This window comes from Ixodes scapularis, unplaced genomic scaffold (genome assembly GCF_016920785.2).
Source record: "Ixodes scapularis isolate PalLabHiFi unplaced genomic scaffold, ASM1692078v2 PGA_scaffold11__112_contigs__length_91849675, whole genome shotgun sequence".
Taxonomy (NCBI): Eukaryota; Metazoa; Arthropoda; class Arachnida; order Ixodida; family Ixodidae; genus Ixodes; species Ixodes scapularis.
Genome location: NW_024609837.1, coordinates 7,878,703 through 8,008,014, shown reverse-complemented (window position 1 = coordinate 8,008,014; position 129,312 = coordinate 7,878,703). Strand labels below are relative to the sequence as shown.

Genomic DNA, 129,312 nt, shown 5'->3' with positions numbered 1-129,312 from the left:
GTCAAATAGTAAAATAATTCGTGGCTGCTTTGACGCTTTCTGCGGTTCGATATAAGCACATCTAGAACGTCTTCGTCGTTCATCCACAATGAAATATGAGAACACGGACACGCAAGATAAAAGCAGCGCAGCAAAACGATATGTAGCAGCTCCGGGTGTTTACAAAAGTTAATTGAGGTTCCCGTTTCGTGTATCGCTTGTTCATTACTAAAAACGGCTGCGTTGAAATGGGCCTATTGCAAACAAAAATTTATGAATGGTTCATCATTTCCCGTCACGCGGAAAGCGGTGGAGCTTCAAAACATTGCAGCCGCACGTGCCTTGCCGAATTCCATGCAAGCTACGAGGTCCTTGGGCGGTATTCGACGCTTTCTGTTGTTATTCGTGCACCCTATGACCGAGCAATGGTGTCCCGATGACCGGGGGGACTGTTGCCATCGAAGCCCGTGGCTCTAATTAAGTTCGCGAGTTCAAAACAGAAAAGAAAGCGCGAAAGAAGTTGGGGCACAGCAGACACCCAACACCGGCCAAGCCCCTCATCCGGGACTTTCACTCTTTCTACACAATCAGAAAGGGGGAAAGCGCCGGTAGCCCTTTCCCCTTTTCTCTCTCGCTCTCAAAATGGCGCTACCCACAATAAAACAACTCATCTCTGTGACGTCACGGCGCGGTGGTGGCGCGTCGGTCGCACTTCCGGTCTGGGGCTGTGGGCAGAAGTCCCCATGCCAGACGTGCATTCCTACGTTGTTTTGAAAGAAACCAGACTAAAACCTAACTTCTCGTCAAAACGCCGCGACTGGGGCCGTACCAAAAGTGTCGAGAAAGGTTAAAGGTCAGTTTTCACGTGCTCGGTTCGTCCGAGAATCTGTATATGTGCCGTGAAAAGGGAAAAGCAGACGCCGTCGGACAACGATTGCTTGGGCGGGAAGCACTTTGGGTTGAATTCACGGATACTTGTGGCCATCAGATTTATTTGTTTTCTTCCAACATGAACGCGAGAAAACTGTCAAGTTGTGCGGACCACCTGTGGACTACGTTCAGTGCGTCTTCAAGTTCAAACGGCCGCCTGATTGTTCGAATTGTCGTCTGCTCTTTCAAACGTTTCTGCTTGTCGTCTGCTCTCTTAGACGACGCCGGTCCGTATAGACCAAATGTTGGCGCGGGTACTTGCGGTAAGAAGTGAGTGCAGGCCTCAAAAAACTTAAATTTGAAGGTTGGTAAGTAGGCTGGATGTAAACAGTAACTACGAGAAGATGTTGGTCATTGTTACCAGTGACCAACACCGACTTGTTATGCCTAATTCAGTTGGTCCGATTCTGCTTGCGATTTTCAGTATCGTCGTCGACCATCTCAGCTACGGTTCACGCTTTTGCCGCCCGAGCTGCGTCGCGACTGAAAATTCTGAGCGAAATCTCATCATGCGAATCAGGCTTTAGCTTACAATCTGCGGCGTCCACGCGGAATGAATCGCCGCATGTCACATTATTCACGCGAAGTTTTGCGGTGCAATGAGCCTCGGTAATTTCGCTTACGCCGCTCAAGATAGTCAGACATCGCCAGGAAGACGTAGAACCAACAATTCGAACGCGAAAAAGGGCAGGGGGACTCACATCGACGCCGACAACATCGCATTTCAATGGTTTGTTTATGGGCGACGGCGAGCTTTTTGCCCACACCCCCATCGCGCATGCGCGGCGCCGGTGGCGTCCGCTAGGGGCGCTCCGGGCGCTCCGGTTTGTTTGTAAACATGAAGTGCTCTAGCCGTACCGATGGCAATAACGTGGTAGTAGGGAGGCGCGCGTGACGTACGTATTTGTCTCCCGTGTCGTCTGCAGTCAGCTTGTCGCAACATTTCACATCGCGGATTCTTAGCCAAAGCGTTTTAACAGATAAGATCCTTAATTGTTACAATTTCTTTAATCAAGAATATTTTTGTTCCTCATATCTGTTAACAATTATTGTCATATCAAGCGCGCTAGGCACGTGCCATGTACTGTGTCCCCATTTGCTTCCATGGACCGCTGATTTCAGTGATGCGCATTGTTGGCTTCCAAAGGCTACACTGTAATACTAGGGCTACACTGGCTTTTATCATTGGTGCATTTGACCCTACTTGTACCAAACACACATAGATTTCTTTTTAATTGAAGGGGGGGGGGGGGGGTATATGAAAAAGCAAGAACATCTGCAGTGTCAGCACTGCAACGGTGTGACATGCCCTTAGAATTTATTTCAGCGTTTGTTTCGGCACGTGCTGGCTGCATATACTGCACTGTTACTGTAGCTCCCATTTGACTGCACCAGAGTTTTCCAAACTTTTTTGGCTAAGGGGCCGGATTAGGCATGACATCTGCCGCATTTTCGAGGGCCGGGAAGAAAACGAGTAATTATAAACGAGGAAAATCTAAATAAGTAAACCTGGCTAACATTTAATATTTAAACAAAGAAAAAAAGCTAAATTTACTGAATACAACTATTTCACTTTGAAATTTAGTATTTAGCTAATTATGACGTTACACAACAATTGCGAGTACGACAACTGACCGGGCATGAATCAAAGCACCCGTGGGAAATTTGGCATATTCGCGCAGCGCAAAAGAATCATGAGGATATATGGTAAACTTATGCTGACACAATACACATAAGAACTGTAACATAAGGTGGTGAGTTGGGCAAGTTTCAACATGGTGATAAACAGCGCACAGGAGTTTTCTTTATACTGTGTCCTTATCTCCATGTGCTCTGTTTTTCACCATGATCAGTACATAGGAAGACCGCAAAGGATTTTGAACAAATTACGCAAACCTGAAGACGAAGATTGGTGATACAGTGTTCAGTTACGGCGAGAGAACCGTGGATGCAGTTTCGTTCTTTCTAGTATCTTCTTCCGCGCACTTGGAGCGCGTTTCCGGCACCGTCTTTTCAGGCGCACATCTTTTTGCGCCGGTAGCAGCCGTGTCTGCTGGAAGCTTGTGTAGTGTCTACTGTAGTGGAATCTAGCCATAAATCTGGCTTGGTCTGGCAACTGGAACACTCTCCAAGTTGGCTACGAACCAAGGAGGTTAGAAGTACTAGGAGGGGGCACGTTGCAATATTGGTGAAGCCTAGTCATAAAAAGTTTAAACGATTTTGTGCCCAGCGTGACCACAGATCTCTCTGGCGATTGGTGCGCGTGACATGTCACGTGTGAGATAAATGGTTGATTGTAGCAGGACTCCTTGCAGGCTTGCGCGCGCTCCGTCCGGTAGGTTTTATCAGATCGAAGTCTAGACTGTGGTGTATTCTAGTACCCCGTAGCAAGACGGAGGCTAGCTACGGTCACGTGATGTGGTCACGTTGGCGCGGTAAGTGAGGAGAGTAAGGAGGAAAATGAGAAAGAGGCGAGGCGTCAAGGGAGCATGGCTTGTGGAGGCTACGCGGCCGACGTCATGCCCTCTCCTACCCTTCTATTCTCCATGCTACGAACTAACGAATAAACGCCAGTACGAATTGTTGTTTCAATTCAAGGGAATCCTTCCCTTTTTCTACACCTCCAACATTACAGCTGGAAGCAGGCGGGTTGGAAGAGTGCCCATGGGTTTGGAGAGCCCTTGACACCTTGACTACTGAGTGGAGCACGTGCCTCGAGCACGTGCACCACTCATTGGCGCCATCGACTTCTGCGTTGCTCAGCAGGGTCAACCCTAGAAGAGCATTGTTGACAGTGTAAAGGCTCATTCACACTGCCTCATTTTCTTACGTTAAGTTACGTTACCGTGTCTTGAATGTTTGGAACGGCTTCAGGAGGCGGCCCAGTCGAAGTGGACGGCTGCCACCTCCGATGCAGTAGCGTCCAGGGCTAGAATGTAGCTCCGCAGTCACCCGGTATGGCTTTATGTCGTCATCGTCGTCGTCTAATTCACTGTAGTAGAGTTACAAAGCGACGCCAAGTGTCCAATTACGGCTTCCGGTTCAATAAAGAAATGCCACCAAGGGCCCGCTGGGGACGTCATTATGACGTCACTCTGCGGCGCATCTTTCGAAGACGACGACGTTTTCGTCTTGCTGTTCGTCGCAAGGAGTTGCTCCGCTCCAACGTGGAGGATCGTGGCATGGATAGTAAGACCGACGCCTGGGCCAGGTATTTTCTCGATTTGCTTTCGCACACGGTCCGATCGCGGAGCGTTATCGAGTCGCTATCAGGGAGATCGAAGGGATCGCGTGTTCCTCTGGCAGTGCAAGGGTCGTGATGATCCTCGTGAAGTTCATCGCGATTCTTTCATGCGTCCAGAATCTTACGTACGCGAAGAAAGTAGGACGATTCGGGCCATTTTTATCGTCCTACTAGAGCCACCAAATACGCAATACATTTCTGCAACTATCACTAGACCGTGCACGAAGGTGACCGTCAGGAAGTCCTTTGGAGGATCGGGCGAAAAGACTGACATCGTCCCCCTCCCTCCGGATCTTGCTGCTTGAAATCATTCTTCCGGGTCATCTGAAATTTTGTCTGCAATCACAGGAAAGTGTTTTCCGTCCTCCAGGCTTGTTAAAACAGTCAATGAGCTTCCTGATGCCGTATTTGAAGCTCGAAAAGTCGCATGTTCGAATCGCAACGATCGCCAAATGCGCGCGCGCTCAGCATCAAGCGCCAAGATGGTGGCATCTACAAGAAAATTGGAGAATAGTATAGGAAGTATTCACTGGCGGCCATAGCTGTGTGCGCGACTGCTGAGCGAGTGCTGATGGCGAGCTTCCACGGTTCTTTTGTAACATGCATTCCGCACCCTCAAGATTGCCGGTCTTAGCAGCCTATTAATGTGGGCTCGTTCTGAGCATGCGCTCAGAACGAGCGCATGCTCATGTTCTGAGCCGCTGGTGCCCCATGCGTGCAAGCACGTGCACCTTGCGCGCGTGAACGTATAGCTTTGGCAAGCTTGCAATTGCACGGGCCTGTCCGCGCTAGAGTAAGCATTTACAGTTACTCCAGTCCACACGAGGAGAGACATGGCGCTAGAAATGCGCGTTTCAAAGCCAGGAGCGCGGGCTAGCTCCCACTTGTATACCTTTGGCCGCAGTCTCAATACATAGCTTGCATGTGCTGTCCTTCGCGGCCATACCATATGCGCCGCGAGCGTTCGGTTCGCCTTGCTAGTCTCACACCGCAGAAGTCGTAGTTCGAAGGAACTAAGTAGAAATTACCGTCAGTCCCGTGCGGCCAGTGCGGCCCTCAGAAGCAAATGGCGACAAAGCCCTCTCTTGTGGCACTTGTCGCGCACGTTTGCACAACGATGGTTGTCTGCCCTAGTAAGAAGCGCGAAGCGTAAATTTTATCAACGGGCTTTTTAGGCTGGTTCATTCTTTCCTCGCTCCTGTAGTCTGCTAGCGCGTCAGTCCGCCATGTTCTTCCTAACTCGTCCACCATGGCAGTGTTCGAAATCTTCATTGTTACTTTGCCGAATCATGTCACGTGACAACTCAGAACATCGCTGGACGCGGATACTTCCAACGACAAGGTATCAAACTGTCACCCGAGAGAAGTTGTGAGGTCGAGTCTAATCCGCCATGTTCTTCCTAACCGGAAACGGAACGCGGGCGCGGGCCAATATAGGAGAGCGCGTCGGCACACCAATCGGTTTCGCTACTTAGCAAAGCGTTAATCCAGGGATCTTAGTTCACAGATATCGGTTGCCTTTGGAGCAACCGAAATGACAGTAACGACAATGTTGTCTGGAGATGTCCCTGTGACTTGAGGAAGTATACCTTCGCGAAGCAATCACGAGTCAAGGTTTCTCCGGCCTTCGGGTCGTTTTGTTTGGGTTGCTGTGAACGCAACCGTCGCAAATGTGGGAACCAGCATTTATATTGTCGTGCACGCAAGCGCGAATTTACGGTCGATGTCTGATAATAGGGAGTTTTCGTAGATCGTTTTCGCCGTCCCGCAAGGCCCTCCGCAACCCGCTACGATAGCGGGAACTCCACAGTCAAGGCTATCGACGCGCAGGCGCAGTAGCGACTTCTTCGTTGCGGAACGCTTAGCGGAGGGGGCAGCGCGGTCTACGAAAACTCCCTAATAGGGAGTTTTGGGGAACCGTTTTCGCGCTTCCGATACGGTACGATGGGCTCTCCGGTACGAACTGCGCATGCGCAACCATAGAATACTCGCGTATGCGCAGGTCGTACCGGAGGGCTTATACCGTATCGGATGCGCAAACACTGTTTTTTAAAACTCTCTAATAGCGAGTTTTAGTATTGCATATACGAGCGAACGCAAGCACTCTTGTGTTCGCGGCGCGTGTTCCGCTTTTAGCGGAGCCCAAACTGACACCGCTGACTCAGTCAAAACCGACACCGCCACTCGGTTCCCCAAGTATTAATCTCCTGCAGGCTGCTCAAAGCTAAATGGGTCACTGCAGCAGCTTGAACGTCTTTCTCAGGCTGGGCTGTGATAGGGGAGTCAAAACTTTACCACATAGTTCCAACTATATATAGGCCCAGGAATAGCACATAACCTGCAAAAGCTCTTCGCGTTGTAAAGGAACCAAATAAAACTACTTGAGTTTATATACTTCGGCACTATTTTCGTTATAAATACTTGTCAAGTCACAACCAAACTGCGGTGGCTGTATACATGCCTTGCATGTGAAGTCATATGGCACGGTAGCAGCCGCCATTGCTCCATACCATGCTCCTGAGCTCCTATCTTCTGCAGCATACATCTCGCAAAAACGAATTTGTTCTTCTTGGCAAGTCTTCTGAAGAAGAACAGGTTCAATGATGCCAAATGTATGCCGCAAACAGTACGCACACAGGAACATGGTGCGGAGCAATGGCGGCTGACATGACGTCGATACAAGCCATATATTGAAACTAGGTAATAATTTAATCTGTTTACCCGTAAAGTTCCGAAAGAACGCCCACCCAAAATGAAGGGATAACTGGTGAAAAACATGGGGTGGGCTATCTTTGGGGATGCCACAGCAAAACTTTATCAAAAATTAATGATAAACACTTTGGCACCGGCTACAAACCACGTGACACGGGAACTAATACTGCAGATCGCGGAGATCGCAAATTCGCGTTTCACGATGCGATAAACACGCGGGAATTCGCTACGAACTCCTGTGTCACGGGATAAAATACCGCAGGTTCCGGACGCAGCAGATTCGCGTTTCACGGTGCGAAGGACCCTGCGGAAACCCACCGAGAACTCCGAATACCGCAAATCGCGGACCCAGCAGATTGAAGTTTTATGGTGCAATAAACACGCGAGAGCCCCCTTACAAACTTGCCTGTCACGGGGACCGATATCGCACGAGCAGATCGCAAACAAAAACGCGGGCATCCGCTGCAAACTCGTATGTTACGGGAACAAACACCGCAGATCACGAACGCAGCAGAATCGTATTTTACGATACAATATACACGCGCGGGACCAACTCGCCTGGAATCGAGATCGCGCGCGCAGATCGGGGACAAAAACGCGGGAATCCGCTATGAACTCGCTTGTAAGACAGCAAATTGCACGATTGATGCGATTCCCGTCGAACATCGAATGAAGTCCGGCGAAAATCGGGGCGGGGGGGGGGGGGGGGGGGGTTTCGGAATTTTTATGGTACAGATATTTGTCCAGAAAAACGGGGTGGGCGATCTCTCGGGGGCGGGCGTTCTCTCGGAGCTCTACGGGTAGTAATTTTTTAGGAAAAACACTAGACATGACCTTTACAGCTCTGGTTTTTTACACCTTTGAATATGCTTATGGGAAAATCAATTACACTTTTTTTTTCGCTGCCAATATTTATTTTTGGCACTGTCTTCCCAGATGTATGGAGAGTCTGGAGCCTAAGGCTCCCACCTGGACGGAGAATGACCTGCTGGTGCTGATCACGGAATACTGGAAGCGGAAGGTATGTGTTACGCATATGGTAAAGATTTGGTATACATTGTGGTAGTTGGCGCTGTTTTCTGCATGCTCTACTTATGAAGCAATACTGATCTTGAAACGTTTGGAAATTATGTATTGAAAGTGGAACAATAACAACCAATAATCTTGCTTTTTTTATGGGGGGGGGGGGCTATTGAAAAGAAAAGCAGCAGCTCTGACACAGCAGTTGGTTTTATGTTAACTTTCACGATCGTGGGAAACTCCCTTTCTTATTTATATATAATTTGGCTTTTTTTAGTAAGGGTATCTATACCCGTGACAAAGAATCTATGTATAATTGTGACCATGGAGCCAACGCGGAAGATTCCCCCGCATCAGCCGCTGCTCCTAGCACGCCGGTGCAAAGCGGTGAAGCTCGACGCGTGCAGTGGTGCGATGCAGTGAAACTTGACGCGCGGTCTGTGATGGTAAATTTAACTCCACGTGAAATGAAACTTACGGAGCCAGAGAAACTTACAATGCACATGCATACATCTGGCTTTTGAAGTGTATGTTTCTAAGCGGATTAACAGCGGCTCGATGCTTCGCGTCGGATGAAAGTTTTTGGACGTAAGAACCGGGAAGGCAAACCCAACTAAGGGAACATTGATACGCATAACTCGGTGGAAGCTCAACGGAACCGGCGCTTGTGAATGCAACGGCCGGGAAAGCGTAGAAACCAAGAACACATCAATGGGTTCTGTAATGTGTTTAAGTCCCCACCTCCCCCTGCTAAACTAAAAATACCCTAAAAAATGAAAAAAAAAAAAAAAAAAAAAAATGTTTACAATCCTCTGTAACGGCGAATTAGACTGCAGCTCTTGAGGAGGAGGGGAAAATACAAAGAGGAGGTTATGCTCCTCATCCGTACCCTCCCCTCCTCCTCTCCTGTTTGCCTCCAATTTAGCGGGAAATATTTCGCTAAATTTAGCGGGGAAATTTTTCCGCTAAATTTAGCGGGGAAATTTTTCTGCTAAATTTAGCGGGGAATTTTTTCCGCTCAATTTAGCGGGGAATTTTTCTCTAAATTTAGCAGGGAATTTTTTCGCTGAATTTAGTGGGGAAATTTACCCATAATGCAACGTGCGGTGACGTCACGTGTGACGTCATCATGGGAAACGTTCCATAATGCACCGTGCGGCTACGCCGACGGCGACGCTGCTCAGGCCGGAAACGGGTGCCTAAGAGCTGCGCTCTAAAACATCTTAGCAGTTGTCTTCAGCGATATCTTTAATCGTGTCTAGCGGATGCCACCAAAAGCGAATCACGTCGTGTTCACGGTAGCGGCAATCGATGTTCATAACAAAGCATGCTTTGTTGGAAAAAACGGCACCCTCAATTTCATTTTGCTGCTATACACCGCAATATTAATTCCAAAAAACATGCACTGGCAAGCCAGTCGGAGCCACAAATAATGCCACCACTTGTAAGTTGCAGCGAGTGCACCTTTTCTTTTCTACATTGATCGGGTCCACCTTGCCGACTGGTCATTCGTTCACGACCCGGTGTTGCCTGCTCTGCCCGGATGTGTGGATGGTGACGTGACACTCTTCCCCAGGAGATACTGCGTGCCAAGGCCTCTGAGAGCGTGACAAACCTGCAGAAGCGGGAATGCTGGATCGAGATCACGGAGGTGGTGAATGCACGCTGCTTCAGTCCGCACTCCAAGAAAACCATGGACCAGCTCAAGCGCAAGTGGGAGAAGACCATCATGCTCGCCAAGAAGGCTGCGCTCAGCATACAGAAGCGGTCGGGTGAGTAGGGCCCCTAGCTGCTCGCTGGAGCTCCGCGGACATCCATTCCTGTATTAAGTGATTCAGGGATATCCTTTCTAGAAGCATCCGTTTTTGGCGGTATCCGCGAGTTATTGGGGATATTGGCGAGTATATCGGGGATATTGGTGAGTATATCGGGGATATTGGCGAGTGTATCGGGGATATTCGCGAGTATATCGGAGATATTCGCGAGTATATCGGGGATATTCGCGAGTATATCTGGGACATTCGCGAGTATATCGGGGACACCCATGAACTTTCTGGAGGCATCCATATTCAAGTGTTATCAGGGGACATACATGAGTTATCAGTAGGGCTCCGTGTTTTCGGATAAATCCGAAAAACTCCGAAAAACACCCGCCGGTAAAATTTTGGTCAATTCGGATTTATCCGATAAACTCCAAATATTTATCTGTCAGTGTTCATTTTTTTTTTTTTTTAAAGTTTGATTAGCACAGAGTTAATGGTCCTGGGAAAATTGCACAATAATTATCTTTCAAATCTCGGACCGTTGTCAACAGGGGTCTTGCCACTTGTCTCTTCAAGGTTGATTCAGGGCAACAGGTCGTTCGTTGTACATTCGGGTCACAACAAAAGCCACTCTTTTGGTTTCCAGTTTGTGATTTAGAGAAAGGAAAGGGTATGTATTAGTAACAGTGAAAGCTATGGACCATGTAGATTGTATAAAATTGGGAAGAGGGGCAGTTCAAACTCTCTATTACCTCCTTAACCGCTCCACCTCACTCGGCCGCGGGCTAGATTGATGGAATAGGATGGGATGACTACGAGCTTCCTAGCGACTACCTCCGGGAGTTTAGTGATTTTAAGGTATCGGCGTTTATCGAAGTGGCACTTGTGTGTGACTTTTGTCGTGGATAAACAGCGCTACGTCCGTGCCACTTCTCTGTCTGGTCCTCGTCTTTTCGCGCTGTTTTTAAATCTGATGGATAAATTAAATTAGTATTGCCAATAGCAATGGCACCAACGCCAAATTCAACTGAAAATATTTCAATTCATACAAGCGCGTCTTCTTTTTTTATCTGGCATACGTTTACATTCGGTTATTATTTATTTATTTATTTTTAATAGGAAACACAACGAAATTAAACTCCGAATTTCGGAGAATTGGGAATAAAAAAAATATAAACTCCGAATCTTCGGCAAAAAATAAACTCCGAAAAACACCCTCCGAATTTGACGAAAAATAAACTCCGAAAACACGGAGCCCTAGTTATCAGGGACATCTATGAGCTTTCCTGAGACATTTGTTATTGGGAGATATCTGCAAGTTTCTAGAGATACCTGGAAGGGTTCTGGGAGTATCTGTCAGTCCTATGGAGATATTCTGTAGTTGTGTGAAAATATTTAAAAGTTATTTGGACATTTTAAGAAGTTGTTTAGAGATATCCGGAAGTTATCCACATATATCTGCAAGATATCTGAGGGCACAAACTTTCGGCAGGTATTTGGAAGTTATTAGGAGATATCCGCAAGTTCTCTCGTGACATCTGGAATTTATCTAGAGATATTCGGGAGTTGTCTGAGGATATCTAAAAGTTATCTGGGAAGTGCCACAAGCTTTTCTGGGATCCGGGAATAACTGCAAACTTGTGGAATTGAATTTATAAAATTTCAGATGTGTTTCTAACTCAAAATTTATAATTGATTTAATGCATGCTTTTAATTGCTTATAATGATTCAACAGATGAATAAACAAGAATATACATTACACTCAAAAGCAATTATGGTCAGAATAGTCTGCAAAGGCAACTTTAGGTGTTTCTTAGGAACATTTTCAGATTCTGATAAAATAAACTCATTTAAAAATTTTATCTTATTGAATTTTCTTGATGCTATCAACAATATCCTGACTAGCATAACTTGAACATGGACCTTTTGCATGCTTAGTTTTGAAATGACAGTGCCTTTTGATAACAAACTTTGTTTAGAAACGCGAAAGTGCTTGCATTGACAAAAATACAGACAGTGCACTGACGAGCTGGTAGAAGTCCATCATGATGACTTTAACCAAAGACTGTGGCAGAAAAAGGAAATTTGTTTTACAATATATTTTTTTCCATTATTGTAAAATTGCTTCCTCCTTCTGGCCCAGCCTCAGGTTAAAGTCATTATGATATCTGCATTGCTTTCTCTCAAACGACCACTTTGAGCCAATAGGTATTTTCTCCCAGGCATGAATATCACAAGTTCGTGATTGCCAAATAAGACCTTTGAGTTACATCTTCATATTCTTTTGGGCAGATAACCCCTACAATAGGCAGTTTTAGAATAGCACACGCTAAAGCTTTGTGTACGCAAAGAATAGCTTTGTCGCCACTGCACATGCGTTAAACACCGACTGCATTGCACTTTGCGCGTGCTATTTTAGCATATGCTATTTTTCAGAAATTGCGTGCGTGCGCAAAGAGTCTTCGTGCCCCTCCAAGAGGGATTCGTGATGAGAAGTTGGCTAAAGCCAAGATGAGCACAGCTAAAAAATGGCGGCTCCCAGGAATGCAACTGTGGCCGCTTTGGCGGCGTTGTGATTGCGACTTGAGCAGCACCTTCACAACTGCGATTTTAACAGAGGACGACATTGCACTCGTACGGGAGGTGCACGTCATAAACGTTTTGGAAGGCCCAGCATGGCAATGGTGAGACCTCTCTTGCCAAGGCGACGCAAGCGGACACAACCGGTCAACCGCTCGCGTCGCATTCTCAAATTTAAACAAATCTGAAATGTCACTTTGAACCAAAAATTTTGGTTTTTCTCAAGTTACTGCATTTCGTGTGTGAAATAAAAATTGTTACTGCATCTAGGTAGCGTTGCAAGCACGAGATGCTTGGGCTTTTTCGTCGCGGCAGAGAAACGCTACTCTAATAATACACTCATGCATAGCATGCACTAACACAAGCGCTAAATTTAGCACTAGTGTGTGCTAAAATTGAGTATATTATTCTAAGACTCCCTTATAACTGGGAATCTGCCTGTGTGCGCTATTAACGATTGATATTAAAGGCATTCGCTAGGTGGTGCAAGACGCCACCGGTTTCAAAGAGTGTGACCACACTCGCCCGTCCATCCAGTGTGAATCCAGAGTCAACTGTGGCTTTTCGTGCAGGCAACCTGTCGGACCTGGCCCCGGCCTACCAACTGGCTCTGTCCATCGTCTGCGAGGACTTCCCGGCATCCCTGGAGTGCCAGAACGGCCTCGCGGCAGCAGACGCGTCCTCTCTCACTGATCACCAGCACGCCACCTACATTGACGAGGTGTCCAGGTAGTGACTCTCCTGCTCACTAAAGACCTCTTCACACATACATTTGAGCACTCTTCCTATGTCAGTGCTCGAGACTGTGCTGTTCTAGAGATGAAGCAACACTTGCTACGATCTGTTACAGATTAAGAAAGGCAGAACAACCCCTTCACACGAAGCTCTCTGGTCGTCTCGATTGGTGGTCTCCTTCTTGTCACTGGGCTCTACTCCAGCGTTTGTTAAGGTGGAATGAGAGAAGGCTTTGTGGGAGGAGATTCTTCTGCGCTTCTTAACCTGCAACAGAGTATAATACAGTGCTGATTTAGCAGGAGTGACTGGCTTCAGTGGCGCCATCTGATGTTTTATAGTTGAAACATTTCAAGTATGTGTCACAACCCTTATGGTTCTGGTGACTTATTCCTGTTCGAGATCAACATGTTCGACAATGTGTGCAAAGAACATCGTCGAAGTCCAGAGCTTGAACCAATATTGTATATCCTGCTTTCCTTAGTACGAAGTTATCTCACTGAGACAGCAGACGGAATCAGACGTGCTACAACAAACAAAGAGCTTGCATCCGATGTATCGTTTGCCACCCATCAAGGAGAGAGCCGTCTGCGGGGTCGAAGCTTCATCGCGCACATGATAACTCTTCTCCGCCTTTTCGTGCATCCTTTCTAGCTCGTTTAGGCAAATGCAGTTCGGTTATTGTGCCTAAAACGCGTCTCTGGCTGGTCTGTTTGGCGTCCCATTCTGCCTACGCATCAAAAGTGGTCCCGGAGCGGCAACAAATGACGTCACAAAAGCCCTCCGGCTTTTGTGACGTCGGTTAATGATGGACGTTTGCAGCGGTGGTGGACGTCTGCCACATCCGCTGCCGCGACACCGACAGGGTCAGAGACAACGACATCACGACACTGTCGTCATCAGGTAGAAATAGAGGGACCATTTTTTTTTATGGCGTAAACGCACGAGTTGGAGACGCACTGCAGGCAGCGTAATTAGGTCGACTTGCTTGCCGTATTCCAACGACTTTTTGAAGCCAAAGCAAAAAACTTAATTGCACGGTCTCGCTTTTTGCCCCGTCGTTCGCAGCATGGTCATCACGGAGCTGGAAGAAGAGTCGTCGACGGACGCTCCTCCACCGGCCTCGGAGCACAAGACTCGGCAGCCAATCAGGACGGAGATGCTGAGCGAGGGTGCTGAGTGTCCGCATCCGCTGGGCAGCCGTCCCTTCCAGCCGGTCTTGGCCGTGGGGCCCGAAGACGGCGCGGCCTCAGCGGCAACGCTGGACGCCCACTCCAACCATGGGGTGAGAGAAACGATATCCGTGGCACATTGCTCTGTCCTTTGCTCTTCATCTGCAGGGAAATGTACAGTGTCATATTTTCTAAAGGGGTCATTTTAACACTCTTAACATTGCAAGAATCTGCGGCGTATTGCTCTTATTTCCTTTACGCTATTTAAGGTAGAAGGAAGCATATCGCTTCTCCCCAGATTGTTGCGGCTCCACCGTGCAGTCACCGAGCGAAAAATCGACTGGCTTAAACATTCCATCAAATGCAATGAGGGAGCGATAGCACTAATGCGCAGTTCCTACACCACCACCGTGTGGAGTTGGGGAGTAATCGGTTTGCTGACCTTTTCCTCCCTCCCGCCACTCCGCACGGTGCAACACCGATGGTCGCAGACTGTTACTTCAGACCGACAACTGTACCTGCGCTTTGTAATGCAGTCGAACACACCCAAATGGAAATATGTGAACCAGCCTTTAAAGGAATTGTCCGGTCGAAACCGGAAGTACTTAAAGGAGCTGTGCAACAATTTCAGGGCTTTGCTTAAATAATTGTGGAAGTTGATGCCTGACACTTCTGCAGTGAACTACAGAAAACAGATTTTGCCTGGATACCCTAGTTTTTACATAAAAAAATGAAAAAGATCCAGGTTTTTGCCGCCTCTCAACTCGTGCATCGTCTTCCGGGTCACGTGCACAGTGACGTCACTAGAGTAGGCGCGGAGTTCCGGAAAAGTTCTCTCTTTAGAGCCATCAGCGAGCAGCGAGAACTCATCCGCTGCCGACCGCGTGACCACCCGTCCTTGCCCGTCCGGCGCTGTCCCCCTCCCCCTCCGGCTTCTGGCGGCTGTTCGCGGTTTTGTGGACCTAGGATAGATGGCGCCACTAAAACTCCGTATAATAAAAGTTGTCGATGATACCAGGGTGTTGACGCATTTATATATATGTTGGAACGACAAGATTTGTAAAAAGAGTTACCTTTTATCGAGCAGGTATTCGCACAACTTGCTATCTTTCTTACAACGACCCAAGTGACGTCACGCCGCTTGTTTCTCATGGCCGCCGCTCGTGGCTGCAGGTCGGGAAATATTCCAAGTTTTGCCTCGCTATTATGCAGCGGAATCGCAACATTGCGATGAAAGGAGGTGTGTTTTCTGCCATTTGTGACACAGTGAACAATATCAAAAGCAGAAAATGCCAATTCTTTCAACGTTAAAATCGTTGCACAGCTCCTTTAAGTTTTTGCGCTCGTTACATCGAAGGTGCCTTCATATAGACAAACGCCATTTTCATTTTGATATATGATCTCCCCCTATTAATGAAACCTTTTGATGAGCGTATGTACGAAACTGCACCCCGAATTCGCCAGTGTCAATGGCCGACATCTGTAGCTACTATGACGTCACAAAACCCAAAGGTTTGTTGCGTGGTCGAGATAACAAGCGTTAGTCGATGGATGTCTTGTATTTTGCTTCGAATTATGTTCTCCTAGGTCGTACCCTACTGAAATACGTTTCTTTTAATGCCGTTCCCAAGCGTGTGCAAAAAAAGTCGCGCCTTTTAGCAGGATATTACTCGAAATCAGCCATAATCTTCGAGCAAACGTATGTCGTTTCGCGCAAACACAACTGCGACGGCCACCAGTCGAACTAGGAGCGCTTGCAAAACAAAGGATGCAGATTTTGTCTCTGAATCGGCACCTAGGTACACGAAGCGGCATCTGGGTACACATTTCGGCGGATCCACTGGATCGGTGATGAGGCTGCGAGTCGTTTTCTCGGAGGCGATGACCGCGGGTCGAATGCAAACGGTGAATCTTTCAAGTGCATGTTTTCACTTGACTTGGACGAGCTTGGTGAATCGTAGCCACGCTCCATTTTCGCACACAGGTCTAACAGAATCTGGCTGCATGCGTGCTGAATACAACTTTTGGCATGGTTTCCAGATGGCCTAGCTGTTGGTTTCGGTTTCGCAGCATAATCAAACCGATTGATCCGATATGGACGGGGAGTGGGTGGACGTAGTTGAATATCGTTGGAACGGCATCACACCTCAGCTTACGAGCCTTCTGTCCGCTTAGAGCTCAGCTCGTAGCTCTCTTTCGTGAGATAACCGCTGCAAAAGCAGGACCTCGATCTTGACGGGAACCCAGCCCCTATGCACGGCAACGATCCATTTTGCTTGTCACTCCACGTTTCGTGGAAAAGTGTAGAACGTCACGTTTTGGCTCGCACGTGATGCCTGGCGGTTCTGGCGCCCAGCTGCGCAACAAAAATCTCATTCATCCATGAAACAAGTTGAGCGCAACAACAAAAACGAAGCACAATGCTGCGTTCACTTGCAGGAAAACGACGGGACGAAAGTGATCGCTCTGTATTGTGTCACGTCGTAGCTTCAATGTTGCCAACGAAAGCAGCGTTTGCGCTAGGATGTGATTAGACCAGCATAAATTCGAATTACTCATGCATAGGGGCATGTAAAATTCAGATATTGCACGTACGATGTGTCTCGAGGCAACAAGAATAATATCCAAGTGTTTTCCCGAATACAAAATTTGACCGGACAATCCGTTCTTTGTTCCTCAGGCAGAAGCAGACGAAGACGACAGGTTTGACTTCCCCTCCAAGTCGGGCCAGAAGCGCAAGTGGGACCCTGACCTGATTGAGCTGCAGCGGGAGAAAGTGCGCCGGCAGATCCAGTACCACAGGACGCAGCACGAGCTGCAAATGAGCGTGCTCCGGGCGCAGATGGACTTCTGGGACATGAAGAAGTCCAAGCTGGCTGCCGAGATTCGCCAGATGGCTCCCGTGCGGTCCCCCGCTCCCGCTGTCACGCCGGACGACCCGTCGTAGGGTCCAGCCTCGCTGCTCCGTCTGGACATTCCAGTCGTGCTCAATGGTCAAAGTCGTCGTTCCAGACGGCTTAGGTTGTAAGCCGCAAATCTGCACATCTGTACCGTCGTTGGACCCACGGGCAACGTGATGAAATGCTCGGATAGATCGTCGTTCGAGCTTTTCGTCTGGTTTTGGCCGTGGAAAGACGTATTGTGTTTTGCCGAGAATCGATTCCAAGGAGCCGACACTCTGAGTCGTGAATTTACAGATGCAGAGGATGTGCTGAATGCAGATCTGCAGCAAGTGAGGTGTGGAGTGTTAACGTACAGGTTGTTCAATTTCAATTTGAACAGATTTTTTTAAAAATGGGAGGTTTGAGTGTCATACAAGTTCCGTCTTCATGTATTTATCAGGTTCGGTGGATGTTAGATGAGGGGATAATCGTCACGGTAAGTTGACTAAATAACGAAATTCTCTTAATTAGCTTGTTAATTATTGATTTTAGGGTTCATGTTGGAATTGCAGTATTGACGGCAATTAAAATGAGAAGCAAGACAGATTTAAATAGTTTTGCGAAAAGGTAATTGTTTTTCAGATATTAAACGACCAATTTTCGTTATCGCCCAATCAGAAAATTGTGCTAAAAGAAAGTGTTGCACGCCCACAATGACGGTTTGAAGAGTGACATCGTCGTTTCTATCATGTCATCAATATCTCGGCAGCGTGACCTTAATGGGTGTGCTGAGGACCAGTGACAACGTGGCTATGTTGCTCGTCCAAGCGTCAATTTGGGCAGGGCTTGATGCGCTCTTTTTTCGCACGGTTTTTATATCGGTCAGAACAAATGCAAAAATTTATTAATTAATATCTCGATAACCACTATTTTTTTGCAAATTCTTTAAATTTGTCTTTCCTGTAATAGTATTTGCCATCAATACTTCAGTTTGCAACATGGCCCCTAAAATGAATAAATAAAAAGTAAATTAACATATCTTAGTTAATTAGTCAACTTAGCATGCCGATTATTCCCTAATCGAGCATTATAAATACATGGTGAAGACAGCACTTGCCTAACTCTCACCCCTTTTTTCTATATCTGTTGGAATTAAAATTAAACACCTTGTATGAGCATCTGCAAGTTGCCAGGTGCAGCATGAACGTTATCCTTTTGTTGATTGACAACTTTCCCCACCCGGTCTTGCAACCATGTACAGAGAGGTCTTGCAAACATTGGTAGCACCGCAGCTCGCTCCTCACCTTTCCCTCGAGGATAACTAACGTCTTATCAACATTGGTGGGACGTTGCGGATGTTCATGGATGTCGGTGATGTCTCGCGGACATACGGGTATGGGATGTCAGATTACAGAATGCTCGCGACAGGCCGTAATTTACGAAACGTATATGGGACGTCACTCCAGGGGACTTTTTTTTGGATGTTGTGGGCGTCGGGCAGATGCCTGATGGGCAGCGCTGATGAGTGTTGGTAGCTTCCGCACGGTTACATTCAAATTCAGTAACAGCCAATGGACGTTCATAGGACGTGGCTGATGTTTGAAACATGGTGTGTCGTATAGGTCCTTTTTCCATGCTTTCCGATATTTCCTTCATGCACTGTGTGTTCTCCGCTTTGCGGATGACAACACAGCCATTCCATCAGTCGTGACTCTCGCCGTTCAGTCTCATGGTTCGTACAAATTTCCAGTGTTGCATAGGGTGCTCCGTGTAATTATTAAGAGAATGGGAGTTTTCCCCTTGTCTGTACTTTGATAAATGTATATTTTTTGTATATGGAATAAATTATGTTTCTCCGAGTGGGCAGTTTGGTGGACGTGTTGCTCTTACTATTTTTCAATATGCTGAGAAAAATATTGGGGCATGTCTAAGGAAGTGAGCGCTCTTGCATTCAGACACTTTGTTGTTGTTTGCTTTAGCATCTCTACGGGAGATAGTGCACATACAGAGACGTGTCTTCCTCGCACAGACAAGTCCCTCGTATCTCAGTGATGGAAGTGCTACGCCATCTACGCCATCTACGCCAAGTTGCGCCTTGAACGAAGGTGTGCTACATGTTACGCCAAAGTGCCATTTTTGCTCAAGATTGCGCCACACCCGCGCCAAAATAGACAAATCATAAAAACAATATATTGCTTTATTTTAATCTGTACAGCAGTAGGAGGAAAGAAAAATGGTAAAATATGCATTTCAGAAAGTCTCAGAAAGACGAAACTTGCGCTTCGCGTTGGCTCGTAGCAGCGGCTGCGCTTTAAGTTAAGGTAAAATGAAGAACTGAGATCGCTCGTCAACCGCGCTGGTTATTTGATGCGCTGGCGGATGGATCGCCGACTTCGTCTAAATTTCCAGAAGGTGTCGGCGATGTGATGAGCTGAAAGTTTCGAGAAACCTTTGCCAAATTGTAGGATGGCGGCTACTGTGATGAGACAGAACTGAACTCGTGTCCTCCTGGTGAGGTCACTCGATTATCATGTCTGCCGCATGCCTCCGTGTCGTCTCTCAACAGCGCGGGTGTCGAGCTTCACCGCTTTGCACCGGAGTGCTAGGTGCACCGACTGAGACGGGTGAGTGCCTGGGTTAGCGCGATAGGCTCAGTGCAATTCCAGGTCTACTTTTTTATATCTTTTTTTTTTGTCCTGGTTGTAGATTGTTCTTCACTTTTCAAAATATGCACCGAAAAAAGAATAACCGGGTCTATCTTTGAATAAATGGTAGTCAAGGCTCTTCCCGTGCAGCGGTCGATCGAAATAACAGCGAACTTCGACTTCATATTTGGTTCCAACGCCGCTAGAGAACAGTGTCACTTGCACAAGAGTAGGTGGCTGTTTTGGCAGTGCATACTATTAAATTCCGGAGTTTGGTAGGTTCATAAAACTTGGGGGACGCATAGACGAGCTGGTTTTTGCAGGCATTTTACGGGACTTATATATACAGGCTAAATAAACTACCAGCTGTAAAAGGGCGGGAAGAGGGAAGCTTTATCCAAACTGAAGTGTTGTTCTATGATTCATTTTTCATCTATTTTTAGCACCCATTGTAAATGGAACCTTCTCTGAGCCACCAAGAATATGGTGTGACGAAGGAGAATCATCCCGTCGTCTGCTTGAAATAATTGTTTCCAAACATTCCTCGGCTTATGCAAAATTACATTGGGCAGTATCTAGGTCATGCGCGTTGTGTTATTTTTGTTGAAGAATAAAGACACCAAGGAATTCATAGTGTGCGCGCCTTTGAAACCGAAACGGAAACTAGAGTCGCACATTATGTAGATTTTTTGCAACGCGTGCTGTCTGTTTATTCGACTTTGAACACCGAAGTTAAACTAACATTTAATACAAACGACAGTCGGACTTCTCGTACAGAAAAATGCACGAGAGCAGGAAAAAACTAGATAAGGCAGACCCCACAGATACAAAGGCACCAAAAATGCGCCGACACGGCAGCTCCGCCGACCAATGTTGGCGCCGTCCCGTCTCACTCCCAACCGACCCCCACGACCCCGAGCTAACTCCGACCGACCCGACACAGCAACCAAACGGAGCAGACGAACGCATCGACTTCTACTGACATCCGGTTCCTGTTTGCTATCAGGGGCGCGCAAGAGCGCATGCGTGGCCACCGCACGCACGCACACCGCACGCCCGCACGCCGCGCGTCGAACCGCCGTCGCCGCCGTAGCCGCCGTCACCGCCGCGCCGCTCCTGTCGCCGCAGGCCTCTTCCTCAGACGCCCAACATCCCAGCACGTTGACAACGCCGATCGCGCCGACACTTCTAGCGTGCACCTCGCGGACGCCACGTTTTCCGCACGTGTAAACCCGTGTTGGTATCCAGAGCTAACAGCGCGACCATGTCGGAGCACGACGAACCCGGCCAAGTGAAACTGAAGAAAGAAATCGGACTGTTCAGCGGCGTCATGATCGTCGTGGGTACGATCATCGGCTCGGGCATATTCGTATCGCCGAAGGGAGTCTTCGAGCACGCCGGCTCCGTCGGCGCTTCGCTTGTCATCTGGGTGCTGTGCGGACTCTTTTCGATGATCGGAGCCGTGTGCTACGCCGAACTCGGCACGTCCATCCCCAGGTCCGGCGGGGACTACGCGTACGTGCTCGAGGCGTTCGGACCGCTCACTGCTTTCCTGCGGCTATGGGTCACCGTACTCGTGGTACAGCCGGCCACGCTTGCCGTGCTGAGTCTCACTTTCGCCACGTACATGGTCAAGCCGCTCTATCCAGACTGCGAGCCGCCGGACTTGGCACTCAGACTCATGGCTATCGTCTGTCTCTGTGAGTACTTCGTTCAGCTTTTAATTCATTCGTGTTAAAGGGGGACGACACTTGTTCCATGGTCCTTGAATGCATCCTAGTCGCTCCGTGAGTGCTAATTCTTTTTCGAAGGAAGCGCGCGTCGATGATGGTTGGTGGCGATTGGTCGTGATGGGTCACTGAAAAAGTGTGATTCGCCGTGATTGGTCGCGGAATCACTGAAAAGGTGGTTCGTCATGATTGGTCGTGGTTGATCATTGAAAAGGCGTCTATGCTCGCCGAAGTTTGAACTGCCCCCGAAAATATCTGCAGCTCAAATTCTATTTTCTATATATATATATATATATTTTTTAATGTGTGGAAACTGCCGGTCGAAAATTGGGTGTTCAGACGACACACTCTTTTTCTGTTGGTCACGTGCGGCGACAACAAAGAACCCAAAACATTTTTTTGCTGCCATTTTGGGTGTTCTCAGGCCAACTGAGTCACATAATGATAATTGAAAATGGGAAAATGCATGAAACATTTTATTCTTATTTTTCATGACAACTGAAACACTAAGAAAGCGCGTGCATTGATAGACATTCAACGCGTAGCCGCTTGGAGTTACTCCCCGCGACTCCCATACACTCTAGCGTCACTATCCCCTCGGTGGTTGTCTCGTTTCGGTTCGTCTAAACAGCGTAAACAAAATTAAAAAAAAAAAAAAGAAAAAAAGAAAAAAAAAAAGATACCGATGAGTTTTTGGGGAGAGATTTATAAGGGACGCATTTCGCATCCGGGAATTTTTCTGAGTCATTATATCACTGCTACGAGAAACCGCGAAACTCAATTAGGAACCGCGAAACTGGGTCAAAATCGATTGGGTTTATCCCTTTATGTGTTTATTTCACGTACTATTGGCCCATATCTGTTTGGTGTCGTTATCTATGCTTCTGCAAACACGGGGTTAAGTTTAATAAACAATAATCCTATGTTTCTGCCAGCATGGGGCGAGAATAATGCAGGGTAAGTTGGTACTTGGACTGGTAACTGGTTATCTTATTGTTACGTCAAGGGGCCTTAACTAATATTAGGACAAATATTTAGAAAATGTAATCCTCGAATCACAACCCCCCCTCTCCCCTTCCCTCCCTCCCTGTTTCCAATGCTTTTTATTTGTTTTTATCGGAAAGCATAAAAGTACAGTTTCTCTGGTAACATCTTGCAAAAGGGCGCGAACGGGAGGGGAAACGAGTGGAGAATATTTAGGGTCCTTCGTTTTCGGGTTTTATATTTTTCAAAAACCGGGATAAAAATCGGCCCTTTGATGCAAAATAATACTCGTAAAACGAAATCGTTTCTTTTTTTTATTTGGTTAAAAAATTTGGGTTTTTCGAGGTTACATATAGAATGATACAGGTGTAATTAACAATTTGATCGGTTTGAATACAGGTATTATTTTTAAAATTGTGTACACCATTTAGCATTGAAACATGAAAAGAGCTAGCTCACACGGGTTTTAAAAGTTTTTTTTTTTTATAAATCCTTGTTGCTTACATAACAGGCTGCGTGCGCAGCATCTCTGCCTCCATCCTACACCTGTTCAGTCTTCGAGAGAACGTTCTCTCAGCACAACCTACTTACATTTGAAATGAGAAATTTCTCACTCTTCTTTTTTTCTTTTTGCGCTGGTTGAAACGGACAAAGGATACTTCACGATGGACATAATTAAAGGCAACATTTGAGGGCTTGGTTTATGTCATATGCGATTGCAGTGAATCCAAAGGAATCGAGGTATGCTCCTGAGGTGTGGAGCCAGCGCATATGTGTTCCTATCATCTCTTTGTTCCTTTCATTTTCGGAGCAGAGTAATTTGGAAGAGGCTGGAATTAAATTTTCGAATTCGGGAAAAAAATCGGAAACATGTTCCTGGTTGTAAATATTGGGAAATATTGGTTTTACCCGAAAACGAAGGGGCTAGATAGGTATATTCGCTTAATTACTTTATTTAGACGTGACTGCATATTTCCGCTCTGGTAATTGTATAAATAAATAAGAAACTGAAAATCACAAACTCAGCGTTATTCGTACCGGGAGTTCAGGTTAGAAGAGGAGGTGTGGCGACTGCTCGCGAAATTAGGCGCTAAATAAGACGAAGCAGGCCAAAATATAACAAAGACATAAGGGACCGTGTTCCTATTTACGGCTAAACAAAACCACTACGGAATTTAAAAAAAAAAGAGCTTAATTTGACTATTTTTTGTTAGCATTTTCTTCGTTTTCTGACTGGGGAGAAGGAAGCAGACGAAATGCTGAAGAGAGGAGGTGGTTTCCTCCTCTCCTCTCCAGCATTCCGTCTGCTTCCTCCTCCCCTGCCCTCCTTTCCCTCGAAAACTTTTCGTAGGTGGCGCTGCTACAAGCTTAAATGGTAAAACAAAATGGCTAGGTGGCGTAAGCTACCGCCCGATTCAAAGGGCTAAGCCGTATTCATCCATCCATCCATCTATCCATCCGAGTATGCTCGTATTATGCGCTTGGTAGGCATGAATCGTCGGGTAGAAAATCCCCTTCTGGCCCAGCATAATATTGCTTCAATTTATCGAACCAAATGTATCTGCCACGCTTTGCTTTTTTTTTTTTTTTTTTTTTTATTGAACCTTATGTAAGCGCTTGCATCTGAGTGCACCGGATACAAAGAGCTCATGTGAAGTTGACGCACACAAAACACCTGGTCTGTACTAGACTTTGTCTTTTTCTTTTTTCACCACGTATCCTGTTCGTAAGAACCCTACCCTATCTTTTTCTTTAATATTGTTCGCTTTTTCATATTGTTTCGGCAGTACGCTTGTACTTAGGAAAAGAAAAAGTGTCGACGTATGCACCTTAAAATATTTGTCGAATGGTTGTGTTACACTACCCCCCTGTTTCATAAGTTGGACTTTGGGTAGGAAGTGCTCAAATGAACATTTTCACTTTCATAAAATGGTGAATCAGGTCTCTAAGTTTCCCGAAATGCTCAGTGCCTTTATTAATCGTTGAAATTAGACTTAGGATTGTATTAGATACTGTAGACTTACTCTTGCCTCCATTGTATGCGCGTACCATGTTTTGTGTATTCACACTGGAAGCGGATCCGCGTTCGCAAAGCGGTTGCGAACGCGGTTGTATAAAAATCCAGTGCAATTGCACGCGCACTCGATGACATCAAGTGCGCGTGCAAATGTACTGGATCTTTATACAACCGCGTTCGCAACCGCTTTGCGAACGCGGATCCGCTTCCAGCGTGAATGAGCGGTTAGGCGCCCGTTTCCGGTTTGAGCGGCGTCGCCGTCGGCGTAACCGCGCGGTGCATCATGGGAAATGTCCCATAATGCACCGCGCGGGATCCTCGTGACGTCACGTGTGACGTTACGAGCGTCCCGCGCGGTGCATTTTGGGACATTTCCCATGATGCACCGCGCGGGGGGGGGGGGGGGGGGGAGGGAGAGGAGGAGGAGGGGTATACCCTCCCCTCAGTACTTTTTCGTCCTCCTCCTCAAGAGCTGCGCTCGAATTCGGTGTTACAGGGAGTTGTAAACGGCTTTCATTTTTTTTTTTGTTACGATTTTATAGAATTGTCAAATTATATTCACAACCCTCCCTCGTGTATAATACCAGGAAACCGGTCTTCGAGGTAACGAAACGAAGAAAGCGTGCAACGGGTACCAGTGACTACTTGAAGCTGGGCTAGTTGGTTCATGCTTGTTAAAATGCCAGCTGAACGTTTGAACGACACACACACACACAGACGAACAAAAAGGCAGACACACCACTGGACTAGCAATCATTTTAATAAAATCGTCTTTCTCTTTAGTCTACATAGAGAGAGAAAAAGAGGACGAATCCGTTTAGCATAATATGTAGGCTAAAGAGAAAAAAAAAAAAGATTCAATTAAAATAGTTGCTAGTCCAGCGGTGTGTCTGCCTTTTTGTTCGTCTCTGCGTGTGTCCGTCCTTCAAACGTTCAGCTGGCATTTTAACAAACGGATACCAGCTCTTCTTCACACGCGCCGCCTTATATTGAAAAAAAAATAGAAATACGAATATGTGATTTGTCCAATCAACACGTAAGAACCTACATTAATGAATAAGGCGTTTATATACGCTTTTATCTGGTCTTATATATATATAAAAAGTCCAATTAACATATAACTTACAGAACCGAATAAGACGCACAAAATATTTCACATGATTTCTTACGTTCTCATCTGTTCATTAAAATTTTCACGTTTCTTTTTTTTTTTGTTCTTATTTATTTAGAGTGGTCGATGACAACCTCTTTGGCTCTCCAAATAAGAGGAGAAACAAAGAAAGAAAGAAAATCGAAACAAGATTATCTCGGCGATAAAGAGTCCACTTTGTGAATTTAGCTCGCCGTTAAAGTAGCGGACCCGGGAGAGAAAGTGACACCCGATTTTTCGACGACGTGCACGAGTAAAGTTGGCATGGGTGAAGGCTGAAACTCGGCCAGAACACGACGTTGGTTTCTGCCGCAGTCGACGCTATGAGCTGAGAGGAGCAGGAAAGGCTCAGGGACTCGCGCTTTTTCACGTTGTTCGATTAGTCTCTTCGACACGTGGCGTGGGCTACGTCCGGATTATCAAGCGAAAGGATGCGAAAGCTTCGGAACATCAATTTTCCCGAATAAAACAATAGAAAAATAAAATCAAGACGCATTTTTGTTTTTCTTAATGGGCCGGCGTAACTTACACGGATATTCGTTAAACCTAGAAATAGCATTGTGGGCGTCAAAAAAACTTTATTTCAACTACAAAAAAAAAAAAAAAAAAAGAAGTTGTCAGCAAGAAGTGCGATACTTTTTTTTTTCCTTCTCATTTGCTGACAACTTTACGGTATTAGCTCCGATCAACTCCGATTTTCCGACGAAAAATTAACTCCTTGAAACAACCCTCCGAAGTCAACAAAAAAATAAAAATAAAGTAAAAACAGGGGAAAGTTAAAAAAAATTAAGTAAATAAAATAAAATTAGTTGTGTTGCGCGTGTCAGCGTCAGTGGGCGGCTGGTGTTTCCGCTGTATATGAGAAGTTTTGCCAGCGTAGTACGGAACCCTCTACAGTGGTGTCTCGTTAAACATTTTTTGGAGGCGAACTGGGTAAATGCATTTTAGTGTCGTTATTATGGACAACTCGCATTATTGACGCTCTTTTGGACGAACGGAGGTGTCCACACATTAACGGCAGATCGCTATTGATAGCAAGTAGTAGGTAACTTCGCAAACGTAAAGAAACAAAAATTAAAATAGATTTGTTTTTTAAGTTATTTGTTCAGTATACAAATCGTTCAGACGGCTGCTTGACTCACATCTGTTAAAACAAAAATTCGACTATACTTTAAAAAAATGGTTTGAAAAAAAAAAAATATATATATATATATTGGGGTTTTTAATTGGGCACAGGTCAATTAAAGCCTGGTACAATGTACGCCTACGGAGTGTCACGTGGTTAGCACGATCCAAAACGATCGTTGGGTTTCCTGTTTTTGCTCTCGGAATTGAACAGCTCGCATCAAAATATGTGCTCGTGCGATGAAATGGTGGGCTCATCCGGGCTGCACAGACCCAGACGGTGAAAATTCTGTGAACCCGTCGCCACGCTAAACGCACAAAAAAAAAAAAAAGGCTGATGTTGCGTTTACGTTAACTGTCACGCTCACGCGTTGTGCCTGAATGAGAGGTTGGCGGAATTCCCACGCGGAGAGCGAGTCGTCTATAGTCCTTGAGCAAGGGTTGCGGTGACGTCTGGACGATGCCGAACTCCGATTGCCTTTGATCGAAAGGACAGTGGGTAGACTCTAAGAAGTGCCTGCGCGTCGACTTACCCGCAAAACACTCGAAGAGCCAATCTCTGCGATCTATGAGATCAGCTCAGCGAATGATGAGGTGGGACATCTGTTCAGACCTCAAAATGAAGTCTGCGCTGTGGCATTACGCAATGCAAGCATGACGCTTTGCATTGCGTAATGCCACAGTGCAGACTTCATTTTTAGGTCTAAACGGATGTTCCGCCTCATCATTCGCTGAGCTGATTTCATAGGTCGCAGAGATTGGCTCTCCGAGTGTTATGCGGGAAAGTAGACGCACGGCCTTTTTTTTAGAGTGTGGATCTGAAGAAGTAGCGCCATTGCCTTCCCACCTGCTAGCCAGACAAACAAATGCCAGCATGCAGACTACCACACCTTTCAAGGTGATTGGCTCATCGCTGTTGGTTGCCATGGCAATTGCCATTGTGGACCCTTCCAAAGCTTCGAAGTTTCAAAAGGGTCGTCTAAACCATGCGGTCCTGCCAAGATCGCTATGGAGCATCATCGTATACTGAAAGCGTTCTTCGGCCAATATGAGCGTCTCTGGCACTGTGCATGCAATACACTTATCACTCATGCTTATTTCCCCAGATCTGTTACAATTACGTTGCTCTTCTTGCGTGTTTCAAGAGAGTAAAATTATTTTTCAATGCCCCCAAGCTCTGATGTTGCGTGTGACGGCGGTTCGAAGATGTACGGCATCTTCGAACCGCCATCATTATTTATCTTTATTTGTTTGTCATGGCGTTACAGTATTTATACTTGATGTTAGCACGAATAAACTTTAATGGTAAGTCAGCGCCTTGTTCGTCTACCTTCTTGTACTTGTCCGTGTCCTTGCGCTGTTTGAAATTTTAATCATGAAATACCTACTAGCCCAAACTTGTACGTTAGTCAGTGACTTTAGTTCTACGTAACGGTAATTGAATCCGCTAGATACAGAGCGAAACAAAGGCACTTCATTTTTTTTCTTTTTTCAAGTCTTTTCACCCTCTGTTTGCGCGTGAAATCGGGCCTGAACAATCGATCCCAGGACGGGTTTATACGCTTGCTTGAAACGTTCGGAATTTTCTCGGAGGATTTGGAGCGATTCAGAAGCGCTCCATGCTCGCGCCGGTAAATCTCAGCGCGCTTGAGCGCAAGAAGCAACGAAAAAACGCTCCAAAACCGCTCCAGATACCCACCGAGGGAACTAACTCTAGTTCCTCGTCCCCACGGATGTGTGGCCTCGGAATCCCTCTTGCGGGTATTTTAACTATACCGTGAGAGAGACCCGCGCTCACCAGCAATCCCCGCATCAGAAATCCCGACTCCGTCGGACGTTTACCGAAGGCGACCACAAGGCGACGCGCAAAAGAGGCGTTGGTGCATGCCAAGTCTCGATTGAGACGGCGCGACAGCGGTGCGTGTGCCTTCGGCCGTCCCCGCATCTTTTAGTGTCGACCGTATTTTCATGCAGCGATCGAGGCTCCGACTTATCATCTGAACTTGACCCGTCCTTCCCATTTCCGCTCTAGTCTCTTCTTAGGATGGACCGCGGCGGAGGCTACGAGCCAGCCGAAGCCGATCCAAGGAAGCCTGCGACTGTCACGTGACCATCGGTCGGCAGAGAGAGAGAAAGAGAGGGCGCGTCTTTTGAACGCGCGGCATGCATGAGACGCGGAAGCGTTGTCGAAGCATAATCGAAGGTAGGAGGCTCGCACTGGACAACTGAAGCTCTTTCCTGCCACTCTCACCTTGGCGGTGATTTACGGTATACCCTTTTCTGGCAATAAGCAACGACATAGCGTTTTCTATAGTGACAAAGCCTGGCAGATCGCCACGAGAGCGGCCGCCAAAACTGAAAAGGTAGAGCGGCAGACAACGGAGGACAGGAGAGCCACGTGAAGGGCGCCCCGCTGCGGCGAGACGCCGAAACACACTTTTCCCGAGCTATGGAATGTCCGCTCGTCCTCCTCGCGTTCCTCGCGCGACCGCTTCTTTTCTCGTCGGGTTTGAAAACCATGTTTCGGGTTATCGTCGCCACAAAAGCTGTGCGCTGGCGTCCAGGTTCCCCGAGAAATGCTCTGTGCTACCAGATCCTCGCGCTCTAATAGTGCGACCGGGCACTCTACGGCTCCGTCGTCGAACTGCCAGGCTTTGTGAGTATAGAGGAGGCTATATGGCAATGAGTATCCGTGCGCTGGCGCAACTTGAGTACCGATCAAAGTATACATGCACGCGCGGTCTTCTCTTTTAAAATGACAGACAAAAAAGTCCTCGTGTACGAGAATTAGATTTCAACAATTTAATTACTTTTTCGAATAATTCGTGATTGCGCGTTTTGTTCTCTTTGACCAAACATAGTTCTAGTTTCAACTTCGTTTCTTTTTAGCCTCAGCGATTCGCAACTAATTTTACATTCGTGTATTAGTGCGCTGCGTTTCGACTCACCAAAAGGAAAGTTGGGCGTCTGCCTCCTTTGACGATCCGCCAGCGCGTGAGACACTGGCTTTCACTCTTGCCTCGAATTAGTGTAATAACAGATAACAGGGAGGGCTTTGCTTCCGTGTTAGGAACTCGACCCTTTATCGCTACGCATCATTTGATCTCTACACCCCGCGAAACAAAGGCGTGGAAACGAATTACAGGTATTAGTAGATCCTTGAGAATGCGTTAGCATGACCCTTGGGGAAACGCCACACACGGTCAGCCTCTGGGAAACGCTAACGCTGACCCCTTCACTTTTCTCTTTTGGCTTTCTCATTCGCTTCCTCTATTTTTTTGCTGCCTCTTTTTGGCCTCGTTACGGGGTCAGTGTAAGCGTTTCCCAAAGAGGGACGCGTGTGGTATTTCCCAAGGGTCATGTTAAGGCATTCCCTAGAAATCCATCAATGGATCTTCCTGTAATTTTTTTTCGCCCCCCTTCTCTGCGCTCTGCCTGTCAGAGTACGTTCATGCCCTTGTATAAGGTCATCCATGTCACCTGTGGAAAGAACCACATCCATAGCACTGGGGGGAGGGAACCGCACCCAACGTTGTAACTACGCAACACACATCACAGCCTACGAACCGCTGCTACGGAAACCCAGAGCGAAGAACAACCGGCGACGACAGAGCGGTGACTGAGCATGCCCGCATCCCACCGCGCCGCGGTTCCTCCTCCTCTCTGGCTCCGCGCCAGCTGTGCGACGCCCTTTTGGCGAAAACGAAAATGCTCGTTTTGACGAAAACCCGGCGGTGTCTTTTGTTTGTCAGCGCCGCGAAAAAAGGGAGAGGGAGGGGGAGAGGGTGACGCTTGCGACGCTTCCGTCGGTCCGAAGTGCTAGCGTCAGCACGCGTCAACCTCTTCCTCTCTCCCCGGTGCAGACAAACTGACAGACACCGCCGGGTTTCCGTCAAAACGAGCATTTTCGTTTTCGTCAAAGGGGCGTCGCACAGCTGGTGCGGAGCCAGATAGAACCAGAAAGGAGGAGGCGCCGCGGAATGGTGGAATGCTGGCATGCTCAGTTGCCGCTGTGCCGTCGCCTGTTGTTCTTCGCTCTGGGTTTCCCAGCATTCCGTAGGCTGTGATGTGTGCGTGTAGTTACAACGATGGATGCGGTTCCCTCCACGAGTAATATGGATGTGGTTCTTCCCACGAGTGATAGGGATGACCCTATCAAAGGGCGTCAACGTGCTCTGACCGGCAGAGCACATAAAAGGGGCCTCCCGTTGATGACGAAACAAAGATTCAGCCCCGAGGCCGTGTTATCTAGGAAGTGTCGCTGAATATCAACGGGGAAAGCTTTCCGACGAGAACCACCGGGAAACGCGAGGCTGCAGGACGAATTGGACTTGCGGAACCACCGAGTCCTCGCGTGACCACACCTTATCGCCGCGCTTCGTCTAAATGACGGCTGTTAAATGGGGGCCCGGAATGCGCGTCGAAGCGTTCACCGTGTCGTTGCCGCCATTCGGGCTGGGGTGGAGGCGTCTAGACAACTTCTGGAAGGACGCTATCTCCAGCGATAATGGACGAGACGACCTGTCGCCTCTGAGCCGGCCAGGCGAGTGGTCATTGTCCCTGCTGCCCAGTCTCCTACATGTCCCCGAGCGTGTGTAGACTGCATCGCGTTGCACTCGCACATCTGAAGGCCCGTTCACACACTTGTGTTTGACTAGGACCGAGTTCGACACAACCGGCTTTGACTACGACCGACTTGTGGCGGCTCAACAACCGCGGTTTTGTCTCAGTCGGTCCCTTACAGCCGCGTTCACACTATAGGTGCCTGGAACGTGTCTCCGATTGGTGCGCTTGGTGTCCTATCCCGCCCATACATTCAAAAAGTGGTCCCAAAGTGGCAACAATTAACGTCACGAAAGCCGGAGTGACATGCTGTCGGATGTCGCGACCCTGGCGGTTCGTCGTAGAAGTGCCGGTGAAAAGGTGGCGCGAACGCGAATGTCGCAGTCGTCGCGGCGTTCCAACTCCTGGCTGTCGAAACTTCCGTGACTGTCAAGCTGGAGCAGCAGAAGAGGCGTCTGCTACGTCTACCAGCGCTACTGCGACACCGCCAAGATCGCGACCGGCGACAGCGTGACGCATCTATGACGTCATGACGCGAACATTGAGGGACTGTATACCTTTTTTGGCCGTGCCTTTTTGGTCGCGGTGGCGCCCCAGTTGGAGGTGCGTTCCAGACGCTACAGTCACAATGTTCATACTGTACCAAAGACACGTTCCCTTCTGTGTCTGTTCCTTCGACTAAAAGTTATAAATTTTTCTGCAGCACAAATGTTTCTGCAGCACAGCCTTCACGATTAGCTACCACCAGCTCGCCTGCTCAAAGTATTTTTCACAAGGACAGGGCGTTCGCCGCACAAGCGAACACAGAATAGGGAGTGAACTGTGAGAGTTTCCTATATATTTTCGTGTTTTATCTCGCGGTATTAAACCTTAAATTTATTAAGCTTATAGCTCGGGTTCATTCGAAACATCTCTTTAAAACACCATTTTTAGAAAATGGTGTTTTAAAATGGTGTAAGCTCACAGCGCGGCGCTTCTTTTTCATCACCCGATTCCGCCCTCTGCCCGTAGATATGGGCGGGATTGTGATCACGTGACGACAAATAGACATATGACTGGTCAAACGAGCACGTAGCTTCCACCTCACTATCAGCGTAGAGGTAAAGACGTACCTTCTTGATGAAGCAGAGATGATGTAGTGGGCGTACCGTTTCGATCTGGATGAGCATCGCACCGGCGTGCGGTCGTGTATCACTACCGCGTGATCACGTGAAAGACCCCAGGTTAGCAGTCGTACTGCACTGGCGAAATTGCTCATCTACAGTTTAAACCAGTGTCGCCCCCACTGGCAGACCGACCTTACGCTGTATAAATAACGAAAACGTCCATTTTGACTTTTGGCGTACCAAAGTGGTTTTTGCGATATGTAAAAAAATGTGAATTCGATCTATGTGGGCCACATAGATCGAATTCACATTGTGTCATGGCTCTTCTACAGGCTTTCGGATAAAGTGGAGGGGGAGGAGAACTGATGGTTTCCATAACGACCAGGCTCCGTCGATGGCTCTTCTTCGCGCTATCAGTGGTCTCCCTTTGGTGGGGCAGGGCGTGGGGTGCGAAGCGTATGTTTTTATGTGAGATATATGTTGCTTATGGAGGGGAGATCCTTCCTTATCTCCAGGACAGCCAAGCTGGCGCATCGACCCGTTTTGTCGCTTCGTGAGAAGTAATGGAAAGCCAGCGTTAGTTAGATACAGTGTGCGAGCAAGGAATCAATACCCGGTTTTGCGGCCTGCATAAATTCGCAGAAAGCCGCAAATACGCATTAAAGAGTAAGAGTGGTATTAGAATACGGGGAGTTGGAAAATATGGCGTTACTTGTGCCTTGGTCTATATCTACAGTCCTGTTCATTTCCTTGCTGCCAAGTTCCGTTCGCGAAGTAGACAAGCAAGCACTATCGTAGGTGGGCGTGGATTGAGAAAAGAAAAGCGGGCGAGCGCACTTAAAGGGTTACTGACTTGAATTTCGAGAGTATAGGCAGCAGATAGCCGTAGATATGCTCCAAGAGGTCTGCGACGGTCTTCGCAGCGATAAAAAACAAAACAAAAGAAAAACGACAAAACTCGCCGTGTTAGTATAGCGTGCCTAGAATTGGAGAGTGCTTCTATGTAATGCCCCTTATGTAATGCCCTAACCGGGCCCTTAAGGTAAAATAAATGAAATGAAACTACGTGATAAAGGTCACGCGGTTCACGGGCAGCGTTTGCCTTGTCACCCACTCTCCTCGCCATGGGGAAACTCACGCATGCTCGCAAGCAACCATTCCGCGCAGTGAAGTGTGCGACATTAAATTGCAAACGGTCACCGTGGTTTGAGTTCCACCCTCTCTTAAGTCAAGCTTTTCTCTCTCTCTCTCTCTCTATATATATATATAGAGAGAGAGAGAGCCTGTGGCGACGCCCTCTAACAATGGAGCGTAAATTGAAACTGCCGTGGGTGCGACGTAATCGAAATGTGAAGAATTCGAAGTCGGAATGAAATGATTGTATTAAGGGAATGCCGCGTACAGGCACATACTTCAAGCTTTTCAAAATGCTCTGGAATTGTGAAGCGCGTGTTGACTCGCACTTTCTGCTAAAGAAAGAAGATTCAATCAATCAACAACAAAAATCAATCGGTTGTGTCTTCACAGCAGGGCTGGGCACAGATGCTCGATAAAGTATCCGAGAGTGACAGGTGCCGTGTTTCATCTGGCTTTTACGTAACGGCATATCCCCGAGACACTTCCGCAAAAACGGCGACGAAGTATTCCCCGATTCTTTACGTGTTCGTAATTTCACGCATTACCCGGACGTTCGACAGTTACATCTTCATACTGTACCTTTTTGAATCGTTAGTTTTATCGAGGTTGAACTTCTACTGCATGGAATCTCTGAGCTTCGGTCAAACGCTGAGGTTAGAGTGCGAACAAGAGGCAGCAAAAAGATAGAGGAAGCAAAAGAGAAAGCCACAAGAGAAAAATGAAGGGGTCACACATGTACGACGAAACCGTCCGATCCGACGTCCGACCGCGCAATACGACGGTCGGAGGCGAGGGTTTTCAACGCTCTCCGATGCTACGAAAACCCTCTCCCCCAAGGTCATTCCGGCAGTCCGCACGTCGGATCGGAAGGTTTTCGTCGTACATGTGTTTCGCGCTTTAGAGTCTTTCAAAGCGGGACGCGTGTGTACAGCGACGGTTTGTAAGCATTTTATATGATCGTCATATTGGGCGGAGAGCTTTCTACAACCACGTGTGTCTTTTGGATACTCTTGGTCTTTGACCTCTTTCGGGGAGACGACTAATTCGCAATATTGTGTTTTTATATAAATTTCTCAACTCTGTTTTGGTCCCTCCTGTTACTGAGTAGAGTTTTAATTCATCTTTCCCAACGACAAAAATTAAGTCATGTTCTTTTGTGTCTTTTTTTTTTTTTTTTTTACTTATCTGATTTGGTGTCAGATCCTCCTTGGCCGCGGATGCGCATATGACAAGGTTTTTAACCCTGATCTCGACCTTTTTTGTTACCTCTGCCTATTTCAAGAAAAGGGCACAATGCTTTGTAGTATGTAAATATTTTTTGGCCAATGTGTCTTTTGCTTTCGTAGAAGTGTAACTCTCCTAAGGCCATACCGGCTGTTCGGGTCAAAATGAAACATGGATTGATCGATTGATTGATCGATTGATAGATCTCGGACACGCAAATACCGACCTTACGCTGTCTAAACACGAACGTCTAATTTGTTTATGTTATTCTTATTTCTTGACCGCCTCCTTAACCTTGAGGCTCCGGCAAAGAGTAGGGTTTAAACTCTGGGTGGTCCGTTCCTCGTGAGGAGTCCAATCGCATTGCATCGCAAAGCCCAAATATTTAACTTCCCTGTTCCAGATTCCCATTCAGCTTGAAGAAAGATAGACGGCTTCCCTATATATTATGGTGCTAAGGATTCCCGCGGTTTAAAGGTAATTTAAATTCGGCAAATAACATTTTGTGCCTGAACAGAAATATATTAGATGAGATCGGGTCGATTTGGGTTTGCACAAGGGATGAGTGATTGATTGTTCGAGTGTCCCGTTGGGCTCAGTTGCTCTATTTCTTTCTCTTTCTCGTTTTAAGCGTCGGCTGTTATTTTTTCGTGTGTATGCGTGTCGGGCATCGGCGTCGATGGGACCTTAAAATCCCACAATGCAACGCGCGCAGCCACGTGTGACGTCATACGGGGTTGTGACGTCATGACCCTACCACCCGCTGAATTTTGGGGGGAAATCTGCGCTAAATTTAGCGGAAAATTTCCCCGCCGAATTTAGCGGAAAATTTCCCCGCCAAATTTAGCGGAAAAATTTTCTGCCAAGTTTAGCGGGTCGATAGTCATCACTTCACAGCCATGTGTGACGTCACGAATCACGTGACATGACGTCAAACGTGACGTCATGTAACGTCACCTGACACGTGACGTTACCGACTATAGGCCACGCACATGCAATTTGTCTTCGCCGGATAACAAGCGAGTGCAACACTAAATCTGCAGTAACATACATCATGCAAACGGAACGGCGTTCGCTGCACACATGATGCCATAATTATCTGTGCCTCAAGCATGTTCGAAGCATGTTCGCTTCATATACATGCTGCCAACATGTCTGCAGAGATTATTACCAATGTTACCGTCATACAAGGAAGGCCTCAGGCTGTGTCTACAGACTGTATATTAGCAGTGTGAACATGGAGTTATATGCCACCCCGGCGAAACAGATGGGATTTTCCCCCCAGGTGTTCTACCTGACTCCCAACTTCTTTGAGTCGGGTGACAGCTGCCGGATGTTACCTGACTCAAAGTATGAATGACCTATATTCGCATTTTTTGGTCCTTTTGTCCCCGTAAGCTGACCCCGGTGAACCGTCATTTTTCGCGCGTGAACATGTAAGCTCCTCGTGGCATCGGGATGAACGTAACACATCCAACGGTGGTGATTTTTTGATCCCGCGATTTTCCAACTGCAGCGGTTCAATGGACGCTCGGCGCACCTGCAAACCTGTGTTCTCATCTTTCGCGCATGCGCCAAGGCTTGGCGCATTTCACAAAAAAATGAGCAATCGCAGTTTCTTTTTTTTTTTTTTTTTTACAGTGATAGTTATGGGTTTTTTCCACCACTGGAAAGGACGTCCTTTGTTGATGCTGTAGTTGATGATGGTGTCGTTATTGATGTTTTAATTGACGTAGTAGGGCGTAGGGTATCCGTGGTTGATGCTGCCAAATCTTTGAAAAAGGTCGCCCTCCGCCCGTGGGAATCGAACCCTGGTCCGCTGCTTGCGAAACGGAGACCTCCGCCCTAGGAAATCGAACCTTGGTTCGCTGCCTGCGAGGCGGGACGCGTTACCACTCACTACGCCTCAGCTTTAATAGCCCGCTTTATGCTTTGGGTTCTTGTATAGTTTTTTAACATCTTTATTTAGAGGCTAAAAAAGGGGGCTGGTATTGTGGAGAAAAGAAGAGAGACTACACTCTAAAAAAAAAGCGTGCCAACTAGCACCTTTTAGGGTTCTTTCGCTTGTCCAATGGGCGGCACCCTTAAAGGTGCAGAAAAGAACCCACAAAAAGGGTTCTTTCTAATGAACCCTATTTCGGGGTTCTTTTCGGATCGTTTATTGGTTCTTCTTAATGAACCCTATTTTTGGTTCTTTTCAGAACGCTTCTGGGTTCTATTTAACGAACCCTATTTAGGGGTTCTTCTAGGATTCTTTTTTGGTTCTTCCTAATCAACCCTATTTCGGGTTCTTTCCCGAACCCTTTTTGGTGCTCTTGATGAACCCCATTTCGGGTTCTTTCCAGAACCGTTTCTGGTGCTCTTAATGAACCCTATTTCAGGTTCTTTCTAGAACCGTTTCTGGTGCTCTTAATAAACCCTATTTCAGGGTTCTTTTCGTATCCTTTATTGGTTCTTCTTAATGAACCCCATTCGGGTTCTTTCCAGAACCCTTCTTCGTGCTCTTAATGAACCTTATTTCGAGGTTCTTTACGGATCCTTCTTTGGTTTTTCTTTATGAACCCTATTTCATGTTTTATTCGGAACCCTCCTTGGTGCTTTCAATAAATCCCGAGTTCTTTAGATTATGTTGGCGTTATTTTAGTAAACCATATTTTGTACTTCTAACCCTCTTTTATGACAAATCAGTTTTTTTTACATTCCTAGTTAGTTTTTAGTAAATCGTATTTTGTATTTCTTGCTCCACAAGGTACATTTTTTTCTACCAACCAAAGTGTCTTTAGATTGTTCATTAATCGCTAGCACTGGGCCTTTTCAACAGGTTGACAAACATCAGTCTGGCCAGAGTCAACACACTTCATTCCTGTACGTAATTAACTAGGTGACAGGCAGAACAGTAAACATCATGTCCAATCATATACTTTATTGGAGTAGCAAAAATTGATTCTTCTGTTCGCAGTAAAAAAGCTAACAAAATTCGAAACAGTTTCAAGACGAGACGGGTATCATTGCCAGCAATGTGCACACAGCTTCTACTGTCGTTCTGATGCCGCTCACTGTCAGGACACCGTCCAAAAAGATGTCAAATTCATTTTCCTGGAGATGGATGAGTGGCATCAGTGTCCGGACTTCCTACAACAAGAAAGCAAGAATATGAACACATGTATTTTCCTCTGTATTATTATGCTGCGAGTTGCTCATTCGCCGCGCTTTCAGATCAATTATAATTGTATAGGTTTCACTAAGCATTTTATTTCTTGTTTAGCCTTACGCTCTAAAACATACCCGCAGATATGATTTCCTTCAAAACATTTAGTGGGTCAATCAGTGCGATCTAGAGAGCGCGACCAGCGGATGACGAAGCGTCCCCTTCGAAGCCCCCTTCGCTACAACAATGTGTAAAAGCAAAAAATGGTACGCAGCATCAAGCGTTCCCTTTCCATTTAAGAAGTAGTAAAGGAAGAAAATCGGAAGTCAATGAATTACAACATATGTGCAGTACACACGTAAAACAATGCCCAACGTGCCACCGCATTTTCTCTGCTTTTAAAAATGCCCGTGCGTCCACTTCCCTTGAGAATACTCGAGGGGCCGATCAATGCAATCTACGAAGAAAACTCGGCCAATGGAGAAGCTGAAAATATGTTTGACTTAAAAATGAAGTCTGTAACGTGACACTGAGCATGAAGTCAGTACGTGAACAGCCATGCTCAGCCATGAAGCGAGAGATGTCACTGAGCATGGCTGTTCACGCACTGACTTCATGCTCAGTGACATCTCTCGCTTCATTCATATGTCTAAACATGCTTTGGCCTTTTTATTCGCCGAGCTCTCTTCGTGGATTGGTGTGATTGGCTTCTCGAGTGTTCTGCGGGAAGTAGATGCACAGGAGTTTTAAGCATGTTTCAAGAAACGTTGGTTCTACCCATATTTAATCCTTCTTGCCCTACAGTCAGTAACAGGTTAAGAAAAATCTACGAGCTGGAGAGGAGGAAGCGGACAGAAGCTTGTAGGGGAGAGGAGAAACCTTCTCTCCATTTCAAGCGTCCATCGGCTTTCTTCTTTTAGATTTTTCTTAACCTGTCATTGACTTTAGTCGCTTATATTTCCTCTATATTATTTTTAGAAAATAAAGCAAGGATATGTTTTATATTAATAGCTCGTATATTGAAGATATAACCCTGACAAGTTTGCATTACCATCTGTGACAATGCACTATACTCGGGGGTGACTTGGGCAACTTTTTTGGCAATGTAGTCGAAGTTAAAAACGCCCGCGCATCTTGAGCGCCAATCAAGGCTATGCAAACGCACTCTTCACTTCAGAAACGCCACAGAAAGTTCTTTCCGAGTATAAGTTAACCAGGTCTTAAACGAATGGCCCCGATAACCGGTCATCAGTTCGTAATGAGGTAGTAAGTTAACCCAGCATATTTATGGTGGCCGAAGATAAACCTCTGTGCCGTCGCAGTCTAAAACTTGTCATTGATTACAAAAACACCGACTAAAGTGTACCTTCAAGCAGGTCTTCGAGGTTCAGAGCGACGTTCTTTTCCTTTGAGGAACACCAGTGTAGAAGCTGTAAATCCCTCCCTCTTGGCTCTCATGTCCTCCGGATGTCTTTGCCGAACGGCAGTTTAACGTCTTGTAGTAACTGAAAAATAAACAACGAATGGACAGTGTTGCTGGTTTACAAAAGTACATTTATGCGCTATGAATTTGTACACATGGATTGTTTACACACACACACACACACACACACACACACACACACACACACACACACACACATATATATATTAACTAAATGACCACTTACTATCACTATAGTGGAGTAGGGCTTGGCGTCAATTAAAATAATTTCGATTTACGTTTTCTTTTATATTGACTAGTTAATCAATTTATAGGTCGCGCTGATCTCGAGGCAAGATATTGTGTCTAGAAAAGGCCTAGAACAACCCATTTTTCTTTGACAAGTTTTTACTAGGTCTTATAAGGCTTAGTACATAACAACTTGTCATTGTGCCTCATACAGAAGTAAGGCATGGCTAACATTTAAAATAAAATATATGTACATATTTGTACAATAACAAGTTCAAATATCAACTTGCCGTTGTGCTCATACACAAGAAAAGCATGGAAAACATTTAAAATAAAATATTTTTACGTTATTATTTAAACTTCAAAACCACTCTAGATAATAATCATATAAAATACTTAAGTAGCCATGAGAGACAATTGTGTTATAAACACACAAAAAGAATTAAATGAATATTATTTTTACTTTTTTGTTTATAAGACTTTTCGTAACTCTAAATCCAACCAATATGCCAGTTAAACTCACTTGATTCAGAGTAAAACAGTAGTTAATTAATCGGAATGTTAACTAATTGATTGCCTAGCCTTATTACGAGGAAAAATTATTTAATTTAGCACGTATCAAAAGCCCCTATCTCATTCACAGGTGATAAAACGAGTAGTAAGAAACTTTTAAAGTCCTGATGACCTGTAAAAATCTCGAAACTTTAAGACTAAATATAAAGAAGATAATATTGAGTTACCATTCCGGGAATCGTCATTGCCGGAAATTCCTCAAGGACTGTGAGGGCTCCAGCATCGCTGAGGATCCATTCTTGGCAAGACTGAAACGTCCGCATCATGCGGTCTTGTATCAAGTCGACGTTCAGGTGCGCTTTAGTTATCTCTTCGTTCATGAGCAAAACATGACGGCGAGCACTCACGGCGTCTTCACATTTGTGAGTATCAACGAATCCCTAAAACAAAAACAATTTGTTACGTTGATGCGCTGTTTACGCATGTAAGCTATTTACATAATAGTTGCAGCACTGAATATAGGACCAAGTATAACAGTTATTTTTATCAAACATACATCCACATTTGTGCAAACACAAAATGCACAAAAAGTTCGCGCCTGTCGATTTCCGCACAACACTCCGAGAGCCAATCGTTGCAACCTGCGAAGTCCTCTCAGCGAATGACGACGCGGAAATACGTTTAGACCAAGAAATGCAATCTGCGCTGTTACATTAAGCAAAGCAAGCGGGACGTTTTGCATTCCCTAATGTCGCAGGCAGCATCTTTGGGTCTAACCAAATGTTCGGCATCCTCATTAGTTGAGCGGTGCCGTAAATTGCAGTGATTGGCTCTCAGAGTGCCATGTCCCTGGCCGGTCAAAAAACAAAACGTTTACAGCACCTATTCGCTCACGTTTATTGGGGCCATAAATACGGATACATTAGCTAATTAAAGCCCGGTAACATACGTTTTTACATTTACGAAGAGATATCATTGCTCATATCATTCGCGCTGTAAATTCGAAGTTCTGTTCTTTCTGGCGGAAAGCTTGAACTCAGCATTTTGTCATATTATATATAGTCAGTATTGTAGTAATGAAATCAGTGTTCGCTTCAAAAACGTTTTTTTCTTGTGTAGTTCAACATACAAGACTGTAAAATCATGTTTTTTTTTTGTTTTTTTTTTGCAACGTGCTTGTTTGGACAACTCCAAGTTAAAATAGCATAAAAACAAATTTCAAACGACAAGTAGCTTAATTAATAAGAAGCCGCCCCCTGTTCTACTTATTCTGCCTATGCATCAAACAATTTCCGGCCATATTGAGCACTACTGTACTTATAGCAATTTTCAAGATAAATTATAAATATTGCCTGATTAGAAGAAGTTTTACCTTGAAATGATGAACAGGCCGATTGCAGTTCGTTTTCAAAAAGCCACCAGCAGACGTCTCCAATCGTCCATGTGCTCACGTCCGCTGACATGTTGCAAGTGATGGCTAAGAGGAAAGGGAGGAAGGTACTTCCTTCTAGAGCTTCAAACCCAAAGGGAGAGGAGGTCAAACATTGTTCCGATCCGCCACTCGTACGAGCGAGTGTGGCACTCCCTCGAGCAACGAAACTAGATCCTGTTGGCTCTAGTGACCTTCAGCGACCCATTTCTGTTCACCGCTAAGCTGACAGCGCGGTGGAAGCTACGTGCTTGCCGGACCAATTAGTCGCCTGGTTTTTATCACCTGACACCTTTCTCTGCGGTTGTGATCACGTGGTGCAAGACAGAAGGTTCACTGGTCAAACGAGCATGACGTTCCCAACGAACTGTCAGCCTACTGGTGAGCAGATTAGCCCCCGAAACGTCGCTTTTGAACACATTACGGCTTATCTTCTGGGGTGCCGTTGAGCTGCCTGAACCATGGTTCGCTGGCGAAGATAATATGCAGATGTCATCGCTTTTCCGTCCTTGTCTGCCAGGAAACACGGCGATCACGTCACCAAGCATGTCCGCCAGCCGCCGGTAACATTGTTGGCAGTTCACTTTCTTGCCAAAAATAAACACAAAATAAACAAGAGCGAAATTCTCGATTCGGCGTGACACCTTCCGGCAACGGAAACAATCAACACACTGTGTTGAGCAACGCGTGTTGGCCTATTTGGTGGCTGAGCGACTTTTGTGCCGGCAGTACGACAACGCACCTAGATTCGATGATTCAGTGTCCGGTCAGTGACGTGTTTTTTATAGGAATTTATCAAAATAGAGGGCCTGGAAACAAGATTGAATGATAATCGAGCCTATTTTGGAACTCGAAGGAGAAGTGATAATAAATCAATCAGAGAGAGCGAATTGATGTCGCTGACAAAGAATTTTTCTTCCAATCGGAGCCACCTCCGAACCGTCGATTGCCATTTCTGAACAAATATTAGCTCAGTTAAGCGCCACGTCACGCAAATGCTGGGCGTGCAGGCGGCGCTTATCCCTTTTACACTAGAAATGGGAATCGAAAACATAGAACCAGCCCAAAAACCGGAAAAATGGCCCCGGACAAAATTGTTCGAATAGTAAACTCGGACAAAGTGGTTCAAATAAATTTTTTTCGTATTTTTTCTTGCTCCTTATTTTTATTAGCTTTAATTGGTACAATCCCAACATATAAAAAGATAAATATTCGTATAATACAATAAAGTTTTTTCTGAAATAAACATTTCATTACACAAAGAAACTAGTTGTAAATGTGTGCTACGTTTGGCTTCACTCAAAAAGTCTTCTTGTAGCTCTGTTCAACAGAGCTACAAGAGGGAACTCCTTTAAAGTAAAACATTAAGTTCACAAAATGTAACTGTACCGCATCAATTTAAAGCTTCGAGCGGGAGATCGGAAAGAGTTGTATCAAGCAGTAAAATAGATTGTTTGGCTAGTTGGTTGATCGGCATAATGAAAAAGACTGCAAAATAAACGGTACAAAGTCAAAGAAAAACACACACGAGACAGGTGCCTGCCCTGTGTGTGTGTTTCTCCAACATTGTCGCGTCTATATTGAGCTTCTTTTTTTATTATAGTCTCTACAAAAGTTGCATTATAAGAGCATTGAATGTACTTAACAGAACTTCAGAGTAGCACCTTATTAAATGATGAGTGTCTAAAAATCACTTGGGACCATTCTCTCCGGGATTGCACTTGGGACCATTTTGTCCGGGGCCGTTTCGTCCAGGGCCATTTCGTCCGAGGCCATTTGTTCTGCATCCTATCATGCCATATTGCTCGCGAAAACTACGAGAACAGCAACGACCACGTTTCTGTGTTGTTTTTTTTTCCTCATGCCATCCCATTCTCTTAACTCTTGGTGGGCGACCTCAAAGTAGCGAGCGGGGTTCAACGGCGGACGGAGCACTCATTTCTTACACTGCACATAAATTTGAACGCACAACATATCGAAGTTTAGTTTTGCTTCACTCAAAACGCACTTATAGAATATGCCTATGGGATTATTTCGGGGTATCCTTCTAGACATAACTGCTCCTTGAAATCGAAAAACCACCATTTACAGACTGATTTATTTTTGAAGATAAAGATGACTGCAACACATCACTTGAACCTTCCGCGCAGCAGGATTTTTGATGCCCCTCGCGGATGGGTCCCAACTCTATTTTTGCGGCTCGACGCGTGCCGCGAAACAATCTGAGGCGCCGTATTGGGAGACGGGTGGTGTCATGACTCATGACCACAAGCTAGGACAACTGCATTCTATACTAAAACAAAAAAAACAAAAAAACGTTCCTCTGTTCTTTTTTTTTTTTCATTCATACGCGCAGTTATACGTATATTATTTAAACACGAAAGCAAGTTAAAAAATAGCTTTTGTTACTAAAAAAACATGACGCCGCTTAATCACCGTATCACTCATTCATCACAACATGCACTTTTGTGTGTGTGTTGCTCATTCATCGTAGTTTTGCACCATTGAAAATTTGTATGCATTTTTTGGGGGTTGGGGGGAAATAAACTACACAATCGGTTTCCGGAGGTACAGATTTCTTCAAATAAACTTTATTTCAATGACCCGTTTGGTTTATACAAATGAGTACCTAAGAGTAGCTTTATACTAACATTTCTTACTAAATAAAACACGGCGAGCAGTTACGCTTGCAAACGAACGCCAGTGTTCAAACCGCTGAAGCAGGTGGCCCGGGAGTCAAAAACACCGAAGCCTGTTTCATCTGTGGTCCGAGGCGAAGATTATCTCGGTTTGGTAAATAACACAACGCGACTTGGTAAATAACTACGACATTCCACCTCTCTAAGCTTTCAAGGACTTGACAGCTCGCACGGGCTGCTTTGTTTCCACAGAATGGCGCACCCAATTTCTCGCGTGCAAAGCCTTTCGAGCCTGGTCATTGTGTCCCTCTATCCGGTAGAAGACTTAAGTGACCTCCTTTTTCCAAAGATCGCTTTATCTCTTTCCTGGCTGCAACAAGAACCCTTTTCGCTCTCTCCAGGCCGGAAACTAGCTCTGCATTTCTTTTTTTACTTTGCGAGGGGTGCTTTTGGTTGAGAAAGCACGCTTCTAAAGGATCTTCCCCGAAATCGGTTCTTGTTTAGCGAAAAGAACCCTTTTTTGCTCATTTGGCTCCTTTTTTTCTGAGAGTGTAGGTGGTAGGCTCTATTCCTGGATTCCATCGGCCTGGAACGCTTAGACGGCTCTCTTCACCAGAAGTATAGTTGCCGGTTCAGGTCATCACTGCGCAGCGGCTCGGTCTCCGAACTCTACAACGATGCGTCTTCAAGTGGTGGTAAATTGATGCTCTTTTGACAAGCCCACAGCGTGTGGTGTACGCGTCGGCCCTCCCCCACCCGCATCGCGGGCACGGTCGGACGACGGGTGGGTCTTCGGGTACCACGTGTGCAGTCTGTCTGGTGTCGGGAGTGTACGCGGAGAGCAAGTCGTCTGCTTGTTTCGCGTGAGTTGCGGTGATATCAGAACAACACCGAGATCTGATTGGGTTTAATAGAGAGGTTAGGGGGTAGACCTCAATGCCAGATGACTCGAGGTCTACCCACTATCTTTTCAATCAGCCAATAAGAGCTCGGCGTCGTTCTGACGTCACCGCTACTCCTGCTCAAGAAGCAGACGACTAGGCCCCTCCCCCCTCCTCCTCCTCCTCCTCCCCCTGGCTACGTGCCTGGTGAGAGGCGTGCAGGGAGGATCCTCGGTGGGGTTGGGTGTACCACAAGCCGAGCGCTTTTCGGTTTGGGGCCTACGTCAACCCTCTGTCCTGCCTCCACACAGACATGCGGCGTGGGTTTTCTTGTAGATGAAGCACCTTTTGTTTTCCATGCTTTTGAACGGCGAAAGGAGCCTTTTTTGCGAGGAAGATAATTATGGCCGAGTTCGTCCTCTAGTCTTCTGTTTTTAGTTTATTTGCCCGAATCCCCCAAAAGTCCTTCTGGTGGTATCCCATACCGCCTGGTGATAGTTAATCTCAATTTCGGTTCTTAATTTCTAGGCTAGGTGGCGGAAGCTACCGCCCTTTATGAACGGCACGTCCGTTAGCATCCATCCATCCATCCACTACCTTTCTAGGAATTTGTTTTGACAGTGATTGTCTTGGAATTTTTAAGTCAGTTATATTGTCTAACACCTGCAACAGTTTCGTATCATATCTGGGGCCGTGTTTTTGGATTTCGACACAACTATCTGGTTGCCGTCACCGCTAATAGATGGTGGTAGCTGCCCAAAGTGTTGTGTTTGCCGGTTGTTTGCTTGCCGCCGACGCTCATAGATCGCGGCAACCTTTCCAGCCTTTGCAGTCTGGCTTGCCGACTTGCACCCGGTCATTACTTCATTCCCACCATAGTACAGCTTCGCTGGTCCTCCTTCTTCACCAGAGTGGAAAGGCTGAAAGGTTTTTTTTCGGTTTCGGGGGTGTTTTTTGGGGGTTCAATGTTTCCCATAGATTCGGTGTTTTTTGGTGTCTGTTTTTGATTTAGGACAAAAATCGACGTTTATCGATCGGCACTTAAGGAAACAAATTGCAAGAAGACGCTTTAGCTTCGCGTTTCAGAGTGGAACACGATAGGTAAACATATAAACCCCCGCTAAGTTCCCAAGCCGTGCAAGCGTGTCTTCGTGGTCTGTAGTCGGTAGCGTGTTTGGCTTGCAAGCAAAGGCTCGCAACCGCCTCCGCCTAAAATTGTGCAAGTGTTTTCTTTAGGTTAAATTAATTACTTTATGGAGTGAAATCATTTGAGAGATGCGGCAAGCTTTCATTCGCATTATATGTCATCCCTTTCATTCCACGCGTGACCTCACGTTTCACGTGAGCGTTGTGGATTGTTTGAGATTCCCGCGCGAAGTCATGTGGCTGTGACGTCACGACCCTATCGATCTATCCTGGATTTTCCGATCCCGCCGACGCCGGCTTTTCTTCGACACGAGCTCCCTAAAGCTATGGCTTTAATAAGACAAGGTTCTGGCATTCCCCAACCTCCAGGAAACATAGGCGTGACTCGAATGACGTTAAAACTTCCCAGTACAGATACAGAACGAAGCGAGATCAGGGATGCGATTCCCGAAACAATTTGGAGCTGCTTCGCGAACAGCTCAGTTCGGGCTGTGTTCGAAGTGAATATAAATTAAAACTGTACACAGAGATTTCTTACCGTGAAGCTTGGCTTTTTTCTTATAGAAGGACAGTGTCAATTAAGTTAAGGTTTTTCTGAGGGTCGTTTCTTTTACTATTATTTTACTTTTAATAATATTATCATTAATATTATTGTACTTCGACTAAAGTGTGTCCGGACGAAGACCATGGTTGTGTCAGGGCACTGTAATAAACACTGATCCATTGATCGATTGGGTGATCATAATTCATAATCATCATCATCATAACCTGAAATCCGATCGCTTTCTACAGTCCCTTTTAGAGTCACTAAATGAGCTGCGCTTAGAGTATCGGCACTCCGTTCCCCAACACTGTTGTGGGCGCCGCCATTTTGGCTCGTATGCAGAGCAGACCAAACTGCCGATCGTCATGATTCAAAAGTGCGACTTCCTCAGCATTAGATTCGGTGTTAGGGAGCTCATGTAATATTGCCTTGCTCTGTCGCGAACTGTTTAAATATTTGTGGAGGGCGGAAAAGCATTTCCTGTGATTTCAGATAAAGCTTCAGATAACTGGCAACCATGATTTTAAGACACAATATGGCCAAGTGTCGTTACTCTGAAGCGTAGCTTATTTAGTGGCACTAGTCCCTTTGGACCTATCGCCGTGCGCGCGTGCTCTAGTTCCTCGTCGATGAGCACTGTTCCGTCGCAGCGAGAACGTGACCTATCGCGATCGCTCTAACGAGATCCCGAGAAATGGCTCTGGTGGGGGTGTCAGAATTTCTTTCCCCGCTGTCCTAGCAACGAAGCTGGACTACGGTCCGAAACTGCAGGGTTGTCGTGCGGTTGCCAAGCGACGGTGTCGGCGTCCCGACGAGGGATTCCACGGCTCACTCGAGATGCCGGCAAAACTCTAGAGAAAAAAAAAAAGAGACTTTTTTTTATATGTTTTTGCGAGAACATGACCTATCTTTTCTAATTCCCCGCCGAGTATGAGAATCAAGTCATCGCGTGGTCGAAAACTTCTGGCTGCGAAAAGTACGTGCGACCTGTGGTGAGACACGTTGTTTGTGAAAAACGTTATCGCGTTAAGAAAAAAAAAAAATAAAGAACAACACTGACACAGAAAAAGTTTTGACGTAGAACTACGTCTTTCTCCGCGCTTGGAAGGAGGTGCTTAGTTGTCAGTCGTTATCACGAAAACTTGGTCACAGATGTGACGCATCTCGAGGCATGCACCAATGACGCGGCAAACATGCTGTCGCTTCAACCACAGAAACGCCGTCAGCTCTTCTTTTTTTAAGTTTTTTTTTTTTTTTCGAGGTGTAAAGCAATGACGCGGCGAACAGTCAGTCGCGTCAGCCAGGGAGGCGCCGCCGGCTCTTTTTTTCTTCTTTTGTTTCTTTCTGGCAACAGGGTTTTGTGTGTGTGTGTGTGTGTTCGCATCAATGATGCGCTGAACATGCTGTCGCGTCAGCCACGGAAGCGCTGTCTTCTCCATTCATCCATGTGTACTTCTTCCTGAAAAAAAAAAACAGTATTTTTTTTTGCTGAAATGGCCCAATAGCCTACCCAAGTTTTATCCGCGCGGGGGCTGCAAAGTTGCCTCTACCGGATTTCGAGCCACGGGCATTAAATTCTCGCGCACCCGCCATCGTCATGCGACACGAGCCGGTGGACGTATCTCCAGCTGTCACAAACAACACGTCTGGGACAAGTGGACAAGGCACGGCCTCTCATATATCAACTCCCTCTCATTTCCTGTGTCACCCACATGCAGTTCTATGGAAATTGGTGCAGCATAGTACACCTATGCACCGACAAACTAAGTTTACTACTGAGAATTTGACACGTCAATAAAAATAAAGAAATGATATACCACCAAAACATTTTTTTTAATCACCGAATGTTTACGCCGTTAGAGCTGCGGGAGCCTGATTCGCGAAATCCAGTGAAGCTGATTTAGGAAAACGTAGCTGTTCCCATTTCTTTTTCGTTTTATGTTGTTTTGTATTGCGTTGCACCTTTTTTTTTTTTTTTTTCTTTTGAAAAAAAAAAAAAAAAAAAATGGGACGCCAAAGATTCGGCTCTACGATTTTGGTGTTTGAAAAGTATTGCCGTTACTCACTACAAGGGGAAAAGTGTAGCGAGCACAGGATTACCCATCTCACAAATACGAACGGTAATTAAACACCATGAATTGAAAGCGCAGAAAGTACAAAAGAAAGAGACAAACCGGACAGGACAGAGCGCTGTCCTGTCCGGTTTGCCTCTTCCTTTTGTACCTCTTTGCGCTGTTTTATCTCGTCATGTTTAACAACTACCAACTAGCCCAGCTCTCAACCTTATTACAATAGGTAATGCTTCACGCATTAGGGAGAACGTATCGCTACTTGTGAGTTGTGTACCGTTACCGCCACTGCCCGTTTCGTGGAACTTTTTTCCCTCATTCAGATATCTTTGTCGACTGCAGGTTTCCTGACCTTCGTGAACTGCCACAGCGTGAAGCTGGCCATGAAGGTGCAGGGCATCTTCACCTTTGCCAAGCTGGCGGCACTGGTCATTATCATTGTCACGGGCATCGTGCTCATCGGACAAGGTTTGCTCCCTTGGCAGGTTTTACGTCAGGCGGTGAGGTGTCAAAGGTGTTTTAAATAGGCTCTTTATGGTTTCATGAAAAGGGTCACCAACGTTACTAGAACTACTCAGTTGGGAAACTGCCATAGAGCCTGCTTTGAGAGAGTGGCTCCGATCCGTACTCGAGAACCGAGCTAATGGCGATCGCAACGCCGCCGTTTCTCCCGCAGCGTCCACTCCGGTAACCGCACGGCTGCACCATAGAGTTATTATAATGTACGCTAGAGGTTCAACTGGCGCTAGTGTCTATGCGACTTCCGTGACGCAAATTGAAGCAGACAGCAACCAGTCTACTTTTGCGGTGCTCCTGTTCATTCTTATGGGAAAACGCGCGTGCATTTTGTCTCTTCGCCGGAAAATAACACTGAACACTTCGGTTATTTGGGTCGTACCAAATAGCATGTACCTTGATTAACACTGTATAAGTGTAATTGCTTTAGTTAGCGCATTTTTCTTCATCAGTGAACGATATTGAACTTCGCTACATTTCAGTCCCGAACGTGTGTTCCGCAGCAGGTGTGTAAAAACAAGAGACGATTCAAAGCAAAATTACAATCGAAACGAATATGGAGTGGGTTCAAGGCTCGCCAGCATTCCGGTGACGATTGTATATTGACAATATGCCAGTCCTGTCACTATATGAGAATGATCCCGTCGTGCATGAGGGGATAAAAACCTTCAAAACGTAGATAATAAAGTCCGTGGGCTATGAAAGGTGTCTCTTCGTATTGTTTTCTCTGCCGGGCAGCTTTTATCGCGCACTTGTTCTCAAAGATATCGAGCGCGCGGGTGATATTTTGAACGTAGAACAAGCAGCTTCGCTCAGGGCAGAAAGAATAAAGCGGTACTTACTTATTTAAAATCGGAATAGATTACGTGGCCTTCAATTTATTTTGATCGTACACGCACTGCGAGTTACTGATCCGGTGTTACTGCGCAGTTCTTGCCGCCGTTCTTGATTTTCCAGATGTGCTTCGTTCGTTTGGCATGTATATCCCCCATGCTGGAAATCGCCGACGCCGCGTTCGCGCTAACAGTGTCCGACAGTGCACATAAATACACGTACGAAGCCGTTTTAGCACCGTTCTTAATGCGATGAATTCGAAAGAAAAACGCCGTAACTGACCAATTCTTTCGTTGGCCTGACTGAGAAATGTTCCAAACTACCTAGTACGTACGAATTGTTTGGGTTATTTGCTCTTATGATCGAGCGCAGGCAGAAAATGCACTCACTTTTTCCCATAGAAATGCATTACCGGAAGTCAATTTTCGACTGGTTGCTGTCTGCTTCAATTTGCGTCAGCACACTAGCGCCACTTGAACCTCTAGCGTACATTATAATAACTCTATGGGCTGCACATATTGGTTCAGGTCGAGTCGGGCATGGGTCGGTGGCGCCATCTCGCAGGGCCATCTCGCAGTAGCTATATAAAGCAACTTTCCTGTTTTGACTCGGCGTTAAAGGGTGGCGCTGTTATCGTATTTAGCTTGGTCTCTGTGGACGCCAGCGGTCCAAGTCTCAAGAGTGAATTTTCCAGCTGAGTGTTTTAGTAACGTTGAGGGTCACTAAAGAAGTTTTTTTTTTTTACTTTGTTGGAGGACTCTTGAAAGGCGCACTAAAGTGGATTTGGACTTTTTCATTTAAAGATGTTTAGGAGAGTTCAAGAGAGTTCTGACATCTTTCTGGGAGAGCTAGGTACACTCAAAGGGGTTTTGGCTTTGTCTTTTAGGACTCTTAAATGGTTCTCTAGAGAGAATTTTGACTTTACGTGTTGTAAGGACTCTTGAAAGATACACTAAAAAGGTTTTTGGCCTTTGCCATGCTAAGATTATTAGGACGTGCACTAAAGAGGGTTTTGACATGTTTCTTTGAACTAAGAGCCAGACCCTAGTGTTTTGACTTTGTTTCTAGAACTCCTAAAATGTTCTTTAGATAGGTTTTTTTACTCATTCGTGTAAGGATTCGTCAAAGATGCACCAAAGAGGTTTTGGACTGCCATTTTAAGTTGCTTAAAGGGCGATGCACTCAATATCAAATCAAATCAAATCTTTATTATCTAGAAAACTGGAGGGATCGCCAGACAGAAAGCTGTTAAAAACAGCTTGCCTGGGTGTGGAATCCCTTTACATTGGCAGCAACTTCGACGCTCAAAAATACACGCTACATAAAAATATAAAAAAATACCACAAAAACATATAATTCAAAATCCCACTACGCGAAGCTACACACAGTACAAGCGGAGGTCTTTTTTATTTAGCGTGTATATGTGTATGTTGTTTGTGATATACTTTTTTAATGAGCATGGTACATTATATTGTAGTGACTGAAAGTTGTAGTTTGTACGAGATTGAGGAAGCACATATGTCTATGTACGGCGTGTGTTAACATTACTTTCATTCATTTTGAGTCTTGAAATCATATGTACAAAAAATGTACGAATACCTCGGAGGAAAAACAAATCCCACTAAGTCAACGGTATTCGTACATGCTCACTACTGGAAGTATTCTAAATTTTGTAAACAAAGGTTCTTTGCGGTCCGTATATAAAAAATCCGCGATATAGCGTGCTATTTTTTTTTTTTTTTTCAATAGTAATACATTTTGAAGATCTGTTTTTGTCGTTGTAGCACACACAAGATGACAATAGTTTAAATGAGAGTGAAATAGAGCATGGCAAATTTGTAGCTTAATGTTGGGGGGTAAAACATTCCGACAACGAGTGACAATAACGACAAGTGCTTCGAAAAAAATACACCTAAAGTTTTATGTTTATTTACTCGTTCAATTTCCGAAGTGTCAAGTTGGACTGTGTGATTAACCACGATTGGTTTATTGGTAGCCCTAAATAAAATAGCCTTCGTTAACTTTTGCGTTTACGTTGAGCCGATTTACTTCGGGCCACTTAGAAAACTCTTTTTAGAACAGAGTCTGCTTTGCATAGTACTACATTAGCATCATCACCAGAAAGAAACAGGCATGTGTCGTCTGCATGAATAATAAACTGCGCTTCATTGTCAATATTTACAATATCATTGATGAAGACATTAAACAAAAGAGGTCCTAATACACTTTCCTGCGGTACGCCTTGCTGTACATTTCTAAAAGAAGAGCAATGACCATCGATAACAACGCAGTGCTTCCTATGTTGTAATTATGATTTCAGTAAAACAAGTGGCACACCTAAAGAAGCGCAAAAAAAAAAAAAATACAAGGACAAGGAAGTAGACAGACAAGAGCGCTTGTATGTCTACTTCCTTGTCCTTGTATTTTTTTTTCTGCGCTTCTTTAGGTGTGCCACTTGTTTTACTGAAATCATAATTACAATATAGGAAGCACTGCGTTGTTATCGATGGTCATCGCTGTTCTTTTAGAAATGCACAGCAAGGCGTACCGCAGGGAAGTGGGCAGACAAGCGCTCTTGTCTGTCTACTTCCTTGTCCTTGTATTTTTTGCGCTTCTTTAGGTGATCATAAACCAACTGGCCCAAATTGCTACCTTAATGAAGTGGCACACCACGGACGCCTTCACGACGCCCCGCCCCCTCTTTCCTCCTCCCGGTCTAATGTTGGCCCTCGTACTTCCCACTGTCGGTTATCTGGCCCCCACGCTCAAATGAGTTTGAGACCACTGGTGTATAGGAAGGTCTCAGCGTTCTTTGCACATGGCCGAATGTGAAGGCTGTCGGCGCCGGGCTAAAGCACGGAAGAGAAGGCAACACGTGGGGGTTTACCATCAGAGCGATGAGTTTTAGCAAGTCGTTTCCACAAGAACGGTTCGTCCTTGAACGCATCACCGACGCCACTGCGTATGCGCGCGCGAGTCGTTCGGCGCGTCTGGAGGTTCTTCTCGTTTGTTTCTTCCATTCCGATCGCTGGAGCCGTCACCGGAATGTAGCCAGCACCGTTCACGACTTGGGTAAAAAAAAAAGAAAAAAAGATGGCCGTTCGGCCACGCACGCGCTCGCTTGGCGACGCGCGTGGCAACATCCATCTGCAAGAAATATTACAAAGGCAACACGGGGTCTGTATGAATAGTACAGGGTGAAACAAGGAGACGCCAGGCTCTTTAAATTGACCGGAAAATTCGGTTTCTTAACCTATCACGCTACGACTTTGTGCAACGTTGTCCACAGATGGTGCATTTTTTTTTTTTTGTAAAATTTGCGAAGAGCGAACTTACCCGAGGAAAAAGTAAAGAAAGAAAAAGGCTTAGCTCCTATGTAAACGCAGCGACGCCACCGGTCTGCAAACAACACGGCGCCGTTTCGCACGGGAGACGAGAGATGGCGCAAGCCGTCGCGACGCCAACTGCCGCCAACGAACGAGCAGACGACGCCGAGAGCCGGCCCTTTTGCAGACAAGGAACTGCAGTTCCTTGCTGTTGCGAGCGCCTATCCAGAGATCTGCCCGTGCCTAGATCTGGGGACAACGCCAGCGTAGGGAAAACCGCTCGTAGGGAATCCGTTCGGATGGTAGTGATGATGATGATAATCATGTCATATAACACCTGAGACTGTGGTCGAAGAAATTGGAAACTTTTTAGTAGAAGGATCAGACACAAAAAGGGACGTCTCAAACTCAGCTAACTGGTTTATTTCTCGACTATCCTATATCATGATTGACTTGCCCACTGGCGCCACCCTGGCCTCGCTGTTTTCAACTTTCTCGGGTGCTCAGGTTGCCGGAGCGGCGTGTTTGAGCCGTTTGAACCACAGGTTTGAACCGTTTCAACGGGAGTAATGGCAAAACGGACGGAGTAGCACTGCGTGGCCTCGCAATCCCAGCGACCCGACGAGCTCGCAAAGCGGTGCTCGGAAGACGACCCTCCCAAAGCCGACGACGCGCACTCACCTCTGTGGACGGCGAAGAAACATCGTCGCACTGTGACAACGGCGACTAGTACACGGCATAAGTACAAGTGCATGATTTGTGACATGTGCTTCAAGAAAATCTACCTAAAGGAGGTTCACGGGGACGCTGACACGAGCTGGATCACACTGTCCGCTGCCGCCTTGCATGCGATCTGTGTCCAACAGCTTTTGCATTCCATTGGGGACTTCCTGCGCCACTTTGAAGCGAAACACGGGATCGTCGCGAGGCGTGACAAGTTAAAGTTCAATTTGTTGAAAGGTAAGTGCGCTCGCTTGGTTTTCTACCTTTTGTACAGAAGAAAAATCAATAACAATGCCTACCACTGTTACAAAAATACGGTTTGGGCCTAGAGCAGAAAAGATATAATTCAAGCTCTCGTTTAAAGACTAAAAAATCTGAAAAGAGACGACAATTCATTACCACAAATTTGCATCCGCACCAATGGTGACTATTGCGATTGCACAAAGGGAATACACTGGTCCTCTAATAGCACGAGCTGCCACATGAAATCCCAGCATATGTTGTCGTATCGGAAATTAATTAAAAGTGTATTGTTGGGCCAGTTTGGTCATCTCGAAAACATTGCAAAAGAAGAGGATAAGAACAGAAATGGCAACAAGCGTTACCATCTAGTATTGACTGACTGTTTAATGCGTGCTAAGAGAATTACGAGAAGAAAGTCGGTTTGTTAATTTTTTTTTTCTTTCCTTTTCTCTTCTAGAGGGTTGTTCATCTTTCTAGAGCATCAAAATGCAACACTGCCTTTCTTTGAATCTCAGAGTGACACATTCTTTTCGATAGTGCCACTTGTCCTGTCCCTCTCTCGTCTTTTGTGCAAATTGTTTTCGAGATGCTTAAAGGGATACTACAACGAAATTTCGGCGCTCATTTTTTTGGTCTATATGTGTTCAAAAGAGCAGTATCACATAGAACATACCAATATCTTGTTAAAAAAGTCTCGAAAATGAATTTTAAAACAAATTAAACAATTAGCAAAGAGCACCTGGTGGATGTCGCTAACGCCTCGCTTGTAATGCCCGTCTAGGAACCTTGACAGCTAGTGACGGAGGTCGTCTTGCTTCCGGCCACGACGAGAGAAGAGGGGCAGGAGGAACTCCCCTCTTCCCGAGAATGCCTTTTGTGTGTCGCAGAAGTCGCTATTGTCCCCCTACAAGATTACAGAAGATTAACCCGTCACTCAAAATTCCTACAAAAGCAGCCGCTTCGGTGGCTGGAACGACTAGGCCATCCTCTCGACGTCAGTCTCGCCGTAGCTTTGATCGTCTTGAGACGACCTACGTCACGATTGCGTTGGATGTCACGTGGTCTCCGCTGGGCCTTCTCCGAGCGCTTGCCAGAGTGGGCCGTTTATAACGAAAAATATAGCCACCAGGCTCAAAATACAAACGTGCGATTGTCATTTACGGATATTGTGGATCATATTCAACCTATTTTTGAACACGACGGGAATATTTCAAATTTCGTTGAAGTATCCCTTTAAAACTTGCTGTGCGGTACGAGTTTATTCTTTCGTTCCCCTCTGAAATGTGCTTTCAAAGTGGTAGTTTGTGACGTCGTATACAGAGCTCTTTTGTTCTGCAGGTGCACGGTCCTCAAAAAGCTTGTGCACCAACTGCACTGATCAAAGCTATGGAACTCAGAGTACTCCTGGAGAAGTGGCAATCAGTTCATTGCATGACGTTTCATCGACAGCTCAGATTACCTTTTTTTCTGTAATAAGCTGCATGAGACTGTCACTGCGACAGTCTCATGCAGTGTCGGTAAGGTGGGTTAACATTTTTGTAATGAGCCGCCGCGAAGCGGCGTGAACGCAGGCAGGCAGGCGGGTGGGTGGGTTAATGCATACCCCAGTGATACACGCAAGACGAAATGTCCCTACAGCGTGCAATTCGCATAACAAGCATCAATGAAACGGTTGTGTTGACGAAACGTGTGTTCATGAAAAGTTGTCCATGAAACATAATTTTACGAAGCGAGTTTCGATGAAATGAAAGGGACCCTTTATGGAGTGGCATGCGCTGTGTAGCCGAAAACCCATATTTGACGTCATAAACGGTGAATGTGAAACATGGATATCTTGCGTTTGCCAACAATTTTGCACCAAATAATTGTCATATTTGGATTCATGGGGTAAAACCAGGCAAGAATTGACCTCCAACTATATTTTTAGGAACCACTTCAGCTTTCTTTAAGCCATGTTACTTTACAAGCATGACTTTCACATCAGGACATCAACAGGATCGCCTCCTAAAGCAGACCTGTGCATGGGAATAGCCATACTTCCAGTGTATATACCTTATAACGTCCTGAAGGAGTATTTTACCACTTGCAATTCATTTAGCACTGAATTGTTTGTGCGGTAACATACTTCCTCGTTACGTTTGGTCGAGAAAGAGTTGAATGAATGTCCGAGCCCTTTTTAAGATAAAATAGAATGTCAATTTTTATTCCTCGAGCAAACACTTGTTCTCGTGCATTGACGCTAAAGCTTGTGGATAGTGTTGCAAGTCGTGTTGCAAGTTGCACCAGGGAACGGTGACACGATAGCAAGGTAGAACAAGAGGTTTAATATGGCGATCGGCTCAGAGCCAGGTACGTTCTAGCCACGGTCGCAAGGCATGATTTCATGTGCACGAGCCGCGGAGCTCTATCTGCTCGGCTGCTCAGTGTAGCCAACATCTCCCCCATACAGAAGAGTCAAAGTCTCAGGGGAGCCTTGATGCATCGGCCACTTCTCGTCTGTGAATGAAGATTGCCTTCACATTCTATACGTGGCTCTTGAGCATCTCCGCTCTCAACGACTTCCGCAACCCACTTCTGACACCATGTTGCAAGTTGCGCCAGGAAAGGTGACACGATAGCAAGGTAGAAGAAGAGGTTTAATATGACGATCGGCTCAGAGCCGGGTACGTTCTAGCCACGTGCGCAAGGCACGAGTTCATGCGCACGAGCCGCGGAGCTCTATCTGCTCGGCTGCTCAGTGTAAGCTTAAGCACATAACCTTAAGCGCATAAGCTTAAGCACAAACCTAGCACACCTGATTGTAGTGGCTTTGGCCGTTGCCACAGGTATGTATGATGGGAGTATGGCTACCTGGGGAGTGAAGCAGAGGGGTCATAGTGTTACTCTAATATCCCGAGAGATAGCCCACCTAAAATCAATAAAAAAATGGCTCAAATTAAGGAGTGGGCTCACTTGCAGTGTGAAGCAATAATGGCTCTACTTGCCAGTCGGCAATGGTTCATTACATCTTGCCATAGCTAACTCGACACAATAACTAGACACGTTATCTCCCCAATAGTTAACTAAAAGGAAAAAAAAGCAAATGAAGCCAAAAACTGGGGTGGCTTACCTTTCGAGGCTGGGGCATCTCTCAGAATTTTATGGTAAGCATATATCTCACGTCTACAGTTTACATGGTACCAACACACTGGGGTTTTTCAGCTGCTCTTGTGACTGCCACTATAATGAGACTTGACTCTTTTCTAGGGGTGTATGAATACTTTAATATCGGAATACAAATAAAATAGTAAGCTCTCGGATGAATCGATTCGCGAATAAAATTCTTAGTGTTTGGTTAACCGTAAATTTAAAATGTTCTGTGAAAGATGCGCGGTTGACATGGAGCCAAAGAAACTTGTGCTTCCTCTCCATTGTAGTGTGCACTTGCATTGAACTTATGAATATGCAAAACATATTTTGGTTTGCGTTTTTTTTTTTTTTTTTGTCCTCCCGTCACTCACATAGCAGGTGCACTTGCAAACACTACACATGTGGGGTGCAGTGAACCTGTTCTTGCAGACCGTAGTGTTTAGGAGTGCACCTACTATGTGGGCATTGGGAGCACAAAAAAACCATGGACTGCATGCTACAGCTAAAAGTCTGATTGGGATGTACATTTAGTGAAACAAACATGAAGATGTTTTGATGTGACTGACATACCACTCTTAATTCAGGCCATTTCATTTTAAGCTTTCTTTCTTCTCTGCCTGCCAGAATTCAGCGACTGGAGGGAGGCTAAGGATGGCAGAGAGCATGTTCGCTTCATTCTCCACGACGGACCCAAGGGACGAGATGAGGGTGTCCTGAAAAGGTATTACTACTGCCACCGCTCTGGATCATTTCAGAGCAAGAGGTAAATGACAACTGAGAACCCAGGGCACTTGTAAGACTAATGTGCAATGCTTAGCCACAATTCAAGCTACAGAGAAAGATGGCAAGGTGACAGTAGAGTACCAGGCAGAACACTACGGCCACCCGAAGGAACTGAAGCACCAGCGCCTCTTTACGACTGAGAAGGAGGCTTTAGCTGATAAACTAAAGCAAGGCATCCCCGCCCGTAAAGATCTGGTAGACGCACATTCTTCTGCTGGCAGTGAGATGGGCAGGCTACATTTGCTCTCAATGAAAGACATTGGCAACATCTCCGCCGAGCATGAAATTCTGACGAAAGAGCTACGGCACTGAACAAAGTCAGATTCCCCAGTCCTGTACTGACATGGAGGAAGGAAAACAAAAAGAGCTTTGAGCTTGCCCTGATGACTGTCCCTCAGAAAGAACGCCTCACAAAGCTTGGCCCCAAGTTTCTGTGCATTCACTACACTCATAATATAAATGGCCACAATCTGCAACTGAAGACTCATGACAGCTGCAGAAGATCAGTCAGGCATGCCATGCACATATTTGATCTCAAAGTAACTAGACACCAAGGCTATGAAACACTCCTTAAGGCCATAAAGGTAATGCATGGGAGGAAGTGATGGGCTGTGCCCAACATTGGATGCTCTGCTCGTGGCATGTAAGCCACGACTGGGCTCTGAAGTTGCAGTCAGTCCAAGATATAAGCAAACCCGTGACCGTCTTTGCGACGAGTTGTGGGCGCTGAGAAATTGCAAAGATGAGGATCAATTCCAACGACCTCCGACAGGCTTCCCGTGACCTCCGACAGGCTTCCCGTGTCAGAAACTAAGTGAAGAGGCTGATCCAAAACTAATTCAACAAGTACAGGAGTTTCTTCAGTACTTTGGGCACTACCATGGTGGCAGAGCCTAACAGTGGGCGCTCTGCTTCAGAAAGGGCATTCCTTTTAATACTACCAACCACTTGGAGGCAATGTACAAGGACCTGAAGTCACGCTTATGCATGGAACTCACAACCAGAGGCTTGACAAGCTGTTGATGATCCTCTTCGAACTGAGCCGTGACCGGCTCTACAAGCGTCCCAAGTCGCTCGTAAAAGGAAAAACGAATCGGCATGATGCAGCCCTTTTTCGGAGGCACCAGGAGGGGATGAAAATTCCAGCATCAGATGTAGAACAGCTGCAAAATGGCAATGGCTGACTTGTAAAGTCTCAGTCCCAGACAGAGAGAAGCTACCATGTTGAGAAGGGCGACCCCCGCCAGAGTTGTGTGCTTCGTTGCAGGGACTGTGATATCTTTATCGACAGTTACAAGTGCACTTGCAATGACAGCCTGATTTCATCATCAATGTGCAAGCATATTCACGCAGTAGCTTACCTGGGGATTCATGTGACGACCGTGGAGGAGGCCGACACTGAGCCAGGTGTAGAAATGCCATCAACAACACTTGAAGCAACAGGCTTTACGTTAGATGATGAGCCACAGTCCCTCTTGGATGACATTCGGCAGGGTATTGAGGTAGGGATGGAGAAGACTCAACCAAATTCAGAGGACAACATATGTTTAACAATAAGTGGACTGAACAAGTCCCTCTCCAGGAAGAAATTGACAAGCTCTTCAAGCTCCCTGGTGTTGAAATACCGTACCAAGGCCCAAGAAGTACTTGACTCTGTTCCAGATGAGACTTCTCCAAAACCTAGGGTAATCCCTCACAACAAAAAGATGGAAAAACAACCACGGTACTTTCCCCCCCAAAAAACGCCCTGGTTCTGGTCCCATGCATGGCAAACCTCCCACCAGCTTGGAGCAGCAGCACATCATGCAGGGCCTTGTAGCCAGGTGAGTTCCTACAGAAGGAGCAGCATCCGCTCAGCTCCATGTGGATGTTCCGAGCATGTCTGTGCTGGCCCTCAAGGAGCATGACTACTTTGCAAATCAGTAGTCGTGACAATTGGACTACAAAAAAGGGGCAGTATTCTTCTTGCAAAAAGGAATGGCGTGTTGGACAGCTTGGATTTCTTTCCACTTTGGAGAATGTCACGAGAGGCTCGAGCTAAAGGCAAGAGGGGCATCTCTTACCATCCTCCAACAGGTTACGTTAGGCGAGGCATTATATGCTGACCTTAATCGTAACACTTTTTTAACAACCAGGGATTGGCAATTTTATTTCAGTTGATACGGAACGGTTGTCTCTAAATTAACGGGCAACCATAGTGCCTCGAAATGCTTGTTTATAAGCGTGCCCCTCCATGAAACCGGCACTCTTTTTTTTAGATAGTATTACTGCACGAGAATGTGCAGCTTTTTCCGCTTTGGAGAATGTCAAGAGGTGCTCGAGCTCGCCATTCTCCAACAGGTGGCTTATGTTATCAGCTGGTCTTAATTGGAAAAGTTTTAATGGCCAGAGCTTGCCAATTTAATTTCAAATTTATGCAGACAGGTTACGTCTAAGTTAATGAGTAACCATAATACCTCAAGTTGCCTGTTACATGCTTATTTTTTATTTTGCATACTGCTGCACGGGAATGTGAAAGTTGCAGTTCCCGCGACATACCAAATTATTTTAGTATGTGACTTATATGCTTTAGGATATAATCGTTTTCTTGCTAATAAGTGCCTATAATCACTGTTTCATTGTTTTGTGAGCCAAGAGGGAGTGACCACTGGCGACCACAAGCATGAGGATCTGCTACAGGAAGCATAATCATGTAAGTCATCCCTGTGTGCACGGGATAGTTTGTAACGGGCTAGGTGAGATTCAATTGCCAGCATTTTAAAAAGCGATAACTCAGAGGAGAGTAAAAGTACAAGCAAGCTGGTGAATTGCAGACGAAAAACTGAAACACCAGAAGGAAAAAGGACACGAAAAAAAGGATGACACACACACACACCGTCTCGAACACAGCTGAAGGTTTATTCCAAAACCACACCCTTTTATAACGGTACACCACAGTCAACGCCAAGAACCCTCACACCAAGTCACACACCCAGACCAGAGCAAACAAAAGAAATGCACTCGACGCTTCCATACGTGCCAAGGTCAAGCAACTGACAAAAAAAAAAAATTGCATTGGTCAAAAAGTCTGTCTTTGCTTGTGAATCACCATAGACGAGACACTTGCGCAATTACCAGCAGAACCAATACTAAGAGTTTCTTCTACCGCGCGTTTGAACTGATCTCGCTCGGCTTATCACCGTAGTGGCCATCCAATTCGGATGACAACTGTTGCAAACTTATAAATGTACTACAGTTTCTGAATTTGGGGATTGCAGAACACACCTTTTGTGCTCTATGATTTGCTCATTAACATAACATCCAGTTTAAACTATGTATGAAAACCCAGGTGCCAAAGGAATATTATAAACACTACCATATTGACATTCAGTGGCAGGATTCCTATGCATTTTCCCGCAAACTTTTTCTACCTCTTGTGAAAGGAGTCGACCTACTTTATCTGAAGTCTTCAGAAGCACGTTCTCATGGTCACTCTCGTCGTCGTCTGAGGCCGTCTTGTCTTCACAGGCAATGTGAGACTCACTCTGAAGACAAATTCGGGATCTTCAGCATCGCTGCCGTCCGAACTGCTCCTAGGAACAGCTCTTTTTCTGGGAACCATCACCGCCATTAGCATTCCTCATGCGTGTCGCCATTTTAAATTCACGTTGCCAGGCCAACAACTGCTGTCAGGCTAAACACATTGCAAAAGTGCAAAACGCTTTTTTTTTTTTTCTAGCACCTTTTTAGGTTGAAAATAGAAACCGAAACCAATTTTTGAACGTAACTTGTCTTTGACGCAGAGAGCAGCACAGCATGAGGGTGGACGAATGTGACTCGTCATTGGTGATATTTGTACAAACTAATAATGTGCACAGCTCGGACCAATGTAATTTAGCACACAGGTGGAATATAATTGTGACATTGTCTGTCCCTTTTTTTCTATCTCTTATAATTTTTTTCCCCCTTTTTTGACCACAGTCCAGTCTTTTTTGACCACAGTGTCAACCGTCAGCTTGCCTGCACATAAACCTTTTTTTTTTTTTTTTTCAATAAAATTGGCCATTTCTAGCTATATTATTGAACAGAGCTCACTTTAGTAAAAAAAAATAAAAGAGAAAAAAATTTTTTTTTTCTGTAGTTTACGTGTGAAAACCAAATTACATTTTAGGCCACTGTCTATTTTGGCAAAGGGTGACAGATAATACATAAGCCAAGTTTACTTCCTTCCCATTTCCTCATTTTTTCAGTCGTAATAAATGCCACGGTGGCCCAAAAGGCTGTTTGATGATATTGCACCAAAAGGAGTGGGCAATCACCCATAAAAAGTGTTGTTTCCTTAGCTGTGGGGGGGCTCAAACTTTTAGGTTGAGCTGCACCATCTAGATCACTTCTGTAGTAAATCGTAGCACGATAGGTCAAGGTAGCAATTTATGCGGTTCTTTCAAAGGGTTATGCGCATTTATACTCGTGCTGTATTTTTACAGATCAAGAGACTTGTATGACTGAATCATGCCAGCTGTGTACTAGCTTGTTGAAGGCGCCACATAAATGACGACATAAGCCATTGACTTTAGTGGCACACCAACTTTTTGTCAAAGTGCCCATTAGAATTGTCAAAGGCAACGCTATCAACGCAGTTTGTCTGTGCAATGCCATCAATGCAGTTTGTCTGTACCACTGCCGTTCAAAGTCCGGTAGCTAGCCCAAATAGTCTAGCATCACATACGAGGTTCGTTGGCAGAAAATGCAAGAACAAATGAAGTTCAGGCACCTTGTGCAGCCTCACCAACAAATGTAGACCACATACTGCAATGGCAAAAACACAGAGGTCGTCCGCTTCTGTCCACATACCTTCTGCGCATGCGCGAGTTTGCCGTTGTGTTGATAAACAAAGCACGCCGCACGTCGGTGTATACACTCTGCCAATTTGTAATTTATGTGATGAAGATTTCTACAAAACTAAAACATATTGGCTGTTGCTGAATTGTGCCAAAAACATTAAGGGTGATTTCAAATAAGATAGATCAAGGGGTGGCTGGTCGACAATTTCAATTCAATTGATATTTTTCTGTCATTGCTTAATATCCCGTATTTGCAACTCCAACGCCCCATACGTGGCAAGGCGGTACTTCCAAGATGGCAGAAGAGACGAAGATAGATTCTCCAGGATTTCACATGCACCTGCTTGTTCACGCTTGTCACTGCGCTAAAAATGACTCATTTGTGTACAAATGCGAAGCAGTTAGGGCAGGATCATATTACAGGTGACGGAGATATTGATGCGTGGTAGAAAAACGAGCATACTGATATTTAAAAGTTGCAGAAACCCCAACTTCCGAAGCTTTGTGGTGTGTGAGCGCGTTTTAGACACCAACCACATCACTGTTTGTGGCAACATATTTTAGAGGGTGATGAAGATATTGTGTTTGCGCTTTGCCTGGCCATTAGTGCTCTAAAAAGTGAGCCGTGCACGGTGACCATCAAGCTTCAGAAGAGCAGCGTTCACAGTATTGATGTCTTCGTGTCACAGGCACGCAACTCGCTGCTCACCTTCTAGGTTTTAGTGTGAAAACCAAATTCGAAGTGCCATCTAGATTTTCGTTTACGAACTGTGTGCTCCATAGAGTGCTGTGGAACTCCATTTAGACGCTGAGCTTCAAAACATGTATTCCGTAAAATACAGTGCAGTTACCATAGCAGCCGTGTCTATTTATTGTTGTAACTCAATATATAGGCTCTAAGCATCCTAAAAAAACCTGAAACCACATTCAAGAGCAGCCGATTTCCCTAGTAAAAGTACAATCAAAGATTTTTCCGCGCCTCTCTTTCTGCATTGTGGTGCCACCAGACAGGAAGGCAGCAGGGGAAGGCACATGACAGTAAATCACGAGTGACGGTTTCCCGGCGGACTGACTTTTCGAAGGCGCGCATGGTGGCACCCCCTGGTGTTCTGCGCCATGGCACAGAAAGAGGGGCGTGGCACAATCTTTGATTGGACTTTCAATAGGGAAATCGGCCAGCCTTGAATTTAATTTTGGGTTTTTTAGGATGCTTAGAGCTTATAGATTGAGTTACGACAATAGACGGTATCAGAATCCACTTGAGTGTCCCTTTAACAAAATAATTTGTAATGGTTACACCCACCATGTCTAAATAATTTTCTTTGTTTCTGATTCTAAAAAGTATTAGTCTTCTCCTGGTGTTACTGTTTTAGTTATTTAATTTCAAAGATGCCTGCTCCAATAGTGAGCGTGAATGCGACCGTCTACCTTTATGTGATCTAAGATTTCTTGTGCGCCCAGATTCTTTTTCTGATGAAAAATAAACATGTTTATTTACACCGGACATTAGGCAATGACATATAAAAATATCAATTGACTTGAAAATGTTGACCAGCCATCCTTCGGTCAATCTTATCCCAAAATCACCCTTAAATTGTCCAAAACAGCCCGAACCTGCACCAAAATACCTCCAAAACTTTTTTTTTTTTTTTTTTTCAATTTTTTTTTTGTTATATAATAAGTTTTTGTTGCGATACATGTTTTACTTTAATGTGGACTTTTCTGCTCCTAAGCTGCTTCAAAATGTACATGTTCTCCTCTTGAGCTGCTCCGAAAATTTTTTACAGAATTTGTTTTAACTGTCTTACTTAGTCATGGGCAGTAGCCATACTCAAGTTTACCTTAAAAGGACACTGCCCCCCCCCCCCCTCACAAATTGTTTTTTAATTTTTTGCCAGGCGTTTGAATACTATTTAAGTAATATTTCGCTACAGAGAAGACAGAATGCACCGACACCGTGAACGACAGTTCTGAAGTAGAGGTCCCACGCCCGTCATCCGCGAGTCCCACGAAACGTGAAACGACGCCATGTTGAGAATTATGCAGTGAACGCACAGAATGCTTCCAATTGTCTGTGCAACCTTTTTTTTTATTATTTTTTTCAATCAACATATTTGCAGCTTTTTGGGAGTTACAAAAAATGTTTCATTTTTTTTATACTTTTAGGATTCACTGTGTGCCTTCAATGACCCACGACTTTGATTAAATTTGATGGTCGTGTCTAAACCTTAGAAAACTGCCTTGGAAAAGAGAGTGAGCGTGACTCGATCGGCAGTTTTCGGGCGGAAAGAAACCGAATTTCGAGCTGCAAATTTTGTTCTAGGTAGTTCGGCTCTCATATGTCACATAAAACTAACAACCTCGGCGAGCATAAATACCCTGTCAGTGTCCCTTTAAAGGGTCCCTGAAAAGAAAAGTTTTTTTTAAACAGTCTGGTTGGGACACGCAAGTCAAAAATCAAATCTTATGCGAAAAAAAAAAAAAAATTTTCTAGAGCAATATTGACGGCGGGAGTTTATTTGAAATTTTGTGTGCAAAGCCCATGAAGTCACGGGTCATTCCGGAATAACCATCTCGGTCGTGAAGGCAAAGCCGGTCCATTTCTACTCCATGTGCCCGAAATGCCAAGAGAAAACAAGTGGAAAGGAGGTAACTGCCGACTAAATGGCGTCTTGTGCCGTCATTATTGGTCTAAACGAATTTTTTTCGCATAAACTAATCTTTTGACATGCGTGTCCCAACCAGGCTGTTCAAAACTAACTTTTTTCTTTTCTTTTCAGGGGCCTTTTAAGGTGGATTGCAGCAGATGCTACGAGCCAGCACAACTAATTCTGTGCTGAGAGTGTGTTGGGCGACCTTCCGGCTTGGCGCAGCAATGCGCAATGTCACGTGACACTCTGGCCGGGCGTGATGGCTTCTAGCATCAGCTGCGCTCCATCTTAATGCGAAATGGAGTGTGATTACTAGTAATGCATTACCGGTCAGTTGTTACTTTTTCCAATAGCTTTGAACTGTAACGCGTTACTCTTTATTAGCGGTACTTTGTAACTGTAACACTTACTTTTTTATTGGGTAACTGCAACTTTTAAAGTGATGTTCTTTAAAGCCAAGTTCCATGTTCTTTAAATCCGAAAAAGAGGGGGGGGGGGGGGGGGGGGTTTGCTGTTTATTCTTTTCTTGCAAATTTGATGTTATTCATTGTCTATTTTTGCTGTTGACCGGAATGCATGCAGGGGTTGTGTCATAGGAGTGACAGCATATCTATAAGACCCATGGAGTGCTAAATGGCACATGTAGAAACACTTTTCAAAGGAGGAAGCAGCCTTGCAAACAGATCAGTGTAGTCTGTATTCAAGAGAACACGAAATGAAGATGTCAAGACAGGTTGTTTGTTGTAAAACTGGTGTTTTTCTTGTTAAAAAAAACTTGAATTTCTTATTTGCTTTTTTCCACCGATTTTGAGAAACACTTTTTAGGGGTTACTTTTCAGTGTTTGCCGTCATACCAAAAACCTAGAACTTTACCTATAGTACATTGTTTTGAAATAACCTTTTAAGCCACCCAGGGGTGTTGCCGTTTTGGTGCCTGCCACCTGAGCCTTTTTTTCCCTGAACACTCACCATAGGTTAATACTAACCCTCAAGGAGGGAAGCACCTTCAATCTGTTGAAAATGCCAAAGTATGACAGGTGAGCAGCAGGTAACAAGTGATGAAGATTGCTCATCTGGACAAAATGTTTTTGGAGTCGAAATCGAGAGAAACATTTTTATTAGGTTTTCATTTGGCTGCCCTTGCAACAAACCTTACCTTGATTTTGTATTAAACAATAAAGCTATTTGTACTGGACCCAGTGAAGTATATGTGATTGAATAGAGGTGGAGCCATTGGAATGGGAAGGTCAAGGTCCTGTGTAATTCAGTTCACTGACCATTGCAAGAAAATGTAGCATCTGCTGGTGGATTCTGTGACCTTTTGCTACAGCAATTATTGATTATGTGCAGGTACCTGGACCTCGAGACCGGTGGCCTTGGAGATGTCAGCAAGGCTACGGGGTGATTTGCTCACCGCGAGGCTGTGCAATTTAGTGGCATGGAACTAGTGCCTCATTTCGGAGATCTCCATGGCGAGTGAACAGTGTAAGGCTGGTGGGGCAAGAAGTTTATTGGAAGGTTTTGTCATGCCATGGTGATCAACATTCATGACAGGTTCATCTGCCGAACTAGCTATGCAATAGAGGCAAGCCTGCTAAGTCACTGGGATTAGTCGTCAGTGTGTGGCGCAGAGGACTTCTAGGGACAAGTCCAGGAGACGAACATGCAATATTTATTCTGTCTATATTTTGGTGAACCAATGTTACTGTTGACATTGAAGTGTGGGACATTTCGCTTCTGCGGCAAAAAATGTCAGGTGTGTAATGGGGTCCCACAAAAAATACCTATGCTTTGTCTTGAGCTATGTTCATAGAGACATGGCAAGGGGGGGCCAGAAGACTGATGAAAGTTGTGCCGGTGATGGTCACAATTTGGGAGATGTTGCGGATGGCTATGTGATGGGGTGCTGTGACCCTTGATGGACAACTGTTTCACTGAGTCAAACTGTGGCAGTGTTTCTGCTATCTTGAGAGGCAGCATGGTAACGCATCAACACAGTGACAGATTTTACTTTAAACTCAAAATGGGGCACAGGAATAAAACAACTTGCTTGCCTCATCGAGGCACGTCTTCAAATGTGAACTAATATCTTGTCTTTTCAGTACCACCTTTTCTTTCTTTATTTTTTTTTCATATTTTTTTTTGTCTAGGCAAAAGAATCATGTTAAGGTCCGTTCACACTCTTGCAACCGAGTACAACCGAAAGAGACGAGACTGGTTTGTTAGCCTTTTCGGACCTCTTAGGACCGGATGCGCTGCAGTGGAGCTGGTCCTAAGACGAGACTTGTTAAAACCTCTTAAAATTTGTTGGGACGAGAGAACACGTTTTGTAATTTTCCAAGAAAAAACCGACCTGTGAAATACACCTTTGACGAAAAGTTTAGATTGCTACGTACAGGCGTTAATTTTTACGGTCCATTTTAGGTCAAGCCTGGCGGCTTGGACCACCCTTTATTTGTAAAAGGTTCATAAAAGTGTTCACTGCAAACGCATATCACCAATCTTAATAATTAATGAGTCATATTTTGACCAGTGGAAAAACCACATCTTTATTTTCACTCGATTTGGGTATGTTTACGATAAATAAATATTGAGCGAGTAAAATACAATTAAAAAATTGGGTTTGTAGAACAAGTAATAAATAATGGGCCAATTGGTTACGGACGCCAGCAATTGACTCCGTAAGTGTGACGTCATGAGTCCAAACAAACCGTTGCTAGGGTCGATGTTGACAAATACATGTGGCTAGGTTTCGCTACGAAAACCCGACTGTTCATAAATCAGGAGTAGGATTTAAACTTCTAAAATCACAGATATAGCAAGCTTGTATGTTTAAACAGAAGTGTGCAAATAATCGCTTGTTTGTGGAATAATTACAACTGCAACTTCCGGTCTTCAAGATGCCTGCAGCGGACTACGAATACAAGAAGTATGCCGTCTGCCACAAGCTGGCGCCATCATTGAATCGTGTGAATAAAGACTATATTCTGATATTGTATTTGTTTGAAATATAACGACTTTCAGACACTTATAAGAATTCATAGTGGGGTGCGATGCAAAATATGGTTTATTGAAAGTCCGGTCGTCGATCGAGATGATCGTCTGCTAAAAGATTGCATTGCACCTGCGAGAAAAGCACTTCAGGCAACCGGTTGAGATCCCAAATATTTTTTTTTTTTTTTGCGGACTCGCGCTATGTAAAAGTGCTTCATAGCTGGTTGTAACCGTCCCATGAAGAAAGGTTCTTGCAGTTTCTTCAGATTCCCGCAATACCCCAAAGCGTGAGAGAACTGGATAAAAACCATAAGGTGAGTACATGTAGCACTGGTGGAAAGTTGCCTCGATGTAAAAAAAGGGCCAAACCAACCAAGAGCATGTAAAACCCATCATCTGTTCGGTCATATTGTTTGAAAATATGGCGGTATATTTATATCTTATTACTATAATATTGATAAAGTAGTTGCATGCAAGTAGTAGTGAGAGTAAAATCCAGATCAAACTTTCAGTAGTCTTAAAGGCCTGTTCACACTCTTGCGACCGAGAGAGACCAGACCGGTTTTTAAGCCTCTTGCGATCTCTTAGGACCAGCTCCGCTGCAAAGCATCCGGTCCTAAGAGATCACAAGAGGCTTAAAAACCGGCCTGGTCTCTCGGTCTTCCTCGGTTGCAAGACTGTGAACGGAGCTTAAGGCCTGTTCACTCTTGCAACCGAGTACAACTGAGAAAGACGAGACTTGTTAAAACCTCTTAAAATTTCTTGGGACAAGAGAACATGCTGGCGCCATCTATGCGGCGAATTTGGAACTGCATTTAACAAGAGCGAAGGCTTTGTGGTATTTCCGAGGTCAAATGTGCGTAACACCTATAAGAAAGGCTCGTTTATAACGTTGACAAAAGTTTTTCAAGCCAAGAAAGAAGGGATAATGTGCGACAAATAGAAAATATGCCGGACCGCCAAGTTTACACTGCTACCCAATAGATGGCGCCAGTGTGTCATCTCGTAATAGGATTCAAGAAACCCAGTTTTAAGAAGTTGCAAGAGTGTGAACGGGCCTTAACAATGTTATGGTAAAACGGCGTTGAGATGTATGCCTGTGTCCATGCGCTATCCGGTTATTTTGTTTATGCTTGTATATCTACCTTTAATGATTTTTTTTTTCATTGTGCTCTTTATGTGTTCTTCTGTTTGGACTAGCTTTTTTAATTTAGTACAAGTCTCAATAAAAATAATAATAATAAACGACTTCCCTCGAAGGTGTAAGATTGCTGGCCTGCACTATGCCGGTAATGCACCTCGGGTCGTAGTCGTAACTGATTTGCATGACGTGGGTTGATTTTATGGCATTTTCGCCCCTCCGAACAAAGCTATATTCTTCACAATAAAAAAAAAAAAAAAAAAAAAAAAAAAAAAAAAGCACATCGCTGAAGCTTTTACGGTCATGATGATGCACTTGTTTTTGTCACTGGTTTACAGAAGCAATTCAATGAAGATGCCCGCTGCAACAGAGGTTGGCCAGCAAATGTATCGTGTCGTCTGCTACCAAATCAAAGCGGAGTGTAATACTTCAGAAATGGCTTTCCTCGTTGCAATACGACACAGAGACGAGGAGAACATCTTCATAATTAGATATCAAGAAGCTAGATTGCTTACAAAAAAACTATTGACTTACTTGTAAGCAAAAGTTTAGCCTCATGTGGAGTCTGCATGCATTAGTCTATAGCAACGCCCCTAGCAACGGTTTGTTTGAACCCAGACGACATGTTGTGACAGTTACCCCACAGACGCTGGAGGCCTTTCAAACGAAAAAAAAAAAAAAAAACGGTCGTTTTCACCAACTTGCAGCACGCTGAGGTCTCATCCAACGTGGAGCTGTTGCACTGAAGCTTCCTGATCGCCTTGCAAATGGATTAAAAGTATGCTGTGTCTAAAGGTACGTCAGACGTATCCGCAAGTTCGAGTCTAAAGATACGTCGGACATATTGTAAGCGCCCCAATTCCGTACAAGAAATTAGAGATCGGAGACATGCGATGTCTGCTCTCCATCAAGGCTGAGCGTCTGAAACGTCGCTTGTTTCCTTTCCCCTTTTCTTTGCTCGTTTTATCCACGCTTTTAGTTTTGTGCCCACCTTTACGTGCCGGCAGCACACCACCTTCTGGTCCCCAGCACTCGGTTTCGTCACCAGTTGGTAGATGGCGGCACACAACGGCACTTGCACTACCGCGCAGGCGCTTTAGAATATAGGCACAGGTAAGGCGTTGTGTGCTCTGTTTTTGTTTCGTCGCCGTTCGTTCGACTCCGTCGTCTGACTTGCAAGCGCACCTCGTTTTTGTTTTTGTTTACGTGGTTTAGCCCATATGTTCAGGCGTTCATAACTTTGCTGTCCACCATGAGTGCGAAGAGGACTTTGTACACAGTGAAGTTAGAGCGGACGGTGATCAGGTATGCGAAAGACAACGGTAACCACGGCACTGCACAGCGTCCGCGATACCGTGTGATACGGTGGAAAAGACAGCAGGTGTAGGTATTCAAGGGCGTCGCGATCCGTAAAAAGTGTTCAGGACGGCGCAACAATGCAAAAGTCGACATTTGGAAATTGAGAAGAACATTCGTGAGTTCGTTTGCAGCTAACTGAACGGGGCCACCGAGGACTCGTCGAGTCGTACTGAGAGCAACTGGTTGACCGTGGTGCGCAGTGAGAATTGACGGCGAGCAGGTTAATTCTCGTCAGGGTTATTTTTATTTGTTCTGTGACTTTTTTCTTGTGAATTTCCTATAATAAATTGATATTTCTTGCACAAATGTTGTAATTTCGGAGCATTTCACGAAAGTAAGCACCCCCCCCTCGTTGAACATCGCGGGTGTGAAACGAAAGGAGTGCATAGAATGAACTAATTACGGTAGCAATGAGAAATAAAGCTGGATTGAAAATTGACAGATGACCCGCTGTGATACGACCTTTCCCTACCGCGTCTACGTCCGACGCATCTCCCGGTTCCGCGCATGTCCGTCATGCATCTTGAAGGCCCATTCACACTCTTGCGACCTCTTAGAACCAAGTTCCTTGAAACCTCTTACGACGAGAAACCAAACTGGCGTCATCTATTGGGTAACGGTGTAAGCTTGGCGGTCCGGCATATTTTCTATTTCGCTCGCAGATTATCCTTTTTTTCTTGGCTGGAAAAACTTTTGTCAACGCTATAAACAAGCCTTTCTCTTAGGTATTACACACATTTTACCTCGGAAATCCCGGAAAACCTTCGCTATTGTGAAATGCAGTTCCAGGGACACCGCATAGATGGCGCCAGCGTGTTCTCTCGTCCTAAGAAATTTTAAGAGATCTCGTCTCTCTCGGTCGTACTCGGTTGCAAGACTGTGAAAGGGCCTTAAGGCTCCAGGGTCCGGATACGTCCGATGCACCTTTAGGCTCCTTGTTCCGGATACGCCCGACGTACTTTTAGAGTCCTCGTTCCGGATACGTCCAATGTACCTTTAGACTCCTCGTTCCGGGTACGTCCGACACGTAGCTTTAGACACAGCGTTAAAAGTATTGCTACGTCTCACGCGTCAATCAGGTTGAAAACACGGTAGGTACCGGGAACCTGAGCACCGGTATTAACGTGTCGGAACGCTTAAACGCCTGTCACCCGTCGTACCTAAGTAACTGAAAAAGAACAGTGATCATATCCAACTCGTCTGCGTCCTAATAGGCGCCCAACTCGGTTAGAAAATCTCGGCGCACCTCCCGCACTTGGTAGCTACGACCGGATAGTAGCTCAATATCGTAACGTGATAAGCGAAGCAATTTCACGTAGCCGAATTGAGGTAAGAGATATTTTATCTTCAGTTTTAATTTAACGTTTCGAATAACCATGTTCCTCGCACAAGCTCCGAGGCCTGTACGCGTGGAATGCCCAATTCGGCTTCTTGAAACTAGTAGTTCCATACGACGGTGTAGATGTTCTTTTACAACGCCAACACACATGTAGATGTTACATGCTTACTGCATTCGCGGGACACGGGTCTACTTACCCATCTCTGAGGGCTGTAGGTGCGACGACGAAGATAACAGCGGGGAAAGGCGTCATCAAGACTTAGAACGCAAGGAAAAAATTTACGGTGAACCGTTAAACATGGCGCCGGGACGTTTGTAAACATACTCTCGTTACCGTGCGACGGTTCCCCGGTTTCGAAACAAAAATTCGTTTAGCATAGTTAAAATTATTTTAGCAACGTAGATAGCTTGATCATTTGAGTATATATATTGCCATTTTTTCTTGAAGTTAAATTGAGAGCTTAATGACTTCGCAATGAAGCACACTCTTATACTCTCGCAGATCAGCATAGGTTTGCTTCACCGAAAGACACCGCTGTATTGCAGGGAAAGGTGCTCGCTGGCATTTGCACAGGTGAAAATGTCCTGTCCAAACACCCCTTCCGACAATACAGTAAATATGCACTCTTAAGGTACTGGTTGTGGGGGTGGCTTGTCTGTGGCCAGAAAGGCACACAGGGTCAGTTGAAAATGATTACCATGGGATAAAAATAATGGAAAGCAGCCTCAGACACAAGGATGAAGTAAAGGCACTAACACGACAAAACAACGGATGACCTTCAAGTGTAGTTTATTTTATGAGAAGGAAGCATTTTAGTCTTATTACATTAACACAAACACACATGCCAACCAGGCAGCTGGCAATCACAGGGATAGAGCCTTACAATGTGGCAGTGCTAAACTCCAATTTATGAATAAAGATTTTTTTTTTTTTTTTTTTTCACTTAGTTTTGTAGCAGAGGTTGTTTTCCATCATGATTAGTTTCGCTCTTACCAACTAGCCCAATCTACCACCCTACTTCAGCTCATTATGGGGGACTACTTGCACTTGAAGAATCTGCAATGGCAAGATGAATGCTAGCAAGTTCATTTCATCGCCAGAAAATTGATGGTGTTGTCTCAAATGGTAACAATGCACGCTCATGAATGAACTGTGTGAGACCATCAAAGTGCGGGCAGTGACTCTACTTGATATCTGGGGACTGAAAACAACTGCCTCGGTTTACTCTTAGAGAGAACCATAGCGGTGGTCAAGGAACCGGTACAGCAACACGAGCCCAGATTACGTGTGATATGTAGGTCTTCCATTCCCTTTGTAACAATATACAGGACACCAGATTTTGGGTCAGTACTTGTATTTCAGCATCGAAATACACGTAAAAATATATTCCTGGTCTCGCAATACATTCAAGGGAATAATATATCCCATTACATTTTCAACTGGGCTTGCCATGTCATCATCCCAACTACCGAAATAGTTATCTTCTCCAAATGCTTCATCAGCTTGCACAAGCAGCTGACACCAGTTGAGAACAAGCTCAAAGGTTGTGAGGAGATACTTCGTAAAATGGCAGGACGGCGGCTTGTGATACTACAAAGCCAGTTTCCTTTAGACAATATAACATAAGGTTATCATATCAACCAAGTATGCCTCCACTGTGTAGCCCTCGATCTCTGTCGGGGATGCCAAGTTTCTTTGCTTTGCAGTTGCACGCTCGCACAAAGCTCCACCGCTTCGCCCGACATGCTTGTATGAAGCTTCATACTTTAACACTACAGCACTATGGCAAAATACTTAATTTTTGCAGGGGGGGGGGGGGGGGGGGGGGCTCAACATTTTGCAGACCTATTTTCAGACTTCGAAAATATTCAAAATTACCGAATAATCCTATTCGATTCAAAGTATGAATCGAATACGGCATTATTCTATTCAATATTTAAAAGTTATGAATATTTGCACAACCGTAGTCTTCAGCATTATTTACAATTTACAAGGAAGCTGATATCATGTCTACATTTCACGGGATCTTCCGGGGTCTTTTGTTCAAATCGCGATTATAAACTTTCTGACTTTGACCCAATGGAGACTACCCATCTGCACACTCCGCAAGGACAATTCACTGAGGCGGTCATTGGCCATCATTGATCGAAGTCTGTGTTATGTCAATTTGGGCCTACTGAGAGAGTGTTCACCCCTGAAGTTTGCAACCATAACAAAATAAAAATCTAAAATGGGTACATGAACACCTAGAAATGAGCCTCGAAGCTTTTCTCAGACTACAGTTTTGGAATGTTTCTTACAGAAGCCTTCCTTTTTGGCAAATAAAAGAAACTGTTCCAGTTCATCGGGGAAATCGTCCGACAGACCAGATTTATCCATTGCCTGGAATCACCAGTGTTTCAACGAAAGTGTGCCGTGGTCAGCAATAAAAAGTAAACTGTAGGCAGACTTTGCTGTAAGCAGGGAAACGAGTTTTAAGTGAATGCAGAAGGTTGTCAATCATGCCAATATTGGTATCACAGTGGAAGTTCAGTGAGGCATCTTGAGGGTGAAGGTTGCCATTTGTGCCAATCGGTTTGCTTTCTTTTGATTGTTGCTTTGTATGTAGTTCCCAATGTTTCCTTCGCTGCCTGTTTCATTTCACTGAATCTTTCTCTTAGACCGGATACATAATCACTCAATAATTTCGTCAGGTTTACAGCTTCATTCAATGTGAGCGTCTGATTATGTAGCGTTCTTCTGATGGCATTGAAGCATTGCAACACCCTGTTCATGAACTAAGCTACAACTGTTGCAGTCATACCCATAGTCTTCAACCATAACCCATGTCTCTGCTAGTTCTTCCTAACCTTCAGACCCTCAAGGCGACCCTAATTTCCTGAGCGAACAGAGCTTCATAGCATCCGCTCGGGCTGACCACCACGTGTCTTGGAGTCGCATGGGCATGAATACCGTATCAATCCGTTTCAAATCAAGCCTGCAGAATATTCCGGCGAAGGGTAGACGCAGAAAAAAAATTTATATACGCTGTACGCAATGGTTAACACAGACCACTCTGAGCATTCTGTGTCGAGCGCTCTCGTGCCAATGCCAGCTGTTTTTGATTCAGCAATGGCCAGCGGTTGTGATCAACCTGGCCGTGTTCCGAAATTTACCCAATCTCACTTTAGAGTAACATTTTCATACCTTGGTGTTCGAAAACCTTTTTGCATTTAGCGTTGCTCAGCTTGAAATGTCACGTGATATGACCCGCAGGAGTAGCTGGGATCCAGTCGAGTAAGGTTTGGAACACGCCCCCTGTCAGGGGGGGATCCCCTCACAGAGGACCCTATTCATTTGAGCAGTTAAATATGGGTAATCTGGGCTTGCCCCTGAAGCGAGAAAAGGAATATGGTGAAATGCTGGCCTGTTACATGCAGGCGCCAATTGTTCCGTTTGATTTTAATGCATTATCCGGCACCTTGACTCAATCTTTACAAACAAGTGTTCTCAAACTTTCTGGTAACAAGGAATCCTAGCAATCTTCAAAAGGTGCTGCACCAAGCACGTCATGCTTCGCACCATCGTGCTCACAAAAGTTTCAATGCTCTGCTCCGCCACGCATGCATCACGCTTCACCGCTATACACCGGTGCGTTGCGGCGGTGTATAGCGGTGAAGAAATACTTTGAAAATATTTAAAGTTGCCGAATACTCCTCACCAATTCAAAGTGCGAGTAGAATATGGCGTCATTTGCTTCAATATTCTGAATTTTAGAATATTTGTACAACCCTAAAATATGTCGTAAAGTAACGCTCAGGCACCCTCTACAAATCCGGAGATCATCGCAAAAAAGTGGGAGATGGGCACTTGATATGCTATCAATGTTATCTATATTTCCACTGTCCATTATTTTTTAGATGTTACAACATTCAGGGGTGGGCGCTTAGTGTGGAATCGGCAGATGCTCGGTATTTCATAGTATACATAGCATTTGAGTACAAATATACAGTTCCTCACTTTCCCATAAAAAAAAAGAAATATATATTTGGGTGCTTGCGGAATCCAAAAGATCAGCCTATGGAACCCGGTTTGGGAACCCCGGGTATGTAATCTGCACCAGTCTGTAAAGAGCTTCTCAAAGCAATTTTTAAGAAAATAAAACTGAACCATCTAGAATGGCCTAAGCTAAAAAAGGCTTCCAAATATTCTGTTTGTAGCATTCATAATTAGGCACTGAACTTTTCGTTTGATGCTTTGATTGACTTTGTTTCTTCTTATGGGAAAAAGTGCACATCAACAATGACACTCAGCGACATGGTTCGCAAGCTACCCAACCAATGGTGTGCAAGCTTCCCTATCAGGGACGGCGCCAAGGGAAGGCGAGGGGTGGCGGGCGCCTCCCCTAAAATTTCTTCTGCCACCCCAAGATGAAGCCGCTTTGTACACAAATAATGGCTAATGACGTCGGCTTGAAAACCCAATGTAATGAGTGTCAAGACTTTAGAGCTGTTCATGCCTTTTATATTATTATTATTTTTTTTCTATTAACTTCCACCCACTGCAAGTCGTACCGTGGGCGAGTAAGCTATCTAGCGCCTTAGAAAAAGCAGCTCCCCTTTGTGACGCCTGCTGGCTTTTCTCTCCGCATTCTGCTGTGTGGCGCTTATCTTCAGCGGAGACCGGAGACCGGAGACGTGAACGAAGGGGAGCTTAGTTAAAGTCGAGGTCATGAGGAATTCCGGACTGTCTAAGAAAATCAAACAAAACCTGGTTGTGAGTCATGAGCACAGGGGGCAGAGGTCAATGCTATAATAACCCCCCCCCCCCCCCCGCCTCTTCCTTCTCGTGTCTCCTCATTTCCCTTTTCAATGAGCACACTGCATAAGCTATAAGCTATCTTCGATAAGCCCGTGGGCGACGGCACCTCAGAGCAACCCCCCCCCCCCAATTTGGTTGGCCTCCCCACTGCCCCCCCCCCATTATAAAGATCCTGGCGCCATCCCTGCCCCCTATAGTTGAAATGGTATTAAAACAGCACAAAAAAAAAATAAAACGAAGAGAACACAGACACAGCACTCACTTACAACTGAAATTTTTTCTTCTGCATGGTACAGTAAGTAAAGATAAAAAGAAGCAGATAGATACCATTTCAAAATGACCAACCAACTAGCCCAACTACACAATTTGTTGCAGCCCTTCTATGGCCCTGAATTCGTTCCTTACCATGAGAAAAGTGATGATGTTTCAAGCATCTCTGCAGATCCCTTTATTTCTAAAGCTATTTGGCATATACCACAAAATCCCGAGGTATGTACTTCCCAGTCAGCAACATTCACTTGTATCCCGCCACAGCTAACTAGCCGCATTTGTGCCAAGGCCATCACTGATCCCAACACTACTATTACTAGAAGTGGGCTATCTTTCAGAGTTTAAAAAAATAAAGCAAATCAAGCCAAAAATAGGAGTGGGCTACCTTTTGATATTTTACAGTACAGCATTATGACACATCAAAATGCAGGCACTGAGATGCTCTTTAGAAATAAACAAACTGCATTAACGCATCAGAAAGGTTCTTGTAGGAAAGCTCTTCATTCTAGCTCATATTGGCTGGGATTGCACATAGGGGAAAAGGGACACTAACTGCCGAATTCACAAACCTTTATTCCAAGTACATTAAGTATTTTGACCGAACCCTGGTCGAAAGACACCAATGTTTGAAAAATAAATAAACAATGAAAAACATCCGCCGATTTTTCTCATAAACAAACACCGGGGGATATACGGCCTAGTTATAGGTTATTTATATTTACTAAGTAAAAATCATTTTGGGTGTGTTTGTGGTATAAAAATACAATCAAAACCCAATGTAGCTCCTTAATGTTTTCAATTAATCAATAAACTAGAAACAAAAAATAAAGCCTTTTTTTTTTTTTTTGCTTTAGATGAGTGGAGACTGTTGTGAAGAGGCCACCGAGGCTTTGATACCCTGCGGACCAGGATCTGATCAGAGCATTTTGTCTTTGTCCATGAGGACCCTCAGGGTATAATTAATTGATCATGTAACGTCTTAACGGCTTATGATAAGCTCAGCTTGCCATGAGTTATGTGCCATTTTCTGCTTTATGACGAGTGCACCTCATCATGTACTGCTTTGTGCCTTTTGCAAGGTTTGCAACAAGGTCAGTGAATAAAAACAGTGTGAATTATCTTTATGATAGAATAATAAATAAAAGAAACTGTTTCGTATAAGGTCTGCTTAAAAAATGTAAAGCATTAAAAGATGAATCAACAGGCGATGCTATTTTCTATTTTAAAAGAATAACAAATGTTTTCCTTGAAACTTCATCTAGATTCTGAACATCTAAGGCACTGCAAGCACAAGCTTTACAGGTGTGCTCTGCACTTTCGTGCCATATCAATGGATGGGAGCAGAGTTTATGCTTTCAAATACTATCAATAGATAAGAGAACAGCGATTCCTTCCATTGTGACGTCACTAGATGATTACTGAAAAGGCGACCTCACCAAATAAGAGCATGGAGGCACCTCAAGACAATTTAGGAGGACCAAAAAACGATGTGGAGATGAAGTTGGCATAAACAATTGTGCAAGCTGGTTGACCGTAGTAAAAGAAGCAATGCGTAAAGCATGGACAAAGATTAGAAGACAAATAAACCACAGAACACCATTTTTATCGGCACCTGTCGAGAGCATATTTACAGCCGCTAACATAATGCTCCACGGCCCTCCGCCCAAATCGACAGGTGCTAACTGATTGAACATCACTTGAAAAGCTCATCCACAAATGCAAGTGAGTTTAGCAATTGTTCTTTTGGTCTGTGTTGCTTGCATACTATATGTAAAAAGTAATATACATGGCTGGAGTGATCTTTCTTGATATCGTTAATACCTGGTTGTCAATAACACAGAAGACGACATTTACAATATCTCAAAGTATGTATAACGTGATACCAATAGCGGAGCTAGCTGTAGAATTCTCTGGAAAGAGTGGCACCTGCACAAGGCAAGCTTGAAGGTTCTGTCAAACTACATTAGTGATGGGTGTTACCTTGTAGAATCGAAAGGTGCAGCTTTGTTTTTGCAAAGCATTAGCAACCTGTGTCAGGACGCAGATGGCCGAAAGCAATGTTTGGTGCTCCTGTTGGGAGATGGAGCAACGTGCTGCAATTAGAAAAACCCGTGATGGCGAGTCCGACGAGGCTGAAGATAATCTTGCTGTAACACAGCTTTCTTCTAATATTTTCACGGACGTCGCTGAGTGAGCGCGTACATGGCCAAATGGTTGCTGCACTTGATTGTAGCGCAGAAGATTTGGGTTTGATTCCAGGCAGCGGAATGTTCTTTTATTTATTCTTTCTACTTGGCGTTCTCGCAAATTCGAGAAATTGCTTGTCTGGCCGAGCTACGAATAATCTACGCACCGAAATGTCTAGGCCGAATGTTCCAGAGACCCACGCAGTTACAAAAGGGACTCCGCATGGCGAGCGAAGTCAGACTCTTCCCAGCGCTCAATCCTGCTGTTTTGACGCCTGCGACGCTAGCCTTTCTCGATTTTGTTTTGGGCACAAGTTCGCCCCATTAAACGTTTAGTTTCTTCAGTTATTCGCCGCCTCACCATTTGTTATTCGTGACAATATAGCCATGCACGCAGACATGAAAGCCACAACAGAAAAACGCAATTGGGGTCGAGACACCCTGCCGTAGACCCGTTGCTCAACAGTGCGGTCTACTTTCCGTGATGTGCTCTGCCATCTCTCAACACGAGAACGAAACACAACCCTCGGCTGTCAACATCAGCATTCATAACTGAAAATCTTGCATATATTCTTCCGATTTTTCGCACAAACAAATTAGTGCCTTTAACTTTCACATGGTAACATCCACCACTGCAATACACCTGTGACAAAATAGGAAGCTTGCTACATCCAGACTATAATTTTTTGCTTCATTTTATAGCAAACCCCGCTACTGTGGCAACCTACATTTTGGGATCTGTTTTGTTTCATCGACAGACATCTCATCGACAACTTTTAATCAAACGACATATTGACATACATTTCGTCGACACCAGGGGCGGATGCAGGAATTTCCTGAGGGGGGGGGTCAGGTGTCGGTCAGCGTACCATATGTTTAGGGACCCCCTCCCCCTCTCCTTCGTTTTACGCCCTAAAATTTACACAAGCAGAAATCAAGAGGGGGGTCAGGACATCCGGAACCCCCCTCTAAATCCGCCCCTGGTCGACATTGACATGCCATCGACAATCGTTACGCTAACTGTACGATGTTGTGATGTTTCGTTGTGTGTGTCACTGGGGCATGCATTAAAGGGGCACTGACACCCCAAAGGTCGTATTTATTTTTATTGTCTAAAACGATGCAAGTTGCAGTCATAGACACGCAAAAAAAACCGCATCGCGAAAAAAAACTTTCCCGCGCGCGCCTTTTTATTTTTGGCGTTTGATTTTCCCGCCTCTCGCCTCCTCGCTTCTTTTGATCGGTGACGTCAAAAATCAGGAAATTTAGAATCTTTGTAGGCGACATCTCTATAGCATTTAATAACGGCAATCGTAAAACATGTTTTTTAACGCAATTGCGAACGCACTACGGCCCTTCTTTTTGAAATACCAAAAATCGGGAGTTCGTTTTGGTGCCGTCTCCTGGATTTGTATCCTCCAACGGAAAACAGGCGACACCGCTCAAAACCGGTCCGCCGCAACGCCGCCGCCCACTCCTTTCCTCCTCGCTTTGGGTCGCCATGGCAACAGCAGGGAGTGGTGAAAGAAAGTCGACTCTCAGGTCTCCGCAGTTTTTGACGTCAAGGCACCGCGCCGATCGCGCGGGAACTTCGAAATCGGCATTTGGAAATTGTTTTTTTACTTCACAAATACTGAATTTCCAAGTTTTGAATTTTGAGGGTAATGTCCCGGCATCGTTTTCAATCGTTTCGGATAATAAAAAAAAATATGATTTTGATGTGTCAGTGCCCCTTTAACTTACCCGGCCCGCCCGTCTACGTCATTTGCAGCGACCAACTGTGGTGGCTCACTACAGAAATATTAACACACCAGGCCTGTCGTAGCCATTGTTCGGGTATAACAAGAACAGTTTATTGCGGGTTAAAGGCAATACGTGTAGTCGCGACATACAGCCATGTCCTCGCATGGTTGCGCCGTTCTCCCCCGTCCGCTGGCCTCCCGGAGCGAAAGTACTCCGCGCATAGGCGCGTTGCGGCGCTGCAGTCGGTGGTCGCTCGCAATGCCACTCACGACACCCCTTTCTTAGGATTAGGGAGCCGAGATGTCCAACCTGTCTGGTGGTCTGCTTGGTCATTGACCGCCGTTGGCTGCATGTGACTCCCGGTGCCAGAGGCTCCGGAAGTCTTTCTTTAGAGGGGGGGCTCGACATCTCCGAAATCCTCAAGGTTAGGTTGGTTTCAGGTTGACATTAATTGCCACATTTGAATGAAAACATATTAATGCACCGCGTTCGCATATTCACGGACATATCCATGGAAAACAAATTAAAACAATGGTTCAGTAAAATAACAGTAAGAAGCTTGCACTGACAACTCATACAATGATTGGATAACCACTGAAATCAGCCGCACCATGTGTTCTTTATTTTTTCTTTCCTATACCAACTGTTATATGTCAACCGCAGCTGTGCCTATGCCAAATTGGCTATGTCTAAGAATGAAAACCTTCCTTCATTTAGGGATTCTCGGGGAAGCATGATGTATTAACGCAGACGTAGACAAACAAGTGTTAAAAGTTTTAGACAAAACCCCGAGACTCGGGGGAAAAAAGGACAACACAACACGGAGTCTCAAACACAGCAAGTTGGGCCATCGGATGTCTTAACTGGAAGCAGAGGTTGCATACATCGGTATGTACCTCAGGATCAAGTACATCGACCGTGATCGCTTCGGACTCCTGGCGTCAATACAAGTTGGGGGGGCATCACAAAAGGAGGGTACTGAAGGATAAGAGCTGTGTTTCAGACTTCGTGTTGTGTTGTCCTGAGTTTGTAAACATGTGTCGCCTCATGCCTCACCACCCTGCGGGCACGACGCCGCATGCGCGCAAAGCTTTCGCCATCGAAGGCGCCTTGTCAAATTTGGGAGCTCGTAGACTTTCGCCTTTTCTAAGCACTCCCGAATCCCCACTCAAGCTCACCAGCCCCCCCCCCCCCCCCTCTCCTAATGATGGCCTTTAAGCGCCGCGGTAGTACCGCCTGCCTGTTTTGTCCGCGGGCCAGAAGCACCATGCATCTTCTGGGCCTCTTGCTTCCACACGGGGGAAGCAGACAAACGCTCGCCGACGTCGTCTTGTCGGAATCCATTCCTTTTGCTGTCTCCTCTTTGCTCGCTTTAAACTGGTTGTCAATCAGGCTCATGAGTCCTGCCTGTCATTTTCTTCTGGTTTTGACTTTTCAAGCAAGCCTTTCCGTCGCCCCGGTGCTTTTTGTGCTTGGCGGAGGTGAGGAGAGCGGTAGGTCAGCATGCATAAAGAGTCATTTCATTTATTTCGGCTCAGGAGAGACGGAGGTACAGCAGATAGGCCGAAGGCCCATACCAGATAACCTGCAAACACACAAAACTAAAAAAAAAAAAAAAAAACGAGGGAGGGGGAGGGGGGGCTTGGCAGCTCGGTCCTGAGGACAGGAGGGGCTCAAGCCCACCCTGCCCCCCCGCTTCCGGAGCCCCTGCCCGGTGCGTCGTGTTAGTCCTGTCGATGTGCTTACAATGTAGGACCTTGGTTGGGCTGCTGGCCGTGTCACTGTACCGCAGGATGCCGGACCACTCCGTTGCTTTTTCCACCTTCTTGATGACTCCCATTTCTTTCATCCTTTCCAATTCATTCTCCACTTGTGAGAGCAGTGGAAGAGGAACTCGCCTTGGGTATGTAACGGCATAGGGCTTGGCGTCATCCTCACGACAAGGCCCACCCACTGATCTCCACTAGAGAGGGCTGGATGTATGCGCATTGAGCAAACAAGTATGAAGCCACCGGAGGTGAGCGGCTTGTCCCGGAAGTGAGTGCTTGGCAGGCTTTGTAACCCTTCCGAGTGCTGGTTCGAAAAGCGTTGAGGGCGCTGGATTTTCGCTTGTTCCCTCAAGAGAGCCTGCTTGTTGCGCAGTAAGAGTGCATGTGGACCCGAGAAGTATCATGGAAGCCATTCAATGTAAACATTTTGAGATTCTAGTTGATCAAGTTGTGAATATGTCTCAAGTTCAAATGCCTCATTCTCGGGATTTAATCCAGAACGGGAGTATTAAAACCCAATCAAAGAAACAAAAAAGCATGGTCCAAAATATTGACTGAATGCACTAGGAAGCTTCCGGGACAAGAATCAAACTTCCGGTGGCTTCACTTGCGCCAGGCTCGGAGAGCAGCTAAGCGCCATCCAGCCCCCTTTAGTAGAGATCAGTGGGCCCACCCACTCAAGCTGCTTCGCAGCAACATTCTGCGGGGAGTCACTACAGAAAAAAAGCTTATCCGAGCTGTCGATGTAACAAACTGTCGATGAAACGAACTGTCAATGAAACGTCGTTCAATGAACTGACTGCCCCCCATATTTCAGTATCAGGATTTCTCCTTCAAACAAAACATATTTAAAGATACTTTGTCACCCATTTTTTAGTCATACATATTTGAGTTGTTTTGCAATGCTCCTTTTATAAATGTATTTTAGTATCAGTACTTTAGCTGTCACTGCTGTGTATTCCAGTATTTGTCATTTCAAATGCTTTTTAGGTTATATCCGCCCAACCTTGTCACTCTCAATGAACAGCATTTCAGAGGTATTATGAATACCTGCTACCAATAACACGGAAGATGACATCTCGTCACAAGGGGCATGTCACATGTAACTCAAAAGGACAGTGCACCAGGGGTGAAATTTCCATGTACTTACGTCGGTCGACATTCACGATGGTAACGCCGAGGGCAACACCTTTTTGTACTAGTAGGCGGTTCAGGGACGGCCTCTCATCCTCCCTGGCATGCCCGAAAGGCCCACCTCGTGGCACCAACTTGAATATGAGCACGTAGCTCGTCAAGCCTTTGAGGGTGGTCACAAGCTCCTGAAAAGTGGAAAGGACATTGACTTATGCAGGAGACAAAGCAAAACTACCGTAAAATCCCGTAAGGATGTCCAACCAAAATGAAGAGATAAATTGGGAAAAACATGGGGTGGGCTATCTTTAGGAATGCGACAGCAAAAATTTATTTTAAAAAACGCGATAAGCAACTGGGCTATCCGCTACAAACCACATAAAACGGGAACTGATACCGCGAATTGCGGACACGGCATATTTGCGTTTTATGATGCGATAAACACGCAAGACTCTGCTACGACATCCTGTGTCATGGTAAAAGGGGTTGAGGACGCAGCAGATTCGCTTAGCCGTGTTTTCACGATTCTAACGCGCAGGCTGATTTAGCTTTCAGATGTTGGCCGGTTCTACCGCGCAGGTAAAATAATGAAGATTGAACACATACCTTAAAGACGGGTTTTATGAAACGAACGCCAACAAAAAATAAATGCCGTGTACTAGTCGCCGTTGTCACAGTGCGACGATGTTTCTTCGCTGTCCACAGAGGTGAGTGCGCGTCGTCGGCTTTGGGAGGGTCGTCTTCCGAGCACCGCTTTGCGAGCTCGTCGGGTCGCTGGGATTGCGAGGCCACGCAGTGCTACTCCGTCCGTTTTGCCATTACTCCCGTTGAAACGGTTCAAACCTGTGGTGCCTGTGGTTCAAACCTGTGGTTCAAACGGTTCAAACACGCCGCTCCGGCAACCTGAGCACCCGAGAAAGTTGAAAACAGCGAGGCCAGGGTGGCGCCAGTGGGCAAGTCAATCATGATATAGGATAGTCGAGAAATAAACCAGTTAGCTGAGTTTGAGACGTCCCTTTTTGTGTCTGATCCTTCTACTAAAAAGTTTCCAATTTCTTCGACCACAGTCTCAGGTGTTATATGACATGATTATCATCATCATCACTACCATCCGAACGGATTCCCTACGAGCGGTTTTCCCTACGCTGGCGTTGTCCCCAGTTCTAGGCACGGGCAGATCTCTGGATAGGCGCTCGCCTTGCTGTTACCGCGCCTGTCTTTTTTGTTTCTGCGACTATCGCCGCCTGCGGAACGCGCGCCGCTTTTGAGTCGAAAAGATCGTCTGCTAAAAAGGCCTGCTCTCGGCGCCGTATGCTCGTTCGTTGGCGGCATTTGTTGCGCCATCTCTTGTCTCCCGTGCGAAACGGCGCCGTGTTGTTTGCAGACCGGTGGCGTCGCTGCGTTTCCATAGGAGCTAAGCCTTTTTCTTTCTTTACTTTTTCCTCAGGTAAGTTCGCTCTTCGCAAATTTTACAAAAAAAAAAAAAAGCACCACCTGTGGGTAACGCTGCACAAAGTCGTAGCGCGATAGGTTAAGAAACCGAATTTTCCGGTCGATTTAAAGAGCCTGGCGTCTCCTTGTTTCACCCTGTAGAGATGGTCAAACTTTTGCCGAGCTTTTTTAAGATTCGGCAATGATTTGGCAAAAATACATTGTTACCAGACTTAACTTTGATATTTAGTTGTTGTTTTCTTGGCGAAAAAAGGTTTTATGCTGGTTTTCTTCTTAGCTTAAAGGGACACTGACACCATCAAAAAATTTTTTTTTCCATTTTTTGTCAGGCGCTTCATTATGGTGTCAGAGGACTACCCAATTAATATTTTGCAACAGAGCAGCGTATTTTTTTTAATAAAGCCAAAAGACGCAACTGCTCGAAACCGAAACCGAAACCCGACGGAGGTCGGAGAAGTGGAGAGAAGAGAGTGAGTGGCGGAAGTCACGTGACTACACCCAACCGTGCGTTCTTTTTTTTTTTTTCTCCTCTCCGTAGCAGACGACACGATATGCGGCGTACGGGAACTGTTCGCTTTGCAGTTATGTTTGTTCCGCTCGTTGTCCTGAACTCCAAGATGAGTTGTTTTGTACATTGAGGAGTTGGAGATGAGTAGTGAGTGCCCGTGGTGAATTTCCATGATCGGCTCCGAAAAGAATACACCCAAGATGTTGCGTGAAGAGCTGGCTCACATGTCCTGCGTCCGAAAAAAAAAAAAGGGGGCATTGTGCGACAGAGTTTCCGAAAGATCATCGGGATCGGGACCAATGGATGGCTGCAATTCAACATTTACGGGCACCTCGGAAAGCACAGGCTTCCTGATTTATATGCTCCTTGCATTTTGTGGAAAGTGATTACATTGAGTTCCCAAGTATCAGAAAGGAAATTCCATACCATTTAACTCAGCGAAGTGTTGTCCACAACATTTGTTTGTTATTTTTTTTTTTTGTTTCTTCAGTGATAATTAAAAAAAAAAAAGAAGAAAAGACATGTAAACATCGGAAAATGTTTGAAAAAAAAAAAAAAAAAAGTTTCGCGGGGGATCGATCTCGGTCCTACCGTGTATGAAGCGGACGTCTTTCCCACTAAGCTACCGGGGCACCTCTTTACCAGTGGATCTCTCTCCTTAGTAATGATCGGTAAACTGTAAGTTCGAAAGTTTGCCGCCGATTTTCCTCTAGCAAAAGCACTCCCGGGTCGAAGTCGGGAAGCACCACGCATTGGCGACATTCGCACCTAGTAAAGAAATCGTACGCGTGCATATTCAACTCGAAGTAGACACGTCGTGCTTGACGTTTGCGCGAGCGATGTCTTCAGCCACGAGAAGGGAGCGACGGCTCGGCGACGTCTTCGTGCAAATCGGCTGGGTGGCGGGGCGTGTCGTACGGGATGAATAAAAATTCTTTTGATCAGTCCCAAATTTCTCGTTTAACGGTAGACAAAATTCGCCGGTACCGCGAACGACAGTTCTGAAATAGAGGTCCCACGCCCGTCGTCCGCTGCCCTCGCCGTCCCCGCGAGTCCCACGATACGCGAAACGACGAACGCACAGAATGCTTCCGGTTGTCTGTGGAACTTTTTTTTCAATCAACGTATTTGCAGCTTTTTAGAAGCCACAAAAAATGGGTTTCATATTTTTTTTTATTTTTAATATTGAGTGTGTGCTTTCAGTGACCCACGACTTTGATTAAATTTGGTGGTCGCATCGATACCTTAGAAAACGGCCCGTGACCGCGAAAAAGAGAGTGAGCGAGACTCGAACCGGCCAGTTCTTGATCGGCGGTTTTCGGGCGGAAAGAAACCGAATTTCGAGCCGCAAATTCTGTTCTGGGTAGTTGAGCTCTCCTATGTCACGTACAACTAAAAACCTCGGCGAGCATAAATACCCTGTCAGTGTCCCTTTAAATGCAACACGTAATGCATATTGACACAATATCATACTAAATAAGGTGATATCATGGTTTCATGTGACGGCCTGCTAAATTTAGCTGGACGTAAGTTCGCTAAATTTAAACGCAACAGTGTAACTGTGTGCAGCATTGTGCATTATCTCGGCTGCCACCGCAGTTTATTTGCGGAACGCAGCAATAAATGGGAATTTTTGTTTTGTTATCGTCCTAAACTTTTTGTGCGAGTACTTCAATATTTTACGGTATCTGTTTCAACTCGGTCCTGGCAATCATTTGGTGCTCTTTTCCTTTTTGCAGGACAGGTGGGCTACCTGCAGAACAGCTTTGCTGGGGAGTACTCCGTGTCCGGAATATCCCTCTCCTTCTACGCCGGGCTCTTTGCATACGGAGGATGGTGATTATTCACTTTGTTTCATAAACTGAGTCACAATTGAGGCAATATATCGGGTAAATGTAGGAATGAATGGACATACGATGATGGTTGTAAGAAGACGCAGTAATAGGTCATAAATTTGAGGACCTTTATTAATAAGTCATAGGATTGAAGGCCTTGATTTAAAGGGATGCTGAATCATCCCAAAATTGTTTTTTTTTAATTTTTTTCCAGGCGATTTATTATGGCGTCAGAAAACTGTCCAATCATTATTTTGCTACGGCATCACGTATAATAATAATAATAATAATACATTTTATTCACATCATAAACATATTACATATGCAGGCCCGCAAAAGCACTGGTGTGCTTGTATGTGGGACCTGGCGTTTTTAATTGTTTTTGTTTTTGATAAAGTTTTTTAAATGTTTTTAATAAAGTAAAAAAACGGAACTGCTCGAAACCGGAACTGAAACCGAACTGCGGAGGAAGAAGAGATATGGGGGAAGAGAAAGTTACCGGAAATCACGTGGCTGTGCAGCTTTTTTTTTTTTCAATCAACGTATTTGCAACGTTTTAGAAGCCACAAAAAAATGGGTGTTTTTTTTTCAGTCTATATGTAGTATTGAGTGTGCCTTCAATGACCCACGATTCCGATTATCTGTGGTGGTTGTGTCTAAACCATAAACAATGGCTTGTGATCACGGAAAAAAGATTGAGCGCGACTCAAAACGCCCAGTTCTCGATCGGCGGTTTGCGGGCAAAAAGAAAACGAATTTCGAGCTGTAATTTGTGTTCTGGGTAGTTGGGCTCTCATGTGACATGTACAGATAAAAACCTTGGCAAGCATAAATACTCTGTCTGTGTCCCTTTAAAGCAGGCATTAAAAGGAGGAAGGCAATGGTTTTATTAAACTTAGTAAAACCATTCGGTGTGGCACACACGAGTGACATCTCATTTTGGTATCTCTTAGTAACTCATGAAACAAGTTGAAATGTTGCCAAAATGTTTCAATCTGATAAAAGAGTGCTGATTTCGAGCTGCTACAAATCCTTTGTTTAAAAAGCCTCCTGCATTCTCTTCCTTTTTTTTCCAGTTTTTTGCGGTTTTACATTTTTCTTTGCAGTAAAAGTTTGCCACCTGGTCTGTTTTCTTTGTATTCTGTACTCTTTACACTTGATATGTTTTTAGGTTTCACTATGAGTATTCAGCTTTAAGTGTCGAGATTTTGGTATTCAGCATGAAGTATATAATATTGAGTGTTCAGCATTGATTATTCAGCTTTTGTTCAGCTTTGAATATTCACCGTTGAGTATTCAGCTGAGCATTCTGTTTGGAGTATTGAGTGTCAGGAGTTCCTCTTCATGGAACTCCTCTCTGGTCTTCTCATCTACAGTGGAGCATTGGTGACTTTCTCACTTGCTTATTGCTGTCTCTTTCTTGCTTTCGTTTCTAGGAACTACCTTAACTATGTGTCAGAAGAACTTAAGGACCCAAATAAGTGAGTAATATGCCACAGTTTTTGAACACTGTTCAACATTCTCATTATAAGTTGTCCCAACAGAAATAGCCGTGAACTTCTGATTTTCAAAATCAATGTGATCTGATATTTCTGCTGCATATTGCATGCACTTTATTGATATATCTCTGCACATTAATATTTATGTGGATAAAATAACATACAGAATGCAAGTAGTAGGAAAAGTGTACCAACTCTGCCACGGACCAATCACAGTGCAGGAGGGCTTTTCTTACCCTTCTCCCATCCCAGTGACCAATGACAGGCCGTGGTCATTGATGGCCACGCCCCCAGTGATCACCAACATAGTTGGCCCCACCAACAGGGCACTGGCCAGGCACCAATCGGAGCTCGTAGATGTCCCCACCCCCGAGTCACATACGCAGTGTAGGTGTGAAGTCACGTCTGCGGTACTTGCCAGACGCTTGGGAAAGGAATGTAGCAGGGGGGCTGTTAGTCACAGCAGATGTCATCACCATTTGTTGACAACCGCTGTCGTGACAACCCAGTGACATTACCACTTGATGTCACCAGGTTTCAGCTGCTTCCGAAAGAGGGTGCTAGGCGCAATGGGATTTGAATTGCAGCATGGAAAAGGGGATTTGGAGGGCATTCTTGCTGTGGTCAGCTGATGAAGGTCATGTGATATTGGAATCGCTGCGTGGTAAATGTTTAATTTGTCAAAAAAGATTCTGCGTCGACTGGGAATCAACCTCGATACCTCGTCCGCTGTAGCCTAGCACTTCACTAATTGAGCTACCAGCACAACGCTTCCTCGAAATCTTAACCCGTGCTAGTTATCCATATGTTGACTGCATGTGCAATTCAGATCACGTGTTAAAGCTGCCTTGCCACTTGGCTTTTGTAAACTAATTTAAAATAAAGGTGAAATATCAATATAGTTTTCGGTCCCGTGAATCTTGCACATAATTTTTGTTAAATTTTATTATGACATCGCGCTTGGAATTAAGTACGGAAAACATGCTTTTTGTGCTTTCCTAGATACGTGCAGAACTTTTCATAAAGTGGATCACTGTTTGTTAATGAAAAGTTACATGTTTTGATTATTGATCCTTATGTTTTTTCTAGATTGGCAACTACTTTTGTGATGGAAAGCCGCATGTGATTTTGAATGGTCATTCATCAAGTACTGTAATCGTTGCATCTAATGTCCCACAAGGCTCAATCTTCGGTCCTCTTGTTCTGGCGTACATAAATAATATTTATGTAAAAATTTTTTTGCATCTTAAACTATTCGTAGGGGTGTTGTTTTATACAGGACAATTAACGATGATGCTTATTTTAAAGTTCAATTAGACAAGTCGAATATCAATCTGGTTTAGTGACTGGTGCGTGAAACATAATGTAAGTAAATGTAGAATGGCAAGTTTTTTTTCGAGAGAAAGAAAAGTTATAGAAGGTGTGGGCTAATTATTAAACACAAACATATTGAAAGAACTTATTTAATTCTTTATCTTAGTGTTACTTCTCAAGTGACCTGTCATGAAACAATCATATCAATGCAATAACAAAAAAAGGCAAATAGCCTCTTAAACTTTGTGTGTCGAAATTGCCAGCGCTGCCCTTCAGAACTAAAAGAAAGTTTGGGTTTTTCTTTTGTCCGTTCAGTCCTTCGATATGCATGCAAAATCTGGGACCCCCCCCCCCCAAAAAAAAAAGTATCTCTGATAAACTAGAAGGAATGCAAAGTCGCTGTGCAAGATTTGTCCTAAATAATTATATGTTTAAAGCAAGTGTCACAAATAGGAAATCCCATTTAGAATGAAAACTGCAGAAGAAGCCTGACCTAAGACTAAAGATTTCTACTAATTTTATAATGATGTATGCTGTATTGCTGGAGATAGCTATATTCAAAGTCCGTTTTACGTGTCAGAAAGAGTGGAAGGAAAATATTGTTTTCTGGCACAGCTGCAATGGAGACCGTAGTGCGCCAAGGACAAGGTGCACCTTTATGACAGTGTTCAAATATCCTTCAGTAAGTATTGTTCATTTTGGGTTACACACATTCAATATTGAAAGGCGTTGTTATTGCTTTCTAAAAATTTGAAAAGCTTGGGTGTATGACACGAGAGATTCATCACCAATTAAAAGTGCAATATAAAATGGTATGTGTTCGTTACAAAAGATGGAAAAAAGAGGAGCGAGGTTGCTTATAAAACTGTGGACTAATGGAATGTAAACTATGCTTAGGGGGATCGGTGGCCGAGTGAACTGGCGCACACTAGCTCGGAGCACGTAAAGCGAAAGCTGGCACTGCAAAACCCTTGGATCCTGAGTTCAATCTCGTTAAATTTTCTGACATCTGGTGGTAACAGCTTAGACCCGCTAAATTTGGCGTCATCTGACGGTCCTTTAGCATGGACGTGACCCTGTAGTTAGTGGCGTCGCCTTGTGTAGGTAAAACGTTCAAGCATACTCCCAGAGATGTTTTTCTTTGTTTTTTTTTGTTTATTTACATAGAGTTCTGCATCGCCGGTCGGCATTATAGCAGGGGTGAGTACATGAAATACATTAAATTCTAACAAAAACATTGAAACACAAACAAACTTGTATAAACGTTACATCCTTCAGTAGCCAACCTATTCCATTCTTTTATAGTTTTTGGAAAAAAAGAAAACACAAAAACATCAGTACGGCGAAAGTAGGGTCGGATTTTGTTCTGGTCGTCCGCCCTTCCCAATATATAAAAAGGTTCCTGTAAAAACATTTGTCGACTGATTAAAAGGTGATTGTTATATATATCATGTAAAAATTTTAACCTAAACATTTTTCGGCATTCAACTAGTGATTCTTACTTTAAATTATTCATCATGGTGGTGACACTTTCCCTGCGTTGGTAATCATTTAGAACAAATCTAGGTTGTGGTGGGGATCCCACACAGCTGCTAAAAAGGACAAGCTTAGGGCTGTGTGTGAGAAATGGGCCCTGGCGCCATCCCTTGATAAAAGGTTCAAGTATCCGCCCAGGGTTGTTTTTTCTCACGTGACTTAAAGGATAAAGGTAAAGATGACATTGTGAGAAAGAGTCTCAGGTATAGACCATTCCATTTAGCGGTCTCTGGGCGGCACCATTTTGTTCGACCGCAGCGCCCTCTCCACACATCCGGGAAGTTCAGCGGGTTCGGCAGGGTAAAACGAGAGAGAGGGCACGCGCCCGACTCCGCTAGCAGACGACAAACCGGGAGGTTGCCGTTCTCCATCTTTGGGCTGTATCGGCGGGCTGTACAGAACATCAAACTCTCGCTAGTGGCTGCCGTTGTGAAGTGGTTCGCGTTCTTAGAATAGTTGTGGCTACTCCAAAATCAGCCTAGAGCTCTCTGTTGTTCTATTTGGCTAAATGATCAACTAGCATATCTTTTTTCCGTTACTTAAATAGCAGTTGAGTCAGCCGGCAGTACTACCCTTAACTACTGCGTGTATTGCGGCAGGAGAGCACGTTTCATTTATTATTTCAGACTTCCGCTCATGGTCGCTAAAGGCCTACACCAGTACGAACTTTGTATAGTAAAAAAAGCACAGCAACCGGATTTACTTTTCGCCAAAGAGACCGACCAATCTAACACAGTTTTCCCTATTTTTTTTTTTATTTGCACGCTGGTAACAGCGCCATTGGACCCTGCGAGTCTTTTTATTTAGCATAATATTACACGACAACTGGCATACCAAAATCTGCGCATCTGCGCTTGAAAGTTCCAAAATGACGCGATTTTAAGCAGAGTTTGCACGCCAGCCGGACGCTATAGTCGGTTACAAGTCAAGAAGGTAGGAGAAGCTCCTCCCACAAGTGTGATGCGCCCGTTTCAAATCTCTCCGCAGTCGAAAGAAGAGTTCACTGGAAACGGTCCTTGTTCCGCTTCAATGGATTCCCACTTGTCTCCGATCCCACTTTTTGAAAAAGCGACCTTTGTATTCATCGGAGAGGGAACCGAGCCCCTGAAAGCAGCCTTTGTATCCATCGGGGGGGAAGCTAATCCCCGAAAGTCGTATTTGTTTCCGCCGGTGGGGGAGAACTCTAATCTCCCTCTCGTGGCTTCCACAATGCTAAGTCAAAGTCGAAAGATAAAGGAAATATGTGCAGAAAGGCAAGACCCTCCTCGCGCGTTGGCCGCGACGTCACGGAAACGATGGGACGCTATTGGATGCGGAGGTGGCGGAGGGATATCTGATTCCCTTTGAGGGGCATTTGCCGCTACCTTCTTAACCTGTAACTGACTATAGCTACGGCCCACTCGGCGGAGCGGGCGACATGAGGGGTGAGAGGGGGAGTGCATTTTTTTCTCTTTTACCCTCTCTGCTATGACCCTAATGGAACGGTCTATAGAGAGGGGAGGCATCTAATGCTACTTACATAAATAATAAAAATAGAGCTTAATTTTTATTTTTTTATTTCCAGATAGTTTTATGCACTCTTAATACTTATAAACCAAAAAATCTCAAAGCAAATATTCAAAGACATGCAAGTCAATTTCAAAGACCATTTGGAAGACTCTGCAAAGTGTTAAATGTTTTGTTGTACATTATGTAAGAAGAGAAATAAAGAGTCGCCAAACAGGGTCAAGAAAAAAGTTGGGTTCATGCTTGATAACAAAGCAACTATTTACAAACATCGCAAGAGAAGACATTTAGCAACACTCACTTCAAAATAAATTAAATACTTACAAACGTTTCGAGACATGCGTTTATTTCACGATGCGAAACACTGCAGGGGGCACATTTTGGTCTAATGATCAAGAATCAAGCTAAGTAGTTCAACCAATTTTCCACCTTGGTGATCGGACAACTTCTCATAAGATAACCTGCTCTTTCCGCGGCACAATCGACGAGACTGAGTACTCGTAGGAGAGATCTTTTGTTATGAAGACCTTGGAACCATAGCGATATTCGAGCTGATAGAATAAATTATCTAGTAGTTTCAGAGCCCTTTGGTGAAATGATCATTGTAATTAAATTTTATTATTTTAATGGATTCTTGCACTTTCATCAGGCTGCAGATTCTCTTGAGGTGCGGTAGCATCATTATGAAGCAGAGTTCTCAAGGTCATCCAAGGGGTCGCGACGGGAGCGTGCTTGATCCACTAGATGCATTAATGGTAGGTAACAGGTCCGCAAATATTTTAGAATGGATTAGACAATCTTTTGGTGTCTGTAAGGAAGGATCGTTACACCGTCTTAACAAACAAAAGCAGGCAGAAGCATTTTAATGAGCTCGAATATAATTTTATTTCTAATAAATTTATAGTTTGTGGTTGGGCAATATTTTTCCTTGTCCTCATCTAACTTGATCAGCTCCAGAATCGATGATCATATCTCAGCTAACCCCTTGACGATGTCCCACACAAACATTTTACAACAAAAGGGACCATGAAATAAAAAGAACTGGATACTCTAAATCTGGTAGAGGTAGCAATGAAACACATCTTACCCATTTCTTATGAGAAACGAGGTGGCTACGCAGGTCTCCACCCATCGTTTTTATAGCAAAACAACTTCGTTGGTTTCAGGCTCCAAACCCTTACAAGTCAAGTACATCCTGCTAGGAACGGGTTGGGTTACATGATTTATATTCCAGGCTAGTTTTTGTAACTATCTTGACACTGTAGAGGTGCATACATAATGTATCTAATGTTAAAAAAAAAATCAAAACGTTATCTATGATAGGTGCGCGTTTCTCTTCGAACTGTACCACAACTAAAAAGCCAAAACGGCGATGCTCGATCTTTAGTTTTGAAGATTTTTTCGGCAAAGAAGAATGTAGGGTATTAAAAAAATAAAAAAAACTTTTTCCTACTAATTCAGAAGCAAGCCATGGTATAGTAATTTGAGGCTTAGGCAAAGATAATTGTTGACTTTTTAGTGAAACAAGTGCCTAAGCTGATATTATAATTCAGCATTGTCCTCAAAAATTGGTACATGGTTAAGGTGAATTGAGCAATTATCTTGGCTTTTAATCTGGGTTATATCATTAGCTTGGAACAAGTGTAGATGTTTAGTGAGCTTTTTCATATGCAAATTAAATACGCTGTTATACTTGATGCTCCGCTGGCTCGCTTTTTTTCGATCTCGTTTTTCTTTTTCATATATATACATTAGTGACGCATGTGTTGATTTCGCAGCGAGGCGTCATTTCGTGAGCCGCTTGACGTAAATGCTGAAGGATCATCCCCGTCCCTTCAAAACGACTGTCGATTGTGTCAATCTTTTGTGTATACAATTTTTTAAATGCCTATTCCTGCATACAAGGTCCTCGCAAGGTGAAATTCATCTTTCTGCTTGAGCTCCTCGAAGGTTGTCAGATAGCAATCAGAGATTTTTTAGAACTTTGTACAATCGAGACTCAATCAATGAACAGTGGGTAAATTTTTGGGCGCCACTTACATTCTGTTGAGCATGAAGAAGGCCCACCCAAAGCTCACTAAGCACCTACACTTGTTCCAAGCTAATAATTTAATCCATGTTAACAGCCAAGATAATTTTTGAATTTACATTAACTGTGTATCATTTTTAGAGACAATCCTGAATTATAATATCATGCTTAGGCACATGTTCCATTAAAAAGTCAACAATTATCCTAGCCTAAGCTTCGAATTATTAATACTATGGCTCGCTTCCGAATAAGTATGGCCAACGTCGTTTTTTTTTTAATACTCTATATTCTTTTTTGCCGAAAGTGCCTTTAAAACTAAAGAGCATTACTATTTTGGCTTTTTAGTTGTGGTAGACTCTGAAGAGAAAAGCAGACCTATCATGGATCACGTTTTGCTTTTTTTTTTTTTAACTGTAGGTTCATTATGTATGCACCTCTACAGTGTTGAGACAGTTACAGAAACTAGCCTGGAATATAAATCTTGTAAGCCAGCCCGTTCCTAACAGGATGTGCTCGACTTATGAGGGTTTGGAGAGCCTGAATCCAACTAAGTTGTTTTCCTGTAAAAAGGACGAGTGGAAACCTGCGTAGCCACCTCGTTTCTCACAAGAAATGGGTAACATGTGTTTCGTTGCTTCCTCACGAGATTTAGAGGATCTTTTTTTTTTTATTCATGGTCTCTTTTGTTGTAAATATTTGTGGAGGACATTGTCAAGAGGTTAGCTGAGACGCGATCATGCATTCTGGAGCTGATCAAGTTAGATGAGGACAAGTAAAGATACCCCCCAACCACAAATTATAGATTTAGTAGAAATAAAACTATATTTGATCTCATTAAAATGCTTGTTTGCTTGCTTTTCTTTGTTAAGATCCTGTAACGATCCTTCTTTACAGACACCACAAGATTGTCTAATCCATTCTAAAATATTTGCAACCCTGTTAGTTATCATCAATACATCTAATGAATCAAGCACGCTCCCGTCGCGACCCCTAGCTTGAGTACTGTGCGGTGAGCTTCATAATGATGCTACCATACCTCAAGGGGATCCGGACCCTGAAGCAAGTGCAAGAATCCATACGATGATCAGTCCAACGAAGAGCTCTGCAATCTACTGGATGATTTATTGTATCAGCTGGAATCCGAAGTGGCCCAAACTTTTTCAGGGTCACTTCAGAGTTTTATGCGGTGGGGCCGGCCCCCATAATATGGCAGTTCCACTTTAAAACTTTACGCCGGGTTACAACCTAGCTCGATCTGTGAGCTTCAAAGCTTTACCGTCACCCCCCCCCCCCCCCCCCCCGAAGGAAAAAAAATTAGCTGGACCCAGTGGGCCATCTGGGCTAAAGGCCCGTCGCATGATGCCCTAAGCGGGTCTAAGCTTTTACCACCAGATGTCAGCAAATTCAGCGATGAGCACTTCAAAGCTCTAACACTAGATGGCACCTATCCCAAAATTCACTGGGTCCAGCACGGTCTGTGAGCTTCAAAACATTTTACGCTGGGCCCCAATATTTAGCAGGACCACTGCAAAGCTTTACACTATGCCAAAATTTTGCACGGCCTGTGAGTTTCAAACTTTTACCGTCACCCGAGCCTAAATTTAGCGGTAGCCAGCTGGTGCTAAGAAACCGTCAGATGATGCCCAAATTTAGCGGGTAGAAGCTTTTGCCACTAGATGTTAGCAAATTAGCGAGATTGAACCCAGGATCCCCAGGCTTTGCAGTGCGAGCTTTCGCTCCACATGCTTCAGCTTGTGTGCTTTAGTTCACTCGGCCACCGATCCCCCTAAGCATGGTTTACATTCTATTTGTCTGACCACAGTTTTTTAAGCAACGTTGCACCTTTTTCCCTACCTTTTTAAACAAACACGTACCATTTTGTATTGTAGTTTTAATTGGTGATGAATTTCCAGTGTCATACGCCCAAGCTTTTCAAATTTTTAGAAAGCATTAAGCTTTTACAATGCCTTTAAGAAACGAATGTTTGTAACCCGAAATAAGCAATGCTTACTGAAGGATACTTGAACATCGTCATAAAGGTGCACCTGTTCTTGGCGCAGTACGGCCTCCGTTGCAGCTGCACCAGAGAACACAACATTTTTCTTCTACTCTTTCTGACACGTAAAACGGACTTTGAATATAGTTATCTCCAGCAATACAGCGTACACCATTATAAAATTTGTAGAAAACTTTAGCCTTGGGTCCGGCTTCTTGTGCAGTTTTCATTTCAATTGGGATTTCAGATTTGTGACACTTGCCTTGAACATATAATTATTTAGGACAAATCTTGTGCAGCGACTTTGTATTTGTTCTAGTTTATCAGAGATAAATTTTTTCGAGGGGTCCCAGACTTTGCTTGCATATTCAAGGACTAAACGGACAAAAGAAAAACACAAACCATTTTTTAGTTCTGAAGGGCAGCGCTGGTAATTCCTCACAAGAACCTTAAAATGCTGCTTACTTTTTTTGTTATTGCATTGATGATTGTCCCATGATAGGTCACTTGAAAAGTAACGTTGAGATAAAGAATTGAATTAGTTGTTTGGATGGGTTTGTTTTTAATAAGTAGCACATGTCTTCTGTAACTTTTCTTTTTCTCAAAAACATTACCGTTCTAGACATACTTGTTTCAAGCCCCAGTCACTACGCCAGTTTGATACTCGATTTATGTCTAATTGAAATTTAAAATAATCTTCATCGTCATTAATTGTCCTGTATGGAACAACATCCTCAACGAATAGTTTAAAGCACAAAAAAATATTTAAACAAATATCATTTATATACATCAGAAAAATAAGAGGACCAAAGATTCAGCCCTGTGGGACTTTAGATGTAATGGTTACAGTACTTGATAAATGACCATCCAAAATCACATGTGGCTTTTCATCACAAAGGTAGTTGCCAATCTAGAAAAAAACATAAGGATCAATATTCAAAACATGCAACTTTGCAATAACAACCAGTGATCCACTTTATGAAAAGTCCTGCACGCATCTAGGAAAACACAAAGAACACATTTTTTGAACTTAATTCCAAGCGCGATGTCATAATAAAATTTAACAAAAATGATGTGCAAGATTCACGGGACCGAAAACTATATTGATATTTCATCTTTATTTTAAACCAGGTGACAAAAGCCAAGTGCCAAGGCAGCTTTACACATGATCTGAATTGCACATGCGCTCAACATACGGATAGCTAGCACGGGTTAAGATTTCGAGGAAGCGTTGTGCTGGTAGCTCAATTGGTAGAGTGCTAGGTTACAGTGGACGAGGTATCGGGGTTGATTCCCAGTCAACGCAGAATCTTTTTTAACGAATGAAACATTTAATGCGCAGCGATTCAAATTTCACATGACCTTCGTCACTTAACCGCAGCAATGACGTCCCGCAAATCTGCTTTCCTGCAACGCCATTCAAATCTCATAGCACCTAGCGCCCTCTGTCGGATGCAGCTTGAACCTGGCGACATCACGTGGTGATGTCACCGGGTTTTCATCACGTGATGACAGGGGTTGTCAAAACATAGTGGTGACATCCGCTGTGATTGGCTGCCCACTGGCTACGTGCCTTTCCCACCCGCCTGGCATGCGCTCCGGACGTGACTTCACACCTTCGCCGTGTACGTGACTCGGGGGCAAGGAAATTGATGAGCTCGATTGGCCACTGGCCAATCCCCTGTGAGCAGGGCCATCTATGTCGGTGATCGCTGTGGACGTGGCCATCGATGATTGTGGCCTGTCATTGGTCACTGTGATGGGAGAGGGGGAAGAAGCCCCGCACTCCTGCACTGTGACTGATCGGCTTGGGTTTGGCCCTGCCCTCTTGAGCTGTGATTGGCCCATGGCCGAGTTGGTGCACTTTTCCTAATATTGATGCATGTGCATGTATGTTTTTTATATGTGTAGCTCGCAAATCAGGCAATATCTTAGACTGACACATCCTTCACCAAATAAAATAATTGAGTTCAGATAACTGTTTTATCTGGTGCATAACATATGCATATTATATTAGAAAAAATGTGTTGCAAATTGTTCAGCTACACCACTAGCGTTAAACCAAGTGCTTGGTGGAGTTAGTGTTAGTTAGGGCTAGAGTTAGTTATAGTGTTAGAGTTAGACAGTCCGACCTAGGCCGAGTAGGAAAGTTTTGAATTATTGTCCGTTGAAGTACCCATTAACAGAATTTCACAATATTGACCTTGCATAACCTTTGTATTGCAATAAATTGATTGAATTAAACTGGTTATGTTAAAGGGCAACACCGCTCCATTCCAAAACTTTTCAGGATAATGATTGATTTCACAATAAAAAGCACTAGTAAAAGGCACTACATCATTAGCTTCGTGAAAAATGGGATATATATTGTTAAATCATACTTTTAACACGAGCAGAAATCGAAACCAGAAATTCGGCTCTGTCCGTCGACTTTGGCCTCGGGCCTGCAAAAATATGACTATCACGTGATACGAGATGTCACGTGATCGTCTATGCAACGACGGACACGCTTGGGACGGGCGTGTGCCAGGCGCTAGTGTCGTCTGCACCGCACCCTTCACCACGTTTTGGTGTCCACGACATTCGACAATGTCAGCACAACTGCGGCATCAGTCTGCCCACATAGTGTGAATGAAACTTCGAAAGGCAAGGATCACAAACGGTGAGACGAGGACGGCGGTTGTGACGCGGGAGACGGCGGTAACGGGCAAAACGGCCGGACGGCCAAACGGCTCCCAAGAATCGCGCTGCGCATTCGCGTTACGCCAATCACGTGGGCTCCGTTGAATGACGAGAGGAAACGTTGCCGACGTCACCCGTTACGCTGAACCGGAGAAATAAAAACAAAGAAAAAGAGGCGATGGGAATGATGTTTAGCTCAACGTTGCCTACATCTCGCCATATCCTTGACCACGCTGTTGGTTTCACCTCAATTGGCCCGCTAGAGTCCTCCGATTTCGGCAACTTGGCGCTATTGCAAAATTTGCTGGATCGTTTAAGAAACATATAGACAGAACTAGGTTGTAATATTTGGCGTGTTGTCTTCCTAGGTATATACTGAAAAGGACTGCATTGTTTTTGCAAAAATAAAAATAAGGCGGAGTTGCTCTTTAGGAAAAATTTAATCATTTGAAAGACTCCAGAAATGTGATTGAGCAATGTTTTAGTCTTTAAACTAGTAAAAAAAACTGATCAAGTGAATGTGTACATTTAGAAGGGTTATCAAGAATGTTGAATACATGTAGAGGTGATATTATTAGCAGACATATTGCCTGATGGTGACGTACCATCATTCCTAACATGAGATAAAATGCAAGTTAAACGCACGTGACTTAATTCTTATTGGGTATGTTTTGCTGCTATTAGTGAGCAATCCTGAGTTGCCATGAGTGATTGGCCTTTGAACCCTCGTGCTGTTTTCGTCATGTGCGTACTCAATCTGCCTCAGTGCAAACGCTGATTCCCGTGCTTCACCTTCACACGTATTCCATACGCAGATGCTGAAAATAGTAAAAACGTGCTACAAACTTAACTGCAGAAGTTGTGCACATAATGATGTAATGCAGTTAGGTAATAAAACTAAAATATCGGTCTACATTTTACGGAGTAAGGAAAAGAAACACGGTGAAACACGACAAAAAACACAAAGACAATGCATCCGCCTAGTAGGTGCGGAAGGGAGATAAGAGCGGGGGGTTGTAGCAACCTAATGGCGGCCGCGTTACGTGGTTTGAATGTGGCAGCGTCCATGCGACAGAGGGTGAAAAGTCTGTAGGTCGCGTGTCATGAAGTCATGTGACATAATTCTCCACTAAATCGTCAATCAGGTCACGTGATGTCCATATTCCCACTAAATCTAGCGGGGAAACTAAATCTCTGTATAGATCACGTGACACAAAGTCATGTGACAGCATTTTTGTGTCTCTGCAAAATTTAGTGGAAAAAACTGAATTGGTGTTGAAGTCATGCGACACCAATTTTCCCTCTAAATCTAGCAGGGAAACTGAATTTTCGTATAGGTCATGTGACCATGTCACGTGACGTCAATTTTTTTGCTAAATTTAGCGGGAAACTGGATTTGTTCATACGCCACGTGACATGAAGCCCCATGACGTTATTGTTCCCTCTAAAAAGTTAGCGGGGAAGTTCGTGATTACGCTCTTTGAGGCTTCACTTCATCTGAAAACCTAGCCTATAAATGTTTCCCATTAAAAGATGTAGCAAGAGGTTCCATGTGTGTTATAAATCAATATCTCTGCTGTAATATGACATTTTAAGTATGAAGTTTTTTTTGCATCACAACAGATGATTCATTTGTCAAGGTTTTATTATCGAAACACTGCTGTATATTAGAGCGCAGCTCTTAGGGGCCCGTTCCCGGCTTGAGCGGCGTCGGCGTAACCAAGGTCACCCCAAGGTCACGTGACCCCCCCCCCCCCCCCCCCCCCCCGAGGTCACGTGACCTCCCCGATGACGTCATCGTCACTGATGACGTCACCGGCATCCGCATCGTCATCGTCATCATCATTGATGACGTCATCAGTGACGTCACTGATGACCTCACTAGCATCCGCATCGTCATCATCACTGATGACGTCATCAGTGACGTCACTGATGACCTCACTGGCATCCGCATCGTCATCGTCATCATCACTGATGACGTCATCAGTGACGTCACTGATGACGTCACCGGCATCGGTATCGTCATCGTCATCATCACAGATGACGTCATCAGTGACGTCACTGATGACGTCACGGACATCCGCATCGTCATCATCGCTGATGACGTCATCGGAGTTCGCATCGTCATCGTCACTGTGACATCATCGGCATCGTCACGTGACCCCCAAGGTCACGTGACCCCCCCCCCCAGTACCGTTTCCTCCTCCTCCTCAAGAGCTGCGCTCTAATTCGGTGTTACAGGGAGTTGTAAACGGCTTTCATTTTTTTACCTTATTATCAAATGACTCCAAACACGAGGTAATTTTCGCCTATAAGCTTGTAGATTCAGCTAATAAAGATTTTAGTCTCAGCAAACGCTCAGTTATTCAGAGTTAAAGAAACACCAAAATTTGTTCAAATCGTTGAAGATTTTGTTTAATAGACGTTTATAAAATTTGCTATTCCTCGCATCACTGTAAGGCTGAAACGCTCTACCGAAATAAAGGAAACATGAAGTTCCAGTCATTCGGCAATCCACATTCCCGATGGACACGTCAGACCGAATTGTAATATCATTTTTTGCATATCATGCGATGGACATACTGTGGCATTGTGGCATTCCATACACGTGATGGGAGTGTTGTCTCAAAACCTTGTTCACAAAACTTAGTCATAAAATCTCGGGTCATCCTGGGCATTTACATCCAATTCCTACATATATCCGAAGCCTTAGCTTTCGGATTATGATCATTGCAAAATAACAAGGACAGGTCGTCTCTTTCGAATGCCCGGCTTTCAACGAGACGCCAAAAGGTTATCGAAAGTAAGAAGCTCTCGCCGGAGGCGGGACAACTGAGACTCCTCCTTGCATCTCTCATCCTGTCGGTGACAGTGTCTTTTCCCTTACTGACACCCTTCAGGAACCTACCGAGGGCCATCTACATCGGCATCACGCTGGTGACGCTGTTTTACGTCCTGGCCAACGTGGCCTACTTCACGGTGGTCTCCCCGCAGGAAATGCTGTCATCGCCGGCAGTTGCTGTGGTGCGCATCTTTTTGCTTTGAGTTTAGTTAGAGCATGCGCTTTGCTGTCTCCGTTAGTCGAGGTACAGTGCTCGGAAGGCGTCTCCGACGAGCGTGCTTACAACGTCCTCGTCTGTGGTCCCTCGATTTCTGCCCGACGACGTCGTGTGTCGCGCTGTTGCCTGCCACGATTACGGTGGTGCGCCGACATCAGACATGCAAAAGTGTACATCGTCCATAGACTCGGAAAGACTGTTTGCTTTAATATGTCTAGATTTTCTAATGCTGCCTGGCTCCCACATAGTTAAGTCTGTCACTCCTACCATTAAACAGGAACATTCGAGGGGAGGAGGCAACGTGGTGTGGATTTTGCCATACTTTTCGAGCTACCCGAGATTGTTGCCTCGTTTTTGTTTCTTGCCAGCACTCCAGAGTTTATGAAAATGAGGCTTGTGTAACTGCATTTTGTTTAAGCAGAATTGAATACTCATCAACTTAAAATCTGCCCTAATCATAGTTTGGTGGCCCCATTTCCCGTGTTTGTTCTGACAGCTGTTCATAATGAGCAAAGCTGTTACAGTCACGTCTGGTTAAGTATGGATAGCCGCTATATAGACAATGTTTTCGGGGACCAGTCGGGTATATTATCTGGATGTTTGTCTCGTATGACTCGCATTACGGATTACGGATGATTTCTGGGGGGAAAGGAGGTGTCCATATTAACAAGCTGTTCATATTAACTGTACCATAAGCTGATTTCTCTTTCCTTTGTCGCTGAGAAACATTTCTTATTTGTGATGATTACCTGAGGCTTTTGTTCTTCTGCTTTGTTTTCGCAGACCTTTGCACAGCGAACAATTGGCATGGTTGCCTGGATCATGCCTGTCTTTGTCAGCCTTTCGACCTTTGGTGGACTGAACGGAATTATGTTCACGATAGCCAGGTGAGTCTTTTTTCACACTAATGTCTTCTTGTTGACGTCCTTATATAGTTTTTTTTTTTTTTTTTTTTATCAAGAAACATGTTTTGTTGACATCTCTACTTTCGTTTAGATAGGTTTGTATTTACACTTCTTGTTAACAAGAAAAAACTGAATTTAACGATAAAAATAATCCCTGGAGAAGGGGAACAAGAGGGACAAAGGACAAACACAAATCTCCAAACACAGCTAGATGACTGATGTGCGACCGAAAAAATCCGCCTGGTCCGGGTATTGAACCCGGGACGTCTCATTACAGGTGGAGCGCCAGGGGTTAGCTCAGTTGGTAGAGCGTTTCACTGGAGATGGAGAGGTCCCGGGTTCGATACCCGGACCAGGCGGATTTTTTCAGTCGCGCATCAGTCATCTAGCTGTGTTTGTCCTTTGTCCCTCTTGTTCCCCTTCTCCAGGGATTATTTTTATCATTCTTGTCCAGCTCGCTTGCACCTTCGAATTTAATTGCATTATAATGAATTTAATGAAATTTTTTTTAAACATCTTAGATATAACTATTGCATTAAGAGCCCACTTTTATCTTGAATGAATCTTAGGTTGTGGTGGCTGAAGGGCTCCAAAGCTGTACTTTAAGGATCTTAATCATGAACACTGAAAGTCAGTTTTACCATTTAGTGAACGTTGCCATCTCCTTGACTCAAAACCTGCATCTAGACATTCGTCCAAAGATGGGTAGTATTTCAAACACAACTATTTGAAATACGTATTTCAAATACTTTGTGTATTTTGCATTTGTATTTAATTACAAATTGGGTAATGTATTTGCCATGTGTATTTAAATACTAAAACGTGGGTATTTCAAATACAATTGTAATTAAATACAATTTTGTGGACATCCCTCAAATTTATTGTCACGACTCATTTTGCTCATCCTAAGACGTGTCCAAAGCTGCTCTTTCTTTATGCAGTGTCTCTCAATCAAGCACAAGCAATCAGTGACTTGGTGATTACGGTGCTAGTCCAGGGCAAGAATAGTGACGAAATCGACGTTCACAGGCAGACTGGCTAAATAAGTACCTGTGACACCTTGTGATGCTTTCCAGCCTGATTTCCATTCCTATTTTTGCCTGGAATATTCTAAATGCGCGGGTCGTCCAGATTTTCGTAACTGGTGCGAGTTGCAACAAGAGAAAAATTCTCTAGCTAGTGCTGCGCGTCTTGGTCGTCTCGGTTTTTTGTTGGTCTATACCAAAATGTAATCGACAAAAAAGCTGCTTGAAACTCTTTACTTTTTTCACCTATTACGTCCAAGCTGATTGCATTTTATTGTGATTATATTTCTATTACTTTACTAGAGCCTCGTACACTAACCCCCGAGTGTGCGATGCAAAATTAAAATGAGATACCCAGAAACCCGTTGCAGGTGCCCTGAAGTCGCTGACACAAATTTTGAGGAATGTATTTGGAAAAGTATTTGGAGGAGACCAAATACATTTGGTTGTATTTGTAGCTTGTACTTAAATGCTTTTTTGGAAATGTAATTAAATTTGTAATTAAATACATTTTTGACAAAGTATTTTGTGTTTGTATTTCGATACATATTTGCATGTATTTTGCCCATCCCTGCATTCGTCCAACCGCTAAATTACCACATCTAGTTGTGTGTGGCGAAGTTACAAGCCGCTTGTGGCGACCAACTTTTTTTACTTCTTTCCTAAATTATTCATGCTTTTGTGCAAATAGTGCGTACCAATGGTATATCTGTAGAGAAACATTTCTATCAAACATGACACATAGATCTCGAGGCTGCAGGGAAAAAATTGACAAGAACACTAAAAGATCTCGAATGCAGCTGAATTTCTATTTCTGAAAAGTGATTATATTGGCACCTTAACAAAGAAAAACGAAAAAAACCTTTTTATTTTTCTCATGGTGCCTGTGTAAGCACTTTTTGCAAATAAAAATTCAGCTGTGTTCAAGACCTTTTAGTGCTCGTACAGTATTTTTCCTGCAATCTCGGGGTTTACGTCATGTTCAATCTATACCAGCTTGTTTGCACCCTTACATTCACTACATATCTTTTGCTGGTTTTTACAACTTCTGGACAACTTGAAAGGGAACATTGCCGTCATCTCGGAGCGAATTTCACATTATTTTCCCAAGAATTTTGTTTCAGGACCACAGTTTGCTTTCCTTCTGACTGACATTTCTCTCATCTCTGATTTCCAGGCTTTTCTTCATTGGAGCATTAGAAGGGCACCTTCCCATGATCTTCGGAATGATCAATGCTGAGAAGCTCACACCGACGCCCCCTCTTCTATTATCGGTATGTAACATTGTTAGAAAGCGTTTTTGGCTTCCAATTTTTCATTTCGGCTTACTGTTGTTTTTTTTTGCTTTTGATCAACGGAGAGGGCACCTTCTTTGTTGGCAGATATAGACACATATGTTTTTGCGCTATTTTTTAGGGTGACATTTAGAAACACAGAGGGGTACAGGAGCACAGAGGTCTACATCAGTTTGAAAGAATGTCAACACGAAAGATGAGGGCAGACAACCACTCTATGAAAAAAAAAAAGGCATATTACCTATGGCAAAAACATACTTAGGCCGCACATTGTTCTCTAACACGCTTCGGCGGAAATTTTGGAAAACAACTGCCAGTTCTACACCGAAAAATACGGATATTGCAACGAGATGCATACTAGAAACAGTATTTCTTGTATGCAGTACTAACTCGATCACCCAAGTTTATATACTTTTCTGCAGTGTTCGACCTGTTTGAACTACCCAAAGTGTGAATGGTTTCTCATCGTTGATTGCCACGTCGTCCTACTATAATCTTCAGTGGACAGTGGAGTCACTACCCTGCACCCCCCTTGCGACGCCACTGTCAGCGGACCTGCTCTTTTCTCATCTACCTCCATCATGTTCATGCAGAATGATTAAAACTTAATGCTTTTAATCTGTCCCACACCCTACAGTCTTTGACCTATTTGAACTGCCTAACGTGTGTGTAGTTCCTTAACATTGGCTGCCAGGTCTGGTCATATACCGTAAACATTGATGAATTTGCTTGTACATCTTCTGTCTACCTCTCATTCGAGCAGAACGATTAACATACTTTTAATCCGTCCCATGTCTTTGCACTTGTAGTGTGCTGTGGCCCTGCTGATGTTCTGCACGAGCGACATCTTCGTCCTCATCAACTACCTCAGCTTCAACCAGTGGCTGTGGGTGGGAGTCTCAATCCTGGGCATGCTGTGGCTGCGCTACAAGCGTCCCCGCATGCATCGTCCCATCAAGGTGCCCTTGGTCTTCCCGCTGGTCTTCCTCGTCATGTGCGCATTCCTCACGTTCATGCCCCTGTACGCCAGTCCCGTGGAGACAGGCATGGGGCTAGTCATCCTCATCAGCGGTATACCGGCGTACTACATCTTTGTCTGCTGGAGTGCAAAGAACAAGGCAGTGGGACGTGTTTCACGTGAGTGTGGCTTCTGGTTTACTGTGGACTCCTGTGACTGTTTGAGAGATCCAAGGGGGATGTTCATTGTGGCTGAAGCAGTATCGCTGCCAGGGATGTTGCTTTCATTCGTGGATATCCTCTGGACATTCAAAAGACATTGCAGCCCTATTCATGTTTCATTGACGGTTGTATGTCCGAATGTTCTGGGGATGTTTTGTTGATTTCGCAGTATTTGATGAGAGCCCAGCTAACATGCAGAGGATGTTGCAATGCCCTATTGATGACTCGGGGATGTTCGGAACATGCCTGACAAAATCTTTTGAATGTTCTCTGCATGTTGCGCTGTTGTATGGAAGTCTTAAGAACGAATGTCTTATGGAGATTCGGAAGGCGTGGCAGCCCTATTGATGTCCCGTCGACATTCTGATGTCCAAGCATTCTAGGGATGTTCAGTTGAGGTTGCGATGTCCCGTGAACGTGCAGAAGATGCAGCAAAGTCTTAGCGATGTCTCATTGATGTGCCGAAATTGCCCAAAATTTTTTAATATTATCTGGGCATGTTGTAATTTTGTATGGAAGTCTCGCGGTTATTCAGGTGACATGCTGTTGTTTTACAGCAGGCGTCAGGGAGATATTGCTTTGCCTTTTGGATGTATCGTGAATATCTTGAGGCCGTATAAACATCATGTGGCTGTTCAAGAAAGTTCGAAGAGTTTTACACATGTTCTGTATACGTCTTAACGTCGCAAAATACGATAGCTTCGCAGACGAGGGGGCCTAGAAGTGAACAGGACAAAGGCTTCCTCTTTCCGCCCCTCCCCACTTGTCACTATTTATCTGTCGTTTGCCGTACTAGCTCAACAGTTGATTTTGTTTTATTGTCCTAATAATGTCTCGTGGATGTCTGGAATGTCCTATGGACGTCTCCTAGTGCGGCAGTATCCAAAGGAGATTTTGTGGACACTTACGGAGTCCCCAGGCTGGTTAAATTTATGTCCCATTCTCGCATTCAAACTGGGATTAGCACAGCCCAGGTGATCGATAAAGGACTGTTTTGATGTCCCGATAATCTATTTGCGAGGACAGAAAATAAGGCAGTAGTATTAGCGTGGGTGTCCAGGGGGGAGTGCAAGGGGAGAGCACCTACACCTCCCTTGGGTATTCTTGGGCCACGGTCACACTGTCGACACATTGTACGAAAGACAGTCTGCACAAACTATCTGAGGAATGCGTCTTCCTTGTATGATGTCACATATTGGTCATACAACACTGTTTACAGACATGAGCATACACGAAGCTTCAAATATGTTTGAGGCGTGTCCGTAGGTATTTTCGTCGTCATGGCTGCAGTGAACACTGTGCCTTTTGTATGATACACGAGACTGCGTCTTTATGGTTCCTTTCGACGACATGAATAGGATTACCAAATCTGAACGACAAGCTTGATAATATGCATAACAAGCATGGCAGAAGCTCGAAACCGTCATGTTTATAAAACCAACACTGTCAAAGTTGACAGTCTGTCGTTATACCCTTATTTTCGCTGGTGAAAGCGTAATAGTAATACGACGAAAGAACCCCAGTCCTACAAAATCATTATAGTGTCTGCTTGGCCAATTGCAACTTGCCACAGCGATGCTTTTGGGTTCATTGCTCCCGTCTAAAAAACAAATTGTAAACTCTCCCCCCCTTTGAAAAAAGTTATCATGCCCATGAGCATGTCAAGGTGGTTGGTTTCTCGTTGCATAAATAAGCGTGCAGTTACGTGACAAATTGGAGGAATGCCGCTTTATTTTCAATTGCAGGGTACCTGACAGTGGCAATGCAGAAGTACCTCCAAGTGGTCCTTCCCGAGCAGGAAGAGCGGCTACTCGAAGCGGAATGCTGAGGAACTCGTGAAATGAGCCAGGCGCCAATCTCAACTCTGCGTGCGTCCAGTGGATAGGGACCAATCGTTCACTTTTGCGGGTAATATGTGAGATAGAGCCCATATGGGCAATGTTGACCCGGGTGGGTTGGCCACTCTGTGCCGCTCCAGCAAGGACCCGTGCATCTTCTTCCTTGTGGAATGCACGAAGAGTGAGGGCTCTGTCGGGCACTGTTAGTAGATTGTACTTCAGTTTACTATGAACTGCCGCAACGCAGGGTGCGTCGAGGCGTAAGTGTGACGCACCCAGCGTCACACGTTCACAGCGCTGGATTGGCCTGGAGGGCACATAGCATCCACTGTGGTTCATTGTAAAACAGAATGGAGTACTGTAGGGTTAAGTTTGGAAAGCAGCATGCAAGATATGGATATATGGAAGTATTCTAGGCCACGACGAAGTTGAGAAGGCTTTTGAATTGTGATCTGCGTCGCGTACGAAAGGCTATTTCCGGTGTCCCATTGCGTAGCAGATTCCAATGATCGGCACTTCACGGTTTGACACCTGGTCATATTTTTAGTCCATATTTCTTTTTACCAATCAATTTCTTTTAAAAAGAAAGAAAAAAAAAAACGAAACGTCTGACCACTAAAAGTTTTTGCACACTGTTGAAAGCATGGTGGATACATGGCCAACATACATAGCACAGATTGTCGACTGTAGCAAATTATTGACAGACGGTGCTCTCAATGCTCAATGATAACTGTAATCGCCTCGGGTGTAGGTAGGTAATTACCCGACAAGTTTCGGGAGTTGTTGATTGTTGACTTTTGGCTATTCACAGAGGGTTGTATTTTGATTACCATATTTTGAAAGAAGCACATACCAATGGTTTTTTATGTAGGATACATTATAAGGGAGAACCAGTCACTTTTCAGCAATTACAAGAAAGCATCGTGCAAACAATGATCCGCCAAATTTTACAGACGAGACATCTTCCACCAGATTTAGTGGACGGTGGTCATGTGACATGGTCAAGTGACAATTTTCCGCTAAATAGAGTGGATTTTGTTGACTTGATACATCGGAACTTTTTTGGCCTTTGCAATAGCGTCACCAACACAGCTTCCTCGTGGGTGGCACCTTACGCATTGGCTGGCATAAGCGATCTTGTGACCATAGCGACAACCACTGACGTTGTGGGAAGTTGCGGCACGAGTCTTGGTACATAAGGGATCGCACCAAGACCCAAAAAACATATTTCATGCATGACAATTTTGTCAGGTATAACCGAAGGATTGCCCATTTTTCTTCAGTACCGCACTGATAGTGAAAAATCAGGGCTTTTTCTCTTTTACATGTTAATTTCAATACATGAGCAAACTTTGCATTTGGTAACAACAGTTTGCTGGATGGTTTCTCTTTCAACATGTGAACTAATAGCTTAGAAATTATTGTGCAATATATTTTCAAGGTAAGCTGCATCACTTGTTTCGGATTTATAAATTCATGCCATCTGACTTTTGTGCCAAATGACACAGATTTTAATTTCGTCATCAAGATTTAGCTAGCTGTATAATAATTTTTTTCTAAACTTCAGTAATGTGCGATTATCTCTGTCTGGAACCAAAAATTAAAAAAAATTAATTATTTGTTTATGGCTGCTGTCCTCTAAGCATATTCATCTCGGAGATATTCTGACGAAACCCTGTGCATGACGCTTTAAGCATTGCTGTATTATCAATGCGGTTTCATTTTTAAGTTGATTGAAATGAACCTGCGCATCTTTATGAAAACATATATATTTTTAAAATCATTCCATATATGAATGGGGATCTTGCAATGTCAAAAACACGAGTTCAATATCCAATCACAGCTTAATGAGAAATTAATGTATGCAAAACTGGTGACAGTTTACAATGATACACTCTGTGTATCACTGTAGGTATACTCATATTTCAGAAATCATTGTTTTTTTCGCTGACATGAAGATATTTCAGCAAGGTATTTTCTCAAAGATGAATTTTTATTCGTGCCTAGAGAAGGAGCTTTACATTAAGCATCAGAATTTAATATTATCCCTGTAAAAAAAATAATCAAAGTACTGCACCGTTAGACCCTTGCCTTGGAAGACATTCTTTGAAACCAGCTCTCACAGATTCCAGGTTGCGAAACTTGAAATCACTGGTGTGCTCAGGTCTTTTCATGATCTACTTTTGATCGACTCACCATTCAAGATGTGTTCCAAGACCACTTTGGCCTCCCTTTTGAGTCGTTTGATATGGCATTGTTTCTTTTCTTTTGTTCAGTCATGTCCGCCACATTGCAAAGGTTGTAATTAGCATCTAAAAGGGGGGATGGGGATGATGATTGTTGCATGCAAAACTGCATTGGCCAATGGCCATCTAGGTAGATTTCGATGACTTGACATGAAAAAGGGGTTGTTGTTTCATGCCATAATCTTTTTCTTCCATTGTTCTCGTAACTGCGTAAACTCGTTGATTGTGACATGTTCACATTCTTTGTGGCCTTGTGAGGTGTGTGTAATCCTGCTACAGGCGGTTTCTCCTAAAAATGTTTGGAGTTCACATGACGTTTAGTGTGCCATCTGCCAGCTTTGAATTTTCCTAGTCTTATTTGGTAGCTAAACTTTAATGGATGCTGGCCATAGTCGTCTGCAAGCAGAACTTTATTTTAGTCATGTTTACAGCTGAAAGATCATGCTATTATATTCCTAATGAGCATGTTGGTAAAATATGCTAGATAACAAAGAATAAAACATGTAGAGGACGACGCACAGACGAGTACATTCTTTTAACTTTCAACAAAGTTTATTCCATGGAGTATGAGTGCCCGTGGGGGAATGGACGCTCCTACTCCATGGAATAAACTTTGTTGCGAGTTGAAAAAATGTACTCGTCCGTGTGTCGTCCTCTCCATGTTTTATTCCTTCTGTTATCTATGATCATGCTATACTTAGGGATAAATATTTTTGTGGCAATGTGCTCATGTGCTTACCCCCCTTGAGTGCCAATCAAAGATGTGCACGCACATTCTTCACTTCTTCTGAATTGTCAGAAATACTTGTCCCTGAGTGTAGTTAAGTCTCCAAGATATTGTTTCCATGTTGCCAATGGACGTATCATTTTTGTTAAGTGACCCTTTTGTTGATCCCTGCAGTTTAGTGTATTGCACATAGCTTGGTGCTGTGGACGAAGTGAATTACCGGTAGATTTTTTTTGACTAACTAGGGTATATATTTCCACTTACTTGTGAGAAGATTTACAGTGGAGACGGTTTTGCACAGTTCATGCTTGTTCTTCGTGCCAATTCATCGAGCTTGAGAACCCTGTGCCTAAGCCACGAAAATGTATTGGTGTTCTTTAATCTAGGAACAGCATTTTGTAATGCCAAGCTTGTTTTTATATGGAAGTATTTTGACATGTGACCGGTCTCTTTGAACCTACCGCTTTTCCTTGACTGTACATATACAACCAGTCCCACATTTACAGTCAACATGACTGTTTTCGTGGTGAATTGATGTAAATTGTGAATAGGGCAGTTTCAAGAACCATACTTTGGGACTTTCATAAGCCGCCTGCTGCCATGTCGGTGAACCCCTTGTGCCATTCGCACCTTGTTGTTTGTACGTCATCGAGCGTTCATCAGTGCCATTTTGGTTTTACCGAGTCACAGAAGCGTTAGTGGGCTCCACCGCCGATGAAACTCAAAAAGCCCAATTTTCAAACGCGGTAGCATTTCGTTAGCCCCCCTTGAAAAATTTCAGTCATCACCTCGAAACGTATGAACATGCAGGAGAGAGTAAGGCACACTAAGGCATGTGGCTACATCTGCCGTTCTCCTTTCTATTTCAGCCTCTTCCTTCACCCATTGAAATTCTCTCGGTATGGAGAATTTAATTCTGGAAGGGATACAGAAAGGGGAAATACTCCCCTTTCTTGTGGAAGGACGGGGGGGGGGGGGGGGGGGGGGGGCTTGGGGCTTGGACAGGAGAAACATAATTTGTTTCTCCTGTCCACGGTCAGAGGCCAGCTGCCCTTAGAATGCCAAGTTTGTTCCTGCAAGTCAACCATGGCTAAGACCACTTTTATTGTTAGATATAGGGACAAAATTACGAGGGAGGTCTATGAAGCCTTTATTATAACGGGTTTGGGGGAATGCTGTGCAAGTCAACCATCTGTGACGTTCGTGCTTGGCAGTCTTGCGGGTGTTATGCGCTTCTCGTGTAAACAACTAACGACTAATTACTTTTTTTTTTCTCCTGCCATGGACACATCCTTTCTGATTTTTATCATCTTTTTTTTCTTTTCTTCATCTGTGTTTTATACATTGGGTTACGAGTCAGCGCTTGTCCTGTCTGTTTTCTGCTACTGTGCCTTTGCCTCTAGTGCGCTGTGTATCGCTATGTTCTCGGTATGAACCCCTTTCAAAAGTCACGTGTTTCTCCTCGGAGCTCTGAACGCAGTTACATGGGAGGCTATCCAATACCTCTAAATTGCTCATCTACAGCTGAGAGACAAGTTGCCCGTTGAAACAGGCTAAGTTCAGTATGTATAAACATACTTACACCAATTTAGTTTATCTAGTACCTCGAAAAATTTAATCATGGACAGTGGCTTGGAAGTGAACAGTATATTATTGGAAGTAGAACTTGCCAGCTCGATTAGGTGTTACGGGGGTAACTCCGGCTCATTTCATTTCATAATAATTGTTTTTCTGATAAGAGAAATGTAATAGTGCTGCTTCTTTCTGTTGCTGAGCACTTTGCCAGGCACAGCCCTTCATGACAGAATGACGTTGAACAAAGATGGAAAGCGCTGCCTTAAAGGCCAACGACCATACTCAAGATTCTGCAAGGCAGAAGGCAGAAGATCCTCCTCACCATGGGGAGGAGGAAACAGGCAACGGTGGACAGGGTAGAAGGGGGAGAGGAGGAAGAGGGGGAAAAGTGGAAAACGCGAACTGGTCTTTAAGGGACAACTCCGGCCAAAACTCAAACTGAGATAAATTACTGGTATTGCTGTATTGACACAAAATACGACTCCAGTCAAAATATTACGACCGTGGGACGTCGCATTCTCAACTAATGCCGATAATAAAAATGCGAGCCGCTGCTCCTTAGCGGGCGGCCAGCGGGTTGCCGATCGCTAAAGCAACATCGGGCCGTGACGTCAGTATCGTTCTCTTTTTTTCCTCCGGTCCGGGCGTTGCGCGGAGTGCGCTTCTTTGAGCCGCTACCATCGCTACTTTGGCTTGTGATTGGCGTGTTTAGACGTTGCTTTTATCTGTAGCCCGTGTAGCTTCGGTATAGCCCTTTGTTTATTTGCCTTGTGAGGACTCCAAGACTCGTTTTAGCGAGCAACTCGGTGCGCCCAATACTGCCCAGCTGTTCCTCGAAAGATGCCGAGTGCAACTTGTAGCGCTGCGGGCTGCTCAAACAACCCGCTGCGCAACACGGAGGTGCGTTTTCACAAGTTTCCAATGGACCGGAAATAGGAGAAGGTGTGGGTGAACGCTGTTCGACGAGTGGACTTTGGACTTCGGCTTTTACGCGCCCGAGGAAAAAGGAACGAAAAACAGACGTGTACAGCCCAGCACACGTGTGTTCGGGCGCCGCGGCCCGCGCCGGAGAGCCCCAAAGCTTCGTGTCTGGGACTGACCCGCAACGCGAAAGCGAGAGGGCCCCCAGTACTGTACGTCACTGGCAACGCGGCGTGGAGCAACGCCGCTGCATCCACGGAGCCCCGATGACAATTTAGGCCTAGCGACGAGTACAGAAGACCGTACACACGGCGACAGCCACCAAGTACGGCACCGTACGAGTTCACCGGTTTTCCAGTCGCTAGCTTTTGGGTATACGCACTAACTCTTGCTACATATGCTGGACAACTACCAGGTATACAGAATTAAAACAAAATCAGCTTACCTCCTATCTTTACACGGCTATCGTAACAGAGGTAGGTGCCGCTGGGCCTGGGTACTCGTTGAACGAGAACCATCCTGACGTCACGTTCACATAGCGGTTGATTTCCAGTGTTGCCGGGGCTTCGAGCGGCTAGTTTCGATTTTGTTAGCCTCGCCCCAAACAAAACTTCGAGGCGTCGACATCTTTGAAACTACGCACAATAAAGAGAAAAAAAAAAAAAAAAAAAAAAAACATTTTGCAATTTAGGGACGCTGACTGCGCTAAAAACAGTCATAATCCCAAAATCGAAAGTATGCACCGGAGTTGCTGTTTAACGCATTGAAAATGTAAGGCGATGGTTCACCAGCATGGATTCTCGCACGATTTAGAAACGGATCTAGGAAAGCGCGACATCGTCAGCCCGAAGAAGCAGTCCCAGTCTTTTTGTTTCTATTTGAATGCAGGATGTTTTTATCAGCCAAATTCTATCAGAAAACCGCCATGAAGTACCATCACCAAGGGCTGTGACGTCACGTGCCAACATGACGTCGATATGACATGACCATGAGTCAGTCCTTTATGTGACGTCAGCGTTATGTGACATCGTTATAGCACATGACATTGTGTGATTGTGACGTCGTGGGATGTCATGAGGTCATGTCACTTCAGTGTTAGGTGTCATGTCACGTCACACCGTGACGCCAGGACCTAGTGCGACGTCCCGGTCGTGTGACCTTACGACGTCACACACACACACCATCTGTCCAGTTAGTTCACAATGCAATCTGTGCCTCCCGGTCTTGTCGGCGTGATCCAGCTAGTGTAACTTTTTCTCAGAACAAGAACCAAGCATGTTGTGTTTGTGCTAACTGTGTCGTACACCGTGCATTAGTGAAACTGCCCTATAAAAAACACTTGTCCCGAAAAAGGGTCCAGCTCTGTACTATGTGCATGCTACACTGACGATGTTTTTCGTATGTGAAAACTGTTTTGTCATCTTTACACTCACGTATACACTTTTTGAATGGTTGACGTTTGTAAGATCTGTTGGATTTAATATTACGACACTTTTTAGTCATTATTTGGATGGGTTTATTTATATAGACTTCACTGTTCTCTAATAAAAAAAAAACGGTTTGGAGGAAACGTGTGTGAAGCCGTGTGTTTAAAGGGATGGTGCAGTGACCTTTCAGCTCGCAGTTATCCGTGGGTATTTCTTCTGATGGTGTGTTGGAGAATTCGCGACGAGCCAGGTCGTCACGAGCCATCTGTTAATAATATATTCGTTATGAAAATTACCCGAGACTGTGGTAAAACACGGGGAACTTAGTAAAAGAAAAAAGACATCGGAAAAGAATTGTCTCATTAGCCGAGACTGAGGGGATATTTCGTGGCCACGCCTACTTCCTTTTCACGACACTTTTATATGATGCCCAATGCACTACGAACGCCACTTTGGTCATAGAGGAATTTGAAGGAAAACGAAAATGGTAGAAAAAGATACTAAAAAAAGATAACGATAAAGATGGCTGAATTTGACTCCCTGAAAATGAAGAAAACATTAAAGGATGCTTTTTGTTTTAGGATAACTCTGGCGCGATGAATTCCAGCTCTTTTGTCGATAACGACAACGGAGGTTCTGAAACATTGTCTGTAGCATTCTAGACCTTCAATGGTTCAATTATTTCTTGCCCATACTTGTCCTTTTGTGAACCATGCACTGTGGTGTAGTTATATAGGGATGCATTCGTGGCAGGTTCGAGCATGCTCAGCAGTTGAATGAAAAGAGTCAGGTGATGCCTTGTTGACTTCTAAAAACTGTTCCCTAAGGCGAATGTCTGTCCTTCGTCCATTTCAGTGTTTGATTCTTTCTGAGTAAACTATATTTTATCCAACGCGGTCTGCTACGTGTGCTTAAAAATATACTTCAACAATATTTGAAATATTTCCGTCGTGTTAAAAAAACAAAAAAAAAAAAAAAAACAATATCCGTAAATGACTATCGCACGTTTCTCTTTTGAGCCTGGTGGCTGTATTTTTCATTGTAAACGGCCCACTCTGGCAAGCGCTCGGAGAAGGCCCAGCGGAGACCACGTGACATCCAACGCAATCGTGACGTAGGTCGTCTCAGGACGAGCAAAGCTACGGCGAGGCTGACGTCGAGAAGATGGCCTAGTCGTTCCAGCCACCGAAGCGGCTGCTTTTGTCCGAATTTTGAGTGACGGGTTAATTTTCTATTATCTTGTAGGGGGACAATAGCGACTTCTGCGACACGCAAAAGGCATTCTCGGGAAGAGGGGAGTTCTTCCTATTCTCTTCTCTCGTCGTGGCCGGAGGCGAGACAACCTCCGTCACTAGCTGTCAAGGTTCCTAGACGGGCATTACAAGCGAGGCGTTAGCGACATGCACCAGGGGCTCTTTGCTAATCGTTTACTACCGTAGCTGTACTATCGTGGGAATGAAGTAATGGCCGGCCGCAACTCGGCAAGTCAGAGTGGAAAGGCTGGACAGCTACCGCCATCTGTGAGTGACGGCGGCAACCAGACAACTGGCAAGCCGATTGTCTGGTTGCGGCCGTCGCTTATAGATGGCGGTAGCTGTCCAGAGTTTAGTGTCGACATTTGTTTGTGACGGACACGATACTGGGGAAACTAGCCCTTAACAGCTCCGCTGTAAAAACCCTCTTTCATGCGGCATTTACACCACGTCCGAATGTATACTACAATATTAAATGTATTTACATATGTATCATACATACAGGGTGCTCATTTGAGGCTTTTCACATCGTTTTTTAAAAATTCGGCAGGGCTACACTAATGCTATAGACAGATAAATAGATAGCAACTTTATTTAAAAAGATGGCGGGGATGAATCAGCTGCTTCGGTCCAGGCAGCCGCTGAGGGCCTTGCTGATGTGGCCCGCCAGTTCCCGTTGTTGGAGGCTGAACGAAAAAGCCAGCCACACACGGGTGTAATGGTGTGGTTGTGCCGGGTTAGGGGGGCAGCCCCACAGAAGGTGGTCCTGGTCGGATGGGCATAGGCAGTGGGAGGAAGTGGGCTATCTAAGGTGCGTCGGAATAAGTGGAGTCGAGTGTGTGTGTGAAGTGTTTGGGCCTGTCGAATAAGTGTTTGCTCACGGCGAGGGAGGGTGGAGGAGGGAAGGCACAACGGAAGGCAAGTAGGTCGGCTAGGGTGGGGCCCTGAAGAGGAGGAGCAGGGGCTGCGTCACACGCATCAGTTGGGGCCCGGAGGAGCGTTTCGCGGGCAAACTGATGAGCGCGTTCATTCCCAGCAATGCCAACGTGACCAGGTATCCAGAGTATACGTGAATAGGTCCTCTGACATTGCTGAGGAGGGGAAGTGCAGTGGGGAATGCGATGGCCCTGAGCGAGGTGAGAGCATGCCGACGGCGAGAAGTTCTGCTTCGACCGGCGAGGCGCAGGGCTGCGCAATGGAATGGTCAGTGCCGTTTGAAGTGGTGAAAGCGAGTGCACTAAGGTTATCTTGAAATGATGCATCCATGCAAGCATGACACTTGCCGGGTTCTTGAACAATCATCTTGGTGTAGTATGCAGCGCGAAGGAGACGGCGGGTGGGATTGTGCGCCATGTCCATGTGGCGGGGAATTGGTGCTACGGCGACATGTGGGAGAATCCCGTTGTTGAGTGGAGTAGGTATACGGCCGGTGTGAATAGGGTGTGTAGCCTAGCTCGTGCAACATGAAGCGACCTGTTGGAGTTAATGAGAGGCGTTTATGGACGCGATGAATGTCAATGATGTCGGAGACTGTGGGTAGGGTGGTACTGGTGGTGATGGGGAAAACCAGGTGCGATCTTAGTCTTACAACTAAAATGCAGTATAATCACGTAAGTTAACTGGGAGAGGGAGATTATATAGGGAGCTAATCGTCACGATAAGTTTAATTATCAACTAAAATTGGTCAATCTTAATTAGTAAAAATAAAAAAAAAATTTTTTTCAAATGAGAAACTTGCAGAGGGTCATCGAAACCGATTAAATCAGTAAAGTTTAGAGAGAATCGCAGCACATGGGAAACGCGATGGTGCGCTAAAGTTACCACTCCTGCAAAAGAAGCGAGACTTGTGATGCGGAAACGCGGATGATAATTTTATCATCGACACCCATTATGCCAAATCATCAAAAACTAACGCATACCGAGTAGCATCGTCTCAAAGTGGGGATGGTCCGGGCGTTTTTAAGCATTCGTTCTTATGAAAATTTGGGCATCCGCGTCTGGCCAGGAAACTTTTTGAGGACAACCGCAGTTCCCAACTAAATCTGGAATATAAAATTGAGAGCCATCGAGCACATCCTGGTATTATAGCAAATACTTCAAAATGAGTCCTTTTTGATCAAACCACGGTTTGAAAGTGGGAATGGTTCGGTAGTTTTTACGCATTCGTTCATATTCTGAAATTTGGTCATGCCCGCGCCACATCCAGGAACTTTTTGAGTTCGTCCGAGAGCTGAACTGGTTACAGAATACAAAATGTAGGACTCTGGACCACATGCTGCTGCTACGGCAAATACTCTACAATGAGCCATTTTAGAGACAACTTGTCTTGGAGTGCATATTGTTCGACTGTTTTCAGGCATTCGTTCATTATTGGAAATTTGGGAACCCGCGCCTTGTCCGGGGACGTTTCGAGATCGATCGAGCTCTCAACTGGCGACGAAATGCAAAATTTAAGGACGCCGGCTACAAGACTACAAGCCGGCTCCATTTGAATAGCTTAAGCTTCCGCCCTCTTCGAGGAATGTGAGGTCAAGTCGGATATCTCAATAAGCTCTTTTCCCAAAATTTTTTTTTTGCTGTTTGTGTTGAGGGCGATTGGGATAATTAATTGAATGCAAACATTTAGTACTTTTGACATGTGAATGTCAAATTTCTCAAGAGCAATCATCCTATCATAGATTGGGTACTCACCGCTGTGCTCCCACTCCTTACAATAAAAAATCACTTTGATACAATCACGTCAGCGGTTTACGCCATCTGTTAGCGTAACCCGCTAACAGATGGCGCTATCATGCGATGGCAGAAATCTGGGGATGGGCTTCTTTGCGAGCTACTAAACTACGCGTACCACTAGAGTCCGGAAAATAAGTTATATCTAAAATGTTTGGTTTGTGACTCAAATGACGCTAGGTACGACTGTACAACTCTAATACTGACCTACGTATAACACACAACGGTTTATACGTCGCTTGTTGATTGTGTGCATTTTTACCGAAAGCAGCGCCAGCGCAGGGTCGTGACGTCAGAGAGTTCAGGTGGTGTATAGACGAACGCATCGCCAATGAACACGAATAGACACAAGCGTCGCACAAAACATTTAATAAAACAAATTGCGGTACTGTACAGGCAACAAATCAAGCGGACGAATACCGTTAATGAGCTATATGACTGTACATTATTAACGACAAACACTGCGTTGGAACAAAGAAAGCTTTCCGGAAATATACACAAACGCGGTTGGACGCTAGTAAGCCAAACACAAGTGCACGACACAGCCGAGAAAGTTGCGTAACTCGTTTCGCAAAAAAAAAAAAAAAAAAAAAACACGAACAAAGACATTAGGTATATATAGGGCTCGTTAAAGCGGAACAAAGAAGGATTGGCGGAGACTGTAATACCTTAACACACATCGAACGCACAAAAACAGCTTAGTGCGTGAGTATCTTGGGGGTTACTTCTTGTTGCGCCATCACGGAAACGTAGGATCTTGTAGTTGTGTATCTTTTGAGAGAGGAAAATGGAGATTTTTCGCCTGTTGATATGTAGATAAGTGTTCCGGTAGCCGGAAAACCTCAAACTTAGTCGAATAAAAAAAAAAAAAATGAATGAGAATCGTCGGTTTCTGGTGACACGATGACAGCCTTGATGGCTTTGGACACGCGGAAGGAAGGCTTAACGAGGGGCGAACGCGGAAATGCTTCAGCCTACGTCGCGTTTTATCGGCCACTTGAAGACGCTGCAAATCGTTGTGGATAAATTTCCGGAGCCCATACGGTTACGAAAGTCGTGGACTTCGCGAGCCTCGATTTGAGGAAGTTCTTAGAACCGTGAAGAGTCCTTGCACTTTAATGACGGATGCCTCCTGCGAAGACTGGTCGCGCGTTTTCGCGTGGTGAGGAGGATAAGTGGGCGGAGAGACTGAGCAAATCTGAGAGACGCTTTCAGACGATCGACACTTTCGCCACATCCTCGCAGCTTGCATAAACATTTGCAAGGGTTGCCTCTACGCGCTGCCATCTTGCTGCTGGCTCGTGTCGACCGTCTGATAGTGAGTCCTCCCTAAGGCGTGTCCACGGTTGCTAGACTGACTCGAGAGAACCATTTTGCATCATCCACGGTGGCCAGAACTTCCGATGCGTGGCTGCTTGCAGACGCCCATAACAAACGCGTCCTGTAAACCACGTGACCCCCTAGCGAGCGGTTTGGAAACACTCTCGAACCTAGGCACACTATACGTGGACTCGGCTTGGGGTCATTGAGAAGGTTGCACGGTAGAGGGGACTTGACGTAGATGCTCGATGTACATTTATATATATACACACACACACACACGTCCGACGGACACTTTGGTTACCACAAAACTGTCACGAGGCACACACCGGTTCTGAGGGTCAGTTTGGACGGACGTCACCGACGTCTTGCGTCACGTATCTGCAAGTGATAAGAGCGTCGTAACTTGGTTAGTTGGTGTTTTGAGTGACTTGACTGGAACCTGTGTCTCACGGGTATAAGTCACCGCCTCCTCTAATGGTTCTGGCCATAGTCACAGCTTAATAACTGGCGGATGGGGCTTATTATTTTCATTATTTTTGCTTTGGCTCTCGTTTTTCGTCGTTCTTATTGGCTAATGCCACTACCTCATTAGCCAGGGAGCGATAATAAGATGATTGTAACTCTCCACGTACTGCGGCTCTTAAGCCATCAATGACTATTGGCAACATGCACGAGCAAAAGCGTCGCTGCGGTCGGTTTTCTACGATTGGTCAAACGCTCACGGTGACGTCATGAGTGGGATTAATTCAGTTTTTTTCAGTGGAAATAAGATTAACATCAGACTTTCAACTTTGTGAGCGTTGTGTTAAAGACCGACGACCACTTCGCCCTTTCCATTTTTCCCTCGTTTACTCCTCTCCTCCCTTCTACTCTGTCCACCGCTGCCTGTTTCCTCCTCCCCCGTGGTCAGGAGGATCTTCTGCCTTGCAGAATCTCGAGTCTGGTCGTTGGCCTTTAAGAACCTGATGACTCCACGCTTCTATCATGCTTTTTACACACACACACACACACATGACTGCGGGGACAAAGGCCCCTCCAAGCTCTTTAGGGGGTGGGGGTTCGTTACTGGAAACCGGGAACGGGACTCGGAATGTGCTCCAGGAGGTCCCCCTCCCTGCTTTGTACACACGCACCGTGCAAACTGTCGTTCGCAAATAACGATAAGTAGCTAGGATCACGAATCGTGACGTCGGTGTAGTGTAAATCCATACGGTGACGTCACGGACGAAAATAGCAAAGCTGCGGTCACACTGCTTGTACATCATACAGAAGACAATGAGACATGTTTCTTCACATTACATCACATTGCTGATACATCATACAAAAGAAAATCTGCCCTGAGACGTGTTTCTTCCCATTGCAGAAATGTCGGCAAACATGTTGGAAGCATGTATAAAGCTCTTCGAACATACGTAAGGCGTGTCGAGATACTCGAAGAACCCAGCTTCACGCAATAAAAGTACAAATTCGAAATACAAGCTGTACGAAGTGCGCTCTAGTAATGCCATTTCGGGCTAGAGAGATGTTTCTATGCGGCTTTACGGGAATCGACATCGCGCCAGCGAGTTGTGCACTCGTGTCCAAGCAGATACAAGTGGCAGCACGCAGAAAAAGATTACAGGAATGTTTTATACAAAACCCTGGTATCATACTCCGATAAAAAAAATAGAAAGCCAACGTTGCCCAATTCGATACTCACGTTCAAAGAGATGTGGCAGGTCGCTAGTTGTCGTCGCTTCAACCGTGGTATCCTCCACCATACCCTCCTCCGTACCCTGCGCCGTACCCGCCCCCGTATCCGCCGCCGTACCCGCCGCCGTAGCCTCCGCCGTGGCCTCCCACGTAGCCCACGACGTAGCCGACGCTCTCGTGTCCCGAGAGCCCATGTCCGCCTCCTCCGTATCCACCGCCGCCTCCGTATCCACCACCTCCGTATCCGCCGTGGCTGAAGCCCGCTGACGGGACGTACTTCCCGTTGGCCGAGATGGTCGCCGACGCGGCCGGGTAGCTGCTCTTGGTGCCTGGTTCGTTGGTCTTGACGACGGCACGGAAGCCCAGCTTGTCGGCCACGTAGCTGACTCGGCGGTGCCGGCCGTCAATGTTGCCCAGGTAGTATGAGCCGACTACGGGTCCGTGGGCCGAGCCGGTCTCGTGACGGCCGTTGACGGCGCCGTGACCGTTAACGATGTCGTAGCCGAACTCGTACTGGCCGTAGTCCTGGAATGGGGTGGACACGTATTGATGTCCGCTTATTATTCGTTGTCGGGGCTGAAGAACGATTCGGGTTACAATTAAACAACAAAGCTGCCTGTCTCTGGTACATTCCAAGGGCGCTCTACATGCTGCATTTATAGGGCCTATGATGCCATCTGAAGTCATGTGACTACGTGGTGTGACATCACAGTGTCAATGACATGGTGGCGTTGCGTGACGTCATGGTGTCACGTGATGAGCTTCATTCTTGTAACATCACGGGAACACCGTGGCGTCACCATGGTGTTCAAGTGCTGGCGTCACGGTGGATACTTCTAGAATGAGGGTGATGCCACGTGAACAGCCTGACGTCATCTGCGTCATGTAACCATCGAGGCTTCATGCCACGGACACGAAGGCTCTTGAGAACTGACCCTATAAATGCTACTCATTTCAAACTAAATGGTCAGCTTTAGAGAGTACGACCGAACTATCGTGGCGTCAACCGAGATATGGGAGTCGGAGTGTCGGCTTGAAGCTTGTTCACACACTTGCGTTTGCTTACAACCGAGTGCTTGTGATCCTTTTACAACAAGAGGACACAGTCATAGAGTTATTATAATATACGCTAGAGGTTCAAGTGGCGCTAGTGTGCTGACGCAAATTGAAGCAGACAGCAACCAGTCGAAAATTGACTTACGGTAATTTATTTCTATGGGAAAAAGTGAGAGCATTTTCTCCCTGCGCTTGATCATAAGAGCGAATATCCCAAATAATTCCTACGTACTAGGTAGCTTGGAACACTTCTCAGTCACGCCGATGAAATAATTGGTCAGTTACGGCGTTTTTCTTACGAATTCATCGCATTAAAAACGGTGCTAAAACCGCTTCGTACGTGTATTTATGTGCACTCTCGGACACTGTTAGCGCGAACACGACGTCGGCTCTTTTCAGCATAAAGGATATACATGCCAAACGAACGAGGAACATCTGGAAATTAAGGGAGACGGCAAGAACTACGCAGTAACACTGGATCAGTAACTACCCGTGCATGTACGATCAAAATGAATTGAAGGCCACGAAATCTGATCCGATTTTAAATAAGTAAGTACTCCGCTTTATTCTTTCTGCTCTGAGCGAAGATGTTTGTTCTACGTTCAAGGTATCACCCGCACACTCGAAATCTTTGAGAACAAGTGTCCGAGAAAAGCTGCCCGGCAGAAAAAACAATACGAAGAGACACTTTTCATAGTCCACGGACTTTAGTCTCTTCGTTTTAAATGTTTTTATCCGCTCATGCACGACGGGGTCACTTTCATATAGTGACAGATCGGGCATATTATCAATATATAAGCGTCACCGGAATGCTGGCAAGCCTTGAACGCACTCTATATTCCTTTCGATTGCTATTTCGCTTATAATCGTCGCTTGTTTTTACACACCTGCTGCGGAACACACGTTTGGGACTGAAATGTAGCGAAGTTAAACATCGTCCACCGATGAATTAAAATGCGCTAACTAAAGCAATTACACTTTTACAGTGTTAATCAAAATACATACTATTCGGTACGACCCAAATAATTAGAGTGTTCCGTGTTATTTTCCGGCGAAGAGACAAAATGCACGCGCGTTTTCCCATAGGAATTCACAGGAGCACCGCAAAACTAGGCTGGTTGCTGTCTGCTTCGATATGAGTCACGGAAGTCGCATAGACACTAGCGCCCGTTGAACCTCTAGCGTACATTATAATAACTATATGGACACTGCGGCACGCTGGCGCCATTTATGAGCTTGTACCGGAACTGCACCTCACTAGAGTGAGTTCAGTTTTGCAGTATTTGCGAAGTCAAACGTACTCAATATCTATGATAAAAGGTCGTTTATAAAACTCTCAAGCTTTTTAGGCCAACAACAACAACAAAAAAAAAGGATACACACACAAAAAAAAAGGAGATATACGAAGATTTAAAGCGTTCCATGGCAGCACGATAGATGGCACAAGTGTATTTTCTCGTCATAAGAAGTCACATGGGACCGGAAGTAAGCTGTCGCAAGTGTGTGAACCAGGTGCGACTACCCCGTTTTTGGGAGGTTCCCAAATCCCCTCTCCGAAGACGTGCAATAATCCTCCGCGCGTTGCGGGCCAAAGTTGAGCTGTAGGAGAACATCACTGACCCTATCTGGTATGGCTCGAAGTCACCGTAAAATTAAGAACCGTAAAAAAATTACGATTTTTATTCCGAATTCTTGTCGACTTTTGCCGTTTACAATATATAGAAGACCGTATACGTTGGTTGCAGTTAAAGCAAGAATTGTTCAATTTCATCAGGGTCTATTTGGTTTGCTAGCATTTGTTAAAAAACACACAAAAAATGATTTCAAACCTTTTTTTTTCTCATTTAAAATCAGCACATGATTAGTGGATTAGTTGAATCACTCGAGATGAGTGCAATTCGGAAATATAAAGTAAAAATAAAACAAAACGCTTAGTTGTGCATGCGCTATATTTGCGATGAAACAAAAATTGAATGGAGCAATGTAATAATAAAACGGTCTGCTCACATTCTGTTTCCTGTAGGTATTGCTGTGTCCCCCATAAGAGCCATGGCCTCCTGCGTGCACTGTTACTGCCAACAGAACGAGGATTGCTGCCTGCAAAGAGAGCGATCATACTGCTAATATCGGGTGTCCCAAATAACGGCCAGGCTCGTTAAATCGACCGCAAAATTTGGTTTCTTAACCTATCGCGTTACGATTTTGGGCAGCGTTGCCCACAGGTGGTACATTTATTGTCTAAAATTTGCAAAGAGCGAACTTACGTGTGGAAAAAGTAAAGAAAGAAAAAAGCTTAACTCCTATGGAAACCCAACGAAGCCACAGGTCTTCAATCAATAGGGCGCCCTATTGTTTGAAGACCGGTGGCTTCGCTGCGTTTCCGTAAGATTTATGCCTTTTTCTTCTTTTTACTTTGTCCTCGAGTAAGTTAGCTTTTTGCAAATTTTAGAGAAGAAACGCACCACCTGTGGGCAACGCTGGACAAAAACTTAGCGTGATAGGTTCTGAAACCGAATTTTGCGGTCGATTTAAGGAGCCTGGCCGCTACTTGAAACACTCTGGACATCATGCATAAGGTACGGCCCGTAGACACTGTCTGTGGTGCGTTTCTTCTTAATAAGACATCACGTTGGTCATACAAACACTTTCTTTATACATGTTCCAAGCATACGTATACACGAAGCAAACGAACAGACCTCTGGCGTGTCCGCGGATGTCCTAATGTCTGCCGCCAACACGGCGTCTTCTGTACGACGCATGACCAGTGCGACTGCTGCTTACCGCGCATAATCAAACTCGCGCGTTATTACTCGTCGGTTTGGGGCCTAGGGCGACTCGGACATAGTTGAACATTCCGCCGTACTCTTCGATAACTTGCGCACCTTCTTCAGCATCGTCCTCGCCGTTTTCGCCGCAAGCAGGATGTGAGTGCTTGAGTGGACCGCAAGCTCGTCTGCTTGTGCGGACCGCAAGTTCGTCCGCAAGCTCGGCGTTCGACGCCAGAATGCCGAGCTCCGGTTGGCTCCGATTGGAAAGATAAGGAGTACACCTCGAGGTAGCTAGCTTTGAGGTCTACCCACTATCCTTCAATCGGAGCCAATCAGAGCACGGCATTCTGACGTCACCGGAACCCGTGCGAAGAAGCAGATGAACTTTCGCTCCGCGTAGAATCGAACATCTTATTAATCCTTGACAGCCAATTGAATTTCAATATTAGTCGATAAGAGCAGAAGCGTCGCTGAACACATACAAGAAAAATGAAGCGTGCAGAATTTTTGGAAGTGTCCCTTTCATGTATGCGCACACGCCACTTCCCCGGCTGCGCTCGTATCTTCCTTGACAATTTTCGAAAAAACAAACAAACAAACAAAAAACATCTCCTTAATGATCGATACGGGAAAAAAAGACACATTGAGGCGACGTCTCTATACCTTTTTCTTGTTCCTGGTTGCAGGAAGAACACTATCTGAACACGCGATAATCTATGTCCCGGTTGGCCGCTGACTTTCCCAGATCTCGTCTGACATGTCCAAAACTCGTTCGGTTCCCTCAAGAACCACGACGGTCTAACGTTTTGTACCTGTTTATAAAAAATAAAAAAAATACGCTTTGAGGTTTTTCTTTCTAGAAAGCAGTCAACTGTGAGAGATCGCGTGCGTAACCTTGAAGGTGCCCCAGTTTTACGAGTGTTGGAGACTTAGAGCCGCACGAACGAGTGGGCTACCTTCCGCGACATTGCTGCAATCTGCTGCAATACACAACAGCCATTTTTTTCTTTTTAAGGAGACTCAGTTATAAATTTTTCCAGCGCTTATCACCCGGGCGAAAAATGCTGAGTCACTGAGCTCTGGACGCATTCGCAGTGTCTGATATCCCGCACATCAGAGCACAGTGGATGCTCAGAAGGCGCGTTCTAAGCATGGCCCCGCAGACGAAGATGGCATCGCGCAGAAGTCGATGTTTGCAAAGGTCTTTAGTCACTGAGAGCTTAAGAACAGCAGGGTGTGGCTCATTACGTTTACGCTTCCTGGCTCCTGATTGGTTCTTATGTGATCTTACTGGCTAATACTGGTACTCTCATTGGCTGAGTTGCGAAAATGAGATGCTCCGGTCACGCCATGCCCTACGTTTCTTAAGTTATGGGTAATGATAGTTATTATAATAACTGTCAGCTATAAAAAAGCCGGGTGTAATCATCTTCAGGCTT

General features: G+C 44.9%; 2 protein-coding genes and 1 long non-coding RNA gene across 3 annotated transcripts; all 3 read left to right on the top strand.

Annotated features, from left to right (window-relative positions):
* The first annotated feature begins 7,694 nt into the window (after positions 1-7,694).
* Positions 7,695-18,873, top strand: LOC121835172. The gene is made up of 5 exons (XM_042289131.1): positions 7,695-7,886; positions 9,462-9,657; positions 12,801-12,957; positions 14,029-14,245; positions 16,813-18,873. The coding sequence occupies exons 1-5, from the start codon at positions 7,695-7,697 to the stop codon at positions 17,077-17,079; spliced, it is 1,029 nt and encodes a 342-aa protein (XP_042145065.1). The 3' UTR covers positions 17,080-18,873.
* Positions 18,874-20,785: 1,912 nt separating this feature from the next.
* Positions 20,786-110,326, top strand: LOC8032569 (large neutral amino acids transporter small subunit 2). The gene is made up of 9 exons (XM_029979443.4): positions 20,786-21,359; positions 49,079-49,204; positions 88,197-88,293; positions 89,729-89,773; positions 103,755-103,878; positions 104,697-104,800; positions 107,021-107,117; positions 107,948-108,275; positions 110,063-110,326. The coding sequence occupies exons 1-9, from the start codon at positions 20,924-20,926 to the stop codon at positions 110,143-110,145; spliced, it is 1,440 nt and encodes a 479-aa protein (XP_029835303.2). The 5' UTR covers positions 20,786-20,923; the 3' UTR covers positions 110,146-110,326.
* LOC120838751 lies at positions 53,769-68,757 on the top strand. The gene is made up of 3 exons (XR_005798096.2): positions 53,769-54,372; positions 58,132-60,982; positions 67,115-68,757. It is a non-coding gene; the product is annotated as an uncharacterized LOC120838751 (long non-coding RNA).
* Positions 110,327-129,312: the final 18,986 nt, after the last annotated feature.

Bases quoted from the DNA above. Each gene is read 5' to 3' on its own strand.
- LOC121835172 (XM_042289131.1), top strand. From the start codon at position 7,695: ATGACCTTTACAGCTCTGGTTTTTTACACCTTTGAATATGCTTATGGG. The intron at 9,658-12,800 runs GTGAGTAGGGCC...CTTTTCGTGCAG, and splicing joins CAGCATACAGAAGCGGTCGG to GCAACCTGTCGGACCTGGCC. The intron at 14,246-16,812 runs GTGAGAGAAACG...TTTGTTCCTCAG, and splicing joins ACGCCCACTCCAACCATGGG to GCAGAAGCAGACGAAGACGA.
- LOC8032569 (XM_029979443.4), top strand. From the start codon at position 20,924: ATGTCGGAGCACGACGAACCCGGCCAAGTGAAACTGAAGAAAGAAATC. The intron at 21,360-49,078 runs GTGAGTACTTCG...TGTCGACTGCAG, and splicing joins CATGGCTATCGTCTGTCTCT to GTTTCCTGACCTTCGTGAAC. The intron at 89,774-103,754 runs GTGAGTAATATG...GACACCCTTCAG, and splicing joins GAACTTAAGGACCCAAATAA to GAACCTACCGAGGGCCATCT.